At 40.6% G+C, this 106588-nt stretch overlaps 1 protein-coding gene across 1 annotated transcript; it reads right to left on the reverse strand.

The window, feature by feature from the left end:
• Positions 1 to 8518: 8518 nt before the first annotated feature.
• On the reverse strand, positions 8519 to 101790 carry kctd3 (potassium channel tetramerization domain containing 3). The gene is made up of 18 exons (XM_063055779.1): positions 101570 to 101790; positions 79323 to 79376; positions 58352 to 58397; positions 49819 to 49892; positions 45228 to 45286; positions 43518 to 43598; positions 38556 to 38705; positions 36073 to 36163; positions 32724 to 32914; positions 23933 to 24048; positions 18708 to 18795; positions 16741 to 16857; positions 16288 to 16458; positions 14927 to 15082; positions 14037 to 14133; positions 13770 to 13954; positions 12871 to 13009; positions 8519 to 11078 (listed from the first exon to the last, which is right to left on the reverse strand). The coding sequence occupies exons 1-18, from the start codon at positions 101641 to 101643 to the stop codon at positions 10496 to 10498; spliced, it is 2472 nt and encodes an 823-aa protein (XP_062911849.1). The 5' UTR covers positions 101644 to 101790; the 3' UTR covers positions 8519 to 10495.
• Between the last annotated feature and the right edge of the window lie 4798 nt (positions 101791 to 106588).

Here is a 106588-nt window from a genome sequence, read left to right on the forward strand (position 1 = left end):
TAGTCTGTCTAGGACTTTTAACATTCGGTTTTGATGAGATCCCCCACTTATCATTCTAAATTCCAGTAAGTACAGACCCTGAGCCATCAAACGTTTCTTGTATGATAGCCCTTTCTTGCCTGGAATCATTATTGTGAACCTCCTCTGAACCCTCTCCAATGCCAGCACATCTTTTCTTAGATACAGAACCCAGAACTGTTCACAATACTCAAGGTGAGGCCTCACCAATGCCTTAGAAAGCCTCAGCAACGTATCCCTGCTCTTGTACTCCAGACATCTTAGATGCATTTGCCTTCCTCACCAGCGACTCAACCTGCAAGTTAATCTTTAGGGTGTACTGTATAAGAACTCCCAAGTTCCTTTGCATCTTAGATTTTTTGGATTTTCTCCCCATTTAGAAATTAGTCTGCACACTTATTTCTTCTACCGAAGTGCATGACCATGCATTTTCCAACTTGGTATTTCATTTGCCATACTCTTGCCCATTCTCCTAATCTGTCTAAGTCTTTGTGTCCTACCTGTTTCCTCAACACTAACTGCCCCTCCATCAATATTCGTATCATCTGCAAACTTGGCAACAAAGCCATCTATTCCATTAACTAAATCATTTATATACAGCATAAAAAGGAGTCCCAACACTGACCCCTGCGAAACACCACTAGTCACTGGCAGCCAACCAGACAAGGATCCTTTTATTCCCACTCGCTGCCTCCTTCCAATCAGCCCATGCTCTAACCATGCCAGTAACTCTTCTGTAATACCATGGGCTCTTAACTTGGTAAGCAGCCTCATGTGTGGCGTCTTGTCAAAGGCCTTCTGAAAATCCAAATATACAACATCTACTGCATCTTCTTTTTCTGCCCTACTTGTAATTTCCTCGAAGAATTCCAACAGTCTCATCAGGCAAGATTTTCTCTTAAGAAAACCATGCTGACTTTTTTTTTTAGATTTAGATTATGAAGACACATAGTCCTCTTTTATTGTCATTTAGTAATGCATGCATTAAGATGATACTTTGTCCTATCCTGTCCTGTGACACCACGTACTTCATAACCTCGTCCTTAACAATTAGCTTCAGCATCTTTCCAACCACTGAGATCAGGTTAACTGGTCTATAATTTCCTTTCTGCCACCTTCCTCCTTTCTTAAAGAGTGGAGTGACATTTGCAATTTTCCAGTCCTCTGGCACCATGCCAGAGCCCAGTGATTTTTTTGAAAGATCATTACTAATGCCTCCACAATCCCTACCACTAATTCTTTCAGAACCCTTAGGATACATTTCATCTGGTCCGGGTGACTTGTGTACCCTTGGGTCTTTCAGTTTTTTAAGCACCTTCTCCCTTGTAATAGTAACTGCCCTCACTTTGCTTTCCTCACACCTATCAGCATCTAGCACACTGCTAGAGTCTTCCACAGTGAAGACTTATACAAAATATTCATAGTTCATCTGCCATCTCCTTGACCCCCATTATTATTTCTCTGGTCTCATTTTCTAGTGGTCCTATATCCACACTCATCTCTTTTTTTTACATATGTGAAGAGGCTTTGGCTATCCACTTTCATATTGTTTGCTAGCTTGCTTTCATATTTCATCTTTTCCCTCTTAATGCTCTCTGTAGAGTTTTAAAAGCTTCCAACTCCTGTCTTCCCACTAATTTTTACTTTGTTGTATGCCCCCTCTTTACATCACCTTTGACTTTCCATGTCAGCCATGGTTGTACTATTTTGCCATTTGAGTATTTCTTCATTTTTGGAATATTCTATCCTGCACCTTCCTCATTTTCCCAGCAACTCTCATCTTTGCTGCTCCACTGTCATCCTTGCCAGCGGCTCTTTCCAATTTACTTTGGCCAGCTTCTCTCTCATACCACTGTAATTTCCTCTACCCCACTGAAATGCTACTATGTCAGACTTTACTTTCTCCCTATCAAGTTTCAAGTTGAGCTCAATCATATTGTGATCACTGCCTCCTAAGGGTCTTTTACCTTAAGCTCCCTAATCACCTCCAGTTCTTTACATAACACTCAATCCAGTAGAGCTGATCCCCTAGTAGGATCAATGACAAGCTGCTCTAAAAAGTGATCTTGTAAGTATTCAACAAACTCGCTCTCTTGAGATCCATTACCAATCTGATTTTTCCAATTAACTTGCATGTTGAAATCTCCCATGACTATCATAACATTGCCCTTTTGATAAGCCTTTTCTATTTCCTGTTGTAATCTGTAGTCCACATTCCATCTACTGTTGGGAGGCCTGTATATAGCTGGCATCAGGATCCTCCTTTTACCCTTGCTGTTTCTTAACCCACAAAGATTCAACATCTTCAGATCCTATGTCACGTCTTTCTACTGATAAGAGATCTCAAACTGAGTAAGAGATTTATTCAGATTTGACCTCCAGAAAGCCATCTCGCATGGGAAGTGGCAATTCCAGGCTCTACAGCTGAGGCAGGCCTTCAATGCTGTCGCCTCTTACAAAGTAAAAACAAAATGACATGTATGACAACAAAGTTTCAATCTCAGATGAGCTCAATACCTTTTATGCTCGCTTTGACCGACAAAATGTGGAGGGATCTCCCACAGGCTCTAATGACTGTGATCTCAGTCTCAGAGGCTGAAATGGGAGCATCCTTCTGAAGGGTGAACCCAAGGAAAGCATCCTGCTTACATGGGCTAGTTGGTCAAGTACTGAAGACCTGTGCTAATCAACAGGCTGGAATGTTCACTGATATCTTTAACCTCTCACTTTGGCATTCTGAGGTGCCCACCTGCTTCAAGCAGGCTTCAATTATTCTGGTTCCCAAGAAGAAGAAGAAGGTAACCTGCATCAATGACTATCATCCAGCAGCACCTAATCCACTTTGATGAAGTGCTTGAAGCAATTGGTGATGAAACATAACAACTCCAGCCTCAGAACCAACTGTGGATTTTCATTGATAATGGCACGTTTCTTTTTATTTATTGTGAATGCCCACAAGAAAATGAATTTCTCGGTCGTGTATGGTGACATAGATGTGCTTTGGTTCCTTACAGTTGTTATAGCTGGGTTGATAGTTGGGATAAACTCCTACTATCTATTAAGTTTTTCCCAATGGCATTCATCTCAAATAGCCTCTGACAACTAAGTCCAGCTCCTGGCCTTCACGTGTGGTTTAACTACTAAGCCAGTGGAATTGTTTCTACTGATGGGAGAAGGGGCAAGGGCAGGTTACTTTTGCCTTAAAACCAGTCTCATTGGGGTAGTTGGGGCTCATCAGCTGTGATTGGCAGCTCATCTAAGAGAAGAAGAACTCTGATTTTTAACTTCCACTTCCTTGTGGCCTCCTTCTTTCCACTCATGGGGAAGGCTTTGGAAATAAACCCCAAAGAAAAATCTTGAGCTGGAATCCTGAGACATTTCTACGTTGTGCTCAACACTGACTGGAAACTCTTGTGATGCCATGGGTGCCAAACTCTGCCGTTCCTCTGTATTCATCAGCTGCATGGAGGAGGGTAGCCTGCTACATGGGCAACATCTTGCTCTCCATATCATACTGCCCTGGTTTGTATATCACGTAGACAGCTGGGACACAACATCCATGGTCAGCACCGCCCAATGGAGGGCCTTGTATGTGCTTTGAACCTTTCAAAGCCCAAGGAACTCTGCATTATTGTGTTCTGTGATGCACACTAAGATATAGACCACTGGCCTGAGGAGAGTACTGAAATCTTATTTGCAGAAAATTAATGAGGTCTTCCATGATTGAGGTGCTTGCTTGCCTCTCACTGTATCAGCATTCAGCAACTGAAAAAGATCTGTGAATTGAAGAGCGGAGCCGCGGAACAGACTCTAGCCCTTAAGATCTATCCCTCGATATAAATTATCTGGCTGAATCTGTTGTCTTGATGTTGAATGCACTATGTGCATTTTAACACTGGACCAGTAATTCAAATGCCTTACCTAACATGCCAGTGATGTGGGCTTCGCAGGCTGAACCAGCAATTAATTGCCTATGCCTAATTGCCTTTAAGAGGGTAATATCCAAACCTGAGAATTTATGACAGTTGTGGAGTTTAAACTAGATTATTAATTCTCAGTAGATACAGGCCTTTTGGCTCAATAATCTGTCATCTGTCTACCAACCTAATTCCAATTTTCTGTGTTCTCCAGGTGCTTAAATGTTCAGTATGCTTACTATCTTCTCCATGGAAATTTGCCCTTGGGTTACTTTTAAAATTTTCTCTCACCCTAAATCTATGCTTTCTAGTTTTGGACTTCCCTACCTTAGTGGGGAAAAATTGTTACCATTCACTTTATCTATGTCTCTCATAACTATAAGGTTATCGCCAATTCTCTTGTATTCTGAGGAATAATGATAACCTGGCAACCTTCCCCCATAACTCTGATTCTCTGCACCTGGCAACATGCCAGAGCCATCAAATGCTCCTGTTACGTACCCCGTAACTGGGTTGCCAAACCAGCAGAAATGAACCACTTAGTTGGAGTCTGGATTACTGGAACTTCAAGAAAGTTTTATTAAAGAAATAGGTAACACAGTACTCTAATCGTAAGGATATAAATGCAACAGGTTAGCAATGATAAAACACACATGTACACAGAACTAGGATAATAGGAATCAATCAAGCTCTATCGCAGTCTAGGGGTAAAATGATCAGTCTCAAGTGACGCAGAGTTCAGTTCAGCTGAGTACAGTTCACAGTAATCACTGTTGTGCCGTTGGAGAGAGAGAGAGAGAGAGCGAATGCAAATTTCGATTCAACAGACCTTTGATGTTCCCCGCAGTTAGCTTTCGGGCAAGCCCTTTTACTGTCTTCGGAGGTCACCGACTGTGACCCCTCCGTTCCGGATACGATCGTTCTTCCGCGGTGAACCCGGCACCCAGGCAAGGGTGAACACACACACCAGGTTCCTGCCGATTGTACCTTTTCACCCTGTGCGTCTGTGGTCGGTCCTGCGACCAGACCTCCAAACTCTCACCAACTTGTGGGGGCACACCGCTTTCCCAGGGTCTCATTATCTCGTGATCTCGTGGTGTCTCTCGTGCCTTAGCGAACCTGTTCCTTTTATCCCCCTGCTGGGGTATCGCCTGTCCATCAAACTTCAAACAGTTCAGGTTCAAAGCAACCGGTCTGTCAATACTCGGAACTGTATCTCTTTTCGTTAATCTCTCTCGTCTCTCATTAACATTTTGCACGCCTCTCCCTTTGTCTCTCTCATCAGCATCAATCTTCTGATAACTTGGTCTTTCGTTACACTCCTCATACATTAACTTTTTCAATTCTAGGGCCATTCTTGTAAACTTTCTCTGGACCCCCTGCAATGGCAGCCTATCCGTCCTTAAATATAGGCCCCAAAACTGCTCATTATACACCAAATATGGTCTGACTGGTGCTGTAAAAAGCCTCAGCTTATCCTTGCTTTTATATTCTAGTCCTCTTGAAATGAATGATAACATTATATTTGCCTTCCTTACTATGACGCAACCTACAAGTTAACCTTCAGGGAATCCTGCACTAGGATTCCATTTATGCCTCTGATTTCTGAATGCACTCCTCATGTAGAAAGTAGTCTATGACTTTATTCTTTCTACCAAAGTGCCTGACCAAACACTACCATATGCTAAATTCCACGTGCCATTTCTTTGCCCATTCACTTAATCTGTTCAAGTTCTTCTGCAGACTCCCCGTTTCTTCAACACTACCTGCCACTCTTTCTATCTTTGTATCATTGACATTCTTGGCTGTATTGATTGATATAATGCGAAAAGTAGCAGACCGAACATGGACCACGGTGGAACACTAACCAACCAGCCAACTAAATAAGGCCCCCTTTATTCTCACTTTTTGCCTTCTGCTAGTCAGCCAGTCTCCTAACTCAAATCTTTCCTGTAATACAATGGACTCTTAAGTTGTTTAGCAGTTTCATGTATGGCATTTTGTCAAAGGCCTTTTGAAAATCCAAGTAAACAACATCCACTTATTCTCCTTTATCTTGCCTGTTATTTCCTCAAAGAATTCCAACAGATTTATAGGCCAGTTAACCTCACTTCAGTGATTGGCAAGATGGAGTCTATTATTAAGGGTGTGGGTTCAAGGTACTCAGAGGCACACAATAAAATAAGCCAAGGTTAGCATGGTTTCCTAGGATTAATACTGGACTCCATCCTGCCAACACTGAAGTGAGGTTAACTGGCCTATAGCTTCCTGCCTTTTACCTTCTATCCTTCTTAAAGCCTGGAGTGGCACTTGTGATTTTTCTAATCCTCGGGAACAATTCCAGTATCTGGTAATTCTTTAAAGATAACTACTAGTGCCTCCACAACCTCTTCAACTATCTCTTTCAGCACACTGGTTGTCATCCATTTAGTCCATGTGATTTCAGACCTCTCAGCATCCCAACCATCTTTTTTCTTAGTAGTAACAGTTACACTCACTTCTGACACCTGAATTCTTCAATTTTATATGCTGCAAGAATCTCCCAGTTAAAACTGCCACAAAATACTTAATCCAGTTCATCTGCTATTTTTTCATCCCTCACTACTGTCATTTTTCAGTGATCCAATAGCCACTTTTCCTTCTCTTTTACTCATATCTGAACTTTTTTGGATCCTTTTATATAATTAGCTAACTTACCTTCACATATTTCATTTTTTGTGTATTTGTTTTTTTTTATATAAATGTTGCCTTCTGTTGGTTTTTCAAAGCTTCTCAATCCTCCAGCTTCCCATTAATTTTTACTCCCTCTGCTTTTGACTTTCCTTGTCAGCCTTAGTTGCCTCATCCTCCTTTTAGAATACTTTCTTGGGATGAATCAGCACTGTGCCTAATCACCCCCCAAAACTCCAGCTATTGCTGTTCTGCTGCCATCATTTCTAGTGTCCCCTTCCAATGAACTTTAGCCAGCTCCCCTCTCATGCCTCCGTAATTTCCTTTACTTCACTGAAATACTGATACATCTGATTTAGCCTCTCCCTCTCAAACTGCAGGGTGACTGCTATCATATTATGATCACTGACTCCTAAGAACCCCTTTACCTTAAGCTCTCTTTAGAAATAAGCCAAAAACAGCAATGAAGCCATGGATCATAAATGGATTACAGAGGAAGGGCTCTCAAGGCAAATTAGTGTGTATAAATCCTTAGGGCCTGAGAAAGTGTCTCCTTGGACCTTGTGGTAGGCTAGTGCAGAAATTACAGGAGTTCTATCAGAGGTAGTTCAGACATCTTTAGCCACAGATAAAGGATTAGAGAATTGGAAAATAGCTAATGTTGTTAAGGAAAGGTCTAAGAATAAGCTGGCATATTACAGGCCCGTGAGCCTGATATTAGTAGTGGTTAAGTTATTCTAAGGGACGGAATATGTAAGTATTTCAATAGACAGGGCCTGATTAGGAATTGTTGACATTGACTGTACTCTTTTTTCATAGATGCTGCCTAGCCTGCTGAGTTCCTCCAGCACTTTGTGTGTGTTGAATGAAAGGCAGTGGATGTTTTCTACATAAACTTTAGCAAAACCATTGACAAGGTGCAACATGGGAGGCTGGTCAAGGTGGTTCATTTGCTTGGCATTCAGGATGAGGTAATAAATGGGATTCAAGATTGGCTTCATGGGAGAAGCCTGAGTGGTAGTAGATGGTTGCCTTTCTGACTGGAGGTCTGTGAATAGCAGTGTGCAATTGGTGTTAGGTCCATTGTTTGTCATCTATTATCAATGATCTGGATGATAATGTAGAAAACTGGATCAGCAAATCTGTGAATAACACCAAGATTGGGGTCATAATGAACCCTTTATTCATTGTAATGACCAACAAAAAATGGGCTGAACAATAGCAGATGGAATTTAATACAGCCAACTGTGAGATGTTGCACTTTAGGAGGACAAACCAGTGTAGGACTTGGTGAAAGGTGGGGCATTGAGCAGTGAAGTAGAACTGGGACCTGGGAATACAGGTCCATAATTCCTTGAAAGTGGTGTCACAGGTAGATAGGGTCATAAAGAGATCTTTTGTCACAATGGCCTTCATAAATCGAAGTATTGAGTATAGGAATTGGGATGTTATGTTGAAATTGTACAAGATATTGGTGAGGCCTAATTTGGAATATTATGTGTAGCTCTGGGGACCTACCAACAAGAAAGATAACAATAGGACTGAAAAAGTACAGCAAATTTACAAGGAGATTTCTGGGATTTGAGGACCTGAGTTATAAGGAAAGATTAAATAGGTTAGGACTTTACTCAAGGACTCACGTACTTCAATCAGAAGGTGGTGCGAATGTGGAATGAGCTGCCAGTGGAAATGAGTTTGATTTCAATATTCAAGAGAAATTTAGATAAGTACATAGATGGGAGGAGTAAGAAGGGCTACGATCCAAGTGCGACTTATCCAGATGAGATTAGACAGAATAACAGTTCGGCTGGACTAGATAGACTGAAGAGCTGGTTTCTGTTATTAAAAACCAATCTGGTGCACTCGTGTCTTTCAAAGGATCAAACTTGTATAGCTACATATTGAGAAATGAATACAACACACTTCAATGTTTAAGAAGCTGTGTTTTTAATTTATTATTTCCCTTCCCATGGAACATAATGTGGAATGCAAAGGTTACAAAATTCTAGTCAGACAACTTTACATGTACTTATTATGTTTCAGCTAGGTCTTATAATAGAAAAAAAATCAAATCTCTCCTGTTTCTGAGAGATTCTGCTAAAGTCAAAGGTCAGAAACCTGATGGTACCAATGTCAAGGAAATCTTTTATATAAAAAAACTGCTTTGTAGAATTAGAAATTTGTAATACATTAACTGTAATTTACTTTTATGATGATGTTTCCCATTAAATTTTTATTTCACTACAAATACTGAGTTGTTTGCAGCAGAGCTATCCAATCTACTTCCAAAAAACTGTTGAAATGGTTAGGGTCTGTAATGCAACAATTTGGGATATGTAAATTTTAAAAGGCCTTTTGAAGTTAGAACTCATGAAATAAATCAAGTGTATTCAGCTGAAAATTTCTTGTAACCAGCAATTATTCTTATCCGCCTCTGTGACATTGATACCATGTTGTTTTTGAGAAATGATACCTTTCCCTGTACTTGTGACCATGTAGTGTAAGCACAGTGCTGATATGCCTTTAAAATAAGAACACCGAAAGAGGAAGAATTGGTCCAAAGGATTTCGAAATGAGTCAAAATCATCCACTTTGGTAAGGTACAAACTAGAAGTTCCCGATACAAAAAATTTGTTGGTGTATTGTGAACAATAGTGATGCAGTGCTGTGTTACAACATAATAGCTCCACGATAGTTTCTTCAGGTTTTTGTACAATACTTTTAGTTTTCACATAATATGATTTATTCTTTGACAATTGATATGTTACACTTTAAGGATCTAATTGCTATCTGGTGGAGCTCAATCACTAAACCCTTACAAAGGTCTATCACACTAAAAAGAAACTCAGAATGCCTCATTCTGTTTTGTGCCAGTAATTTGTCCTGCCTTGTCCTTCCAAGGACTTGGAGATTGCATAGAATTTAGATAAGCAGAAGAACTGGCTTTCATGAACTATTGAGTACAAGGCCTTTATTACAACATGACTTAAAAATAGGCTAGGCCAATCAACTTATTTGGGAAGAGAGTAATTAAAGATTATGGCTCATACTAATAACCTGTTCCCTTTTCCATAAATTAGAATAATGTTGTTTATGTTGCCAAATGGAAGGTTATTTAATTAAGATTTCAAGCTGACTGGTTTCTTCATCTGCATTCTCTGTCTACACAGCACAATGTAGTTCTTAAGCTTCTTCTACAACCAAAATTTTCCTTTTGTCTACTGGCATTATTGCTAATTTTAGTCAGGGTATCAAATGAAAATGTGCTCAGATGTGTCAAATTATGTAACTGGCTGTAGTACCCATGTTCCATGTAAAAATTAAATATAGTTCATAATATAAACAAACGTTTTAGTAATCTTCCTTCTATGTAATATATTTTATTCAAAATCTGCAGCATTTTTGACTTGGGAAATAATCTAAAGAATGTAAATTAATGCATATATACTCACAAGCTGATATCAGCCGCACCCTTGTCCTAGGTTTGCTCTTGATCTTTAAAATAAATGTTAATCTGAAGCAACCCAGAATGAAGAATGCATAGATGGGAATGGTATTTGCATTACTTCAATATACCTTTTTAAGAAGACATTTGGTGCAAAAGGTTATATATAAATTAGAGCAGTTTACAATAGAACTCAGCCAACTGAAGGCCCTAACAAGTATACAACAGGCTCAGAGTTGAGGGAGGGAATTCTGTCAGTTTTTGTAACGGTGCTAATGCTAGAATTTAGTGTGCACTCATACAACCATAAACAAGTAATACTGCCAAGAAATAAAATAAAATCTTTAAACTTAATATTTAGTGTACAATTTTGGTGCAAGAGAATACTGTAGCAATAAATGCTCTTGTTAGTTAAAATCTAAACTTCCATTGTAGTGATGATAACTCACAAACTCTGATCCTGACACAAAGCCTCAGTTTTCTTGTGGCGTGGAGACGTGGCCACTTTTGTTGGTGACTGCGAGGCTGTGCTTTGGGGCTCACTTCCTGCTTCAGCACCAACAGAGCATGATGCCAACTGCTGGACTGCAACAGTTTTTTTTCTGCTTAAAAATCCTCCTTCAAATGTACACTTTTTCTTGTTTTCAAACTTATCAATTTCTTCTTCCTGCATCTTTTTCCTGAATTCAGTCACACCTTCACCTGCTTTTGGAGTCTCTAGCGTCCCATCCAGACTCCTGCTTCCCCACGTCTCATTCCCTTGGCTCTTTCGCTCACTAATCATATAGTCTCCAGTTCCAGGTTTCCTTAATTTTGGCTCCCCTTCCAGCTGTATCGAAGACTCGCTTTCAGAACCGGTATTCCCTTTATCTAATATATTTTTATTGAATGTGAAAGGTTGAAAGTCTCGGTAACTATGAAAGCTTTCTGTTCGCCTTGCTCTTGCTAGCAGCGGACTCTCCCTGTATGGCCTCACAGAACCATAAGTTGCTGTCTCATGAAATACCTCCGAAGTCTGGAGCTGAAGACTGAGGGATAAAAATTTCAACAAATCAAATTACTTCAAAGCAAAATTACTAAGTATTTCACAAATATTACAGAATGTTACAACATCCAATAAAATATTGTTTAATTTCTGCCATTTATTACCCATGATCTTTAACTTTTGCACGATTCCTCTGATCTAACTTTGACTGCTCAAACAGTCAAAGATGGATTCAAAGTTGTGAAATTTGTTGTTACCTAATTAAATAGAGTTAACAGAACAAAAGTAAACATGGACATGTTTATGATTGGTCTGCAATAGACTGAAAACTCCAGTTGAGGTATAAGACATCGATGCCCAAGGTTGTATTTGCTTTGAGTTTAATCTTATTCCTCCTTTTTATAGTTGGGCAAAAACAAGAGCATTTCTACTTTCATCAGAGGGTTTGTGCTTTATCATGCCAAATCAATAAATATTTGGAGACTAGGACTCAAGTTAGTTTGAAGCAGAATGAGGATTGAGCCCACAGTCAGAGAACTATATATTGTTCTGGTCCCAAGACTATAAGAAAAGTGTGATTATACAGGATGGGGTGCAGAGAAGAGTCACCAGTACAGTAGCAGGCATGCAGTGTTTCAGTTACTAAAGGAAAGAGTGAATAGACTTGGCTTGTTTGTCCTGGAGTGGCCTGACCAAAATATGAGTTGTGTGTGTAAGGTAGGTAACAAGGAACATTTCTACAGCAATGTGCAAAACAAAAAGGGCAAAAATTTTAAGTAAGAGGTAGGAGATTGAATGGTAAACTGAGGAAATTTTATTTTGCACCCTGCTAGTGGTACAGGCAGGTACACTCACAATATTTAAGTGAACACCTGAAATGTTGGGACCGAAAAAGCTATGAGCTACATACAGGAAATTGGGATGATGCCAAGTGCTAAAGGCCTCTTTCCTTGCTGTATGACTGAAGTTAAAAGATGGGAAACAAGAAAACAATGACAGCTGAAGGACCTCGTCCCAAAATGTCAACTCTTTATTCCTCTGTGTAGATGCTACCTGACAAACTGTTTGTGTGGCATTTCAGTGGTGGTGGGGGGGGCGGTTGAACATGTGAGGTGATGTACAAAGGAAATGGATTAATTCAATCACATAACCTTTCACTTTATGAAAAAATGTGTGTATATAATACACAGCTCAGAAAATTTTTAAAAAATAAACATTGTTTTTTGAACTTCACCTGACATGCGATACTAGTGCTCACAGTGACCGAGCAGCCCTGTTAGCAATCTCGTTCAAGGTCTCTCAGCCCAGTACTGCAGTGCACAGTTGCACCACGTTTATTTGCTTGAGTCAATTCTGTTTTTGATGCGAGATAAGAGAGGCTATTGATAACTGGTGAGTGCTGTATTGTGAGGATGCTAGGCTGATGAGGAGCATTGAATGGGCTCACCCAACTTGGGTTGTGACATTAGCCCCTCCCAACTTCCCCATGGGAGTGAACAATGGATCAGGGTTATATGCCATTTATTTTTCCACCCCTGAATACTCACCAACTCAAACTTTGTGGGCTATGGTCTATGGAAAATGTACAGGTAATAAGTCTAAACTCTTATTATAAAGCATAGATAATTGAGAAGGGGAGCAAACCATTGTACAAGAATGTTTCAAAGCCTTTAGCAGAATTGCTGCAGTTTTTTATGACCCTTAAAATTAAAATCAGAGAAAGAAACCCCCCCCCCCCCATTTCTAATGCCCATTGGAATTGTCTGTTTTCTTGGAAGAATCAGCTCCTGCTGCTAAAAGCTAGTAAATAAAATAATCTGCTTGATGACTATTACCTTGAGCTTGACTCCCGCAGTTTGGTCTGTTGTACGAGTGAGGCAGCTGGACTGATGTTGGGAGTAACACAGCGGGATGTGCTTAGATCACACTGATCCAGCAACTTCAACAGCTCTTCTTCTGTGGGGCCTCCAACATCTACAATAGAGAATTGATTTTATGAATTTCACTGCAGTTATATATAGGATATTAAGAGTAATTCTATAGAGTATCTCATTTAACTGTAGCCTTGCAATACAATCTACAATGTATTGTAGATACATTTCAGCTAAACTCATGAAAAATTATAGCATTTCAACAGCACCAAATGTGAGACCATTATTTACAATTATTTACACTGTACTGCTGCCACAAAACAAAAGATTTCCCAACGTGTGACAATAAACCTAATTCTGATTCTAGTGACAAAATAATAATTTGCTTTTTAAATAATGGCTATTTACCTGTTACAGATTTCATTAATGGATCCAATGATCTAACTACATTGTTTAACTGACAACTAGCAAGTATACATCTGAAGAAAGTTCCAACAACCTCTCATCACTAATACAATATTGACCTACTATCATAAACAGCACGTGGGAATTTTTTTATGAAGTAACATCATACTCTGACTGCAGAAGCTAACAAGGTTCTGCAGCTTAAATGAAAGGCAGCCTTGATTTTTGAAAACGAAATAATTCAAAATCCATTTATTAGGAATCTCTGGTTGTGATGTTAAACTTTGATGGAACTTTTCAATTCCACACCTATCCACTTTCTCAAGAATGTTGTTTGCTGCCGGTATCTGTAAAGACTAATCAAATTGTTTAAGCAGAGGATTCTGATCTCTGCAGCCAATGATCAACAAATAAGAATAGATCTGCACTGGCTTTTTTGGCAGCAGCCTTCACCGTACCTCTCTCTTCCCCTTTGTTTACCATGTCCATGGCAGTTGTCAGGTCCCACATCTGAATACTCCCATTACCATGGCCTGTGAAGAGATACCGCCTTGGTCGAGAACCCATCCGACTAGAACCTTCACATTCCCTCACAGTAAATGCGGTTATTGTCATGCCATCCACTGCCTGGATCTCACAAATCCTGCAATCAAAATAACATTAGGATTTATAATATAAATCATTCTCCAAAATATAGCAAGAAGTTTATTTTGCTAATGGATTACCTTTTCCCTGTAGAAGATAAACGAACAAACAGCTTATTTGTGACTGGAACAACTTTTTGAATGAAAACTTGTTGATCATCCCTCTCCCCAAAGGGTCCTAAAAACAGTAAAATATAATAGTATAATACAAAACCAAAAAGTTTTGCTGCAATAGAAATTTAGAATTTATGTCAGCAGCCTAGAACTACCAGCGTTGAAATACTTAAGTAGCAGCACCAGACTTCTTCCACCATGAGTTGCCAAATGTTTTAGTCCAGAACTTACTGATAGTTTGATACAAACTCTGCATGTTCCTGAAAATCAGACCTGAGCTATGATCTGACACTGTTAATTTACAAACAAGAAAAAAATCTGCAGATGCTGGAGCAACTCAGCAGGCCAGGCAGCATCTATGGGGGAAAAAAAACAATTGATGTTTTGGGCTAAAGGGTCTCAGCATTTTGTGTGTGTTGCTTTGTTAATTTAAATGGGGATTGCAGGACATGATCAAAATGGATTATAATATATAGTTGCTACAATCTTAATAATTTTCAAATATCATCAACATTGATAAAAAATCTCTTGAAATATTTATTGATGGTGAAGTTGGAAATGGAGTTCTCAGTGTGAATGTTAATGGCAATGGTTTGATCTAACCAGCACTTCATCTATGCTCAACTATTCAGGAAACACTCTTCCAGTCCATCAATGCACTTTTAATGCAAGATAAGCTTTTGACTGTACAGGGGACAATACTAAACTAATTCTTTTAGGCTAAAGATGCAAATAACAGGCACAGGTAGAAAAACACTGATAGAACTTGCATTTCTAAGCAACATTTAATACTTAGAAATCTTCAACAATGTTTTTATTTTAGTGTCAATGGATCTATCTCTGATCCAGATATTTACCGATATCATTACCAGCAGCATAACTCCCATGGCTCTCAGTTTCCTCCAGTGAAAGTATTTTGAAAGATGCCAATGGAGTGGACCCTGGTTGTGTGGAGATCATTCCTCTGAATCGAGTGACTGTCCAAGTCCTCACATGGTTGTTATCAGCACATACTGCAAAACCAAGTCCATTTAATCATAAATCACTTCCATCAACAGAAGCAAAATAAAAATGCTTGAAATGGTTTGAGATGAAATAAGTGTTAATTTGCCAATGTGCACACTAAATCAAGTACAAGATCAAAATACCTGTATCCCTTCACATTAACAACTAGAGAATTGTAAATACATATGCAGAGAATAAAATTTCTTAATTCAATTTTTCGTATGTAAGGCGTTTCTTTTATGTTACTGCTAAGGCTAATGAAAGTGGCTTCTTTGTTATGTTAACTGCTGAGAAAGTGCTTCTCTCTCGCAGCTTGTTTGGGTTATATTACTGATAACAGCATTGTATTCATTTGCTAACCTATTTGGATAGATGTTATTCTTTCTTGTGTGTCTGTAAGCTATTGTTTCACGGGCTTTGGAGCAGAAGGCGATGGGGACAGAGAGAGGAGACGCGATGCTGTAACCTGGGCGGCGGGATGGACCCCGAGGCCCAGGGTGTTCGTTGAGGAGAGGAGACAAAGACAGACTCATGCAGCATCTGGTCGACCACCGTGGTTGGGCCCAGGCGGCGGGTCGAGGAGGTCAGAGGGGATCGAATGGTGGAAAGAAGACTCCATTAATTGAGCTCCAAATGTTGTGCATGAAGTGGTTGAACTTTGATAAGTTTGGTGCCTTTTACTTTCCTTTTATATCTCTATTAATTACATAGTTCCAGTAAGATCTATAAAGTGTAATAATTTAATCGCATATGGTGTATCATCTATTATTTGGCGGGGCTGAAGCGCTTCCCCGAGACGAAAGTGAGCTGAGCGAGCCTGAGGCTTACCAGGGGGCTACACTTAAATACACTGAAGGCTTTGACATACACTATTGAAGAATTATTTGTTATTTCTATGATCCTATTTGATAATGGAGACATTTTACGTATATTATATTCATTAATAAAACAAAGTTGTTGAACTTTATGCTGGAGATTTGTTACATTTTATATGAATATATAAGGTTGCATTTTTAAATTGAATGCACTGTTAAAATATGAATCAGATTTGAAGAATCAGTCTCTTTATATTTGACATTGCTAAAGGGGAGGAACATTCTGAAGATAATAAGTGTTGTTTTCTTAAAATAAAGGAATGTGTTCTGTTCTAATTAAGGTACAAATTATTAGAAATACAGACATAAACCTCTTCAAATCCAAATAATAAGTTTACCTGAAACCAGATACTTTTCTGACAGCATGATTTTAGTCACTGGGCTACGATGAACTGTGAAGGTCTGGAAGAGTTGGGGACCTGACCCGACAGTTTCAGGATGCTGGACTATTACACGTACTGCTCCAGAACTAGTCCCATAAGCAATCTCAATCCAATTTCCACTGACGCCTGTAAGTAAAGTAAAATGCATTTGATTACCAAGTACTGGAAACAACTCAGTTACATTCAAAGTTTATAAATGGAACAATATGCAGTCAGATATAGTCTTCTCATTTCCTTCTTCTCAATAAACACAAATATAATCATCTCAGGAAAGATGATTGCTCAAGCAGCTTCTTAAAAAGAAACTGATATTTTGACCTCTTATTCTGTGAAAAATATTTGATCACATCACACTTAAGATTTATAAACAGTAGAACACAATGGTTTGGACACCCATAACATACATACTTGTTTTAGGAGTGAGGTACACACTTAGTGCAGTTATGGCATCATTGGATGGATCATGATAAAGTTCAGTAACTAGAAGATCATTATCCTTCATCCTCAGAGGGAATTTTTGCATATCTGCAATGTTGAGAGGAATTAATAACATTACTAATGAATAACAATTTAAATGAAAAATTGAATCAATCAAGGGGTACTTTAATACTCACTTTTCTAGATAATAGAAATGCCATATTATCCCAATCAGAGTACAAACAACCATTACAATGTTTTATCTCTAATGCGCACTTTCAAAACTGGTAACAGTCCTAATACAACAGCTTATAGCATCCTCACTGAAATAGCATCACCAAGCAAGGAGAAGAAAACTTTACAGAAGCTTCTCGCAGTACCATCACTATAACCACTACTCTGTTGCTACTGTTCAGTCATCCTCATGGTCACCACTGTTAATATCTGTTGATGCAGATATTAACAGTGGTGACCTCGAGGATGACTGAACAGTAGCAACAGAGTAGATCAACTGACGGGGCTCTAACTGCTTCTGCATAAGTCAGCCTATCAACGTACACAGAGTGAAGTAAACATTATGTAAATACCTGAAAGTTAGATTATGCAACACATTTTGGTCTGCCCATTGTTTGAAACAGGCCACATATAGTTTTGAGATCTTATCAATGCCAAACTGTATGCATTGACTATATAGCCTTTGCCAATATTCACATAGAACATAGAAGACCATAGAAAACCTACAGCACAATACAGGCCCTTCAGCCCACAAAGCTGTGCCAAACATATCCTTACCTTAGAACTACCTAGGCTTACCCACAGTCCTCTGGTTTTTCTCAGCTCCATGTGTTCATCCAGGAGTCTCTTAAAAGACCCTATCGTTTCCGCCTCCACCACCACCGCCGGAAGCCCATTCCACACACTCACCACATTAAAAAAAAATCATCCCACGACATCTCCTCTGTACCTACTTCCAAGCACCTTAAAACTATGCCCGCTCATGCTAAGCCATTTCAGCCCTGGGAAAAAGCCTCTTGACTATCCACATGATCAATGCCTCTCATTATCTTTTACACCTCTATTAGGTCACCTCTCATCCTCCATCGCTCCAAGGAGAAAAGGCCGAGTTCACTCAACCTATTCTCATAAGGCATGCTCCCCAATCCAGGCAACATCCTTGTAAATCTCCTCTGAACCCTTTCTATGGTTTCCACGTCCTTCCTGTAGTGAGGCGACCAGAATTGAGCACAGTCCTCCAAGTGGGGTCTGACCAAGGTACTATATAGCTGCAACGTTACCTCTCAGCTCTTAAACTCAATCCCACGATTGATGAAGGCCAATACACCGTATGCAGAGTCAACCTGCGTAGCAGCTTTGAGTGTCCTGTGGACTCGGACCCCAAGATCCCTCTGATCCTCCACACTGCCAAGAGTCTTGCCATTAATGCTATATTCTGCCATCATATTTGATCTACCAAAGTGAACCACCTCACACTTATCTGGGTTGAACTCCATCTGCCACTTCTCAACCCAGTCTTGCAACCTATCAATGCCCTGCTGTAACTACTGACAGCTCTCCACACTATCCACAACACCTCCAACGTCTGTGGTATCAGCAAATTTACTAACCCATCCCTCCACTTCCTCATCCAGGTCATTTATAAAAATCACAAAGAGTAGGGGTCCCAGAACAGATCCCTGAGGCACACCACTGGTCACCGGCCTCCATGCAGAATATGACCCGCCTACAACCACTCTTTGCCTTCTGTGGGCAAGCCAATTCTGGATCCACAATGCAATATCCCCTTGGATCCCATGCCTCCTTACTTTCTCAATAAGCGTAATCAAATGCCTTGCTAAAATAAAATTCATTATTGAGAGACTGTGTCGTCATCTAACCAAGCAAGTTACCCAGCAGTGGGGATAAGTAACAGAAGACTTTAAATACATAAGATTTCCTACCTATGTAATATATTGATCCATTATTACAGCCCAACAGAAGGAATGTTCCTGCTGTGTCACAGCTTGTGATAGGGACAACTTCCTGTACCTGCAAATTTGAACAGGGAAGTTCAGGTGAAAAACTGGATCATAATCTTTTCACTTGGCAAATTTAACTCATATAAACAATAAATAAGTTAAAATGGTTTTGATTTATCCAGAGAAAAATAGTATACTTGGTTAGAAAGCCTACCAGAGAGCTAAAGAAAAAGAAATTTTGAAGTTATACTACCCAATGAGCATGCTACCAAACTTCAAAACAAAATCAGCATTTTAATCATGCCACTTCTCTGGTGGTATTTCATTAGGATACATGATTTTTCACACCTACAGAGCATATGCCTCAATCACTATCAAAAAATTAAGACTAGCCTCTCCCACAGCATCATTGTCCTGTGGTCCACACGGTGAGAATATAGCAACTGGAAGTGACTTACTGTTCATCTGAAAACTGTATTTACCTGGTACTTAAAGCATTTGACTAATTTATAATTAACTTATTATGAAACAGGACTGTTGCAAAGGAACCCCAATCTCCCTCTCCTTACTTCCCCATAGCCCAGTAATTTATTTTCTCTTGCATTCTTATTGTCTCTACTTTAGTTCTTCTGTCACTTGCAAAGGGCAATATTCAATAATCAATTAAATAACTGGCCTGACTTTGGCTGCATGGATTTTAGCTTCTTCCCACAACACAGAAACATGGAAAATCCACAGAGACTGCATCTGAGATCACGATTTGACCTGGGTTACTGAAGCTGTGAGGAAGTAGAATGAACTGCTGCATCATTCTGCCAATTTCCACCCATTTTTTTCCAGCGGGAATAATCACAATTTTTCTTTATCTAAAATCAAGTTTTCTTTACCTAAAGAAAACAATCCAGTCTAATCAATCCTTTCACATACAACTGAAACATCCCAGTAAATTCTCCAATCTTAACATTATGCTCAAATCTTCTCTGAACCTTCTTTGGTGCCATCATATCCTTCCTGTATTATATGACTCAAATTTCTAGGTGACACAGAGACTTCAGTTGCTAGATATTAGTCTAATTATTTCTATACCTCTACCATGATCTCCTTTCTCCATCACCCTGTGCACCAGCTGCAGGGTGTGTATCCATGCACAAATCTCCACGGTCCTCTACACTTGTGTGAATCATAGAACTCATTTTTGTATTCCCTTGTATTATTTGTCCTCCAAAATCCATCCCCTACATCTGGCTGTTTTTGTGTCACTTCTAAACTTCTCAATCACTGCCCTTGCACTTAATTTTGTACTATTAATACATAATGACAAAAGTGAGTGAGAAACATGCACTAGAAGCCACACAAAACGCTAAACTTCGAGTCACTGAAACAGCCCATGACTATTTCCCCTTGTGTGAAGCCATCATGCTAATTTTGGATGGAATCATTCAGCTAATTTTCCTTTGAATCACTAAGGTTTTATGATTCCATTCTGTCTGTCATGTGAAATTTTGTTAAATCAAACTTCCTTATTATTTCCTCAAAATTCATTTCTTCTTAACAAATTCACATCAGCTGTCTTTCATTAAGCTAAGCTTTTCTAATAACTTAAACAGTCTTTTTTCTGTCTGTAAAACTTACCAATCTATGTTATGCTGACAAGCCCTTAAGTTACCATTTTCTTTTTTAAATTACACAGTGTTGAACCCATCTACAACTTGTGGCAGGGAAAGGGGAAAGGTAACCTAGTGTCATTCAGGGCTGAACTGAAATATATTTCTCAAATAGATTCACATTTTGTTATCCTTCAAGCTGATTTTTTCACTAGCCTTGCAAAATCTGTTTCATCTTTAGATTGAGTTCCCTTTCACCAAATTAATTCTCAACTATCATCTCCTCCTAATGTCATATTAGATTCGGCTTGCTAATGACTGAAAACATATTTGTCCACATCTAATTAATTAATTTAGAGATACATATGTAAGCAGACCATCAAATCTAGACAAGCTGGGATTCTTCAAAAGTCAGCATTGCCATTCACCCCTCACATCTTATATCCTGCAAAAATTTAAAATTGCATTGACAGCTAGGGAAAAATTATTTGAATGAAATGAAGTTGAAGTTCTTGGGCAATATGTATTTTTAACTTCCAGTATGGACAACACATCAAAAAAAAAAATCGTGGTAGTATTACAAATCCATTATATCAAACCTACTGAATCAGCTAATTTGAATTCAGCGTAATTTTAATACATTCTTCACCACCTCCTTTTCTTTTAGTAGTTTAGGATAATACATATCCTAATATACTGTATGAAGGAACAAAAGAGTTTTGAGAGGAGCCATCATTCAAAGTGACAATTTAGAATTGTATAACACCACAGTACAGAAGCAGACTCTTCACTCCATCTAGTCCAGTGGTCCCCAACCACCGGGCCGCAAAGCATGTGCTACCGGGCCGCGAGGAAACAATATGATTTGGCAATATGAAACGATATGAGTCAGCCGCATCTTTCCTCATTCCCTATCACGCACTGTTGAACTTGAACACCATCCCCACACCCCCAGCCAGTCCGCAAGAATATTGTCAATATTAAACCGGTCCATGGTGCAAAAAAGGTTGGGGACCCCGATCTAGTCCATGCCAAACTTCGGACCATAGATTTTCATATCCCTTTTATCCATGTTATCTATCCAAATTTCTCTTCAATGTTGAATTCAAACCAGTATCCTTCACTTCCGTGGCAAGCTTGTTCCACACTCTCACCACTCTCTGAGCGAAGAAGTTCCCCTTTAAACATATCCCCTTTCACTCTTAACCTATGACCTCTAGTTTTAGTCTTAACAACCACAATGGAAAAAGGCTGCTTGCATTTACCTTATCTATACCCCTCATAATTTTTTTATTCTCTATCAAATCACCCCTCATTCTTCTACACTCGGGGGAATAAAAGTCCTAACCTATTCAAACTTTTTCTATAACTCAGATCCTCGAGCCCTGATAATATTCTTGTAAATTTTCTCTGCATTCTTTCAATCATACATATTTTTCTGTAGGTAGGTGACCAAACCTACACACAATACTCCAAATTAGGCCTCATCGATGTCTTATATAACCTCAACATAACGTCCCAACTCCTACTCTCAATACTTTGATTTACGAAGGCCTATGTGTCAGAAGCTTTCTTTGTGACCCTATATACCTGTGACAAACTTTCAAAGTTCTATGGCTCTGTATTCCCAGATCCCTCCTTTCTACTGCACTCATCGGTGACCTACCCTCACCGTGTAAGTCCTACTCTGGTTTGTCTTCCCAAAGTGCAATACCTTACACTTGACTGCATTGAATTCCATCAGCCATTTTTCAGCTCGTTTTTCCAACTGGCCCAGATCTAGCTGCAAGCTTTGATAGTCTTCCTTGCTATCCACTACATCCCAATCTTCATGTCATCTGTAAATTTGCTGAATTATTTTATCACATTATCACTCAGATGAGAAACAGCAAAGGACCCAACACCAATCCCTGCAGCACATCACTGGTCACAGGTCTCCCATCAGTGAGACAATCATCTACTACCATTCTTTGGCTTCTCTTGTGAAGCCACTGTCTAATCTGTTTTACTACCTGATCTTGAAAGTCCATGTAGACAACATTCACTGCCCTGCTTTTATCATCTTCCCTGGTAACTTCCTCCAAGATCAATTAGACATGGCCTACCACACACAAAGCCATAATGACCGTCCCTAATCAGTCCCTCTCTATCCAAATACCTATATATCCAGTCTCTTAGAATACCTTCCAATAACTTACCGACTACTGATGTCAGGCTCACCAGGCCTACAATTCCCTGGCTTATTCTTGGCTATCCTCCAATTCTTCGGCAGTCATTCGTGGCTAAGGACATTTTAAATACCCCTTCTAGGGCCTCCGCAATTTCTGCACTAACCTCCCACAGGGTCCGAAGGAACACTTTGTCAGGTCAGCTCCCTAATTTTCCTCAAGACAGCAAACACCTCCTCCTCCTCTGTAATCTATATATGGTCCATGACTTCACTGTTACTTTGCCTTACTTCTATAGATTCTGTGCCCATCTCCTGTGTATACAGATGCAAAAAATCCATTTAAGACCTACCCCCATCTCTTTCGGCTCCATGCATTGATGACCAGTTTGAACTTTCAGAAGACCAATTTTGTCTGTTGTTATCCCTTTTGCTCTTATTACATCCCTTCGGATTCTCCCTTACCTTTCTGCTAGAGCAATCCATGCCTTCTATTAGCCCTCCTGATTTCTTATACTCGAGCACCTCCTTTTTCTTAATCAGGGCCTCAATATCTCTCAAAACCCAAGTTATTATTGCCTTTTATTCGGACAGGAACATATAAATTCTGTACTCTCAAAATTCCACTAACCAAGTACATCTTTGCCAGGAAACAACCTGTTCAAATCCACATTAGACAAATCCTTTTTGATCCCATCAAAATTGTCTTTTCTCCAATTCAGAACCTCAGCCCAAGACCAATCCTTCTCCATAATTATCTTGAAAGTAATGGCATTATGACCATCAGCTGCGAAGTGTTCCCTTACACAAACTTCTGTCACCTTCCCCGTCTCTTTTCCTAAAGGAGGTCTAACACCGTACTCTCTGTAGTTGGGAACTCCAACTTTCCTTAACACTTTTAACAATCTCAATCCCACCTAGCACTTTTAAAGTATGGGGGGCTGTGGAAAGTCAAAATCACCTTCTGTCACAACCTTGTGTTTCTTGTAATGGTCTGTGATCTCTCTACAAATTTGCTCCTCTAAATCCTGCTGACTATTGGGTGGTCTATAATATAATCCCATTAATGTGATCATCTCTTTCTTATTCCACAGTTTTACCCATATAGCCTCAATAGATGAACTCTTCAGTTTGTCCATTCTGAGCGTGCTGTGACATTTTCCCTAACTAGTTTGTTGAAAATGACAGAACTTGGCAAACATCTGACCATGTGTTCAAAATCTGTGCATGAATCTCTAGAAAATGCTTTCAAAAATGTGAATGAACCAGAATGTGAAAACTTCTCACTCAGTGCCTTGCTGCATTTAAAATGTCTGAATGTGAGAAAACCATAAAATGGACATAATTACCATATCTTACAATCCTAACTAATGATGATGGCAATAGATTGAAAATAGGAAATAAATATACAAAATTCTGTTATAAAAGCAGCTCACCTGCCAGTGTTGGGTAACTGCATTCCACACACCAACTTTCCCTGTGTGACTGGTTGCGACTAGCTGATTACCAATGAAGAAGAGTGCATCCACTGGAACTCCAAGACTAAACACACCTGCAAAACAGTAAAAGCAAACATGTACATTACTACATCTCAAAACTTTATTCTAGAATTAACAGTTGTACTATTGGTTCTATTATATATTTTTTATTTGACCTACAAACTGATGAGGTGGGATTATGATTTTCTATACAGGTTTCCCCCGCTATCTGAAGGTAGAACGTCCTATGAAATGGTTCGTAAGCGGGAATGTCGTAAAGCAAAGAAGCAATTACCTTTTATTTATATGGGAAAATTTTGTGAGCATTTGCAGACCCAAAAATAACCTATCAAATCATGCCAAATAACAAAAAGCAGGAATGATATGATAAATATACAGCCTATATAAATTAGAAATATTTCTCTACAACGACTGCCTGCACAGATCTCCGTAGCAAAAATCTCACGCAAGCGCTGTTGGCAAAACACTGCCTCAAGTAACCTTCAGGCTATGAAGCTGCCAAATCATACCAAATAACACTTAAAAATACACAGCTGATATAAAGTAGAAATAATGTATGTACAGTGTAATATCACTTACGGGAATCAGGAAGACAGCACCGAGCACACTGATGATGGTGTGTTAGGCTGAGTTGGAGCTTGGGTGGTGCAGTGGCCCCCACCCTCTGGGCCACCGACCGATACCGATTTGCAGAGAATGCAGGGGTAGCCAGGATGAACTCAGCACATCTTTAAGAAAAAAGCCGAAACAAACAAGCTAATTAATTAGGTGCCGCCCGGCACTTAATTGTCGGCCCAGATCAGAGGCGATTGCCGACTGCATTGCCTCTGATATAGACCAACATTTATGTGCCAGGTGGCACCTAATTAATTAGCATGTTTATTTCGGCTTTTTTCTTAAAGATGTGCTGGGTGCCTCCCGGCTACCACTACATTCTCTGCGAATCGATATCTGTCCGCGGCCTGGGGGGTGGGGTGGTGGGACACTGGGGTGTCTGTTTCCATGAGGGCAGGCAGCTCATCTTTTATGACTGCCCGCCTCGATGTCGAAGGTCGAGGTTCATCGTCTGCTGTGGCTGATGTGGAAGTTTTGCTTGACTGCTTAGTTAGCCTCGCGCATTTTTCTATCATACAGTTCTTTGTAAGCACTCAAACCATCTTGCAAATATGCCCTAAACCGACATACCCTTTCAAAATTAAAGTCGTACTTTATCACTGCAGCGAAAATCTCACACAGGTGCTTCACGTTCAGTTCCTGGACGACTTCACCTTCGGTCCGTTTGGTACTGTATTCGGTTTCGATTGTTATCCTTTCCTCTTGCAATTGCATCAGCTCTTCATCTATCAGTTCTTGGTCATGGGATGCCAAAACCTCTTCAACATCATCTTCGTCAACTTCCACAAGCCAAACTCACTTTGTCCTTACTTCGTTCACCACGATCGAAACGCTTAGTGTAACACCCTTACGATCTCTTTTAGGCTTTTCCGATACCTTAGAACTCATCTTGCTAACGGCTGCTCACAGGCACGTGTTTAATCAATGCCGGCGAGAATGCAGTTCCAAATCTGGGGGAGAGCGACTGCTCGGGGTGCGCGCTGCCTTTTATTGCGCGCTGATTTTTTTTTCGCGTGCTGCCTTTTTTTCGTAACAGTGAAAACACCTTCTGTTAGCAAAAACAGAGAACTAATGTAGGTCTTTCGTAACAGTGAGGTTTCGTAAAGCGAATGTTCGAAAAGCCGGGGACACCTGTACTAAGAGCCCTTTTTCATATGCAGACCACTTCTCTTATTAACCTCCAATGCCCTGCAATCCTTTGCTTTAGCAATCACCTCACTAAAATATGAATACTTAAGTATGTAATTAATTTGTGTAACAACTATTCAGATTAAAACCTGAATTTTTGATTTGGCTTACTTCTCTACAAATATACTATTTTAAGATATTTCATACCATTAATGTTCAATTGGTCTACAATCATAGGAAGATGCTTCCCTAGGTGTGCAGCTATTTATACCATATGATGTATTCGGAGCCCTAAACAGACCTGGATGCTTGCTGCTCAAGGACCAAGATAATGCACACATACACTGCATGTTCATAACACCTAATTTCTATGAGCCACATAGGATTTTTCTGCAGGTGTTTAATAGCCAATGACATAAAATTTAATCCAGAGGCATTCATTGTGCTGGTCGCACTGATCAATGAAAGTATATTTAAAAAATAATAACTAACTAACTAACTAACTAACTAAATATATATATATAAATAAAAAAATATAAATGTCACGTTGGTCATTCTTTCTGCCAATGACATTGTTAAAAAAGCCCACTAAATCATGATCTTCAAGCAAGGGACAGATTCTTTCAATATCTCCACATGAGTGTACAATCTGGCTAAGGTACTTGATAGCACCTCAAACATTTAGTGCTTTGTTGTGCAAAAGTCTAGAACATATGTAAAACCAGAATCTGTAATATGAAGATACTTTCAAAAATAATGAAATGAAAACTTTCTGAATATCAAAATATTACTATAAAGAGTAATAAACAGTAAAATAAACTAAATCAAATCAATATTTGGTTTTCAAACTGCATCAGTTCTCTTAGGTACACTGTTGTATAGTTTTGTAAGAAAATCAGCCGGTGGGTTGTTACAAGTATATTGGAAAACTTGCCACAGTACTTCTGCAAATCTTGGCTGCCTCGCTTGCTTCTATTTCTCCAAGTAATCCTAGACAGCCTCTATGATGTTGAGATCAATGCTCTCTGGAGGCCGTACAATCTGAAGCCAGATAAAAACTCTAAGGTGTCTAAGACTTTTGCATAATACTGTACAACTGTATCAAGAGCAGAAACTTGATAGCAGTTACTATTACTGAAAGGTATAATATTGGATAAAAAAAATTAAATTGTTAATGGTGGCTGGTTAGATAATAAATGATCAGACACAGCATAACATCTGCAGCATAACTTGGGTAAACATGAAAAACAGTGAAGAGGTTGGATTAAACCATAAATCAGGATGCAGTAAAACACGCCAGTGTATTCACTTAAGAAAGAAACATAAGAAATAGAGGCAGGAATAGGCCATCTGACCCATCAAGCCTACTCCACCCATGCCTGATGCAATTAAATTCACTGATCTAATTATATTACTAAATTATTTGCAATATTGAATAAATGCAAAAACCAGGAATCATATTCCTGCTGTTCACACAGATAGTGATCTCCATTCCCACCTTCTTCATAATCAGCAACAGACAATTCTACCATTTGTACGGAATCATCATCTCCCGATACACCTGCAGTGAAACATTTTGCAAGGCTTCAGTGTCTTTGAAGCATCCTTGGGGCATTCAGTGTCCTTTTACCACTATTCATTTGCATTTCAGGTAATTCAAGGGTGTTAAAATGTAATGTCTGTGCTGTGTCTTTAACTATTCAAACTGAAATCAACCTTGTAGACTGCTATATTTGGACGATTTACCTAGTCCATGAACCCAGAAATTACACAATATTGGTGCAGATGACTAAAAACTACAATAATCATACTGCCCAAAGTAAACACTGCCACCTCCTGCATATCCACCCTCAGTGCCCACCACCTCAAGAACTTAAAAATTAATTCAATGCTTTAGCTACAACATAACACAACAAAACAAAATTGAAACATGAACAAAATCTTTATCACATATAATGGGGTTTCTAGTTTTAAGATTTTTATTCAATTAGTGATCAACGGTATCAACTGATGACATAGGTCTAAGAATACATTATTCAGAAACTTCCCTTAGCTGCTGTCAATGTTTAACGTTTAGCAGAGCTTTCTGAGGAGATGATTTAAGCTAAATCAGTAGAACTTTTAAACTTTTAAGTAGTTAACTGAGTTAAGTAGTTGGGCTATATGTAACTGGAACTGTGGTGATGACATGTTTAGCACCAGTGCTGACCATCCATGCAAGTGGAGTGTGCTGAAAACAATGTAAATAAAGTACTAGTTATGCATTATAAAACATGAAAGAATACCTTAGTCCCCAACTACACTAAGTAGCACACAAATGTAGTGGATAGTTCTTAAGTATTTCTTTTCTTCTTTGTACATTCATAAAAACATTTCAACACTGGACAATTCCTCCTTCATATAGTATATTGTATCTAGACTTCTATTGTGTCTTTCAGTTCAGCAGATTTTCCAAACTTATACTGAAGCGCAGCACCTATTTGAAGTTTCAGATTAAGGTGTATAATTTAAAAAGAAACATCAACCACTTAAAAGTTTTGAAAGCCTAGTTGGTGTTTCCCCTCACTTTTGTCAGTGAAAGTCAATGTCATTGTCACGGTATGACATTTTAGTACTTGCATCTGGAACACACTTTTTAAATCCATGAAACATTTCTCCTCTATAAGGTACTTTTTAAAATCATGAACTTCACTTTCAATGTGGATCAATCTCTTCTGTACAAAACTGTGAAGATATTTTCAATATTCCTGCATGAACATCCACCATGTTTAATTCCACTTTCCGCCTCATGCACGTCAAGTGTCATAAATATTCATGCCAATTAAATAATGCTACAATTTGCATGAACATCTGTTGTGCATATTAAGCCTCCTTTTGCCAATTGTATGTTGACAACTGGTAACTTGTAATAAATTCACCTGGGGAGAAGAACCATTTCCCAAGCCCAGCAAAGGAATGACAACCTTACAGGCAAGCACAGTAATGGTAATCACTTACTTTAATTTATTTTCAAAATATGCATTAGAAGCTATTCTGAAATAAATTTGGGTTGACACCTAAATCTGCTTATTTGCTAGATTTGTCCCCAAAGAAATCTCCAGTGCAGTTCACAGCAAAGAAACAATAGATGTGAAAAATGCAGAATCAGGCATTTTCAGAAACTTATTCCTCTTTCAGAATCTTAAATTTAAGGTAGAAATAAACAGCTAAAAAATTCACAAATGCAAAATGCAACAGAACTGGAAATATAAATTATAAACATAAAATAATAAAGCAAAGAGCTTGATTTCTGCAGTTGTCCTGAAGATGGCAAGCTATTAAACTGCTTTTATAGATGGAAGCTTACTAGTTCCTGTCAAGTAGACATTTTTATCATGTGACTTTGTAGCGTTTGCAATAGTTAGTGCATTACAATTATGCCAATAACTAATCTGATAAAATATACAAATTACAGCACACATTATCACTGGATAGCTTTAGAACAAGCTAACCTTTCCTTCCATCCACCAGGGCTGTGGTCAATTGCTTCACTTATGCAGCTAACAGAAATATAAACTGATTTGAGATGATGATTCCTCAGTAAACAATTCTTTTAGATTATCAGAACACTCCCATTCAAAGAAATATTTAATTATTGGTTCACAATTATTCTTATTCTAGATATCACAAATGTGGGCAGAACTCTAACAAAGCATACCCATTTGTTCTACCACAGCAAAATGGCAAATGACATAAACTTAATTTGCTGTGTAAATTGCAACAAACTAATATGCTAAAAAGATCTATCACAATTGAAAGGCAAGTATGAAGGTGGTATTAAAGCAGAAGGAGGTTTACAAAAAGACCATCAGACACAGGAGCAGAATTAGGCCATTCAGCATATCAAGTCTGTTCTGCCATTCCATCATGGCTAATTTATTATCCCTCTCAACCCCATTCTCCTGCCTTTCTCCCATAACTTTTGACAGCCTTATGAATCAAGAACCTATCAATCTCTGCTTTAAATATATCCAATGATGACTTCCACAGCTGTCTCTGGCAATGAATTCCTCAGATTCACCACCCTCTGGCAAAAGAAATTCCTCCTCATCTCTGTTCTAAATGGACATCCCTCTTGAGGCTATGCCCTCTGGTCCTAGACTCCCTCACTATAGGAAACACCCTTTCCACATCCACTCCACCTTGGCCTTTCAACATTTGATAAGTTTCAATGAGATTCCCCCCTCATTTTTCTAAACTCCAGCAAATAGAGCCATTAAATGCTACTCATATGTGTCACGTACCCCGTGACGGGTTAAAGAACCAGCAGAAATGGAAAACAGCTAGAGTCTGGTATTGGTGTTAACACATGGTATTTATTAGTAACTACACAATACAGTAATATAAATTCAATATATCAAACAGGTTAGCAATGATTATATAAGTGTAGAAATAGAGAAACCAAGCTTCTTCAAGCCTAGGGGTAAATGGATACAGTCCTACGGTGATGAGTAAAGTTCAGTTCAGTTCATGGTATTGAGTTGAGTAGTGATGGAGAGAGAGAGAGAGATTTGTAATCCAGGGTAAATGTCGAGAAAAGGCAATTACATCGATATCCCACAGATTCCACAACAGCAATACAAAATAACAATAGTAGTAGGTTTTATCTAGTAGGTGTTGGGCACGTGGCCAAGTGGTTACAGCGTTTGTCTAGTTATTTCAAGGTCGCTAGTTCGAGCCTCAGCTGTGGCAGCGTGTTTGTGCCCTTGAGCAAGGCACTTAATCACACATTGCTCTAGTCTGTGCGAGGAGTGGCACCCCACACAGACTTCCAATCTGTGCCTTGTAAGGCATGAAAATGTCCGACGCAGGCCTCTCATGGTCTGAGTCGACGTTCCCCCTTTATCTCCAAAGTTGTTCCATTCCACACACAAAATATCACCGACAGTGATCTTCAACAAATATTCTTTCAACACAAGTGGTACCACACCCGAATTCAGCCACGGGTCATTCCAAAGTGGTGGCCACAGGATACTCCAACAGAACCCACGTATGGACTATCACCAACAGTAGGCTATCACTAAGGGGACCCTCTTCAAGGGAACCAACTCCAAACACACAACGTGATAGCCACTTATCCAGTTCCACGACATACGAAATAACTCGCACAGTGATTTGCCACAGGGGTGCCTTTCTTCAGTGAACTACCACACCCAAACAAGGCTAACATACAAGTGGTATTCACAAAGGTACTCCCCTCACCAGAGAACCCACTCTTGTGGATTAACTACATGACAGTCACACCTTCGTATTTGAATGGAACTCAAACTCACCCTTACAGGCTACTTACAAAGAGGGTCCAAACAGTGATCTCTTTGTGAGTAGGTTTCTTCTGTTTCAACCCTATCTTTCCTCTCTTCTCTTCCTTTAAAGTCACCGAATATGACTACAAAAAGGAGACCATCTTCTGTGCTGGAGTTATCAACCCAGGAGAGGGTTGGACACACTAATAACTCCCCACTGGTCACACCTTTTCCACAGTGCGAGAGCCACTGATCGATTCTCCAAAAAAACCACCATTCTGCGGACACAACAAAGCTCATCCAGTGCCCAAAACCATGTGTCTACGTGTCTATCAGCTGACCTTCTATTTAACTCACCATGCTGAACACCAGCTGTCCATCAAGCAGCTCCTCCCTTCTCTCTCTATAGGAACACAGAAGCTGGCAGTGTCCTTGCAAAAGTTTAAACATGCTGCAGAGAAACCATAACATCATCTCCAAGCAGACTTCGCCTCTCTCTCTCTCAATAACAAGGTGTCTGTGTTGGACACCTCTCTCCCTCTTTTTAAAGGTATAGTTTATAAAAAATATGACCCCTAGGGGTACATATGTTAACCTTTTTGAGTCTATGGCTGTGATGGCTATTGGTTTTATTTTAAATACTGCAGTGAACAAATATCATTATTGTTCAGGCTGTCGGGTTCGTGAAGATAAATATAAAAAGCTAATTATTGAAAATATAAAAGCAGGACACAGGTATGGAGAATTTTGTAGAGGAGAAAGGATCAAAGAAAGGCTGCCAGGTATCTTCCAGAAGTTAAAATTAAATTTCATATACTTGGTTTACATTCTCTTGAATTTAGAAGACTAAGTTGTTTGCTTAGTGAGGTATTTAAAGAGACAGATTCCATAAGCCATGAACAGAAAGACTTATTCCTCTTTCACTGGATCCCTAACACTTAAGTTTAAGAGACTGGCCTTTTAGAAGGGAAATTAAAATTTGCTTATTCTACATAAAAGCTAATGAGAACCCAGAACTCTTTTCCAAATGTACCTAAGTACTGGAAAATTAAAACTAAAATTCTCACGTCATCTTGATCAAACTTTGTAAGGAAATATATATTCAGGGATATGCAAGTAATGCTAGTTAAACGGTGCATGTCAGTCAGTCATCAACTGACTGGTAGACCAGAGTTCACAGGATTAAAAGCCCACGTCTAGTCCCATTTCCCAGTGATCTGAGTGATGATGGGAGTACAGACAAAAAAATATACAATCCACACATTTATGGATGGAATGGAACTAGTGCAAGGAGGCCAATAAAATAACAGTGCTTCAAGTGATTAAAAAAATGGTTAATATTCCAATGGTTGCAAGGCATTTTCTCAATTCAGGCTCAGATCATCATCAAGTACATTCCATTTAATTCATGAATAATTTTAGGTATTCATATTGGACTTGCGCTATGTTCAAGATCTAGTGAATGGTAATATTAATCATCTGGATTGTTCTCTCGGTACATCTAGATTGCTCTCTCAGTACATCTAGATTGCTCTCTCGGTACATCTGGATTGTTCTCTCGGTACATGCCAGGACGAAAGGTGTGAAAACAGAAGGAATACATTTGTTCATTTCTGAAAACTGAAAATCAAATGTGCAAACTGTTGCACCCCCAAACTAATGAAACCAAATTATGTATTCTCTCACAGTTTTATAGTACCTACCGATTTCATTGCCACGGCCTCCATCCTGAATACTCCACAGAATTATACTGCTATCGGATGCCACCGCTACCATCTTGTCTTTATCACCAAGTGGTCCACCAACAACTTTAGCATTTACAGCAACTCGCTCTATTGTCCAGTCAAGGTAAGGGCTTGTAAATACCTGCTGCCAACCAGAAGACTCCTTAATTCTAGAAATAAACACAAAACATTAATCAGTAAGGATTCCAACATATAGTATACACTGTTTCCACAAGCATGGAGCTAGTGACATGGTATAATTTATTTTCACAAAGGTCTTGGAGCAGGGTTTCCTAACCTGGGGTCCATGGCATAAAAAAGTCTGGAAACCTCTGCCTTCAAGTGATTCCATATATCCAGAAATGCATGACAAAAGAAATTATGGAAACTTGCTATAGTTTCGAAAACTCAAAGTTGAATTGAAAATTTCAAGACAACAAAGGGAATTAATAAAACCGATGAGATTACTATTGTTGCAAGTTCAAATATCAGAGAATATAAATAAAAAAAAGAATGCTTGAACAATTAGGGAAGTGAAATTGTGATTAAAATTGTTACACGGAATAAAGAACGTTAAAGCAGCAATACATTTTTGGCGAAGGTAGTAACTGAATGTATTTGCAAATATAGCCAGTTTCTAGAAATTCTATGTTAAAATTCCAATACAGCTGAATGCAGTCCCAGATCCCATGTAAAGTATTGCATTACACAACTGTTAGCCTGAAGTTTCTGTCTGAAATTTTATTATGCATTACTGATCTGTTAGTAGTAACAGTGGTTTTCAACACCCAACAGTGCAATCAGCTTTCATTGGGATCCAATGAAAATACATTCTTGGAAACAGGCAGAAAAAGTAGTATTTATTAGCTATTCTTACTTTTTTGGTGTACCTAAACATTGATGGTTAAATCTTTTTAATTTTATTCTGGTTGCCCATTACTAGATGAAGTCTATCTCACCCATAAACTTTCAAAAACATTCCTACAAGATTTTTAATACATTTATTTACCAATTTGCAGCAGCAATATACCAATGGCTAGAATATATCCCTTTAGCAGTTAGGTCATTGGCTGGAAATAACAAACTTAAAATTTTAGACAAAAAGTATAAGAGCAATGTGAATGAAATCGAGATTGGCTGTGATTTGGAACTTAGGGTGTTGGAAACAGAATTAATTAGCACATCAGTTACTACATTACATTTGTTCTTAGCCAAAAGGGACATTAGAAGAAAATTGGATAGAAAAACGTAAAACAAATTTGCCAGTATGTGAGACAACAGCAGGGGAAGTGGGTTGCTCTATTAAAAGCTTGCAACAGTTTGATGGGCTGAATAACTTTTCCCTGTACCTTAATTCTACCAAACATTAGCCTTTGAGAAATGTCTCAGTATATCATGCAAAATTCTTAACTTTATCAAATGTACGTTCAATCTATTCAAAAGAGAGAACGGTTAACAAATCATTGCAAGAATATGCAAAATCCTTCACAACATGTCGTGTTATTTACAATATTGTTTTAATCCTTTATCACTACTTTGCTTCAATTTCCCTGGACGTCCTGAAAAATTTACTTCACTTCTGGAATCTTTCATTTTAAAAAAATAGCCACATTTTAGAAATATATGGGCTAAGGATTGTGGGTGTTGATTTTAGTAATGTAAGAGAAATTCAACTGCCAGCAGGATTAAAATAAAAGGACCACGAAAACAATTGAAGATGAAGATAGATAGTTTTTTTTCCGATGACAAGGATGTCAAAACTAGACAGCATAGGTTTAAGATGAGAGGACAGAGTGCAGTTGATATCTGGGATGTGCCATTAGTGGAGATAGATAAATCAGATACAATTACTATATTTAAGAGGCATTAAGCTGGACACTTACATTGGCAAAATGATTGGCATGAATGTGATGAGCCCTAGAGTCCTTTGCTATGCTATACAACTCTATTACTTTCATTTTCTATCTCACTGTATATTTTCTACAGTTATTGTGACCAGACAGAAAGCAAAACGAAACATTTCTAAAAAAGGAAAATAGAACATCCTAATGAATTCACTTTTTCTTTTAACACTTTATGCACTAATTCACTATAGTTTTGTTATGTCTACATATTATCCTTTTTATTTATTGGCAACCTCCAATCACTTTGAACTGAAAAGTTTGTAAGATAATTTTAGAAGTCAGTTAAGGATCACAAATAACCCTACTAGACAAGAACAGCGAATCTTCTTCCCTGAAGTTTTAAAAAATAATAAAAATGGTTGTATTTAAATGCCTTGGCTGCTCCAATTGAATCTGAACTCAAAAATCACTGGATTCTGTTGGAGTATGGGATATTAGCCCAGAAACATAATCACCACAATACAACACCCACTTAACATACCTGTGAATATAGATCATAAAACAGAGAACAGTACAGCACAGTACAAGCCCATTCGGCCCTCAATGTTCTGCTGATATTCTATCCAATGCCAAGATCAGTCTCACCCTTCCCTCCACTTTCCTTTCATTGACGTGCCTGTCTAAGAGTCTCTTAAATGTCCTTGATGTATCTGGCTCTATTACCACTCCCAGCAGTGTGTATCATGCACTTTGTGTAAACAAACAACCTTTGACATTCCAACCCCTATACTTTCTCCCAAGCATCTTAGAAATATGTAATCCCTTATTAGCCATTGCCACCTGAGGAAAAAGACATTGGCTGCCTGCTTATCTATGCCTTTTATCATTACATACAAGCTTATGTTCTGACACTGAACTGGGAACATTACTGAAACCAAAGTGAAAGAGGTATATATGAAGAAGCTTATGAAACACCTGGAGTTAGGGAGTGATTTTACATTCACTGAATGTTTGTGTGAGTTACCTGCAACACTCATGAGATGTTAGCTTAATTCTCAAAGTACTTCTGATGGGTAGAGCCTTAAGAAGGCCAAGTGCACGAGGCATTAATTCTGGTTGGATGATATTCTGAACTGAAACTTCGGACTGTGTAGATTGCGAATAACTAGACCAGAGATCGAGAACAAAAATTCTTTATCCAGGACAAAATAGAGATGCCTGTTGTCTAGTCCTTCAGTATTGTTCCTGTGTTCTAGTGTTTATGCTGTATCATTACAATTTCATAGAGTTTTTAAATACACAAAAAATCATTTAGATTCTGCATCAAGAAACTCCAAATGCAGTCTGAACTGTTGGCCACACGTGGACCATTTTTAAAACAGCACCATCAGGTTTACAATGAGAACTGCAAACCTTTAATGTCTTTTAATAAATTGATTATAACTTTTATTCACAGATTGATAATTGTATTGACTTTCTGGTACCTGTAACAGACTACGAAGTGTGCATAAGCTACTACAATCCAATTGTGATGACCAGCAACTATCAGAACCTTCCGGGGATCAACCACTGTGCCTGCCAAAAACAATAAACAATAGAAAGAAACATCAGAGCTTGACATCTAACATTCCATTTTGATATCTGCTGGTGCGAATATAATATTTCCATATTATAATAAAACCAACTTTCAAAATTTATCGCCCACAATGCAGTACAAGGGAGAAGGAGACTGATAGATTTTCTCTGCTTTTGTATTGTAATTAATAAGTTAACTGATTTAGTCAATTGAGCATCATTTTTAAAATGGCTCTATTACCACCCCCAGCATGGTTAGCCCAAAAACGAGCAATGGGACGGCAGTGAAAATTTTTTTTTTATATAGGCATCCGTTAGTCTCAGGAGACCATGGATTTGCACCTTGGAAGGTTTCCAGGGCGCAGGCCTGGGCAAGGTTGTATGGAAGACAGGCAGTTGCCCACGCTGCAAGTTTCCCTTCTCCATGGCACCAATGATGTCCAAGGGAAGGGCAGTCGGGCCGATACAGCTTGGCACTGGTGTCATCGCAGAGCAATGTGTGGTAAAATGCCTTGCTCAAGGACACAACACGCTGCCTCAGCCAAGGCTCGAACTAGCGACCTTCAGATCACTAGACGAACGCCTTAACCACTTGGCCACGCACCAACACAGTGAAAATTAACCCTTGATAAAACTGGCTCTCAAACTGAACTGCGAGGAGCACTGCTTTCCCGCCAACGTAAGTCACGTGTGCACGCCTCACAGTCTCACTCCCACCAGTCTCGCATTGGTTTTGGCAACGTATGGATGTGCGATCTTGCGCCCTTAAACTTTTGTGTTTTTACCTACGGTGCAGTGATGTTGTGCTTGAAGTATTTAACTATGCCTCCTAAGTGTCCGATGTCAAGTCCTGGGCCGTCAGCTAAACAGCAGAAGAACCACTTTAACACTTGGAAAAAAAGTTGGAAATTACAAACAGGGCGGCATCAGGTGAAGGTAACACAGCTCTGGGACGCTACCCTGTGCAGTTGCGGGCTATGATAGCTGAGTTAGGCATCACACCAAAGCAAGTGTTTAATGCAGACGAGACTGGGCTTTTTTGGAAACGTACGCCGAAACGCACATACATAAGTAAGGATGAAAAAGCTGCGTCAGGTTTAAAGGCAGCAAAGGATAGATTGACTTTGCTTATGTGTTCCAATGCCAAAGGAGTCTATATGATAAAGCTTCTCTTAGTTTACCATTCACTAAATCCCTGTGCTCTTAAGGGTTTGAGTAGGAATATGCTTCCTGTCCACTGGGCAGCTAACAAGAAAGCATGGGTCACTGGTCGAATCTTTCAAGATTGGTTTGCTAATCATTTTGCTGTTGAGGCTGAATACTACTGCCGGGAACAGAATCTTGCCTTTAAAGTTCTTCTGTTGCTTGACAATGCGCCAGCCATCCTAAACATTTAGACAGCATTCATCCTAACGTAACAGTGCGTTTCCTGCCGCCTAACACAACATCGCTGATTCAACCACTTGACCAAGGTGTGACATCCACATTCAAGGCGTATTTTTTACAGCAAACTGTCTCTCAGATACTGCAACAGACCATTTTGAAAATCCCAGGAGTTTACCAACGACGAGGGAATGGTGGAAGTCCTTCAACATCAGACATGCCATCAACAACATTGATGAATCCTGGAAAGAGGTCAAGTCTTCCACTCTGAGGCTACTGGCAGAATTTTTTAAGGCTGCAGAACACTTGGCACAAATGGCAATGGACATGGACCCAAGTTTAGACTGGAGTCAGCATTTCAGTCGTTCCCTGCAGTCAAGCCTTCTTCCCTACTAGCAAATTCATGCTGAAAAACAAAATGCTGCCAAGCAAACAATGCTTACCACTTTCTTCACACTGGTATCATCTCCTGCTGCTGGCAGTACCAAGAGTTTTGTGAGTCTCCCTTCACCCCTTGTTGTCCTTGATGATCCTGACGACACACGACCATCCATCTCATCTATGTAAAGCTGCCCGACACCACAACAACCATTCATCTCCCGGAGCGAACACATCTGCCACTGTTGCTGAGTACTGTACACCCTAGTATGCTAACTTTCTATGATTTATTATGTTGAATATTACCTTAAATTGATGAAATATAATACGAATGTTGCCTTGTGGTACTGCTTTTGTGTTGTACCGGTATGAAAATGTGAATAAATCACAGATAAAACATATTTAGGAAGCCCTCAAGAACACATCCCTATTTTCGCCATTCACATTATGCATCGACTTAGAGGAACGTATCTCCCGCATATAACGAGGAAAGGGTGTAATTTTTATCAGTACATTTATTAATATCAATTCAAAGAAAAACAAAACTGCCATTAATACTAAAAGGAGATTGGTGGAATAATACAACTCTTATATGTTGTTATGCATATAGACAAAAGAAAATCATTCTTACCCAATTTAGCAGACCCTTCAGATGAGATGACTCCAGTTGCCACAGATGGAGCTGAATTTGGATGGACTACCCCTTCTGCCATGCTTGGTCCAGATTTACTGTCCTGTAAGGTTCCAGCACCCCCAATGCTTCCTTTTCTACTAGGAATAGCTAGCAGTGTTAAACATATCAATCTTCAATATTTTAAAAAGAAAAATGCAAAACCTAGAAGTGAGTATTTCTGCTTATTCATAAAATCTTTCTATGCCATATGAAGTTACATTTGAAGAATCCATTTCTACAGTTTATCTCTCCTGCACCCTTATTCATGAGATTTATCATCTTTTTGTTAGATGGACAATGTCCCTTATCATTTGATATGGATTTCAGTACTGAGGTAAATTCTGTGGAAAATGGGCAACTAAATTTCGAAGAGCGTACATGCATATTAATGGGTCGAATTTTGGCAGTTAATTGTTAAGGTGGGTTTTATTTTTTTAAATAAAGTTAGTTGACAAAATGAGGACAAATAATCATTGCCTTATTTCTTATACTCCAGAGAGCAAACGCAACTATTGTTGGAAAGCAGATACTGGAATCTAAACAAAAATAGAAATGCTGGAAGAGTCGGCTAGCCAGGTAGCACCTGTGGAATGAGAAACCAATTAGCAAGGGTTGTCAACCTGGGGTCCATTGCATAAAAAAAAGACTGGGAACCCCTGGTATAGAGAAAGAAAGCAAGTTGTCCAAATAGTAGAGAAAGTAGGTTAGGCACTGGATAGAACAATGGTCATGTCTTAACAGCATGAAATGATGGTTATTCATTGAATGGATAATTATTGTCTTTTGCCTATATAATGTTTTGCTCATTTTATGAAGTCTGGGTGATGCCTACAGGGATACCTGAGCATGCTAGAATATCCAAATTAGAGATAACAAGCAGAAGAATCACAACTAAAAATGGCCAGTCCTCACACAAAAAGAATGAATACAAGCAGTTATCTTTGAAGTTAAATACACCCTATCCTTGTTATATGCGTCTTCAGACTATGCGGATTCACAGTTATGCAAGGAACCTATTTCTATCAACGTCTCGTTATATGCATCCAAAATTCACAGTTATGCGAGGAGCACTACCTTCCCACCAATACAAGTCACGTGCGCACGCTTCACAGTCTCACTGTTGGGACGAGAAGCACCGCTTTCCCGCCAATACAAGTCAGGTGCGGCGCCTCACAATTTCACTCCCGCCACTCTCGCATTGGTTTTGGCAAGGTGTGGATGCACGATCTTAAACTTCTGTTGGTTTTACCTACAGTGCAGTGATTTTGTGCTTGAAATATTTAACTATGCCTCCTAAGCGTCCGATGTCATGTCTTGGGCCATCAGCCGAGTGGCAGAGAACCGCTTTAACACTTGAAAAAAAGTTGGAAATTATAAACAGTGCGGCATCAGCTGAAGGTAACACAGCTCTGGGACGCTACTGCCGGGAACAGAATGTTGCCTTTAAAGTTCTTTTGTTGCTTGACAATGTGCCAGCCCATCCTAAACATTTGGACAGCGTTCATCCTAACATAACAGTGCGTTTCCCGCTGCCTAACACAACATTGCTGATTCAAACACTCAACCGGTGTGATCCACATTCAAGGTGTACGTATTTTTTTTTACGGCGAACTCTCTCTCAGATGCTGCAAGCAACCGACGATTTTGAAAATCCCAGTAGTTTACCAACGGTGAGGGAATGGAGGAAGTCGGAACACTTGGCACAAATGGCGATGGACATGGACCCAAGTTTAGAACGGAGTCAGCACTTCAGTCGTTCCCTGCCGTCAACCCTTCTTCCCTACAAGCAAGCTTAAAACAAAATGCTGCCAAGCAAACAACCCTCACCACTTTATGCAAATCGCTGTAATCTTTCTGCTGCCGGCAGTTCTAAGAGTTCTGTGAGTCTTCCTTCACCCCTTGCTGTGCTTGATATTATCCTGATGACCACAACCATCCACCTTATCCGTGTAAAGCTGCCCGACACCACAACAACCACTCACCTCCCAGAGCAAACACACTTGCTACTGTTGGTGAGTAGTGTACACCAGAGGATGTTAACTTTCTATGATTTATTACATTGAATATTACCTTAAATTGATTAAATATAATACAAATGTTGTCTCGTAGTACTGCTTTTGTGTCGTATTGGTATAAAAATGTGAATAAGTTACAGATAAAACATATTTAGGAAGCCCTATGGAACACATCCCTATTTTCTCTACTTAAATAGTTATTCACATTATACGATTTCACATTATGCGTCAACTTCCAGGAACGTATCCCTTGCATATAACGAGGATAGGGTGCATTTAGTACAAAATGCCTAAATTAAAAATGAGATGACGTTCCACCAACAAATGTTGGGCCTCATTACTATAGTGCAGAACTCAAAATCGAATTGTCCAACTTCAAAGTTAACTTGTTCACTCTGTTTGTATCAAGGCTGGCCACTTGTACCCATAATTTCTTGCCTTTTATTTAAATCTCTTATTTGCATACTTGTATATTTTTGAACCTGCCCAGCAGACCAAACTATATATCACCCCAACTTCACAAGATCAGCAGCACATTACACAGACATCGCTGTCCATCGTTTCACCCTCTTATAGACACTTCCTTTGTCCCACCCACTGCCCTTCCCCACATTTTCTGCTATGAAAATCAACTTCCCTTTCTCAATTTTGACAAAGGGTCATTTATTTTTGTTTCCTATGTGTTCTTTACTGCCCCTCTTCCTCCTTCTGCTAAAGCCTGAAGTGGATGGTTTCAGGACCTGCTCAGGTTCTACCCTAGAATTTTCATATTGTAACCTTTGGATTGAACCTAAACAATTTGTTTTAGGAAAATAAGTTTCAGCCAACATATTTAAAATACAACTGTATACACTCAGTGGAACTTTCTTTCAAATCAGAAATAGATTTCCACATGTATTTCTATAAGCATTGAAATCGAGACATATTGAGCAATTTTTCTACTTTAGCTTATTTTTTCCAAATAATTCTGCATGCTTCCATCATTTTCTTCTCACATCAATGTTGCCAGTTATAGCTTGATCTCATACCACTCTATGGTGATATTACATGGTCAGTTCATGTATCTGCATGCATATTAACTGGTGACATCTGTAATTCAGAACATTATCCTTTGTTTTAGCAGCAAATTTACACATTCACTTTGAATTCCTCTATCACATTGCCACCTACAGGAGAATCTTATCAATGAGATTATTAACTACAATTCATAATCTTTTTGATTTTTTTTCGAAATTTCTTTGGAGAAAGGCCTGCAAAGTTACTTTTTAGCTTCTTGTTAGTTCATAAGTAGGGAAATGATGTAATTCTTAACTGCTTGGTGCTCAGTTAAAGGATTGCATGATAATTCTGTAATTTAGCATCGATAAAAAGTGAACATTATCACAATAATGGTTTCTAAATCTGAATTATTAAGTTCAAGTACATGAAATATGCTTGATTTAAAGAAAATTAAAATAAATAAATCTAAAATTCAAATTAAGTCTGAATACATATTTTATATTATTGTATCTTATAATTTAATACTAACTACATCCACAGTCTTAAGAATTGTAAAGTATAGAAACAAATTCTGCTGCTCACAGCTATGCAGATAATTATACCCACCTATAGGAATCTCACTCTCTTGCATTAATTCCATATCCTTCTATGCCTTGTTCATTGAAATCCCTGTCCAGATGCGTCTTATATGTTGTTACTGTTCCAGACTCTACTATCTCCATTTGGCAGCTCACTTTAGATACAAGGTACACTTTAGGGGAATGAATTACATCTCCAACGCCTCTAAAACCTTCCTCTCACCTCAAACCTATATCCTCAATTTTTGGGCAAAACTAAAAATGGATACAGACACTGACCATCTATCTTATCAAAGCCTCTCAACTTTATATACCTCTATCACGTCACCTCTCAGTTTCCTTTGCTCCATGGAAAATACACTCACCTAGTCAACCTTTCCTTATCTCAAATCCTCCAATCCAGGCACATCTTTCTAAATCTTTTCTGCACTCATATGATCACATACATGTTATAACTTAGTGAGCAGCACTGCACACAATATCCAAAGTATGGGCTAACTGACCTTTTCAACAATTGTAATGTGAAGTTTCAGAATCAGGTTTAATATCAAAGGCATATATCGTGAAATTTGTTGTAATGCAACAGCAGTATATTGCAATGCATAATAATAAAAAACTAAATTACAGCAAGTATGTATGTAATAAAATAAAACTCAATGTGAAGTCTCAAAACCTCGGCTGATAAAGACAGGTACACTAAGCATCTTCCACACCACTATCAACCTGTGACACCACTTTCAGAAAATTTTTGAACATAAATGGAGGTAATATCACTGAAGGATTTGAAAACGTAACTGGGAATCAAAATTTTAATATGAACCCACAGGCAAGACAAAATTGAGTCCTAAATGTGGTCTTATGATTTTTAAAATAATGCACACTGGAATACCAGTTCTCGAACAGCATCACCTTCTTCATTTGACAAAGGTGAGTTACCTAGGGCTTTTGGTCTGATTGGTGTATGAATTTTCTCTCAGGTTAATTGCAGAACATCAGTTGGGGGAAGGCAGTAAGATGAAATTACATGCATATTCATCCCAAATGACAAATGGATCCCTTCCAGGCGATGCAGAGCAAATCGCCTGTAGAGAAATTAGTAGTCTTGATATCACTTGTTCACAACAAAGCAAGTAGCAGTGTATTTAAAGAATGAACGAAAATGAAACCCAAATAAAACTCTAATGATAATAAAACAATAGTTGTTAGTAGGATGCATATAGGTAATGCAAAGATACAACTTTATAAAAGGCTGTTGTGACTTGTGTCAAGCAATACCACAGTCACCTGTGGAAATACTCAGCTGCAGTTTAAGCTAAAATCAAAATTACCTGGAGGGGGCAAATACCCATGGAAGAGAACACTACCACATGATGATCGTTCAAGTTCTTCACATAGCAATAGGCGGCGAACTAAACAAGAATACAAAAATAAATAGAAAGAAAACGGCTTCATTTCATTACCTCTTGCAAGGTCTACTATTTTCAACTATCTGCTACACTTCCAATTGATAACAAACCTCAGACATTCTTCAGTACAAAAATCTGTGGTAGATGGATCACATAAGCACTAAGTATCCCTCTCCAATCTCAGTAAGTCTCAACAGGCAGAATATGGTTTTCATTAAGTGATGATAGCAAAGATGATAAAAAGTTTAGAAGAAATTGAAGTTTCTTGTGGTTCTTGTAACCACATCACCCCTTAAGAGGAGTAGCAGTTGCAGAATAATAATCAGCTTGAAACCTTTACATTCTGCAAAATTATCAATAACAGTTTAAAAACCATGCTTTAATTGCTTAAAAGAAAAACACAATCTTAACATTATTAAAGCTAGTTGAAAAATTAAAGCTAAATAGTAAAACACTAACAGGTTCAAAAAAAGGGGTCCAAATTCAGGTTATATTTAGATAATAAGAGAAAATAAAGGCATTTGGAAATAAGACATCCCAAAATTATGGTTTAAGGTTTGTTTTAATTTTGAAGGGTTTCACCAAGAGAGGCATTAATTTTTGATTTCCATAAAGAACAAGCAGTCCTGTAAAACAATTTGGAAGTAACATATTGCCGCATCACACATATACATGAACAAATTGTGGGTGATTCATAGCATGTTCCACTTGTCAATTAGTTTTTCATAAACTTAAATATTGCAGAATCGGTAAAGTATATTTCAATCATAACTCAGGAGTTGGTTGGTTGAACAAAAGAGCAAGTGCACTAAACTACACTTGTAGGTACATTTGTATTCAATGAGAAAGCAATATTGTTTCTCTCCACAGCCACTCTTCACACACATTTGATTTTTGACCAGCAACTTTGATGTGTGTTGTTTGATTTTTGATTTGCAGTTTTAATTTTATACTTTCTACCTGCCAATTTACAATGCACAGCCAGCTGAACTGAAATGAACAGCAGTAATAATACCATCAAAATGTTAAGAAGTTTGGCACAGAGACAAGAACTAATAACAGTTCAACATATTCCTATGTAAAATGAGAAATACGTTTCCTGATTCTCTTCTCTTGAGCGACTGACTCATCTGGCTTCAAGATTTCACAATTTCTAATATTATTCTAAGATTCTTAAAAAGAATATTCACAATTTCTAGTAATATCCACCAAAGAATTCTAAAATTAATCATTTTACAAGCTGTCATATTTATGTCTTGCTTTGATAGACATTGTATGCATACCTATTAACGATTTTAGTTTTCTCTATGTTTGTAGAATAGTGCATATGAAATACCAATGGAGAGGATTCACAATGAAACAGTATAATTAATGTGTTCTTATCTTCTATTGACTAAAATGCTGGGGAAATAATACACTGCAAAACTGTTATTCTCATAGGACTGAATGAGAATAACGTAGGTACAGCATTGTGAAAATCCGAAAACAAACATATAATAAAAATATTTCAATAATAAAACTTCCTTTTAATGTGAACATCTATTCATGAGTAATAAGTAGCTTAAAATTAACTGCACAGCCTGTAAGTTATTTTTCCACATTCTTCAATAACAGAAAAATGATACATCATACCTAGAGGAGTAATTCCATAGAATTCAGCTTCATGTCTTAGAACATTGATGTTTACCCCCCTGCAAGAAAAGGATGAGACACTGCTTTTAATCAGCATCTCAAAATACGTTACAATCAAAATCAAAGACAACTTAAATTATCTATTGTAATGTCTTCACAATATCTTCAACTATATCCATGGGAAGAAATGTGGTAGATGTAGTAATACATATGAAGATATCCATTTCAGATGAAAAATCAAAAAAAAAAAGCAGCATATGATTTCAGTTTTGTTAGACTGGAAAGCATCATACAAAATATCAGAAACTCGTTTGCTAAATGTTGTGAATTGTAGTTGTTATATAGCTGAGGCCAGCATGTGAATGCCCTTAAAATGCTAAAACTGAACAAGAGCTAGCTTTCACGAGGTTAAATTCACAGTCCAACAACTAATAATTTACCCAGATGGATCATGTGAACAAGATCTAAAAATGATTTAAAAATACAAGAGCAGTCTGGGATTGTTCATACATAAGTCTTATGAAAAGAAAGCTTACTCAGCAAGCGACACACCTGTGAATGACAACTTTAAACGAAAGAAGCCTCAGATGACAGAAGTGATTCCATTACTATACCAATTAAAACCTTCTGAAAGATAAATATACATAAATTTTTGTCTTAAGTTTTCTTCTTTAATTAATTGCAAGTAGTCAGGGATTTTTCAGGTTTTTTGCTTCTTTAGTTTTTTAAGTTTTACTTTTACATGACATATTACTGGGTTATGGTCATTATTACAGTCTACACCTGGATATGTTTTGCATTGAGTCACTGAGTTTTTAAGTCTTTGGTTTATAGTAATAAAGTCAACTTGATTTCTGGTGTTATCACCTGGTTTTTTCCAGGTCCATTACTGTCTTGATTGGTTTTTAAAGTAGGTATTCATAATGACCCTATTACTGATCCAAAAAGGTTACACCAACAAATCAAGAATATCACTGGTAAAAAAGCTCCTCTGTTCTTCAGGTGGATGTTTGAAAGCAAAGGACGGTACTGTTATCATGGAAAACGATGACATTACGAACAGATGGACTGAGTATATTCAGGAATTGTTTGAAGACGATCAAGGCGAAAAACTAGAAATTAAGAAGAACATTGAAGGTCCAAGTATTTTAAAATCTGAAGTTCGTAATGCAATAAATAAGATGAAAAAAGGAAAGGCAGCAGGTCCTGATGAATTAATAATAGAACAAATTATCGCCCTTGAAGATTATGGAATTGAAAAACTTACTGATTTAATCAGTGACATTTATGAGACTGGAATAATACCAGAAGAGATGAAAAAAATCAGTATTGATCACTCTTCCTAAGAAACCTGGAGCAATAGAATGTCAATTACATAGGGCCATAAGTTTAATGAGTCATATCACCAAGATACTTCTGAGAATTTTGATGACAAGAGCTAAAAGTAAGATACAAGCTGAAATAGGTAAAGAACAATGTGGTTTTGTGAAAGAACAAAGGTATAAGAAATGCGATATTGATGTTAAGGATACTATCAGAACGAGCTATTCAAGTGCAAAAAGATTTGTTTGTTTTATCGACTAGACAAAAGCAGTTGATAAAGTGAAACACAGTGAGTTATTTGAAATATTACAAGAAACTCTAGATCTAGATTCGAAAGACCTCCGCCTAATCAGAAATCGGTACTGGGAACAAACTACTGCTGGATGGAGAAGTGAGTCAGTTTACGAAAATCAAGAGAGGCATTAGATAAGGGTGTGTTTTCTCCTCTGATTTGTTTAATGTGTACAGTGAAACAATATTACAAAAAATAAGAGACATCTTGGGTATCAAATCTGGCGGCAAAAACATCAATAATTTTAGATATGTAAATGACACTGGGTCAATTGCAAGTACAGAGGAAGAACTACAAAACTTAATTGTTTTTGAAGAAAGTGCAAAAATGGGTTTATCAATTGCAAAAAAACAGAATGTATGGTGATATCCAAAAAGAAGGAGAATCCTATCTGCAGGCTGAGAATAAACGGGGAAGACATAAGACAAGTACAGAACTTTTGCTACTTAGGAAGCTGGGTGACATCAGATGGCAGGTGCAACATGGACATCAAAAGAAGAATAGGGATGGCAAAAGACACCTTTACGAGAATGAGGAGTATACTGACCAATACTAAACTAGGCATGACAAACTGCCTCAGAGTACTGAAATGCTACGTTTATCCAGCTATGTTGTATGGCTCAGAATGTTGGACAATACCTAGTAACATGAGGAAATGAATTGAAGCAGCAGAGATGTGGTTTTTGAGGAGGATGCAAAGAATATCATGGACGAAACGAATATCTAACAAGGATGTCATGAACAGAGCAAGCACAAAAAGAGAAATAATATTTGAGATCATGAAAAGGCAACATGATTTCATTGGACATCTGATTAGGAAAGAGGAGTTAGAATGCACGGTAATTATGGAAAAGACTGAAGGGAAGAAAGCAAGAGGAAGGCAAAGACAAATGATGATGGAGACAGCAGCCAGAGAACTGGAAATGAATACCAATGAATTGATCCACTTGACCCGAAACAGGAGCGTGTGGGCCATGGCAGTCAAAACTCAAACTGGGCATGGCACCTGATGATGATGATGATGATGATGATAGATTGCTTGAATTCAGATCTTTGATCATTCCACTGTTTTTAGTACCAAGAAAAATAGATTTAATCGAGCAATTACTTAGTAACTAACGCTGGGAAATTAAATATTACAGGGAGAAGGTAGGAGAATGGGTTGTGAGGGATAATAAATCAGCAATGATGGAATGGCAGAACACACTCAATGTGCCAAATAGCTGAATTCTGCTAAGTCTTTTGGTCCAAAAAAAATATAAAGCTATCATTTTGTTTAGTTGGAAGGTCGTAAGTAAAGTGAGTTTGTCTTACCTATACCAATACATAAAAAAACACACAATATTTTAACCTCATTATTTGTTGGTCACAGCAATGTACTTGCCTGGACAATCATCAGTCAGTCACTTAAAAACTGAGGATTCTAATGTAAGGCAAGATATCCTCTTTGTATATAATATTGGAACTTGAATTCATCTTATATTATCTAGGATTCTGAAAACTGAAAATCTGTTCATTCCCAAAATATTTTATATTTCAGGCCATGGAACAATTTACTTAAGGGACTTGGGTATCAGTGCATAACTTAGTTTGTTTAGGACCATGCTAAAATTACAGGATGTATGACATATTGGGCAGCATGGTAGTAGTTAGCATAACGCTTTACAGTACAGATGACCCGGGTTCAATTCCCACCGCTGCCTATAAGGAGTTTGTATATTCTCCCCGTGACCATATGGGTTTCCTCCGGGTGCTTCAGTTTCCTCCTACAAAACAAAGATGTACCAGTTGGTAGGTTAGTTAGCCATTATAAATTCTCCCATGATTAGGCTAAGATTAAATCAGGGGATTGCTGGTCAGTGCGCGTGAAGGGCCAATTTCGCACTGTATCTCAATAAATAAATATTTTCATAAACACATTGTAGAACAATTGCCATTTTACGGTCAGTGAAACAAAGAAGCTAGGATGAAACAAAATGGTGACACAATAAGCTACAGATACTGGAATCTGGAGCAACATATTGGTAGAGCTCAGAGGGCTAATGAAGGAAATGGACAGTTTATGTGGCTACGTCCCCTCTGAAAGATTGGGGTGTAGAAAGCCAGTATAAAGAGATGGAGCAAAACCGAACATGTGATGGGTAGATCCAAGTGAGAAGGCGTAATAGGCAGATGGAAGAGCCCACACTTCTATTTCCTGCACATCTACCCAGACAGAACAGGGCTGAGAGTTTCCCTGGTCACTACCTTTCATCCACACCGGCCTATGCACCCAGCAGATCTTTGTTTGAAACTACCTTCAACTACAATGCGACCCCCCCATCAGTCTCATGTTTCCCTCTTCACCCTTTCTGCAGGAATCACTCTCTCCGCTACTCCCTGGTCCACTCATCCATTGCCAACTGTCCCTACACCTTCTTCCTCACCAACATCCAGACCTTTAAACATCTCTTTTAAGTGAGGCAGGCATGCACATGCATCTCCTTCCCACCTTCGTCTCTCATCATCCTGCATCTTTCCCATCTCCTTCACCAACTCTATCTGCCCATCACATATACACTAGTTCCACTGGGCCCCCTCCTCTTGTTTTCATCTGCTCAACCTACCTCCCCTATTTTTGGTTGCATACTCCACCTTCCTCTCCTATCAGATTCCATTATCTGCAGCCCTTTTTTGCCTCCAACAATCACCTTCACACCTCTGCTGCTATTTCCACTCTTCCCTTCTCCATTTGTCTATCACTCCTCTTCAACTGGATCCACCTATCACTTGCAATTCCTGTTTTCCATTTGAAATGAGAGCGTATAAATCCTTCCCCACAGAAATAATTTTCAATGCACTCATAGGACTGACCGAATATCATTCCAAGATGCATGTTTTTGAAGGAGGGAAGAAAAATAGTGACAGCATTGCATGTCTCTATCAGTGTTATACCATAAGTACAGAATAATTTTGTGAAAATTAAGTTTTCCTTACCTTAAATCTAACTCTTTTGTTCTAAGAAAATTCAGAATTGGTGCAAATGCAGTGGGATCCCGGTCAATAAATATCTACATGGAATGCAATTCAACGGCAAAATAAGACAATATTTAAAGCACTAAGTTCATGTGTTTTACAATGGTTACATAAAATCCATGATAATGCAAAAGATTCAGTTCCAAAGAGCTGGTTAAGTTTTGAGCATCTCTGGAAAATATGGTCAGGAACAAATCCACTGAAAATATTATTCCCATGTTACATAAAAAATGACAATTCATTGCCAGGGAATCAGCAAAATCTAATGTTTACACCAGACAGTTGACATCTAAGAAACAAAAACCTGAGGTTCCCAGCTGCTTTAAGAAAACCATGATCAGTCCAGAACTCAAGAAAAACAATGTAACAATGTGAGGGGTTGGCTTATTTGCTGATCAAAAGCCACTTCCACTATGTCAGTCATTGAGTGACCCGTTTGAAGGATGGAGCAGCTCTTTCCCATTGGTTGCCTTGCATCAGATTCCAGTTCCAGGCACCTCAGTAGTTTAAGATTAACATGTGCAAGAGACTCAGTCTCTTCCTTTGTCTCCAGGGACCCACTTCAGTCTGAAATCACGACCAGTGCTGAAGGACCATTGGGAAAGAGCACTGCAGACACAGACGGGCATCATCAGACTGCCGCATTTACTTAGTTAAGTACTCGTTCGTAGCATACTTAGTTTTGTAGTTTTATAACTCAGGGAGATTTAATGGCGTACCCATTGAATTAAAAGGGTTACAGAAAGTTTAGTGTTGTAGTTTTGTGCAGCTTAGATGAGCACTTGTTTAGCAAGATGCACAGTTTAGTATTTCATTGTTTGGTTATAAAAAAATAGCTAACATGCTCACTTGCAATCCAGTTCGCCTTCATGTGAGAAGGTCAGCTGTACATCATTTCCCACCTCTCCAAGGGGTATGTACCCAGTCCCATATTGTGCCAAGGCCTGGTAGCTAAGATTTATAGGGGGGATACAGGCAGACCCTAGCATCTCTGTGTCCCACTATATAGACCATGTACTATTACAGGGGCTCTCACAGGAGGTGGTGAGGCAGGCACTGGATGAAATGGATACCTCCCTGACGAAGTGGGGCTGGTCTATTAACCACAATAAGATACAGGGGCCCAGTCAGAGTGTTCTATTCCTGGGCATACAGTGGCATTCGGAGCAGCAGGGAATACCTGATAAAGCCAAGTGTACAATCTTGAATACTCTAGTCCCCACCTTCAAGAAGGAGATGCAGTACTTTGTGGGGCTCCTAGGGTATTGGTGCCAACATGTTCCCCAGGGGACCATGATATTATGCTCCATATATTAGGTCCCCGGCAAGAAGACCATTTTCAAAGGAATCCCGAACAGTAAGCGGCCCTCAAAAGAATGGTGTGACCTCTGAGTTGCAGGTTTCAGCTACCCCTCTAGTGGCTGGCTGAGTAGAGCCTGTGGCAGGTGTTGAAGGGGCATCATATTCCTTTAGGGTTTTGGACCAAGATGTTCCCTGTGGTGGCAACTCAATACACCCTCCTCAAGAGGCAGTTGTTGGCCTGGTATTGGGCCGTTCAGACTCTGAGTCAGCTGTGCTGCATCTGCACCTTCCTATCATGCAGTGGGTGAAGTCCAACAATGTGACTCACAAGGAGTCTTCAACCACTAAACTGAAACGGTATTTTGCAGACTGGGCAGGAAAAGGTCCTGACAGGGTGCACTCCATCCTCCTGCCACCCCACTAGGAATAGGGTTCCCCTTGTCCCCACCAGCCTCCGGGTCCAACATATAATTCTCCGTAACTTCCGGCACCTCCAACGAAATCCCACCACCAAGCACTTCTTTCCCTAACCCCCCCCACTTTCCGCAGAGATCGCTCCCTACGCAACTCCCTTGTCCATTCGTCCCCCCCATCCTTTCCCACCGATCTCCCTCCCTGCGCTTATCCTTGTAAGCACAACAAGTGCTACACATGCCCTTACACTTTCTCCCTCACCACCATTCAGGGCCCCAGACAGTCCTTCCAGGTGAGGCAACACTTCACCTGTGAGTCGGCTGGGGTGATATACTGCGTCCGTTGCTCTTGATGTGGCCTTCTATATATTGGCGAGACCCGACGCAGGCTGGGAGACTGTTTCGCTGAACACCTATGCTCTGTCCGCCAGAGAAAGCAGGATCACCCAGTGGCCACACATTTTAATTCCACATCCCATTCCCATTCTGACATGTCTATCCATGGCCTCCTCTACTGTAAAGATGAAGCCATACTCAGGTTGGACGAACAACACCTTATATTCCGCAAACAACAGGAATTCTGCAGATGCTGGAAATTCAAGCAACACACATCAAAGTTGCTGGTGAACGCAGCAGGCCAGGCAGCATCTATAGGAAGAGGCGCAGTCGACGTTTCAGGCCGAGACCCTTCGTCAGGACTAACTCGGCCTGAAACGTCGACTGCGCCTCTTCCTATAGATGCTGCCTGGCCTGCTGCGTTCACCAGCAACTTTGATGTGTCTTACTTTATATTCCGTCTGGGTAGCCTCCAACCTGATGGCATGAACAATGACTTCTCTAACTTCCATTAATATCCCTCCTCCCCTTCTTACCCTTCTTACCCCATCCCTTATTTATTTATTTATTTATTATTCTCCTCCCCCCCCCCCCCTTTTCTCCCCCTGTCCCTCTCACTATATCTTCCTCTGGCGCTCCCTTCCCCCTTTCTTTCCCCTAGGCCTCCCGTCCTATGATCCTCTCCCTTCTCCAGCCTTATAACCCTTTTGCCAATCAACTTTCCAACTCTTAGCTCCATCCCGCTCCCTCCTGTCTTCTCCTATCATTTCGGATCTCCCCCTCCCCCATCCACTTTCAAGTCTCTTACCATTTCTTCCTGACGAAGGGTCTCGGCCTAAAACATCGACTGTACCTCTTCCTATAGATGCTGCCTGGCCTGCTGTGTTCCACCAGCATTTCGTGTGTGTTGCTTGAATTTCCAGCATCTGCAGATTTCCTCGTGTTTGCCTCCTCATATGACATGCCTTTCAATAACTCGAATCATTTTCGTGAACCTCTTCTGAAACCTCTCCAATGTCAGCACATTCTTTCTTAGGTAAGGGGCCCAAAACTGCTCACAATACCTCAACATTACATCCTTGCTTTTATATTCTTGTTCTCTTGAAATAAATGCTAATATTGCATGTGCTTTTCTCACCACCAACTCAATCTGCAAATTAACCTTCAAGGAATCCTGCATGAGTACTCCCAAGTCCCTTGGCACTTCAGATTTTTGAACTTTCTCTCCATTTACAAAATAGTCTAACCTTTTATTTCTACTACCAAAGTGCGTGACCATACCCTTCCAGACACTGTATTCCATCTGCCATTTCTTTGCCCATTCTCCTAATCTGTCTAAGTCCTTCTATCATCTGGAAGACTCGCATGGCCAGATTTGGGAACAGCTTCTTTCCAACTGTGATAAGACTGCATAAGACTGCACAAACATCTTCCTCCCTCTGATTCCCACCTCCTTCCTTTTATTCCATGGCCTATTATGCTCTCCTAAAAGGCTCGATCTTGTTCAGCATTCTGTCATGCTATCAGTCACCTCCCAGCTTCTCACATCATTCCCACTACCCCGCTGCCCCTTCCCCATCTGATTCACCTATCACTCATCAGCTCTTGCTTCTCGCCTTCCTCCCTCCCTTCTATTCTAGCTTTTACCCTCTTTTTTTTCAATACTGATAAAGGGTCTCAGCCCGAAACATCAACTGTTCATTTCCCTTCTTAGATGCTGCCTGACCTACCGAGCTCCTCCAGCATTTGATGTATTCCAGCATCTGCAGGCTCTTTTGTCTCCAGTTAAAACATGACATGTTTACCAGCAGATGGCATGAATAGTCACAGTATCCTGATAATTGAATTCTGTTGTTATTAACAGTAGCATCAGGGTACAATTTTCATTCAAGATAGCTGCATTAAAAATAAACCCTCAAAACTTAGGCTTTACTCCACAGTCTAAGAAAAAAATGTTACACTACAGGCCAATACTTAACTTCCATTAATATTGTACTGTGATATTGTAACCATTGCTTATTACAGTGCACTATCCACTAACTACACAACTAGATAATTAAAGTAAGACAAAATCCACTTTGGTTCAGCTGCTATAACTCTCAATCAAATCAGCCATTCCAAGTTTGTCCAACTTCAAAGGCTGCAGCATTGAAATACAGGCTGATATGGGTACAGACGGGAATGCTATCCAAGGATCATACTCGATATAAATCCTGCAATCGTCACTTCTAAAAGCAAAGTGTCTAGTTCTTATCACAATCTTCCTGGGCAAACCTTATTTTGCACAAATGAGCTGCCACATTTCTTTACCTTACAACAGCAACTAAGCTGATTATCACGTCCTTGAATTTTTATTTATATATATATATATATATATATAGATACACACACACACACAGTGTACGTGCGCATATATGTATTGGTTTCTCTCACCCCATGGATGGTGTGTATGTTTATTTTTCCCTCAATCCTGGGTCCTCTATCAGAGGCCTGGGAGTTTGAGGATTCAGCACAGTATCCTTGCTGTTCCTAGTATGTACTCTTCTGGACCAAGATCTCGGATGTTGTTCCTGGGATTTGTTGGAGCCAGACTCCCAATCCAGGTGTCACAGTTCCAAGTGCTCATATCACCATTGGGATTAATCAGGCTTTAACCTTCCACATCCTTTCTATCTGATCTTTCAAGCCCTGGTATTTCTCCAGCTTCTCATACTCTTTCTTCCAGGTGTTACTGTCATTCGGGATTGCCACATCTATTACTATTGCATTCTTCTGTTCCTAGTTCAGTGTTACTATGTCAGGTTGGTTGGCCAGTACCTGCTTGTCAGTCTGTATTTGGGGTCCCACAGGATCTTAGTTCTGTCATTCTCCACGACTTTCCCAGGTTATTTCCTATTTGAACTTGGGAGTGTCCAATCCACACTCAGCTCAGATGTTCCTGTACACAATTCCTGCACCTTGGTTGTGCCATTCAGTGTATGCTTTCCCTGCCTACATATTGCACCCAGCTACTATGTGCTGGATGGTTCCAGTGGATTCCTAGCACGGTCTGCATTTGGGTCTTGTCTGGTGTAACAGACCCCTGCTTCTATTGCTCTTGTGATCAGCACTTGTTCTTGTGCACCCATGAGCAGCGCCTCTATGCCGTCACTCAGCCCTGCCATTTCCAACCATTGGTAGGACTTTCTTATGTCAGCCACCTCTGATATCCGGCGAAGGTACATCCTGTGCAGTTGCTTGTCCTGCCATGGCCTCTGGTCCTCTGGCTATACTTCACCCACTTCCATTTCCATGTCCCTTGCCTACTGTCTGAGGTAACCTCCCAGCAAATCATCCTTAGGGGCCATCTTCCTGACATACTCATGGATGTTTTGCATTTCTTCCAGGACTGTGCCCTTGACACTTTCCTGTGCCCTGACCTCCTTTATTCCAGCAGGTGTACAGTTGGTAACACTGGAATCCTCGATGTACTGTGCCTTGAAAAAGTATCACAACTATACTCACAGTTTACTGTCACATTTTCTAAATTTAAAATACTGTCTATACAGAAAGGTAGCAGGAAAGGTCCAATAACTTCATGAACATCACTCATTCTGCTCATAGACTCACACCCATCTGGAAGGAGGCTATACAGCATCCACACCAAGACCATCAGACTCAAAAACAGTTACTTTCCCCAAGCAGTAAGACTGATCAACACCTCCACCCACTAACCTAACCCTCCATATCCCCTACCACCACTACTTTATCATTTTCTGTCAGTCACCTTATGTACAGACACTCATATACCTAGCATCACTTTCTGGACATGCAATCAACCTAACTATAGAAGCTATCTCATGTATTTATATTTACTGTATTCTTTTTATTGTGTCCATTATCTTACTGTGTTTTCTTTGAAGTTCAAAGGTTGATTTTATTGTCAAAGTATGCATGTATAATACAACTGATATTTGTCTACTCCAAATAGCCATTAAATACAGAAAGGCCATGGGTGTTGATGAAAGAAATCAACCTCCCCCCACATGAAAAAGAAACAAAACTCACACACCCCAAAATCCTTCTCCCCACAGCAAAGAACAGGCATAGTAACAATCACTGAGCCCCTACACATAACGATCTTTGACCCCTTCACTCATAGAAAAGAACAGTGACTGCAGCACCAAACCCCCAACGCCACCTCTTACACACAAAAATTAACAGATCATCTATCCGCCAATCATCCACAAGGAAGAAAGCACCAAAAAGGCTGAAGGAAACCAATATAAAGTACAGTCCAATAATCACATAAATCTCAGAATGTGGGAAACATCCTTTCATCTGCATATGAAGAGAGCAGCTGCATAAACTCAGTCCTTCTATACAGAATGACCGCTGACCTGGGTGTCCTAATGCTGCCAAGCTGGGGCCAATCACTGCCCACGCGAGTAGAAACGCCACCAATCCAACTGTTGACCATCTCTCTTGGCAGCCATTGCTGACTCACTCCGCATTCACCTCAATGCTTCAATTTTCCTCGCCACTTCGAGATGGAGTCATTCACGACACTATGCCTTGTCTCTGATTTTTCTCACAAGTCAGCTTCCGTTCTCGGACCTTCTCAGCCCCAGTCTCTGATCTCCCCCACGCAGCTCTCCGGACATAGCATACGGCTCGATCCCTCGATCAAGATCCAAACTGTACTTCACAGGCTCCAACAGCTTCCATAAAACAAACAAGATGAAAAGAAGAAGTAGAAAATGTAGAAAAACATTTGCTAACTGAAAGATGTCAGCCGAGGAAACGTTGTTCGCTGGCACCATCTTGACTTCTTTGTGCTGCACCAGATTCAGAGTAACTATTATTTTGCTCGCCTTTACACTTGTCTACTGGAAACGACATTAAACAATCTTGAACTGAATCTTGAATTTACATTTTGCGTGGAATTTTCTCAGCTTTCAGCTAACCATTGAAGATATTTACCCCTCTTCAGATGAGTATAACACATTAATCCTAATGGAACTGAAGCAGCAGAATCACATTCTCCCAAGCTTTATATTATCAACAAACTTGGTTTTGAAGACCACAATACAGATAGACAACTAAGACTAATCAAATAATTATGGCTCCTCTATGCATGCGGGTATTTCCTCCAATCACAAAGAAGACCATGCTTTAATTACTTGTCAGTTCTATATTAATCACAACCTCAGAATAGAGGGACACCCATTAAGAATGGAGGTGAGGAGGGATTTTTTTGAGCCAGATGGTGGTGAATCTGAGGAATGCATTGCCACAGCAGCTGTGGAGGCCGAGTCAATGGATGTATTTCAGATGGAGGTTGATTGGTTCTTGATTAGTCAGGGCATAAAAGGTTACAGGGAGAGGCAGGAGAATGGGGTTGAGAGGGAAATGGAATAGCCAAGATCACATGGTGGAGCAGACCTGATGGGCTGAATGGCTTATTTCTACTCCTATGTCTTATGGTCTTATAGTCTGAGCGTTCTATCATCAGGTTCAAATCACTTCTTTTTTTCTGGGTGGGTGAGGGGCAGGATTGGCGCCATTAATTCATGTAACATTTTATCAACACTTTCTGAAAATCACCCAGTTTAAAATTGAAAAATCCACATTTCAACAAACATTCAAATAAAGCTAATCTTTAACCTTTATCTCAGTCCTCTTATGCTACAGATCAGTCAAGTGCCTCTTCTGTAAACAGATCTGAGTAGCTTTATGCTTTCCTGTCAAAAACTGGGAATAGGCTTGTGGAGGAATTAACAGATCTTTAGTAACTACAACCTGCATTCTTTTGCTTTGATAATTATTACTAAGCAAAGAGTGGACAAGATGGGCATCAAAAGCATTACAGGAAATAAGTTTTTCCCATTTCATCTTTATCTGATACAACTCTGATGCTGTGACATGAACAGCAAAAAGAACTATTGGGAAACACAGTTAGTTACTCCTCAAATATAGTGAGAAAATGCTAGAGATCACTGTATCACAACTTTAAAAATGCCCACCAGATAGAGGAAGAACAGCTCAGGCCCACAGTACACCCTTCCATAAAAAAGTTAATACTGTGTAAAAACTCCTCAGTCAAGAAGTATTGTAATCCCCATGACTGTATGATTTTTGAATTAGTGTAAGATAGAAATTTAACCCTTACAACATGATTCTTCATAAGAAATTTATAATTGAATTCTACTTTAAAAGAGTAGATTTTTTTAATAAAATTGTTTATATTCTAATATACGAATTAACCTAATCCATATGAACATAGAGTAAGGAGTTCATTAATGTGATTCAATATATTGTAACTGGTATTATTATATTTTGTCTTTTGTTTTATAATATGTATTCTCTTGAACTCTGTATTCTTCTATATAGAAATCAATAAAAATATTGAAAAAGAAAAAAGAAAGAAAAGAGTATTAAATACAAAATAATGGTCAGCTTACTGCTCCAGTTTCATCCCGTAGCGTTGAGATTCTCCCACTCAGTAAGCTGGAACAAGAACAGTTGACATGAGAATTACTTTGAAGGTCAGAGTATTTCAAAAGTTGAAATTGTTCAACAGCTTTGAACAATGTATACAAGTATATCACATGTGACCTGCCCTCTGGAGGATTCAAATAAATATCCTGCCAAACAGATTTATTTTACCATGAATATTTTGAAAAAAATATAGGCAAAGTTAACCTTCAAACACCAGCAATCACTTATCTGGTTCAGGAAATTTTAGAAAGTCAAACACTGGTTAATTTCCACACAAACACGAGGAAATCTGCAGATGCTGGAATTTCAAGCAACACACTTAAAAGTTGCTGGTGAACGCAGCAGGCCACGCAGCATTTCTAGGAAGAGATACAATCGACGTTTCGGGCCGAGACCCTTCGTCAGGACTAACTGAAAGAAGCGATAGTAAGAGGTTTGAATTTCCACAATCACTTTCATTTTTTGTCCAGGGACCTTAGAAAAAATGGTTAATACTTCTCTGCAATTGTGCCCAGTCTGCTGAGGTTTTCAATGATTTTCTTTTACTTGTTCACAGCTGATTTAGTGACCTTTATATTTAAGTATATTTATTACAATTAATTCTATCTTACAGCAGTATAATCCAAATGTATGATTATTAAGTAATGATTCTTACCTTACCGAAAGAGTCACATTGCGCATTATATGACAATAATTATGTGCACAATATGCTTATCAAAGCCGTGGCTAGAAATTTACAACAAAAATATGGATATGTTTATGAATTTGAACCTATTTATGGTTGAAAAACTGCAGTGGCTAACCAGAGTAGGTGAAATGTAATATTGGAAACCCCTGGGTTAATCTTATTCCCATTGCTGACTGATGAATATTTTAAAAAGCAAGGCCTATAGTCTGTCTACAGGATCCAAAATACTCATTAAATAGTTTGTTAAAACTAGGATAGATATTTCATTACTTTAGCCTGTGAATGCCTAGAAGTATAGTTACTGCAAATGGTTCTAGATGGTCAATGACAGTAAGTTTTCTAATTACCATGAATTGGGGACTGTACATCATCACTAACTCCATCAAATAAGATTCAGCTAAAAGTAAGGGATGCGTCAAAATGATTATTTTAACAATTACACTATCCTCACAGGATAACTTTCTGCAAGAGCAAACTAAAGGTCTCTCACTGCTACAAAAGGGCGACAATCATATGAGTGCCCAAGAAATGCAGGGGGAGCTGCCTCAATGACTGTCGCCCAGTTCCACTCACATCTACTATGATAAAGTGCTTTGAGAGGCTGGTCATGGCCAGAATCAAGGACCAGGACCAGCTGTAATTGTTTGAAGTAGCAAGTGAGAGAGCAACATCTTGCAGGCAGAGATCCATATGAAACCTACAAGTCTCGTCAGGAGTGAGTCATTGTTTAAAGTAGCGAGTGAAAATGTGATATCTTGCAGGGTAGGAGCCATTTGAAAACAGCAAGTTTCATTGGAAGTGAGTTTTATCTGAGCCAATGAAAGAAGGGAGGTGTTGGAGTGACCATGGTTGGACTGCGCCAGCCTTAGAGTAGTCCGGCAATGGCGCAACAGGCTTGGGCAAGAACAGGCAGAGGTCCTAAGTTTTTTTTTCCTCTTTCATTGTCTATTCATATATAGCTAGTGCACTGAGAATGGATTCAGATTTAATGGTATGTTCAGGTTGTGTGAGATAAGACCATAAGGTACAGGAGGAGAATTTGGTAATTTGGCCCATCAAGTTTGCTCTGCCAATTCATCATGGCTGAACCAACTTTCCTCTCAGTCCTAATCTCCTGCCTTCTCCCCGTATCCCTTCATGCCCCAACCAATCAAGAATCTAATAACCCCTGCCTTAAATATATGTAGAGACTTGGCCTCCACAGCTGTATAAGGCAAAGGATTCCAGAGATTCACCACTCTCTGACAAAAGAAATTCCTCCTCATCTTCAATTTAAAAGGAAACCCTTCTATTCTGAGGCTGTGTCCTCTCGTCTTAGACCACCATAGGAAACATCCTCTCTACATCCTGTCTATCAAGACCTTTCAACATTCAATAAGTTTTCAATGAGGTCACCCCTCATTCTACTTAATTCCAGTGAATACATGGCCAGAGCCATCAAATACTCTTCATTCCATTCAATCCTGGAATCATTTTCTTGAACCTCCTTTGAACCCTCTCCAGTTTCAGCACATCTTTTCGAAAACAAGGGGCCCAAAAATGCTCACAATACTGCAAGTGAGGCCTCACCAGTTTCAAAGTTACATCTTTGCTTTTATATTCTAGTTGTCTTGAAATGAATGCTAACATTACATTTGCTTTCCTCACCATAAACTCAACCTGCAAATTAACCTTTAGAAAATCCTGCACAAGGACTTTCAAGTCCTTTTGTGCCTCAGTTTATTTTTTATTTTCTCTACATTTAGAAAATAGTTTATTTCTTCTAACAAAGTGCATGAGCATACTTCCCTACACTGTATTCCACCTGCCATTTCTTAGCCCATTCTCCTAATCTAAGTCCTTCTGTCACCTCTCTATTTCCTCAACACTACTTGCCGTCCATTTATCTTCATATAGTCAGCAAACTTTGCAAGAAAGCCATCAATTCCATCATCCAAATCACTGAAATTGAACGTACAAAGAATCAGCCCCAACATGGCCCCTGTGGAACACCACTAATCACCGGCAGCCAACCAGAAAAGGCTCCCTTTATTCCCATTCTTTGTCTCCTGCCAATCAGCCACTGCTTTATCCATGCTAGAATCTTTCCTGTGATACCATGTTAAGCTTGTTAAGCAGCCTCATGTGTGGCACCTTGTCAAAAGCCTCTGTAAATCAAAGTACACAAAATCAACCGATTCTCCTTTGTCTATCCTGCTTGATATTTCTTGAAAGAATTCCAACTGATTTGTCAGGTAAGATTCTTCCTTGAGGAAACCATGCTGACTGCAGCTTATTTTACCATGCACCTCCAAGTACCCTGAGACCTCACTCTTAATAATCTACCCAAACAGTGAGGTTAGGCTAACTGGCCTATAGCAACACAGAAAAAATGCTGGCGGAACTCAGCAGGCCAAGCAGCATCTGTGGAAGACAGTACAGGGTCGATATTTCGCCAGTCCTAATGAAGGGTCTTGGCCTGAAATGTTGACTGTACTCTTTACATAGATGCAGCTTGACCTGCGGACTTCCTCCAGCATTTTTTTGTGTGTTGCTTGAATTTTCAGCATCTGCAGATTTTCTCATTATAACTGGCCTATAGCTTCCTTTCTTCTGTATGTCTCCTTTCTTGAAGAGTGACATTTGCAATTTTCTAGTCTTTCAGAACTATTCCAGAATCGAGTGATTCTTGAAAGATCATTATTAATGCCACCACGATCTCTTCAACCTGGTCCAGGTGACTTATCTACCTTCAGGCCTTTCAGCTTCCCAAGAACCTTCTTTCTAGTAATGGTAACTTCACATACTTCATGACCCCTGACACCTGGAACATCCACCATACTGCTAGTATCCTCCGCAGTGAAGACTGACGCAAAATACTTAGTCAGTTTGTCCACCAATTCCTTGTCCTCCATTACCACCTCTCCAGCATTGTTTCTAATAGATATCTACTCTCGCCTCTCTTTTACACTTTCTGTATCTGAAAAAACTTTCGGTATCCTCTTTAATATTATTGGCTAGCTTACTTTCGTGTTCCATCTTTTCCTTCTTAATGACTATTTTAGTTGCCATCTATTGGTTTTTAAAAGCGATCCTCTAACTTCCCACTAATTTTTGCTCTATTATTTGCCCTCTCTTTGGTTCTTACGTTAGCTTTGACTTCTCTTGTTAGTCATGGTTGTGCCATCTTTCTTTTAGAATACTTCTTTCTCTTTGGGATCAATTTATCCTGTGCCTTCCGAATTGCTTCTAGATATTCCAGCAATTGCTGCTCTGCCGTCATCCCTACCAGTGTTCTTTTCCAATCAATTCTGACCAAACCCTCTCTCATGCCTCTGCAATTCCCTTTACTCCACTGTAATACCGATATATCTGAGATGTGGGAAAGCTCGGAAACATCTAGTCTCCCTGATGACTACATCTGCACAGTGCATCAAGCTACAAGCTCCTTAAAGACTGTGTTCAGGAACTGGAGTTGCAGCTCAACATTAGTAAGACAAAGGAGATGATAATGGACTTTAGGAAGACAAAGCCTGGGTGAACAGACCTCTACCTCACTGAGGCCAAACGGCAGCTCTCTGACACATCCTCTTACTTACCCCTGGAACAGGACCCCACCAAAAAAACATCAAACCATTGTCTTCCATACCATCACCACCCTTATCAACTCCATAGACCTTCCATCCTCAGCCGCTAAACTCATTATTCCCACACCCCGCACCGCTCGGTTTTACCTCCTCCCCAAGATACACAAGCCTGACTGTCCCGGTAGACCCACAGTTTCTGCCTGCTCCTGTCCCACTGAACTTGTATCTGCCTATCCGGACTCCATTTTGTCACTCATAGTTCAGTCCCTCCCCACCTACATCCGGGATACATCCCATGCCCTCCACATCTTCAATAACTTCCAGTTCCCAGGTCCCGACCGCTTCATTTTCACTATGGATGTCCAATCCTTATACACCTCCATTCCCCATCAAGAAGGCCTCAAAGCCCTCCGCTACTTTCTGGATAATAGACCTCACCAGTTACTCACCACCACTACCCCCCTCTGGTTGGTGGAACTGGCACTCACACTTAATAACTTCTCTTTTGGCTCTTCCCACTTTCTTCAGACCAAGGGTGTAGCTATGGGCACTCGCATGGGCCCCAGCCATGCCTGCCTCTTCATTGGTTATGTGGAACAGTCTGTGCTCCAAACCTATTCTGGTACTGCACCCCAACTTTTCCTTCACTACATTGACGACTACATTGGTGCTGCTTCCTGCACCCATGCTGAGCTCGTCAATTTCATCGACTTTACTTCAAACTTCCACCCAGCCCTCAAATTCACTTGGTCTATCTCGGACACTTCTCTCCCCTTTCTCGATCTCCATCTCTGGAGACAGACTGTCCACTGACATCTTCTACAAGTCCAACGACTCTCATAACTACCTTGACTATACCTCTTCCCACTCTGCCACATGCAAAAATGCCATTCCCTATTCCCAGTTCCTCCGTCTCCACCACAATCTGCACTCAGGATGAGGCTTTCCGTTAAAGATCTCTTTCTTTAAGGATCGTGGTTTCCCTACTGCTGTCATCAATAATACCCTCACCCGCATCTCCTCCATTTCCCACACTTCGGCCCTCACCTCATCCTCCCACCACAGCAGGGACAGAGTTCCCCTTGTCCTCACCTACGACCCCACCAGCTTCCGGATCCAGCACATTATCTTCTGCAACTTCCGCCACCTTCAACAGGACCCCACCACTAAGCATATCTTTCCCTCTCCACCCCTCTCCGCTTTCCACAGGGATTGTTCCCTCCGCGACTTCTTGGTCCACATGTCCCTCCCTACGGATCTCCCACCTGGCACTATCTCTGTCCCTACACCTCCTCTCTTGCCACCATTTAGGGCCCCAAACAATCCTTCCAGGTGAGACAACAGCTTACTTGAGAGTCTGTTGGATCCAGTGCGACCTCCTCTACATCGGTGAAACCCGACGCAGATTGGGGGACTACTTCGTCGAGCACCTCCGTTCCGTCCGCCATAACAGACAGGATCTCCTGGTTGCCACCCACTTCAACTCTGCTTCACATTCCCAATCCGATATGTCCATACATGGCCTCCTCTACTGTCATGATGAGGCTAAACTCAAGTTGGAGGAGCAACACCTCATATACCGTCTAGGTAGTCTCCAGCTCCTTGGTATGAACACTGAATTCTCCAACTTCCGGTGATTTCCTCCCCCTCCCTTCCCCAATTCCTATTTCACTCTGCCCCTCCCCCAGCTGCCTATTACCTCCCTCATGGTTCCGCCTCCTTCTACTACCCATTGTACTTTCCCGTATTCCTTCTTCACCTTTCCTGCCTATCACCTCCCTGCTTCCCCTCCCCCATCCTTTTATCCTTCCCCTTACTGGTTTTTCACCTGGAACCTACCAGCCTTCTCCTTCCCACCCTCCCCCCACCTTCTTTATAGGGCCTCTGCCCCTTCCCTCTTCAGTCCTGACGAAGGGTTCCGGCCCGAAACGTTGACTGATCATTTCCATGGATGCTGCCCGACCTGCTGAGTTCCTCCAGCGTGTTGTGAGTGTTGCTCTGATCCCTGTTACTACTGATGGTGAGGACATGGATGCGGTGAGAACCTACAAGTACCTGGGGGTGCACCTGGATGACAGACTTGAGTGGTATACCAGCACAGAGTCTGTGTAAAAGGGCCAAGGATGTCTCTACTTCTTGAGGAGACTGAGCTCCTTTGGAGAATGCAGGCCTCTCCTACACATGTTCTACCAGTCAGTTGTCGCTAGTACAATCTTCTATGTAGTGGTGCGCTGGGGCAACATGGGTGATGCCAACAGGCTCAACAAACTGATTAGAAAGGCTGGCTCTGTTATAGGATTCAAAGTGGACACAGCGGAAGCTGTGGTAGAACAAAGGACCCTACGGAAAATCCTGACAATTCTGGACAATGTTTCCCACCCTCCGCATGCCACACTGGCTGAACAGAGAAGCACTTTTAGTAATAGACTAAAACAACTGCGCTGCTCCAAACAGCGCTATATGAGGTCACTCTTACCCTTGGCCATTAAACTCTATAATAAGTCAACCTGTAGCCGGGGAAGTGATGACCCCCTACTGTTAGACTGTTTGTGGTAACTTATTTTTTGTCCTTTCTACTTCTCTTCTATTATCTACATCTGTGCATTTGTAATGCTACAGTGACATTGTAATTTCCTTTAGGATCAATAAAGTATCTATCTATCATCCCTAAGTTACAGGATGCAGATACCTGGGTAACTGTCAAGATAGGAAAAGGGAACAGGCAGCCAGTGCAGAGTACCCCTGTGGTTGTTCCCCTCAATAATAAGTACACCGCTTTGGATACTGTTGGACGGGACGGCCGATCAGAGAGAAGCCGCAGTGAGTAGATCCCTGGTGCTGAGTCAGTCTCTGTGGCTCAGAAGAGGAGGGAAGAGAAGAGCAGTGTAGTAATGATAGGAGATTCTATATTTAGGTGAGCAGACAGAAGCTTCTGTGGATGTGAAAAAGAGACGCAGATGGTATTTTTCCTTCAGGTGCCAGGGACAGGAATGTCTCGAATCAGGTCTGGATCATTCTAAAGAGGGAGAGTAAGCAGCCAGAAGTTGTGGTACATATTGGTGCCAACAACAAAGGTAGGAAAAGAAAGGAAGTCCTGAAGAGAGTTAATGCAGGACCTCCAGGGTAATAATCTCTTAATCGCTGCCTGTGCCACGTGCCAGTGAGGATAAAAATAGGATGATTTCCAGAAAAATGCATGGCTGAGGAATTTGTGTAGTGTTTCAGATTTCTGGATCATTGGGATCTTTTCTGGGGAAGGCATGGCCTGTACAAGAAGGACAGGTTACACCTGAAACTGAGGGGACCAATATCCTTGCAACAGGTTTGCCAGAGCTGTTGGGGAGGATTTAAACTAATTTGGCCGGGGTCCAATCAAAAACAACAGAAAATCTGCAGATGCTGGAAATCCAAGCAACATGCATGAAATGATGGAGGAACTCAACAAGCCAAGCAGCATCAATGGAAAAGAGTACAGTCGATGTTTTGGGCCGAGACCCTTCATCAGGACTGGAAGAAAAAAAATGAGGAGTCAGCATTAGAACGTAGGGGAAAGGGAGGAAGAAACACAAGACAATAGGTGAAATGGGGGGGAGGTGAAGTAAAGAGCTGGGAAATTAATTGGCAAAAGAGATACAGGGCTGGAGAAGGAGGAATCTGATAGGAGAGGACAAAACTCAATGGAAGAAAGAAAAGGGGAAGGAACACCAGAGGAAGGTGATGGGCAGGTAAGGAGATAAGATGAGAGAGGGGAATGGAAATGGGGAATGATGAAGGAGGGAGAGGACGTTACCAGAAGTTTGACAAATCGATGTTCATGACATCATGTTGGAGGCTACCCAGACAGAAAACAAGGCGTTGCTTCTCCAACCTGAGTGTGGCCTCATTGCAACAGTGGAGGAGTCCATGGACTGACATAGTGGAATGGGAATGGGAAGTAGAATTAAAATGGGTAGCCTCTGGGAGATCCTGCTGATAAGCGTAGCGTAGGTGCTCGGTGAAGTGGTCTCCCAGTCTATATCGGGTCTCACCAACGCACAGGTGGCCATATGGGGAGAACCAGATAGATGAACCCAGGACTCACAGATGAAGTGTTGCCTCACCTGGAAGGACTGTTTGGGGCACCGAATGGTAGAGAGGGAGGAGTACTTGTTCTGCAACACCTGCTCGTACACCTCATCCTTCCACTTCCACGTCCCATTCCCATCTGAATTGGCTGTTATGTAATTCACCAAATTTAATTAGGGAACTTAAGATAAAGGAACTCTTAGGTAGCCTTGATCATAATATGACAGAATTCAACCTGCAGTTTAAGAGGGAGAAGATAAAGTCAGACGTATATCATACCCCTGAAGCAAAGGGAATTACAGAGGCACGAGACAAATGCTGGCCAAAGTTGACTGGAAGGGGACATGAGCAGGGATGATGGAACAACAGCAATGGCTGAAGTCCTGGGAGCAATTTAGCAACGGTACAGAATAGATAGATCCCAAAGATGAAGTAGTGTTCTAAAGGGAAGATGACACACCGTGGCTGACAAGGGAAGGCAAAGACAGCATAAAAGCAAATGAGAGGGCATATACGTTTGTAATATAGCAACACTTATTGGGAAGTTGGAAGGTTGGGAAGGTTTAAAAACCAACAGAATGCAACTGAAAAACCATAAAGAGAGAAGAGATGAACTATGAAGGTAAGCTAGCAGATAATGTAATAGGGATTAGCAAATTTTTTTTTCAGATACATAAAGAGTAAAAGAGAGGAGAGAGTGGATGTCGATTTGCTGGAAAACTTCCCTGCACAGCTAGTAATGGGGAACAAAGAAATGGCTTTGTGTCAGTCTTCACTGTAGAAGGCACTAGCAGTATGCCAGAAACTCAAGAGTGTCGGGGCAGAAGTGAATGTAGTTGCTATTACTAAGAAGGTGCTTGGGAAGCTGAAAGGCCTGAAGGTAGATAAGTCACCTGGAATAGATGGACTACAACCCAGGGTTCTAAAAGAGGTTGCTGAAAAGATTGTGGAGTTATTAGTAATAATCTTTCAAGAATCACTGTACTCTGGAATGGTTTTGGAGGACTGGAAAATTGAGAACTGTCATTCCATTCTTTAAGAAGGAAAGGAGACAGAAGAAAGGAAATTATAGGCAGTTAGCCTGACTTCAGTGGTTGGGAAGATATTAGAGTCTATTATTAAGGATGAACTTGGAGGCACATGGTAAAATAGGCCAAAGTTGGCCTTTACGAGTAAATCTTTCCTTAAAGGGAGATCTTGGCTGACAAATCTTGTTGGAATTCTTTGAGAAAAACAACAGGCAAAACAAAGGAGAGTCAGTAGATGCTGTTTACTTAGATTTCTAGAAGGCCTTTGAGAAGATGCCACACATGGTATAACAGGACAGATACTAGCACAGATAGAGGATTGGTTGACTGGCAGGAGCCAAAGTTTAGGAATAAAGGAGGTCTTTTCTGATTGGTTGCCAGTGACTATTGGTGTTCCGCAGGATTTGGTGTTGGGACCACTTCTTTTCACTTCATATGTCGATGATTTTTGGATGATGGAATTAGTGGCTTTATGGCCAAGTCTGCAGATGATACAAGGACAGGTAGAGGGGCTGGTTTGGTATTGAGGAAGCAAGGAGTCTACAGAAAAACTTGGGACAAGTTGGGAGAATGGGCAAAGAAGTGACAGAATATAGTGTAAGGAAGTGCATGGTCATGCACTTTGGTAGAAGAAATAAAAGCATAAACTATTTTCTAAATGGGGAGAAAATTCAAAAATTAAAGGTGTAAAAGGACTTGTGAGTCCTTGTACAGGATTCCCTAAAGGTTAACTTGCAGGTTATGCCAGTGGCAAGGAAGGCAAATGCAAAGTTAGCATTCATTTTGAGAGGACTGGAATATAACAGCAAGGATGTATTGCTGAGGCTTTATAGGGTCAGACTGTATTTGGAGCATTATGAGTAGTTTTGGGCCCATTAGCTAAGAAATGATGTGCTGGCATTGGCAGTGTCCAGAGGAGGTTCATGAGAATGATTCCAGGAATGGAAGGGTTAATGCATGAGGCACATTTGATAGCTCTGGGCCTGTATTCCATCGAGTTTAAAAGAATGTGTGTAGATCTCATTGAAACCATCAAATATTGAAAGGTCTGGATAGAGTGGATGTGGGGAGCATGCTTCCTACTTCCTGGGTGAGTCTTGGACCAGAGAGCACAGCCTCTGAATAGAGGAATGTCCATTTAGAACAGATTTTATATGAGGAGGAATTTCTTTAGACAGAGGGTAATGAATCTGTGGAATTCACTGCCACAGACAGCTGTGGAGGGCAAGACGTTGAGTATATTTAAAACAGAGATTGATAGGCTCTTGATTAAGAAAGGGTGTCAAAGTTTTGGGGAGAAGGCAGGAGAATGGGATTGACAGGGAAATGGATCAGCCACAATGGAATGGCAAAGCAGACTCAACAGGCTGAATGGCCTAATTCTGCTCCTATATCCTGGTCTAAAATGCCTAACACTGAAATAGGTGTACAGTGAGTGCAATCTCACTGACTCTCCTGTCAGCCTTGGATCACCAGAACAATAGCAATATCTACGTCAGGCTGCCATTTAATGATTGCAGCTCAGCATTCAGCACCATCATACTCTCAGTATTAATTAACAATCTTCAAAACTTGTCCTTCTGTAACTCCCTCTGTGACTGGATCCTTGACTTGCTTGTCGGGAGACCATAGTCAATGCAGATCAAAAGTAGCTTCTCCTTCTTGTTGACAATCAATACTGACACACCTCAAGGATGCATTCTAAGCATACTGTTCTACTCTCTCTAAACCCACAACTGTGTGGCTAGGCACAGCTCTTACACTATCTATAAATTTTCTGATGTCTCAACTATTACTGGCAGAATTTCTGATGGTGACAAGGAGGTGCACAGAAGTGAGATAGATCAGCTAGTTGAATGGTGTCAAAACAACAACCTTGCACTCAACATTAGTAAGACCAAGGAACTGATTGTGGTCTTCAGGGAGGGGAAATCGAGAGAATACACACCAGTCCTCATCGAGAGACCGGCAGTAGAACGCTTTGAGTTCCTGGTTGTCAACTTCTCTGAAGCTCTATCCTGGGCCCAACATATTGACGCAATTACAAAGGTGGCACAAAAGTGACTATATTTCATTAGGAGTATGAGGAGACTTGGTACTAAAGACTGTCGAAATTTCTATGTATGTACTGTGGAGAACATTTTAACTGTTTGCATCATCGTCTGGAATGGAGGGGCAAAGGATTAAAAAAGCTACAGACAGTTGCAAACTCAGCCAGCTCCATCATGGGCACTAGCTTCCCCACCATCAAAAACATCTTCAAAAGCCAATGCCTTGAAGAGGTGGCATCCATCATTAAGGACCCCTATCACCCAGGACATGCCGTCTTCTCACTGCTACCATTAAGGAGAAGATACAGGAGCCTGATGACACACATTCAAAATTTTAGGAACAGCTTTTCCCCCGCCATCAGATTTCTGAATGGACAAAGAACCCATGATCACTACCTCACTACTTTTCTTCTTCTGTTGCTCTCTTTTTGCACTCATTTAATTTTTATGTGCATACAATTGCAAAAAAAGTTTGTGAACCCTTAGCAATTACCCAGTTTTCTGCATTAATTACTCAAAACTAATTCAAAATTTCAAATGTATCTGCAGAGTTAGTTAAACAAAATGTAATTTTGAAAATGTAGAGAACTTTGAACAAGGTTAGTATACAACAGGAATTCTGCAGATGCTGGAAATTCAAGCAACACACATCAAAGTTGCTGGTGAACGCAGCAGGCCAAGCAGCATCTCTAGGAAGAGGCGCAGTCGACGTTTCAGGCCGAGACCCTTCGTCAGGACTAACTGAAGGAAGAGTGAGTAAGGGATTTGAAAGCTGGAGGGGGAGGGGGAGATGCAAAATGATAGGAGAAGACAGGAGGGGGAGGGATAGAGCCGAGAGCTGGACAGGTGATAGGCAAAGGGGATATGAGAGGATCATGGGACAGGAGGCCTAGGGAGAAAGATGGGGGGGGGGTGACCCAGAGGATGGGCAAGAGGCATATTCAGAGGGACAGAGGGAGAAAAAGGAGAGTGAGAGAAAGAATGTGTGCATAAAAATGAGCAACAGATGGGGTACGAGGGGGAGGTGGGGCCTTAGCGGAAGTTAGAGAAGTCGATGTTCATGCCATCAGGTTGGAGGCTACCCAGACGGAATATAAGGTGTTGTTCCTCCAACCTGAGTGTGGCTTCATCTTTACAGTAGAGGAGGCCGTGGATAGACATGTCAGAATGGGAATGGGATGTGGAATTAAAATGTGTGGCCACTGGGAGATCCTGCTTTCTCTGGCGGACAGAGCGTAGATGTTCAGCAAAGCGGTCTCCCAGTCTGCGTTGGGTCTCACCAATATATAAAAGGCCACATCGGGAGCACCGGACGCAGTATATCACCCCAGTCGACTCACAGGTGAAGTGATGCCTCACCTGGAAGGACTGTTTGGGGCCCTGAATGGTGGTAAGGGAGGAAGTGTAAGGGCATGTGTAGCACTTGTTCCGCTTACACGGATAAGTGCCAGGAGGGAGATCAGTGGGGAGGGATGGGGAGGACGAATGGACAAGGGAGTTGTGTAGGGAGCGATCCCTGCGGAATGCAGAGGGGGGGGAGGGAAAGATGTGCTTAGTGGTGGGATCCCATTGGAGGTGGCGGAAGTTACGGAGAATAATATGTTGGACCCGGAGGCTGGTGGGGTGGTAGGTGAGGACCAGGGGAACCCTATTCCTAGTGGGGTGGTGGGAGGATGGAGTGAGAGCAGAATTCTCATAGAGTGATACTCCTTTGTTGCTACCTGGGAGGGAATACATAATTTTGACCCAGTAACAATGAAAGAATGGAATTACAGTACTTTCAAGTTAAAATAGGAACATGAATGTTGTACTGTTTCCATGCAGATTAACAGGCCATGTCGTTCTGGTTATCGGAGGTGATGGGCTTGAGAGATGCCACCAAAGAAACCTTTAAAAAATGCTTTATGTTACAATGAAGTAGTTAAGTGATGGCACAAATTAAACTTCTAAGTGGTGCAGAGAATATCAATCTGCCTTTTCAGCCATTACCAATTTCTTTCAGCTGTAGCATCTTTAGATTCATTTAATAATTTTTGATTCCTACCCTATCACAGACATTTCTATTGGTCTTTCCATTTCGTTTGGCTGTAACTCAGCGTTCATATTATACATCAACCCACAATTTTAACTCCATCTCCCTCTCCACAGGTGCTTCTTAAACTGCTGAGTTCTTTGAGTATTTTGTGTTTTTAATGCAGTCAGCTTTGTCCTGGATGATAAAAAGGATTTTTGGAGCAACATGGAAAGCACTCATCATATTGCTGATGTATGCCTTGAGTGTCACTATTGCTACAGAATATGCTGTGTATGACATAGCCTTGGAGGAATAAGATATATCATAAAAAGTCTAGTTAATGTCTTGGTCTGTAACTAGAAATTGATGCTGACGGTCGGAGATTCAGTGACAGCAAAAGCATTGAATGTCAAGGGAAGGCACTTTAACTGTCATAATAGCTTTTACCACTTCTCAGTGTTATTTGTCACGTAACAATCCACATCTGAATATTATGCAGATTTTCTAAAGAAGGATGCAGAATGCCTCAATATCAGAGGAGTTGCAAACAGATTTGAAAACTAAGCATTCAGTAGAGGATTGTTTAACCAATAGAGGCACAAAACTGTTAACAATTTCTTTTAAATTTAGAGATACAGAGCAAAACAGGAAGTTCCAGCCTAACAAGCCACACCGTCAACAACTCACCTATTTAACCCTTGCCTAATCATAGGACAATTTACAATGACAAATTAATCTACTATCAGGTACGTCTCTGGACTGTGACAGGAATTTGCAGCACCCGGAGGAAATACACGTGGTCACAGAGAAAAAGTACCAACTCCAAATAGATGGCACCGGAAATTAACTCTGAACTTAGATGCCCTGAGCTGTAGTAGCATTGCACTAACGGCTACGCTATTGTGGTGCCCTACATTACTGATTTTGAAAAGCGGACTGAGTGTAGCCTATTTAAGTTTGCTGATGACACTGAGCAGAAAAGCAAATTGTGCAGAGAATGTGAAGAGTCTTCAGAGAGATACAGATAAATTAAGAGATTGGGCAGGGGACTGAGAGATGCAGTACAATATTGGTAAATGCAGGGTCATCCACTTTGGAAGGGAAAAAACAGAAGATCAGATTAAATGGTGAAAGGCTGGAGCATACTGTTACACAGAGGGACCTGGGAGTGCTTGTGCATGAATTCACAAAAGGTTGGTTTGCAGCAGCAACAGGTCATCAAGAAGGCAAATTAAATGTTGGCCTTCATTGCTAGAGAGGCTAAATTCAGAAGAGGGAAGTTATGCTGCAACTGTACAGAGTACAGTTGAGGCCACACCTGAAGTACTATGTTCCACTCTGGTCACTTTACTTGAGAAAAGATACACTGGTTATGGAGGTGATGCATTGGCCCATGAGGAGAGATTGATTCGCCTGGGAATTTACTCACTGAAATTCAGAAGATTTAGAGAGAATCTTATAGAAACATAAAGTTGTGGAAGAATGGGCAAAATTTATGTAGAAAATTTGTTTCCACTGGCAGGTGAGAGTCATAACCTCAAGATGTGAGGGAGTAGATTTAGGATGGAGGTGAGAAGGAACTGCTTTTCCTAGAGAGTAATGAATCTGTGGAGCTCTCTGCCCAAGGAAGCAGTAAAGACGACCTCATTATGTATACTGTACTGACGACGCAGATAGATTTTTACAAAGTAAAGAAATTAAGGGTTACAGAAAAAAAGTTAGGTAAGGTGGAGCTGAGTCATAGGCCAGATCAACCATGATTTTACTGAATGGTGGAACAGGCCTATTCCTGCTACCATTTCTTACGGTCTTGCAGATAAACAACCCTTCATTTGTCAATGTGGAGGGTAGTTATTTATAAAGCATTTAAATATGGTTAGGGCTAGGGCAATGTCATGAGGAACTCCTACAATGTCACCTTGGGACCAAGATGACTGGCCTCCAGCAACCGCAACCATCTTAGTTTGTGCTGGATATGACTGAATCCCAGCTGCCTAACAAGGGTTACTTGATGCAAACACTAAGTAGATCATAATCAGAACTCCGAATCAGATTTATCATCACTGACATATGACATGAAATTTGCTGCTTTGTGACAGCAGTAGAACAGAGACATAAAACTATTATAGATTACAAATGTAAATAAATCGTGCAAAATAAACAAATCTTGAGGTAGTGTTCATGGACTGTTCAGTAATCTAATGGCAGAGAAGAAGCTAGTCCTAAATTTTTGAGTTTAAGTCTTGTAAGTTAATGTACCTGCCTCAATCACTTTCTCAGGTCATTCCATAAATTGACCACTCTATGGGTGAAAAAGTTCCTATAAAACCTCCCCCTTCTTATCCAAACCCACGTCCTTTAGTTTGATTCCCTAACCCAGAGTAAAGGACTACAATTCCAAGAAAAGGTTTGTGAACCCTTTGCAATTACCTGGTTTCCTGCATTAATTACTCATAAAATGTAGTCTGACCTTCATCTAAGTCACAATAACACACAAACACAATCTGCCTAAACTAATAACACACAAAGAATTGTACTTTTCATGCCTTTATTGAACACATTTTTTAATCATTTATATTCCTGGCTGGAAAAAGTATGTGAACCCTTGTATTTAATAACTGTTAGAACCCCCTTCAGCAGCAATAACCTCCACCAAACGTTTCCTGTAGTTGCTGATCTGATTTGCACAAAGGCAAAAAGGAATTTTAGACCATTTTTCCATACAAAACTGTTTCAGTTCATCAATATTTCTGGGATACTACTGCATGAACAGCCCTTTCAAGTCATACCACAGCATCTCATTTGGGACCCTGACTTGGCTATTCCAAAACACGAATTTTCTTCTTTTTAAACTATTGTTGTTGATCTACTCTTGTGTTTTCAATCATTGTCTTGTTGCATCATCCAACTTCTATTAAGCTTCAGGTGACGAACCACTACCCTGACATTCTCCTGTAAAATGCCTTGATACAATACAGGTGTCCCCCTGCTTTTCGAACGTTCGCTTTACGAAACATCACTGTTACGAAAGACCTACATTAGTATCCTGTTTTCACTTTCAGAAGGTGTTTTCACTGTTACGAAAAAAAATTCAGTGCGCGATAAAAGGCAGAGCACGCCCCGAACAGCCGCTCTCCCCCGGATTGGGAACTGCATTGCTTTAACACGTGCCTGTGAGCAGCCGTTTGCAAGATGAGTTCTATGGTATCGGAAAAGCCTGAAAGAGCTCAAGGGTGTTACACTTATGGTAAAACTAGACATAACTAAGCGTTTTGATCGTGGTGAATGAAGTAAGGACAACGTGAGTTTGGCTTGTGGAAGCTGACGAACATGATGTTCAAGAGGTTTTGGCATCCCATCACCAAGAACTGACAGATGAAGAGCTGATGCAATTGGAAGAAAAAAGGATAACATTCGAAACCGAATGAGTAATGATAAAGTACCATTTTAATTTTGAAAGGGTATGTCGGTTTAGGAGATATTTGCAGGATGGTTTGAGTCCTTATTAAAGAACTGTGTGATAGAAAAATGCGCGAGGCTCAGCAGTCAAGCAAGCCTTCCACATCAGCCACAGCAGACGACGAACCTCGACCTTCGACATCGAGGCCGGCACAAATAGAAGAAGATGAGCTGCCTACTCTAATGGAAACAGACAACGAGATGATACCCCAGTGTCCCACCACCCCATCCTCCAGGCCCCGGACTGATACCGATTGGCAGAAAATGCAACGGTAGCCGGGACGCGCACAGCACATCTTTAAGAAAAAAGCTGAAATAAACATGCTAATTAATTAGGTGCCGCCTAGCACGTAATTGTCGGCCCAGATCAGTGCCGATGCAATGGGCAATCGCCTCTGACCTGCGCTGACATTTACGTGCCGGGCAGCACCTAATTAATTAGTATGTTTATTTCGGCTTTTTTCTTAAAGATGTGCTGTGTGCCTCCCGGCTACCCCTGCGTGCTTCGCAGCAATGTATCAGTCGGCGACCCAGAGGGTGGGGGCCACTGCACCACCCCAACCTGCGACAACTCAGTCTAACACACCATCATCAGTGTGCTCGATGTCTTCCCAATTCCGGTAAGTGATACTACACTGTACATACATTATTTCTACTTTATATAGGCTGTGTATTTTTATGTGTTACTTGGTAGATTTGGCAGCTTCATAGTTTAAAAGTCACTGGAGAGCGCATTTATGCCAACAGCGCTTGCGTGAGATTTTCCGCTGAGAGCGCTTGCGTGAAATTTTCGCTACAGAGATCTGTGCAGGCAATCATTGTAGAGAAGTATTTCTACTTTATATAGGCTGTGTATTTATCATATCATTCCTGCTTTTACTATATGTTACTGTTATTTTAGGTTTTATGTGTTATTTGGCATGATTTGGTAGGTTATTTTTGGGTCCGCGAACGCTCACAAAATTTTCCCATATAAATAAATGGTAGTTGCTTCTTCACTTTATGACATTTCGGCTTACGAACCGTTTCATAGGAACGCTCTATCTTCGGAAGGCGGGGGGAAACCTGTATTTGAATTCATTGTTCCCTCAACAATTCCAAGCTGTCCAGGTCCTAAGGCAGCAAAGCAGCAAAGTTCTGCAAACTCGAGACGTGCAGCAAAGTTTTTTTTGGAGAGCAGTAGTTTTCTCCATGGTGTCTTCCCACAAACACCATTCTTGTTCAGTGTTTTCCTTATAGTGGACACAGAAACAGACTTTAGCAAGTTCTAGAGATTTCTGCAGGTTTTTGCTGTTCCCCTTAGGTTCTTTATTACTTCCTTCAACATTGCACGTTGTGCTCTTGGTGTAATCTTTGCAGGATACCCACTCCTAGGGAGAGGAGCAACAGTACCGAATTTCATCTATTTGTAGACAATTTCTCTTTCTGTAGACTGATGAACACTCAGAATTTTTGAAATGCTTTTGTAGTCTTTTCCAACTTCATGCTTCTCTACAATTCTTCTTCTAAGATCCTCTGAAAGTTGTTTTGATCGAAGCACGCAAACAATTTCTTCTTGAGAAGAGCAGGCTGGGTCAGTAGACTGATTTTATGTTTTTTTTATGGTCAGGGCACTTTTACAACCTACAACTCCAATCTCATCTCATTGACTGGAACACTTGACTCCAAACAGCTTTTGTAGAAGGCACTACCCCAGAGGCTCACATACTTTTTTGAACCTAGACTGTAAATGTTTAAATGGTGTACTTAGTATTGACAAGAAGAAGTACAATTGTTCGTGTGTTATTAGTTTAGGCAGATAGCATTTGTCTATTCTTGTGACTTAGATGAAGATCGGACCATATCTTATGAGTAATTAATGCAGAAAACCAGGTAATTGCAAAGAGTTCACAAACTTCTTCTTGCAACAGTATGTGCATTTACCCATCTATGCCCCTCATGAGTTTATATACTCTATAAAGTTCCACTTATTCTCCCACCCTCTGAAGAATAAAGTGCACCTATCTCCATAACTGTCCTTTGTATTTAAACAACATCCTTGTAAATCTTCTCTGCACTCTTGCCAGCTTATGGCACTTGCTATAGGTGACCAAAACTGAACAATATTCCAAATGTGCACCTGTCAACATTTTGTACGACTACAACATAACATTCCAACTTCTACGCCCAGCGCCCTATGTGCCAAAAAGCTTCATCACCTAGTCTACCTACGATGTCACTTTCAAGGAACGATGTACTACACTCCTAGGCCGCTCAGTTCTACAATACTCTGTGTTACCCTAACACTTACTATGAAAGTCCTATCTCGCACTTAACCAAATTAAGCTCAATTTGCTCTTCCTCAGCCCATTTACCCAGTAGATCAAGATCGCCCACTTACCCAGTAGATCAAGATCTCCCAGTAATTCCTGATAACCAACTTCCCTGTCAACAACACACATACTTTAGTATTTCTAGCAATAATAATCATGTTGTGTACCTTCTCATCCAAATCATTGACATTGAAGACAAATAGCAATGGGCCCAGCACCAACCCCTGGAGAACACCATTAGTCATGAGCCTCCAATCTGAAAAAAACCTTCCACCGTCCTCTGCTTCTTACCCGCAAACAAATTGTGCATCCAATTAGCTATCTCTGCCTTCAGCCCATGTGATCTAACTTTCCATAGCAGCATATTGTACAGAACTGCATCAAAGACTTCACTGAAGTCTATATAAGCTACGTCTACCACCCTGCCCTCATTGATCTCCTTCAAAGTTCGAAGTAACTTTATTATCAAAATACACGTGTCACCACAAGAGATTCTGCAGATGCTGGAAATCCAGATCAACACACACAAACTGCTGGAGGGACTCAGCAGGTCAGGCAGCCTCCGTGGAAATGAACAAATAGTTAATGTTTCGGGACAAGACCATAAGACATAGCAGCAGAATTAGACCATTCAGCCGATCGAGTATGCTCCACCATTCCACCATGGCTGATCCCGGATCCCACTCAATCCCATACACTTGCCTTTTCACCATAACCTTTGATGCCCTGACCAATCAGGACGCTATCAATTTTCGCTTTAAATATATCCACGATCTTGGCTTCCACAACTGACTGTGGCAGAGCACTCCAAAGTCACACTATTCGCTAACTAAAAAAACTCCTCTGTTCCAAAGGATTGCCCCTCAATTTTGAGGCTGTACTCTCTGGTTCTGGACACCCCCACCATAGGAAACATCCTCTTCACTCCCACCTTATCTAGTTCTTTCAACATTTGGTAGCTTTACACGAGATCCTCCAGCATTCTTCTACATTCCAGTGAGTACAGGCCCAAAGCCGCCAAACACTTCTCATGTTAACCCTTTCTTTCCCGGAATCATTCTCATGAACCTAGTGAAGACCCTTCATCAGGACATATAGCATATGTCACCATATACTACCCCAAGTCTCATTTCCTTGCAGATATTCACAGTAAGGACATACAACAGAATTAATGAAAAACTACAAACAAATAGCCTGATTTATCATTGTGAACTTTAGTTTACTATTCAAATTCTCAGTATTTTAAATATGTATAAACATTTCTTTTTCCATCAATATTATACATTTGGGCCATTTGGAATTATTTCTGATTGTTACATGAACAATGTAGCTTCTCAGAGAATAACAAAGATAAAAGATGCTCAACATATGATTTTCATATGGTTATGGTCCACCCTACATACATGCATGGTACCTTTAATACATTTCAGAAGCTAATGTGTGTCAATATCCATTTCAGGATTTGAGCAATTATTGATTCAATCTAATCTACTGGGGATTTTGTAATATTCATCTGCATTATCTTAGATCAGTCCAAGAGGATCAAGGATCCAAAAAAAAAAGCCTAGTATTTTCTGTCTCTTCAAATATTGATAAACAAGAATGTTTTCATAAAATACTTTGACAATACAGATTTCATTCTTACATCTGTGTTGCAGTTTTGAGGGATACCATTTCAAATTTCAAACCTGTTCTACAAACATTTTCAAAAGATCAAATAATAGAACCAGCATTTTAAGTTCTACTCTTACCTGGAGAAAAAGGAGTCTGGAATCCACATTAGTGTTTGCCTGGAGGTACTGAACCTACAACCATAGAAACACAAGTTTTAAAATTTACTGTGACAAAGACAGTTAATTTATGAATGAAACAGGAAATGGCTCCTGACACTATTTTACACAATTTTTACATAAAAACTGAAACTTCTACCAGACAAACAATTTAAATTTGAACTGCCTTGTGGACACAGTCCTAATTTTAATGTCCCTCCTTATATCAAAGAAACTTTAGTGGTGTTCTCCAGGGGTTGGTGCTGGGCCCATTACTATTTGTCTTCAATGTCAATAGTCACTGGAACTCACATACTGTAAAAGGGCTGGATGTGATAGCTTGTTATGGGTGTTCAGGAAAGTTTCCTTAATCAGTACACAGAAGTCCCAACTCAAGACAGTGTGATACTAGATCTCCTATTAAGGAATGAGACAGGGTAGGTGACAGGTTGTGTTGGGGAACACTTTTCTTAAAGTCTACAGTCTATAGAAAGAGTTTAATGAGACTTTCTAAAGATGCACTGCATTCTAATTGGTTGCACCACCAACTGGTATGGAAGGGCCACTGCACAATATCAGAAAAAAGTTGCAGAAAGTTGCCCACTCAGTCAGCTCAATCTTGGGCACTAGCCTCCCCAGCACTGAGGACATCTTCAAAAGATGATGCCTCAAAAAATGTGACATCCATCATTAAGATCCCATCACCCAGGACATGCCCTCTTCTCATTGCTACAATCAAGGAGGAGGTAAAGAAGCCTAAAGACATACATTGAATGTTTTAGGAACAGCTTCTTCTCCACCATCATCAGATTTCTGAATAGGCAATGAACCCATCTACACAACCTCACTACTTTTTCTCTTTTTTTTTGCTCCCTTTTTGAACTACTTATTTAATTTAATATTTTATATATATTGTAATTTGCAGTATTTTTGATTAGGTATTGCAAAACAACATTCATGACATATGTCAGTAATTCTGATGCCAGGCGAAGCAGCGGCAAGGTCATGTACTGTATATCGATTACAGAGGAGTTGTCTGCTATCTTGTGGCAAATTAGGGTCCCAGGGCCAAGCAAGGTGTTCTCTCAAACCCTGTAGGAGGCTAGTGCAGAAATTGCAGGGCCCCTAACAGATACTTAAAATGTCTTTAGCCACAAGTAAGGTTCTGGAGGATTGGAGGACAGCTAATGTTGTTCCATTCTTTAAGAAAGGTTCTCAGAATATGTCAGGAAATTATAAACCAATAAGCCTGATATCACTAGTAGGCAAGTTATTGGAAGGTATTCTAAGGGATCAGATATTTAAATATTTGAATAAACAGGGAATGATTAGGGATAGTCAATATGGCTTTGTAAGAGGTAGGTCATGACTAACCAATCTTATTGAGATTTTCGAGAAAGTTACCAGGCAAGGCTGTGGATGTTGTTTATGTGAACTTTAGCAAGACCCTTGACAAGGTCCCACATGGGAGGTTGGTCATGAAGGTTTAGTTATTTGGCATTCCAGATGAGGTAGTAAACTGGATTAGACATTGGCTTTGTGGGAGAAGCCAGAGTGGTTGTAGATGGTTGCCTCTCTGCAACCGCAGGGATGGGTGCTGGTTCTGTTGCTGTTTGTCATCTACATCAATGAGCTGGATGATAATGTGGTAAACTGGATGAGCAAATTTGCGGAGGACACCAAGATGGGGGGTATAGTGGACACTGAGAAAGGTTATCAAAGCTTGCAGTGGGATCTGAACCAGATGGAAAAATGGCAGATGCAATTTAATGCAAACAAGTGTGAGGTGTTTCACACTGAGAGGACAACCACAGTCAGGCATACATGGTGAGCAGTTGGGCACTGAGGAGTGTGGTAGAACAGAGGAATCCAGGAATACAGATCCATAATTCTTTGACAGTGAAATCACAGGTAAATAGAGTCATACAAAGTTACTTTGGCATAGGACTTAGTATGTAATATTGAAGTATAATATGTTGGTGAGGACTAATTTGGAGTACTGTGTGCAGTTTTGGTCACCTACCTACAGGAAAGATGTCAATAAGTTTGAAAAAGTGCAGAGAAATTTACAAGGACTTGAGGACCTAAGTTATAAGGAAATGTGGTAAAAGTTAGGACTTTATACCCTAAAGCATAGGAGAATGAAGGAAAATTTGATAGAGATATACAAAATTATGAGGGATACAGACATGGTAAATGCAAACAGGCTTTTTTTCCCCACTGAGGTTGGGTGAAACTAGAACTAGAAGTCATGGGTTAAGGGTGAAAGATGAAATGTTTAAGGGGAATATGAGGGGGAATTTCTTCACTCAGAGGGTGGTGAGTGTAGAATGAGCTGCAATCAGAAGTGGTGGATGGTGGTTTTATTTCAACATTTAAGAGAAAATTGAATAGCTACATGGATGGGAGGGATATAAAGGCCTATGGTCCAGGTACAGGTTGATGAGATTAGGCAGTTTAAAGGTTCAGCATGTACTAGAAGGGGCAAAAGGGCCTGTTTCTGCACTGTAGTGTTCTTTGACTCTAAAACATCAAAGACCCTCTATTTATCTGCATTCATTAGCACTCTATCGTTTTCTGCAGATGATCTACTCTTATCTAACTTCCCAAAAGTATTACTTCATATTTGTCAGCATTTCATTCCATCTGCCTACATTCTGCCCAACTTTCCATCTGACATACAGAACTGCAAAAGTCTTAGCCACATATATCTCACTAGGGTGTTTTAGACTTTTGCATAATACTGTAATAATTTTATACAGGTTTCCCCCGCCATCCGAAGGTAGAGCGTACCTATAAAACGGTTTGTAAGCTGGAATGTCATAAAGTGAAGAAGCAATTTCCATTTATTTATATGGGAAAAATTTGTGAGCGTTCGCAGACCCAAAAATAACCTACCAAATCATGCCAAATAACACATAAAACCTAAAGTAACAGTAACGTATAGTAAAAGCAGGAATGATATAAATACACAGCCTATATAAAGTAGAAATACTTCTCTACAATCATTGCCTGTACTGTTCTCCGTAGCGAAAATCTCATGCTAGCGCTCTCGGGGAAAAAAAAACAGCACAAGCGCTCTCCAGTAACCTTTAAGCTATGAAGCTGCCAAATCATACCAAATAATACCTAAAATTACAGCGCCTATATAAAGTAGAAATAATGTATGTACAGTGTAGAATCACTTATGGGAATCGGGAAGATATCAAGCACACTGATGATGGTGTGTTATGCTGAGTTGCCGGAGGTTGGGGTGGTGCAGTGGCCCCCAACCTCCAGGCAGCGACTGATACCAATCCGCGAAGAATGCAGCGGTAGCCGGGACGCACCCAGCACATCTTTAAGAAAAAAGCCAAAATAAACAAGCTAATTCATTAGGTGCCGCCGGGCACGTAAATGTCGGCCCAGATTGGAGGCGACGCAATCGGCAATCGCCTCTGATCTGGGCTGCCATTTACGTGCCAGGCGGCACCTAATTAATTAGCTTGTTTATTTCCGCTTTTTTCTTAAAGGTGTGCTGGGCGTGTCCCAGCTACCGCTGCATTCTCCACGAATAGGTATCTGTTCGCGGCCCAGGGGTTGGGGTGGTGGGTCACTGGGGTATCATCTCATCATCGATCAGGGCAAGCAGGTCATCTTTTTCTATGTCTGCCTGCCTCGATGTCGAAGGTCGAGGTTCGTCGTCAGCTGAAGGCTTGCTTGACTGCTAGCCTCGCGCATTTTTCTATCATACAGTTCTTTGTAAGCACTCAAACCATCTTGCAAATATGCCCTAAACCGACGTACCTTTTCAAAATTAAAGTCATACTTTATCATTGCAGCAAAAATCTCACACAGTTGCATCATGTTTAGTTCCTGGACAACTTCACTTTCGGTCCGTTCGCTACTGCATTCGGTTTCGATTGTTATCCTTTCCTCTTCCAATTGCATCAGCTTTTCATCTATCAGTTCTTGGTCATGGGATGCCAAAACATCTTCAACATCATTTTCGTCAACTTCCACAAGCCAAACTCACTTTGTCCTTACTTCATTCACCATGATCGAAACACTTAATTATGTCTAGTTTTATGCTACGTGTAATACACTTATGAGCTCTTTTAGGCTTTTCCGATACCTTAGAACTCATCTTGCTAACGGCTGCTCACAGGCACGTGTTTAAGCAATGCTGGCGAGAATGCAGTTCTGAATCTGGGGGAGAGCAGCTGTTCGGGGCACGCGCTGCTCTTTCCGTGTGCTGCCTTTTTTTGTAACAGTGAAAACACCGTGTTAGTGAAAACAGGGAACTAATGTAGGTCTTTCGTAACAATGAGGTTTCGTAAAGCGAACGCTTGCATATTGTTGTTTGATTGTTTGTGGTTTTTGTATTTCTATATTTATGCTCTATTCTTGGTTGGTGCAGCTGTAACAAAACTCAATTTCCCTCGGGATCAATAGAGTATGTCTATGTCTATGTCTAAAAGCAGGGGACACCTGTATATTGCACTGGGCAGCTGCCATGAAAAAACTAATTTTATAACACACATGAGTGATCATCAAACTGATTCTGATATAGGTCTCTATTGTGGATTGTTACGTACCCCGTAACCGGGTTGCCAAACCAGCAGAAATGGATCACTCAGTTGGAGTCTGGAGTACTAGAACTAAGAAAGTTTTATTAAAGAAACAAGCAACACAGTAATCGAAATGATAATAAATGCAACAATTCAACAATGATAACCACACATGTGCACAGAATTAAGATAACAGTATCAATCAAGCTCTATCGTTGTCTAGGGGTAAATGACCAATTTCAAAATGACTCAAAGTTCAGTCCAGTTAGTAGTTCAGTTCGCAGTAATCGTTGCCATGGCGATGGACAAGGTGGGGGAAGAGAGACATAGAATAGGAACAACTGATCATTCAGAACGGCTTCACTCACAGACCAGCGAGATGGCTCACAAACAGCATTTGGGCGGGTCCTTGGTGATGTCACCTGAGGTCACCGACTGTGACCCCTCCTCCAGATGCGGTCGATCCTCTGCAGTGAACCCGGCACCCAGGCAAGGGCGGACACACACCGGGTTCCCGCTGATCGTACCTTTCCACCCTTGTCGTTGTCTGATGCTTCTCACCCACTCGTGAGAGGCGCACCGCTTCCAGGGTCTCGTTACCTCGGGTGGCGTGTGTGTGTCCTGCCTTAGCGAACCTGTCCCTTTTTATCCCCCTGCTGGGGTATCGCCTGTCCATCACTTCAAACAGTTCAGGGTTCAAAGGGGGGGAGCCGCTCCAGACAGCTCTCTCTCCCACATCCCTTCATTACACATCTCCAGACGCTGCTCCATTGTTCCTTATCTCTCCTTCCCCTGAGGGCAGGTGGCAGACCAACTGCTGATGCCACTGATGCTAGCCCAGGCCAGCAAACATCTTAATTTTATGTGTATTCTCGTAACAGGATTGAGAGTGAGAAGGGACAGGGACAGGAGAATCATGGTTTGCAAAAGGAGTAGGGGGAAGGGAGGGAATGAGAAGTACCGCAGAGACATTCTGTAATGATCAATAAGCCTATTGTTTGAAATCAGATGATGTTGCATGGTATCTCAGGGCTGGGTGTGTCTACACACATGCCACACCCTGCCCTTAGCATTCTTTCTCTGCCACGTGACCCACACCCCTCCCACAGTGCTCCACCCTTGCCATTCTCAACACCCTTTGCTCCCGCCAGATTTATAAACTCGTTCTCCGCTCCACATCCCTTCCTAGATAAGGAGCCGAAAACTGTTCACAATTCTCCAAGTAAGGCCTCCCAGTGCTTTATAAAGGTTCAACATGACATCCTTGCTTTTATATTCTAGTCCACTTGAAGTGAATACGAACATCACATTTGCCTTCCACACCACTGACTCAACCTGCCAAATTAATCTTTAGAGAATTCTGCACAAGGACTCCCAAGTCCCTTTGCATCTCAGATTTTTTAAATTTTAATTTGCAGATTGAGTCTTAGAAAATAATCTACCTTTTATTTCTTCTATCAAAGTGCATGACCATACACTTCCCAACACTGTACTCCATTTGCCACTTTGCCCATTCTCCTAACCTGTCTAAGCCTCCTCTACTTCCTCAAAACTACCTGCCCCTACACCTATGTCTGTATCGTCCACAAACTTTGCCACAATGCCATCAATTCTGTCATCCAAGTTAGTGACATGTAAGGGAAAAAGAAGTGGTCCTAACACAGACCCCTGTGGAACACCACTAGTCAACGGCAGCCAACCATAAAAGGCTCCCTTTATTCCAACTCTTTGTCTCCTGCTAATCAGCCACTGCTTTATTCATTTATCCATGCTAGTATCTTTCCTGTAATACCATGGGTTCTTATCTTGTCAAACAGCCTCAGGCGTGGCACCTTGTCGAAGACCTTTTGAAAATCCAAGTACACATCCACCAATTCTCCTTTGTCTATCCTGCTGGTTATTTCTTCAAAGAATTCCAATAGATTTGTCAGGCAAGATTTTCCCTTGAGAAAACCATGCTGATTATGGCCTATTTTATCATGTGCCTTCACCTCCCCCTAGGCTCCAACATCTTCCCAACCAGTGAGGTCAGATTAACTGGCCTATAATTTCCCTTCTTCTACTTCTCTTCCTTCATGAAGAGTGGAGTGACATGTGCAATTTTCCATGTCTCCAGACCCATGACAGAATCAACTGATTCTTGAAAGATCATTACTAATGCTTCCACAATCTGTTCAGCCACCTCTTTCAGAACCCTGTGGTGAACACCATCTGGTCCAGGTGTCTTTTCTACCTTCAGGCCTTTCAACTTCCCAAGAACCTTCTCCCCAGTAATTACAACTTCACACACTTCTGATCCCTGACACTCTGGAGCTTCCACTATGCTGCTAGTGTCTTCCACAATGAAGATGGATGAAAAATACTTATTTAGTTCCTCCACAATTTCCTTGTCCCCCATTACTACCTCACCAGCACCATTTTCCAGTTGTCCAATATCCACTCTTGCCGCTCTTTTACACTTTACGTATTGGAAGAAACTTCTGGTATCCTCCTTAGTATTACTGGCCAGCTTACCTTCGTATTCCACCTTTTCCATCTTAATGACTTTTTTTAGTTGCCTTCTGTTGGCATTTAAAAGCTTCCCAGTCCTCTAATTTCCCACTATTTTGTTTCGCTCTATTATATGCTCTCTTTTGGCCTTCAGCTGTCGTTTACTTCTCTCGTTAGCCACAGTTGTGTCACCTTGTCTTTAGAATACTTCTCTTTGTGATGTATATATATTGTGCCTTACGAGTTGCTTCCAGAAATTTCAGCCATTACTGCTCTGTCATCATCCCTGCCAGTGTTCTTTTCCAATCAATTCTGGCCAGATCCTCTCTCATGCCTTTGTAATTCCCTTTACTCTACTGTAATACTGATATAGCTGACTTTAACTTCTCCTTCTCAAATTGCAGGGTGAATTCTATCATATTATAATCACCTCTCTCCCATAAAGTTTCCTTTACCTTAAGCTCTCTAATCAATTCCAGTTAATTGCATAACACCTAATCTAGAATAGATGATGCCCTGATGGCCTCAACTACAAGCTGCTCTAAAAAGCTATCTCATAGGCATTCTAGAAATAACCCCACTTGAGATCCAGGGCCAACCTGATTTTCCCAATCTACACGAATATTGAAACCCCACATGACTATTGTAACACTGCCCTTTGGCATGCATTTTCTATCTCCCATTGTAATTTGTAGACGACATCCTTACTACCGTTCGGAGGTCTGTCTATAACTCCCATCAGGGTCTTCTTACCCTTATGGTTCCTTAGCTCTACCCACAACAATTCAACACCTTCTGACACTATGTCAACTTTTTCTAATGATTTGATTTCATTTTTAAACCAATAGAGCCGCGCCACCCACTCTGCCTGCCTGCCTGTCATTTCAATATAATGTGTATCCTTAGATGTTAAGTTCCCAGCTATAATCTTGCTTCAGCCATCATTCAGTGATGCCCCCACAACATCATACATGCTAATCTGTAACTGCGCTACAAGTTCATTTACATTATTCCATACACTGGGCACATTCAAATATAACACCTTCAGGCTTGTATTCACCCCTTTTGATTTTGTCCAATGTTTACATTGCAACTTATCCAGCTGACTGCAATTTTGCCCTATGATGATAAGAAATAGGAGCAGGAGTAGGCCATCTGGCTCATCGAGCCTGCTCCGCCATTCAAAAAGATCATGGCTGACCTGGCCATGGGCTCATCTCCACCTATCTGCCTTTTCTCCATAATCCATAATTATATCCAACCTTGTCTTAAATATATTTACTGAGGTTTACTGAGGGAGCCTCCATTGCTTCATTGGGCAAAGAATTCCACAGGTTCACCACTCTGTGGGAAAAACAATTCCTCTTCATCTCCGTCCTAAATCTACTCCCCTGAATCTTGAGGCTATGTCCCCTCTCCTTGCTAGCTATAAACCAACTACTTCATCCTTGGCACTTTCACTCCAGTTCCCATCCCCCTGCCAAATTAGTTTAAACCCTCCCGAACCACCCTAGCAAACCTACCCGTAAGGATATTGGTTCCTCTCGGGTTCAGGTGCAATCCGTCCCTTTTGTACAGGTCATACCATCCCCAGAAGAGATCCCAATGATCTATAATTCTGAACCTGTACCCCCTGCACCAGCTCCTCAGCCATGCATTCACCTACCAAATCATCCTATTCTTACCCTCATTGGTGCATGGCATGGGCAGCAATCCAGAGATTACTATCATGGAGGTCCTGTTTTTCAGCTTTCTATATAGCTCCCTAAAATCTCTTTTCAGGATTTCCTCACCTTTCCTGCCTATGTCACTGGTACCAGTATGTACCAAGACTTCTGGATGCTCCCCCTCCCCCAGCAGAATGCTATGGACCCAATCCAAGACATCCATAACCATTGCACTTGGAAGGCAACATACTATCCTAGCGTCTCTATCTCGCCGACAGAATCTTGTCTCTGATCCTCTGACTATGGAATCTCCTATCATCACTGCATTCCTCTTCTCACTACAAATTTTGAATATAAATCATAATCTTTTGTTTTGACTTTCAGGCCTTTGCATTAATTGATAACTTGAAGCTTTAGGTTTTAATTGCAGTTGGAGACTGGTTTCCAGATGCTTCCCAAGGATGGAATCTAATACAGTGCCTATAAAAAAAAAGTATTCACTCCCCCCCCCCAGAAGTTTTCATGTTTTATTGTTTTACAACAATGAAACACAGTGAATTTAATTTGACATTTTTTCACACTGATCAACTGAGAAAAAGACCCTTTCGAGTCAAAGTTAAAACAGATCTCTACAAAGTGATCTAAATTAAATATAAATATAAAATTTTAAATAAATGATTGCGTAAGTATTGACCTCTTTCAAGTCAGTGTTTAGTAGTTGCACCTTTGGCAGCAAATACAGTCTTGAGTCTGTGTGGATAAGTCACCATCAGCTTTGCACATCTGGACACTGCAATTTTTCCCCACTCTTCATTCTTCTTTACAAAACTGCTCGAGCTCTGTCAGATTGCATGGGGATTGTGAGTGAACAGCCCTTTACAAATCCAGCTACAAACTTGGCCACTCCACAACTTTAATTTTGTTGTTTTTTGAGCCATTCCCATGTATCTTTGGCTTTATGTTTGTGGTAATTGTCTTGCTAGAAAACAAATCATCTCCCACACTGCAGTTCTGTTGCAGACTGCATCAGGTTTTCCTCCAGGATTTCCCTGTATTTTGCTACATTCATTTTACCCTCCACCTTCACAAGTCTTCCAGGGCCTGCTGCAGTAAAGCACCCCAACAGCATGATGCAGCCACCACCACGCTTCACAGTAGGGATGGTATGTTATTGATGATGTGCGTTGTTTGGCTTTGCCAAATATAGCATTTAGACTGATGGCCAAAAAGTTCAACTCGGGTTTAATCAGACCTTCCAACCTTCTTCCAGCTGACTTCAAAGTCTCCAACATGCCTTCTGGCAAACTCCATCCAAGATTTCATGCGAGTTTTTTCAACAGTGACTTTCTCTTTGCCACTCTCCCATAAAGCTGCGACTGGTCAAGCACACAGGCAACAGTTGTTTTTTGTACAGTTTCTCCCATCTCAGCCACTGAAGCTTGTAACTTTTCCAGAGCTGTCATAGGTCTGTTGGTGGCCTCCCTCAATCGTCCCCCTGCATAGTCACTCAGTTTTTGAGGACGGCCTGCTCTATGCAGATTTACAGCTGTCCAATATTCTTCCCATTTCTTGATGATTGACTTAACTGTACTCCAAGGGGTATTCATTGACTTGGAAATTTCCTTGTATCCATCTCCGGACTTGTGCTTTCCAATAACCTTTTCGCAGAGAAAAGGAAGAGGAGCACCAGGGGATGCGATAAAGTTAGGGGGGTAAGTGGAAAGGGGGAATGGTGAAAGAAGGGGGGCATTATCAGAAGTTCAAGAAATCGATGTTCATGTCATCAGGTGGAAGGCTACCCAGACAGAATATAAGGTGTTGCTCCTCCAACCTAAGTGTGGCTTCATCGCGGCAGTAGAGGAGGCCATGGACTGACATGTCGGAATGGAAATGGAAAGTGGAATTAAAATGGGTGGCTAGCAGAAGATCCCGCTTCTTCTGGCAGACAGAGTGTAAGTGTTCACCGAAGCCATCTCCCATCTTTCACTCAGTCTCACCAATACACTGGAGGTCACACTGTGATCACCAGATACAGCTGATGACCCCCAAAAGACTCACAGGTGAAGTGTCGCCTCACCCCAAAGGACTGTTTGGGGCCCTGAATGGAAGTGAGGGAGGAGATGTAGCACTTGTTCCGCTTGCAAGGTTAAGTGCCAGGAGGGAGATCAGTGGAGAAGGATGAACGGACAAGGGAGTTGCAGAGAAAGTGAACCCTGTGGAAAGCAGAAAGTGGGGGGGAGGGGATGGAAAGTTGTGCTTGGTGGTGGGATCCTGCTGCAGATAGCGGAAGATACAGAGAATTATGTGTTGGATACGGAGGCTGGTGGGGTGGTGGGTGAAGACAAGAGAACCCTATCCCTGGTGTGGTGGCGGAAGGAAGGGGTGAGGGCAGTTGAGCGTGAAATGGCAAAGATACAGTTGAGGTGAGCATTGATGGTGGAGGAAGGGAAGCCCCTTTCTTTGAAGGAAGAGAACATCTCCTTAGTTCTCCAATGAAGCACCTCATTCTGAGAGCAGATGCAGCAGAAACAGAGGAATTGAGAGAAAGGGATGGCGTTTTCCTCCCCTCCTTTACCATTCCCATTTCCCTCTCTCACCTTATCACCTCCCTCTGGTGGTCCTCCACCTTTTCTTTCTTCCATGGCCTTCTGTCCTCTCCTACCAGATTCCCCGTTCTCCAGCCCTATATCTTTCACCAATCAACTTCCCAGTTCTTTGCTTCACCCCTCCCCCTGTCAGTTTCACCTATCACCTTCTGTTTCTCCCTCCCTCCCCCACCTTCTAAATCTGACTCATCTTTTTTTCTCCAATCTTGGCGAAGGGTCTGAGCCCGAAACGTCAACTATACTCTTTTCCATAAGTGTTGCCTGGTCTTCTGAGCTCATCCAGCATTTTAGGCCATAAGACCATAAGATATAAAAACTCTGCTCCGCCATTCAATCATGGTTGATCCTTTTATCCCCTCCTCAGCCCCACTTTTGTGTGTGTTGCTGTAGAGATCTGTTTTCACTTTGATGCGAAAGTCTTTTTTTCTGTTGATCAGTGTCATTAAATCTACTGTGATTCAATGTTGTAAAACAATAAAACATGCAAACTTCCAAGGGGGTGAACACTTCTTATAGGCACTGTATAACCCAGCAACTGCTTGCAGCTTGAATGCTAATGTAACTGCATGATGGGATAAAGGTGAGCAATTACTGGAAAAAAAGGTTAAATTTGCAACTGAGCTGCATATCAGTTTACTATTTTGTCTCTTCCAACAAAAATATTCCAGGAAAGCAGAGGCCAAGTTATTAAAACAGGATGAAAGTGCAGGACTCCTCAGGTTACAAATGATGGAATTTATGGAAATTTAACTTTACAAACTCCTCCATATATTTTTCAAATAATTTTTCAAGCTACCAATAACAATAATAGATTTCACGGTATTCATTAGTAACTGGATACAGTACATATTCCATTAGTTTAACTATGGGTAGTGTTCAAGTGATTATTGAGTGAAATGAAATGAGAAATCTGCAGATGCTGGAAATCCAAGCAACACACACAAGTACTGGAGGAGGAACTTAGCAGACCAGGCAGTTAATGGATGCTGTAAATAGTCACAGTCATACTTTATTGATCCCGGGGGAAATTGGTTTTCACTACAGTTGCACTATAAATAATAAATAGTAATAAAACCATAAATAGTTAAATAGTAATATGTAAATTATGCCAGGAAATAAGTCCGGGACCAGCCCATTGGCTCAGGATGTCTGACCCTCCAAGGAAGGAGTTGTAAAGTTTGATGGCCACAGGCAGGAATGACTTCCTATGACGCTCTGTGTTGCGTCTCAGTGGGATGAGTCTCTGGCTGAATGTACTCCTGTGCCCACCCAGTACATTATGTAGTGGATAGGAGACATTGTCCAAGATTGCATGCAACTTGGACAGCATCCTCTTTTCAGACACCACCGTCAGAGAGTCCAGTTCCATCCCCACAACATCACTGGCCTTACGAATGAGTTTGTTGATTCTGTTGGTGTCTGCTACCCTCAGCCTGTTGCCCCAGCACACAACAGCAAACATGATCGCATTGGCCACCACAGACTCGTAGAACATCCTTAGCATCATCCGGCAGATGTTAAAGGACCTCCGTCTCCTCAGGAAATAGAGACGGCTCTGAGCCTTCTTGTAGACAGCCTCAGTGTTCTTTGACCAGTCCAGTTTATTGTCAACTCATATCCCTAGGTATTTGTAATCCTCCACCATGTCCACACTGACCGCCTGGATGGAAACAGGGGTCACCGGTACCTTAGCTCTCCTCAGGTCTATCACCAGCTCCTTAGTCTTTTTCACATTAAGCTGCAGATAATTCTGCTCACACCATGTGACAAAGTTTCCTACCGTAGCCCTGTACTCAGCCTCATCTCCCTCGCTGATGCATCCAACTATGGCAGAGTCATCCAAAAACTTCTGAAAATGACAAGACTCTGTGCAGTAGTTGAAGTCCGAGGTGTAAATGGTGAAGAGAAAGAAAGACAAGACAGTCCCCTGTGGAGCCTCAGTGCTGCTGATCACTCTGTCGGACACACAGTGTTGCAAGCACACGTACTGTGGTCTGCCAGTCAGGTAATCAAGAATCCATGAAACCAGGGAAGCATCCACCTGCATCGTTGTCAGCTTCTCCCCCAGCAGAGCAGGGTGGGTTGTGTTGAAACAATCGAAGTTTTCAACCAGTAGCCAACCAGTCTACTAACTGACGCACCGTTGGGTGTTGAAGGAAATCAAAGCACCTGAAGGAAACCACGTGTTTGTGAGGTGCAGGGAGTACTTGCAAATTCCACACAGACTGCACCTAAAGAAAGGATCACATCCAGGTTACAGGAGCTGTGCAAGACCAACTCCAACTACTATACCACAGTGCAGCCCGATTAGATTAGATTAGATTATGAGGACACTCAGTCCTCGTTTATTGTCATTTAGAAATGCATGCATGCATTAACAAATGATACAATGCTCCTCCAGAGTGATATGACAAAAAAAAGCACAAACCAAAGACTAACACTGACAAGACCACATAGTTATAACATAGAGTTACAGCAGTGCAAAGCAATACCATAATTTGATAAAGAACATACCATGGGAACAGTAAAAAAAAGTCTCAAAGTTCCGATCGACTCCCGATAGTCCCCGATAGCAGGTGGCAGAAGGGAGAAACTCTCTCTGCCATAAACCTCCGGGCATCGACAACTGTCGATGCATTGGAAGCACCCAACGGCAGCCGACTCTGAGTCCGTCCGAAAACTTCGAGCCTCCGACCAGCCTTTCGACACTGAGCACCGAGCACCACCTCTGCCGAGCGCTTCAACCCTGTCCCGGCCGCCGAGCAATAAGCAAAGCCGAGGATTCGGGGCCTTCCCCTCCGGAGATTCAGGATCACACAGTAACAGCGGCAGTGAAAAGGGCATTTCAGAAGTTTCTCCAGTGTTCCTCCGTTCTCTCACGACTGCCTCCATCAAATCAGAATTGTGCACGGCCCCCTACTTGACAGATTACAGATATAATTCACCTGAGCGGCCGCGTAAGCTGCATCACGCCGCCATCTTCTCCTCCTCCTAAAATTCCCTTATTAAAAGAAGTGATCAGAACTTGGCTTGCTAGGTCAACAGTCCAAAATGCTGAATTATTTTTAAGTAACGTAATCACGCTAACAAACCCTGAAAAATTCTTTATAAACAACTTTTTTTCTTTCCCTTTTCCCCTCCCGAGAATTTTTAACTTCAATTGGGGAAGTGCTACCAGAGACGCAAAATACTGCAGTGTCGGAATAAGAAGCAACTCAGTCTGCTGGAGGAACTCAGCATGTTTTACAGCATTTGCAGAGTGGAAAATGAATTCATGATCAAACAACAGGAATTCTGCAGATGCTGGAAATTCAAGCAACACACATCAAAGTTGCTGGTGAACGCAGCAGGCCAAGCAACACCAGCAACTTTGAAATGAATTCATGATGCAAGTTTTCAAACTGAAACATCAATAATTTTCCTCTGATATCACACATCCTCCAAGAATGTTGTTCAACTGCTGAGTTCCCCCAGCAGATAGCTTGAGATGGTATTAAGTTGGATTTGCCAGCAACACTAGTTTTGCTAAGTTTTATATTGCAATAAATGCCCTACCTCCGAAAAATGTTTACCCGTGTGAAATTGATGCAGGATGCTAATCTTCCTCTAAAAGTAAGAGAGTCTAGACAAGGCAAATCAAGAATCTCCATAACTACTACTTCCTGAAAGAATTTATAAATGAGGTGGTCAACTAGTGTCCCCTGGTGACTTGGAGGAACTGTAGTTAAAGTCTTTCAGTAAGAACTCAACTCCCATTGGTGTCTATCAAGCCCTCAAGATCCAGCTATCTGCAATTTCAAAAAAATCACTTTTTAAAGCACCAATGGCTTGTAAAATTTTTGAATTTCCATAAATACTCCAAGCTATGCAACAGGGGTTCCCAACCTTTGTTATGCCATGGACCAATGCCATTAGGCAAGGGGTCCATGCACCCCAGGTTGGGAACCCCTGCTTTGGAGGGTCTCGATACAGAACACTGACCATCTCTTTGCCTTCAGCAGCTTTTGTTTTGTCCTAGATTTTACTCTTGTTCAAGACAAACATACATGCAAGAACTAGACAGATTCTCAGATAAAGCTGTGGCTGAGTGATTTTGAGAATGGACAAGGAGGAATTATGCCTATCTTCCTGACTGGGGTGAGTGTAAACTTCTTGCCTTAAGATTAATCTGAATAGCTAGTTTTCTGAACAAAAATATTCAACATTTACGTGCTTTTTCTGAATGATATGGAGTTTTGCCTTATTAGTTGAATGGCTAGATTTCAGGGGCAGATAACTGGCAAGATTTTTTCTGTCTTTTACTTAGTTAATATAATTTTGTACGATGGCCATGCCTATGGCAGGCACTTTGGCCCACTGAGTGCTGACTGTGACCTCACAAGTCCTTTACTGGTAGAATATAATTTTGGCAAACCATAAATTTTAAAACATTCAACAACCAAAGTTTTTAAAAAAATTTAAAGACCACAGGTTTATATGTCACCAATAAAGTATACATGAGTTTTTCCTAATGTTCCTATTCAACTTTATTGATAAATTACAGCTAAAAAAGTTTTCTTAACTGCTGATTGCCTAAGAAATACAAAAAAAAACTATTTGGCTGACAGATTTTCTTTTCATATATAAAATGCAAGATTTCCAATTATAGCAGTCACTATTTGCAGTAACTAAATCTTTTCTTAAGTGTAAACTGGTTTCAGCAGAAGTGACATTTTCTCATAATCCCATAAGCAACTGTTCAAAGAAAATACTGAACCTTCTCAATTTACAAAATTATGCATTGATATTTCTCCGAGTACTAAACTGTAGTCTCCAATTGGGTGAAAATAAATTAGACTTCTTAGCCAATTACCTCCCTCCTACAGAGACTAAACAGTGAAGTTTTTACATTCTCACATCTACAAAACAGCGAGAGCTTATATCCAGAACAATCATTTTTTTCAAAGAAATAAACTATCAATTGACTACAAGGTGCTGTTACAGCAATCTTTTCAGAACTAGCTGTACTACTTAACAAAAGATTTCTTCCCACAATTAAGATATGGGTTATAAGTCTATATTCTGAAACAATTTAGATCAGTTTGTTATATTCTAAATGTTATATTCTATCATGAATTTAGAATATAACATTTTCAAAATGTATCAAAAATATCTCCTGAACACCACAGAAAGGAACAAAATTTAGACACAATTTACCTTATAGTAATTATTGCTTCAAGCTTTTCCAACATTCCAGCACATTATACATTAATCTGCAGCACTATACAATCCATTCTACTTGGGACAGTTCAATTTCTGCTCAGTAATGTTGACTGACTAAACCCCACTTTATAATGATCATATAGCTGCTACAATGAGAAACCTTATAAAGTTTTCTGAAATATTCCACTAAAGTCAACTTTGTTTTGGTTATGTTCAATGTAAGGGAACCTAACATCATACTAGACCTCGACCAATTTGAAATATCCAGAACAATCACTTTACGAGTGAAGATGGCATTGCTAACAAATCTGTAAAGGTCTTTCTGCTTTTACCCCAACACAGCTCAATAATGTCACGAATATGGAGGATTTATTCAACTACACTTACTGCTGTATCAATAACATTTCCCTTTTTCACACATCAAAATATCCTCTAGCTTCCAAATAAAGAGAACATTCGTGTTTAATTAACGTCAGCTGTATCCACTGGCCTAGACCCATGATCAGCTGGACTGAGACTGCCAAACTCATTTCACATCGAACTCAAACCCTGCTGACCCAGGAGACTGTGCGCTCATTAGTCTGGCCTGCCTTTGAAATGAGTACAGGGTGAAATCTTCCTGTCTCAATTACTGCATAAACTAACTCCGGGAAACAATTGCTTTGTTCAATATATAATCACCAGTATTTTAATACCACTGTACATCCACTCATAACAGGACTCTCCACATGGGGACTCTGAGAAGATTATTACCAATTGCAAATAACACGATAAAATCCATGCACTTTAGACTTTCTCCAGCACAACAAAAAAAAAGTGTATAATAACCATTAGTACTTGCAATTGCTCATGCATCCAGTAAATACAAATGGCTATAATACACAAGAGGTTCATCAAGGGATAGAGAAAGCAGAACAGTGAATCAAGGGAATTGTTTATTGTAATCTCCCGGGTTTACTATCAACCAGTTCACGATTTTGTTTATCTTCAATTGCAAGGAACTTACTTAGAAAGCAACACAGCTTGGAAAATTGACAAAACCCAACCAGTGACTACTTTTGATACTTTCTCTCCAACAGCTTGATGCTGCTTTTAAATATGACCATCTGCAATATTTGTAGAAAGACCAAAAACTCTCTGGTCCTAGACTCACCCACTACAGGTGTCCCCCACTTTTCGAACATTAGCTTTACGAAACCTCACTGTTACGAAAGACCTACATTAGTTACCTGTTTTTGCTAGCAGAAGGTGTTTTCACTGTTAAGAAGAAAGGCAGCACGCAGGGAAAAGCAGCATGCGCCCCGAGCAGCTGCTCTCCCCCGGATTCGGAACTGCATTCTCGCCAGCATTGCTTAAACACATGCCTGTGAGCAGCCGTTTGCAAGATGAGTTCTAAGGTATCGGAAAAGCCTAAAAGAGCTCGTAAGGGTGTTACATTTACCATAAAACTAGACATAATTAAGCGTTTTGATCATGGTGAACGAAGCAAGGACAAAGTGAGTTTGGCTTTTGGAAGTTGACGAAGATGATATTGAAGAGGTTTTGGCATCCCATGACCAAGAACTGATAGATGAAGAGCTGATGCAATTGGAAGAGGAAAGGATAACAATCGAAACCAAATTCAGTAGCGAAAGAGAAGTCGTCCAGGAACTGAACGTGAAACAACTATGTGAAAGTTTCGCTGCAATGATAAAAGTATGACTTTAATTTTGAAAGGGTACGTAGGTTTAGGGCATATTTGCAAGATGGTTTGAGTGCTTACAAAGAACTGTATGATAGAAATATGCGCGAAGCTCAGCAGTCAAGCAAGCCTTCCACATCAGCCACAGCAGACAACGAACCTCGACCTTTTACATCGAGGCGGGCAGGCATAGAAGATGACCTGCCTGCCCTAATGGAAACAGATGACAATGAGATGACACCTCCGTGTCCCATCACCCCAACCCCCAGGCCGCAGACAGATAACGATTCGCGGGGAATGCAGCGGTAGCCAGGAGGCACACAGCACATCTTTAAGAAAAAAGCCGAAATAAACATGCTAATTAATTAAGTGCCACCTGACACGTAAATGTCGGCCCAGATCAGAGGTGATTGCCGATTGCGTCGCCTCTGATCTGGGCCCCCAATTATGGGCTGTGTGCCTCCCGGCTACCGCTGTACCCCTGCATGCTCCACGGATCGGTATCGGTCAGCGGCCCGGAGGGTGGGGGCCACTGCACCACCCAAACTCCAACACCATCATCAGTGTGCTCTGCGCTGTCTTCCCGATTCCCGTGATACTACACTGTACATACATTATTTCTACTTTATATAGGCTGTGTATTTTTATGTGTTATTTGGTATGATTTAGCAGTTTCATAGCTTAAAGGTTACTGGAGAGAGTGTTCTTGCCAACAGCGCTTGTGTGAGATTTTCTGCTGAAAGCGCTTGCATGAGATTTTCGCTCCGAAGAACAGGGCCAGCAATGATTGTGGAAAGGTATTTCTACTTCATATAGGCTGTGTATTTATCATATCATTCCTGCTTTTCCTATATGTTACTGTCGTTTTAGAGTTTATGTGTTATTTGGCATGATTTGGTAGGTTATTTCTGGGTCTGCGAACGCTCACAAAATTTTCCCATATAAATAAATGGTAATTGCTTCTTCGCTTTACGACACTCCGGCTTACGAACTGTTTCATAGGAACGCTCTAGCTTCGGATGGCAGGGAAAACCTGTATAGGAAATATGCCCTCCGCACCCACTCTAATTTGGCATTTCAATATTTGATGTGTTTTTATATGAAATTTCCCCCTCATTCTTCTACCTGCGAGTACAGGCCAAGACCCATCAAACAAACCTCATACATTAACCTTTTCATTCCCAGGATCATTCTCATGAATCTCCTCTGGACCCTCTCTGATGTCAGCACATCTTTTCTTAAATAAGAGGCCCAAAGCTGATCACAATACTCTGTGCAGTCTGACCAATGCCTGATAAGACCTCAACATTACACCCTTGCTTTTATATTCTAGTCCTCTCAAAACAAATGCTAACATTATATTTACCTTCCTTACAACTAACTCAACCTGCAAGTTAACCTTTAGGGAATCCTGCACTAGGACTCCTAAGTCCTTTAGCATCACTGATTTTTGAATTTTCTCCACATTTAGAAAATAGACAATGCCTTTATTCCTTTTCCCAAAGTGAATGACCATACAGTTCCCTGCACGATATTGCATCTGCCACTCTGTCCATTCCCCCAATCTGTCCAAGTCCTTCTACAGACTCCCTGGTTCGTCAGCAATACCTGACTCTCTACTTACCATCATCTCAGCTGCAAACCTGGTGACAATGCAATCAATTCCATCATCCAAATCACTGGCATATAACATGAAATGCAGTCCAAATACCGACCCCTGCTGAACATCACTTTTTGGCAGCCAACCAGAACAGACCCCTTTACTCCAACGCTGCCTCCTGTCAGTCAACCAATGTTCGACCACGCTAATATCTTTCCTATAATATTCTTATTTTGATAAGCAGCCTCACGTGCACCACCTTGTCGAAGGCCTTCCGAAAATCCATGTAAACAACATCCACTGACTCTCCTTTGTCTATCCTGCTTCTTATTTCCTCAAAGAAACCATGCTGACTTTGGCCTTCTTGATCATATGCCTCCAAGTAGCCTGAAACCTCATCCTAAATAATGGATTCCAACATCTTCCCAACCATTGAAGTCAAGCTAATACTTGCCTATAACAGTAATTTCCTTTCTTCTGCTTCCATCCCTACTTCAAAGTGGAGTGACGTTTGAAATTCTTCTGTCCTCCAGAACCATTCCAGAATCTAGTGATTCTTGAAAAATCATTATAAATAACACCACAATCTTTTCAGCAACCTCTTTCAAAACTCTGGGTTGTAGCCCATCTGTTTCAGATGACTTACCTATCTTCAGACTTTTCATCTTCCCAAGCACCTTCTCCTTAGTAATACCATCTACACTTACCTCTGCCCCCTTACACTCTTGAATTTTTGGCATATTGCTTGTGCCTTTCAGTCAAAACTGATGCAAAAATACTTATTACGTTCATCTGCCATTTCTTTGTCCCTCAATACTACCTCTTCAGCAGCATTTTCCAGTGGTCCAATATCCACTCTCACCTCACTTTTACTTTTGATACATCTGGAAAAAAACCTAGTTTACCTTCATATTTCATCTTTTTTCTCCTTATAGATATTTTAGCTGCCTTCTGTTTGTTTTTAAAAGTTTCCCAATCTTCTAACTTCCCACTAATTTTCGCTATATTATATGCCCTCCCTTTTGATTTTATGCTTTCTTTCACTTCCCTTGTCAGCCGCAGTTGACTCATCCTTTCTCAAGAATATTTCTTCAACTTTAGTATGTTTCTATCCTGCAACTTCTGAAATGCACCCAGAAACTCTAGGTATTTCTAGTGTTCCCTGCTAGTATTCCCTTCCAATCAACTTTGACAAGCTCCTCTCTCGTGCCTTCACTTTACTCCACTGTAATGGTGACGCATCTGACTTTAGCCTCTCCCTTTCTCGCTGCAGGGTTGATCATATTATGATCACTGCCTCCGAAGGATTCCTTTAGTTTAGGCTCCCTCATAAAATCTAGGGACACAACACCCAATCCAAAATTGCCTTTCCCTTCACAGGCTCAAACACAAGCTGCTCTAAAAAGCCATCTGGTCGACATTCTACAAATTCCAACTCTTGGGATCCAGCACCAATCTGATTTTCCCAATCTACCTGCACAATTGAAATCCCTCATCACTATTGTAACCTTGCTCTTTTTACATGTAATTTCTATCTTCCATTGTAATTTGTAGCCTACATCCTGGCTACTGTTCAGAGGCCTGTCAGGGTCTTATTATTCCTGCAGTTTCGTAACTCTACCCAATTCTACACCTTCCAAAACTATGTAACTTCTTTCTATAGATTTGATTTCATTTTTCAAAAAGGTTTTTTATTTCTCTAAAAGAGTCCAGTTTGGTTTGCTATAATCATTCCCTATAGTATTGTTCAAAATTGTTTACAATGTATTTTTACACCCTTCTAACTCAAAACGAAATTAAGAGATATGGAAAAACAGCAGGAATAAAGACACATGGCCAGCTATGATTTAAATGGAAGAACTGACTTAATGTCGTCACATTATTTATGTTTTAAATGCCCCATGTAGAATGTTCAAATCATTTTACATCTATTTTAATATCGCAAATGTAGGAAATACGTGTGCAACAAGCTCCCGCAAACAAAATGATCACAGCCTGAAGATATTTTTCAATGTTGGATAGGGGATAAATAATGACCAGGAAATATCTTTCTTCAAAAGAATTCTATGCAAGTGTACTTTTACACACACCTGGGAAAACAAAGCGTCAAAAGGCTGCTGATGTTGCACAGTACTTCTTATGCTAGGCTGGAATTTGGGAGCAAACTCTGGGGTGAGATGTCAAGAACGAGAGAGCCAAGCACTGTGCCACAGCTGACATCGTTTGTTGAGGTTCCCCGGGGAGACAGTGTTAACGAGCTAATTAAGAAATTCGAGGGTAGAGAGGATCGATCAGGGGATCCCATCCGAGTGAGGAGGGTTAGTTATACAGATTCTCGTCCCCGGCCCAAATTCCAGCCAACCCCTCCCCACCACCGCAGCGACGCGTTACTCTGTTCCACTCGCCTGGTGCCAGGCCGGCCCCCCACCTTACCTGGTGCCGCCCACGTTCAGCTGGATGATCTCGCCAGCCGCTGCCGCCGCGAAGTTGCTACAGTTCCCTGCCATTCTTGCCACACACCACTCAGCTGAGCCCAGCCTCGGTCAACGTAGCTGCGGCCCTACATCACGATCTTCCCGCAGGCATCTCACAGAGGACCAGGCCCAGCTGCAGGCGCTCGGCCGCCTCCCCACGCCCGCCCGTTTGCCGGGCGCAGTCACGTCACAGCGCCCCAGCCGCTCGAGCAGACACACTGCACCTCCCTCGCCCGCTCTCTACGTCCACCAGCCTTCGCTTCACTTCCCATTTGAAACTTAAGCAGACGTCTGTATTTTCACAAGCACAAGAAGATGCTCTATATTTCTATATCTGTGTTGCTCTGTATTTTCATGACCATCTTTTTAATCCCAGTCTATATTATTTATATGGGACTTTTTTCTCCTGATTGAAAACATACCAACATTTATGTTTGGAGAGTAAAATTGCTGTGTAATAACTTGACATCATCGCGATATTGCAGCGTGAAAGTAATTGTAAATATGTCAAGTATAACTTTTGATACATTGTTTTACCAGATCCTGACAACCGTTGAGCAATGACTTTCAGTTCAGTAAGAGAGTCAAATTCTGACATTGTCCTGATAGCGTGACAGTAATTGTAAATATATCAAGTATAGCTTTTAGTGTTTTGCCAGACATTACTGAATTTGCGGGGGGGGGCGTAAATTGCTATGTAATAGTAAAACGATAGAACTAATTACAGTACTGATTTCATGAAGGGAAAGGAGGGCAATTATCCCTGGGGGATCAGCAGTGATCAGTCAGCAGTTTTAAATTCCTGGGTATTAACATATCAGATGACCCGTCCTGGACCCAGCCCATAGATGCAATCACGAGGAAGGTGCATCAGTTTAACTTTTTTCGGAGATTAGGAAGGTTTGGCATGTTACTGAACACAAACTAACTTATACTGGCGCACTGTTAAAATTATCCTGGTTGGTTGCAACATGGGCTGTGATGGCAATTCTAAAGAACAGGAAAATAAGCCGCAGTGAATTGTGGACTCAGCCCAACACATCACAGAGCATCTCTCCCCACGAAGTTCCTACGTGAGAGGCTATCTCCAAAGATTGCCACCATCCGGGCATGCCATCTTCTTGCGGCTGCCATCAGGCAATAGGTACAATAACCTGAAATCCCACACCACCAGGTTCAAGGACAGGTGCTTCCCTTCCACCATTCGGGTTTTGAACCAGCCTACACAACCGCAACTGCAATCGCTAACTCGGTATAGCAATCATGACCACTTTGACCACCTTGCACTACAATGGATTTTCTTGTGTTCTAACTGTGTTCTTTCTTGTTAAAATTGTTTTTAATTTATGCTCATCTTTTTGTCTAGTGACTGGTGCATATCTGATACTATGTGCCTATGATAATGCTGCAAGTAAGTTTTTCATTGCGGTGTGTACGTGTACTTGGACAGGTGGCAATACATTTGACTTTGACACTGTCCTGATACTGTACTGTGAATGGAATTTTAAACATAGCAGTCATAACTTTTAATGTGTTATTGTACCAAACACGAGCATCTTTTGATCATTGACTTTCAATAAATAATGTCTGACATTTTCCTATTACCACTGTGTGAATGTAATTGTAAATATATCAGGTATAATTTCAGTACTTTGTTGCACCAGAGGCAACCATCTGTTGAATATCGACTTACAATAAAGTAGACTTCATTGGTAAATGTACCATTTTCATATAAAATCTCACAACAGTGTGGAAGGACTTCATTGGCTAATACTGCTCACCCATCCATCAGCACCCTGTACCCCATCTGTGAAAGAGCTGATGGTTCCCAAATTGGCCTCCGTTGAACCTCACATAGCCAGAGTGGAATCAAGTCATCCTTTTTCCTCAGTTACTACCTAGGAAGTAAAAGAAAGACTATTCTTAGTATGCAGAACACTGAAGAGTTCACAGATAAGGAGTTCAGAAAGTGGCTAGCTAAGGAAGTTACAAGGCAGTGATCAAGTGCAAATATGTGTTCTGAAAAGAGAATGATGAAAAAGTTTAAAAATAAATTTATTATCCAAGTACATATATGTAACCATGTACGTAACCATATACTACCTTGTGATTCATTTTCTTGCATGCAATTACAGAAAAAAAAGAAATAAACAAGGACTGACAAACAGTCAGGCAGATATAGTAGTGAGATATATAAATATAAGCTATATCAGCCATCTGCCCTTTATCTAGAATGACTGGAAATGTTTCTCAGGGTACAATTATCATTGAGGTAACTGAAGAGGACACAGAACAGAGCAAAGGGGGATATGCAAAAAGAGGAAGATTAGATGGTGGTTTGGCTGGAGACATTACTATTAGAACATATGAACTGAGGGAACATATGAACTAATTGAGCCTGCTCCACTGTTTAAAAAGATCATACTTGATGTTTCACAACCACAACTGCCTGCAAAAGCTGTTGAGGTCCACTAGTGCCATAAGTTACAGAGAAAGGTCACATACAAAGATGTTGCAAAGATCTAATGGGACATTTTAATCCAGTGGTGTCAAATGTTTCTAGAATTGCAAGTTTAGCACATCAATTAAGATCAGGTCAGCAAATATGAGATCCGTCACAAAGATACAATTTCCAAATCTTCATAAATTAAATATTGTGGAATGTTTAATGTGTGATGAATAGCAAATGAAAGAATTCAGTTGAGACTGTTTGATATACCAGATAATAGTAAAGGAAGTGGATAGTAAAGACACCAATACTGATTAAACGTATAAGATTAAACATACGAGGCAAATTTATTCAGGACATGGTTCTGCAATACAAGCAGAGAACAAATCCCTACAGAAATTGCAATGGTGGCCAAGAGTATGAAGTTAGCAAGTGGGTTCAGAAAGGTCATATGTTTGTTTTTCTATGGGTTAGGTTGGCACAATGGCACAGATAGTAGAGCTGATCCCTCACAGCTGTGGGAGTGTGGGCTTGGTTTCCTCCTACATCTCAAAACTGTCAGGGCTGGAAGGTAAATTGGCCACTATAATTTGCCTTAGTGTAGGTGGATGGCAGAATCAAGGGGAGTTGATGGGAATGTGGGGAAGACAAATTAGAAGGGAAATGAGTGGATAATGGGTTTGCTTCTTGTGCCAGCATAGACACAATGGGCAGAACAGCATCTTTCTAGGTCACAGAAATATGGGCAAACAAATGAAGGTGTTGCATTCTGATGATAGTGATGAAGCAAAGCGTATGTTGTCAATTTCTGAAGCTCTCATGAAGGCTGCTGAAAGTTTTAGGAAAAGGCCCAAAATGAAAAGAAACATGCTACCCAAAGAATTAGGCCAGCAGGAGATGTCCCAAAGTGATTAATAGTCCATTATAACAACTGAAGGTAAAACTTAGCGAGTGACTTGGCATTTTATTTTTCAGAGCAATGGGAATCTTTCCAATCCTCTATAGCAAGAGATTCAAAGTCTATAATCTGTTCCTACAGTATAACACAGCCAGTTCACTGGAGTTCTGAGACAACTATTCCTCAAATCCACAGGCAATGAGTTGAAAGGCATTGATTGGAAGCAGTAGCAAAGCGATTCAATTTTTGGCACAAGTAATTTGACACAAAAGATTAAACTGCATAAGTTCTGAAGAGGAGCTCTGTGCCTACAAATAATACTATTGATAACATAATTTCTGAAACAACCATATATGGAGCTGAGTGTGTTAAGGTGGGCTTATATCCAAACGTAGAGGCAAATCTTCACTGAAGAATCTGTGAAGGCTGTTGTAGTTGCTATGAATTTATTAATGTCAGCCTAACTCAGCAGAGCTTGAGATTGATGAGATGGGCTGAAAATACCAATGGGGATGATCCAGAAAGGGCAAGTCAGAGGAATTAATTTTGTGACTTTTAAAGTAAAAAAGACAAAACATTTTTTGTGTTAGGAAGGAATTAAAATTTCACATAATTTAAAAGCAGAAGGACAAATATGGAGAGCTTTAATAAGCCACCAAAGTAGAAATTCTTGTGATTGTACAATACATAACGGATGCCATGAATTCAGGGTATAATTTCAGTAGTAGTTAATGAACTTTAGGAAAGCCTTTGACTGTATGTGTGTGGAGATTTGTTTAAACTGATGCAAAAGATTAACGTTTCTCCAAAACTCCTTGGCATGATGAAATCTTTCCATATTAAAATGAAAAGTACTATTTAGTCTTGGAGCTTTTCAGATTATATGGCAGGGTCAAGCAAAGTTATATCGTTGTTTCAAACATTTGGGATCTTTTTAGCCCTTCTGTTCACACATGACTTTATGATGGCTGTATCTCCATGAAAGGTCAAATAAACAAGTATTCAAATCCTCCTGACTCAAGAGTAAAAGCATAAGTACATATTTTTCATTCAATGAGTTAATGCTGACACATAAAATATTCCCATGTCTGGCAGGAATTTCAGTTTGCCATTAATTAGTACAAGATTGGTGTAATGGGGCAAGATGTTGTTGAACTCCTCCACCAACATAAGTTATCACTATATTTATATACCTACAATCCACCATCACTGAGAATCTTATACTGAATAGAAATGCCCAGAGCTCAATAATGCCAGCATCACAACCGGACATCATTCCGATTTTCCCACTCTTCAGTCTGTCACAGACTTCCCCTTTCACCTCTCCACACCACCCCCCCCCCCACCAACCGTCTTACCCTGCGACAAAAAAAAACTTTATTTCCGACTTTTCATAGATTTTCTGAAAGACAATGAACCTGAAATCTTGACTTGTTTTCTTTCTGTATGACTTGCTATGTACATTCTGAATTTCCTGCTTATATATGACACTACTGCCTGAAAAATCATATTCTCCAGATTTAAGTTCATTTATCACAAAAACATCAAAACATACAGTGAAATACATTGCTTGCATTAACAACAAACAAAACATTCTTGGAGCAGCCTGCAAGTACCTCCATAACCTTCTG

Source organism: Mobula hypostoma, chromosome 8 (assembly GCF_963921235.1).
Source record: "Mobula hypostoma chromosome 8, sMobHyp1.1, whole genome shotgun sequence".
NCBI classification, from domain to species: Eukaryota; Metazoa; Chordata; class Chondrichthyes; order Myliobatiformes; family Myliobatidae; genus Mobula; species Mobula hypostoma.

Bases quoted from the DNA above. Each gene is read 5' to 3' on its own strand.
- kctd3 (XM_063055779.1), bottom strand. From the start codon at position 101,643: ATGGCAGGGAACTGTAGCAACTTCGCGGCGGCAGCGGCTGGCGAGATC. The intron at 45,287-49,818 runs GTAAGGAAAACT...CTTTTCTTGCAG, and splicing joins ACAAAAGAGTTAGATTTAAG to GGGGGTAAACATCAATGTTC. The intron at 16,858-18,707 runs GTAGGAAATCTT...TCAACATTGCAG, and splicing joins TGGATCAATATATTACATAG to ATATGCAAAAATTCCCTCTG.